We start from the raw sequence: 129,889 nt of genomic DNA, 5'->3' as shown, positions 1-129,889 counted from the left end.
GCTTTCTCTCTCCCTCCCCTCCCTTCTCTCTCTCTCCCCCCCCCTCTCTCTCTCTCTCCCTCCCCTCCCTCTCAGCCGGCGGCCGCGGCCGCCAGGAACCCGCCCTCTCTCTCTCTCCCTCCTCTCTCTCCTCTCCCCTCCCTCTCACCCTGGCGGCCGTTGCCGCCAGGACCCCCTCTCCCTCCCCTCCCTCCTCCCTCCCCTCCCTCCCCTCCCTCCTCTCTCTCTCCCTCCCTCCCGCCTCCCTCCTCTCCCTCCCGTCCTGGCGGCCACGGTCGCATGGACCCCCTCCCCCTCCCTCCTCTCTCTCTCTCCCTCCCTCCTGCCTCCCTCCCGTCCTGGTGGCCACGGCCACCAGGACCCCCCCTCTCCCTCCCTCCCATCCCTCCCATCCCTCCTCTCTCTCTCGACTCCGCCGCCCCCCCTCTCGACCCCGCTACCCCCCCTCTCGACCCTACCCCCTCCTCTCGACGCCGCCCCCCCCTCTCAACCCCACTGTCCCCGCTCCCTCCCCCCTCCCTCTAGTCCTGGCGGCCACGGCCGCCAGGACCCCCCCTCCCTCTAGTCCTGGCGGCCACGGCCACCAGGACCCCCCCTCCCTCCCTCCCATCCCTCCCTGTCGCCCCCTCTCGACCCCGCCCCCCTCTCGACCCTGCCGCCCCCCCTCCCCGGCCCCCTGCTCTTGACCCCACTGCCCCCGCTCCCTCCCCCCCTCCCTCCAGTCCTGGCGGCCGCGGCTGCCAGGACCCCCCTCTCCCTCCCTCCCGTCCCTCCCTGATGCCCCCCTCTCGACCCCGCCGTCCCCCCTCCCCGCTGCCCCCCCTCTCGACCCCGCCCCCCTCCTCTCGACCCCACCGCCCCCTCCCCGCCCCCCCTCCTCTCGACCCCGCCACCCTCGCTCCCTCTCCCCCCGTCCTGGCGACCGCGGCTGCCAGGACCCCCCCTCTCCCTCCCTCCCGTCCCTCCCCGCCGCCCCCCCTCTTGACCCCGCCCCCTCCTCTCGACCCCGCCGCCCCCGCCTCTCGAGGCCGCCCCCTCCTCTCGACCCTGCCCCCCTGCCTCTCGACCTCGCCCCCCTCCTCTTGACCCCGCTGCCCCCACTCCCCCTATCCCGCCGCCCCCGCTCCCCCCTACCCCGCCGCCCCCCGCTCCCTCCCCTCCCTCCTCCCTCCCCTCCCTCCCCCTGGCGGCAATCCCCCCCTACTCCCCCGCTCCTCCCTCCCTCTTCCTCCCTCCTCCTACCTCCCTCCCTCCTACCTACCTCCCTCCTCCTACCTCCCTCTTCCTCCCTCCTCCTACCTCCCTCCCTCTCTCCCCCTTCCTCCGCTCCTCCCTCCCTCTCTCCCTTCCTCCCTCCCCTCTTCCGTCGCTCCTCCCTCCCTCCTTGGCTCCTCCCTCCCTCCTTTCCTCCCTCTCATCCCCCTCCACTTCCCTCTTCCTCCTGGAGGCCGCGGCCTCCAAGGCTTCTCTCCTTCTCTCTAAACTTTCTCTCTCTCTCTAGTTCCTCTTTCTCTTTCTTTCTTTCTCTCTCTTCAAATTTAAAAAAAAAAATCTAGATAAAGAATTAATCAAAAAAATTTATAAGTACCTCGAAAAAGTTTGTAAGTTTGCTCTTTCTTGCTTTCTTGCTCTTCCTTCCTTGCTTTCTTGCTCGTCCTTGCTTTCTTGCTTTCTTGCTTCAATGAATGAAATGAGGGGAGAATGAATGAAGGAAGACTATATATAAGAAAAATTAGGTTTTCCTCCTCCTCTCCTATTAGCTTTCCATTCCTCCCCTCTCTCCTATTGGCTTTTCATTTCTCCCCTCTCCCATTGGCTCCCATTACTCCCCTCTCCCATTGGACCCCCATCCCTCATCCCAATCTTCCATTGGCCCTCCCCCATCCATTTCTTCTTCCTCCCCCATTGCCACCACTCCCATCCCACATTTCCACCACGTCCCATACTCCTCCCATTTCCCAAAATCCCATATTTCCCCATCTCACCCTCCTCTTTTTCATCCCTTATTAACTCCCCTCACTCATTTCACTCCCTTATTATCCTACTCCCCTATTACCTCCCCCTCTCCCATTCCATTCTTCCCTCCCCACTCTCACTTCCACTTCCCATTACTGACGTATGTGGTCCCATGCCTACACGGTCATTAGGCGGGGCTGAATACTATGTGACATTCATTGATGATGCAACTAGGAAAGTGTGGGCTTATGCTATAGATCAGAAGAGTGATGTGTTCCAGGTATTTCAGAAATGGCTCGCCTTGGTTGAGAATCAGTCAGGTAGAACGCTTAAATGCCTACGGACTGACAATGGTGGAGAGTATCTCTCTCATGACTTTCAGCATTTCTGTGATACACGTGGGATTAAGAGGGAGCTCACATCCCCTCGTACTCCAGAGCAAAATCCAATTGCAGAAAAGATGAACCATACCATTCAAGAAAGGTTGCAATGCATGCTTTCCAATGCAAGTCTTTCTGGTGGTTTTTGGGCTGAGGCAATGAAGACTGCAGTGCATGTGATCAATAGATCACCTAGTAAGAGTTTGGATGGTGGTATTCCTGAAGAGGCATGGTGTGGCAAGAAGCCCTCTTACTCTCATTTGCATATATTTGGGTGTGAGGCATATGCACATGTGCCAAAAGAGCTTCGAAAGAAGCTAGATCCTAAGTCTAGGAAATGCATCTTTCTGGGTTATAGTGAAAGTGGAGAGATGAGCTATCGTCTCTGGGATCCAGAAGCAAAGAAGATCATACGCAGCCATGATGTGGTCTTCAATGAGAAGAAGATGCATAAGGCACCCATGAGGGATGTGGAAATGAGGAGAATCACTTTCCAGGATGTGAATCCACCTGCATATGTTGATAGACAGCAAGCTGTCCATGCACCAAATGTGCAAGAAATGGTACCACCAAGTACTCCCACAGGTATACAATCAAGGGTAGATGATGGATCATCTATTGGTGGAAATGATGAGCCAAATGTGGCTGATATGCAGGTGGGACAGCAAGCTGAAATGCCCTTGAGAAGATCATCTAGAGTGTCTAGACCACCTGATAATTTTGTTCCAGGGGTAGACTATGTGATGCTTACTGATTGCGGGGAGCCTTCTTGCTACAGAGAGGCTATGATGCGCGAGGATCAATGCAAGTGGGAGTATGCTATGCAATCAGAGATGAGTTCACTTACGAAGAATAAGACTTGGGACTTGGTTTCTTTGCCACATGGAAAGAAAGCATTGCCATGTAAATGGGTCTACAAGATGAAGGTCACAAGTGATGATGTGCCTAGGTACAAGGCCCGTTTGGTTGCTAAAGGGTTCAAGCAAGAGAAGGGTGTGGACTTTGATGAGATATTCTCTCCGATTGTGAAGATGACCACACTTAGATGCATGCTTGGACTAGTGGCAGTAGAGGATATGGAGCTTATGCAAATGGATGTCAAGACAGCTTTCTTGCATGGGGATTTGCATGAGGAAATTTACATGGTGCAGCCGGAAGGCTTTGAAGAAAAGGGCAAAGAGCATTTAGTTTGCAAGCTGAAGAAGAGTCTCTATGGTCTTAAGCAAGCGCCTAGAGAATGGTATCAGAAGTTTGATGCTTTCATTCGGTCCCAGGGTTTTAGAAGGAGTGAAATTGATCACTGCCTCTACACTAAAAGGGCTAAGGATAATAGCTTGATAATCCTGGCACTATATGTGGATGATATGCTATTGGCTAGCAAGAATAATTATGAGCTAGATGCATTAAAGGCCAAGTTGCATGAGGCCTTTGATATGAAGGATTTGGGACTTGCAGGTCATATTCTTGGTATGCGCATCACACGTGATCGGAGTAGGAAACTCCTTTGGCTTTCACAAAAAGAGTATGTTACAAAAGTATTGCAGCGTTTCAATATGGAGGGGGGGAAGGCAGTGAGTACTCCATTGCCTCCATATGTGAAACTGAGTCATATAGATAGTCCCAAATCAGATCAGGAGAGGGCCATGATGGCCAAGGTTCCTTATGCATCAGCAGTTGGGAGTCTTATGTATGCTATGATAGCCACTAGACCAGACATTGCATTTGTAGTGGGAGTTGTTAGCCGGTATATGGCTAATCCAGGAAAGAGGCATTGGGAAGCAGTTAAGTGCATCATGAGGTACATGAAGGGTACCAAGGAGATGTGCATTTGCTTTGGTAAAGGAGACATGCGTGTACTTGGGTACACAGATTCAGACTATGCAGGGCATGTGGATAGTAGGAGATCCACTTCTGGTTATGTGTTCACCTTTGCAGGTGGTGCAGTGTCGTGGATGTCTCGTGCACAGAAGTGCATTGCTTTGTCTACCACAGAGGCTAAGTATGTTGCAGCCACAGAGGGTTGCAAGGAGGCTATATGGCTTGATCAGCTAGTGGGAGATTTGGGGATTCATACAGGTGTACCGACATTGCATAGTGATTCCATGAGTGCTATTCAGCTAGCACGGAATCCGGTCTTTCATGCAAAGACTAAACACATTGAGGTCAGGTACCATTTCATCAGGGAGGTACTTGAGGACAAGCGCATAGAGCTTGTCAAGGTTCATACAGATGATAACCCTGCAGATATGCTGACTAAGAGTCTACCTAGTCAGCGGTTTGAGTATTGTCGTGTATTGATGGGCATTGGATAGTATGCTCACTGGTTGTTCTCCCTTAAAGGCACATTGTCCTTTAAGTGGGAGGTTGTGGGGGTTAAAGGTCACTATGCCTTTACCCCGGTTATGTACAATACTCAAACACATATATAAATGAATGAAAAAGAAGATTAGGGTGGTTCTGCACCCACCAAAACTTGTGTGGCTCTCTCTCTCTCTCTTCTTCTTCCATTCTTGCTTCCGTTGAGAGCACTCTCAAACCCGATGGTTTCTATGCTCTTGCAAAGTTTGAGTCCCATCCGACAACAGATGTGGGCACAGGGAGATCGGAGGGCCCATTTTCACCTTATACACCTCGTTGGAAAATATGGAATGGGTCATGAGGGTTTGCATGTCCTTGTGTCGTATCGGGCTCAAAATCTAAACAAGTCCTAAACCCTACAGTTTCATGCCCTTGCAAAATTTGAATGGGTCATGAGGGTTTGCATGTCCTTGTGTCGTATCGGGATCAAAATCTAAACAAGTCCTAAACCCTATGGTTTCATGCTCTTGCAAAGTTTGAGTCCCATCTGACACTGGCGGAGGGGTCAGAGGGCCCATTGTCACCCTATGCACGTCGTAGCAAAATATGGAATGGGTCATCAAGATTTGAATGTCCATGTGCGGAATGGGGGTCGAAATCTGCACAGGTCCTAAACCCTATGGTTTCCATGCTCTTGTAAAGTTTGAGTCCTATCTGATACCGGATGTGGGCGCAGAGAGGTTAGATGGCCCATTTTCACCCTATGCACCTCGTTCCATCAGTGAAGGTGCAAAATATGGAATGTGTCATCAGGATTTGCATGTGGATGTGTCTGTAGGCTCCAACTTGCACAGGTCCTAAACCCTATGGTTTCCATGCTCTTGCAAAGTTTGAGTCCCATCCAACACTAGATATGGGCACGGGGAGGTCTAAGGGCCCATTTTCACCCTTTGCACCTTGTTGCATCAATGAAGGAGCAAAATATGCAATGGGGCATCAGGATTTCCATGTCCATGTGTTGGATCGGTGGGCTGAGAATTTACACAAGTCCTAAACCCTATGGTTTCCATGCTCTTGCAAAGCTTGAGTCCCATCCGACACCGGATGTGGGTGCGGGGAGGTCAGAGGTCCCATTTTCTCCCTATGCACCTCGTTGTATCAGTGAAGGAGCAAAATATGGAATGGGTCATCGCAATTTGCATGTCCATATGTCGGATGGTTCTCATAATCTTCACACATCCTAAACCCTATGGTTTCCAAGCTCTTGTAAAGTTTGAGTCCCATCTGACACCAGATGTGGGCATGCAGAGGTCAGACGTCCCATTTTCACCCTATGCACCTCGTTCCATTAGCGAATGTGCAAAATATTGAATGCATCATTAGGATTTGCATGTCCATGTGTCAGATCAAGCTCAAAATTTTCATAGGTCCTAGACCCTATGGTTCCATGCTCTTGCAAAGTTTGAGTCCCATTTGAAATTGGATGTGGGCACGGGGAGGTTAGAGGGCCCATTTTCACCCTATACACCTCGTTGCGTCAGTGAAGTACCAAAATATGGAATGGGTAATCAAGATTTGCATGTCCATGTCTCTGATCGGGTTCAAAATTTTCATAGGTCCTAAACATTATGGTTTCGATGCTCGTGCAAAGTTTGAGTCCCATTTGACATCGAATGTCGGCACGGGGAGGTCAAACGGCCCATTTTCACCCTATGCACCTCCTTCCATCACTGAAGGTGCAAATTATGGAATGGGTCACGTTCACCTAAAAGTATTTGATCATCTTCTTCAATAAAGTGTGGTGATTCGTGATGATTATTGTCTTCTTCCTCAATATCGTGATCTCCATCCTCCTCCCGTGCGATGTCATTATGCGCATCTTCCTCTTGGCTCATATGGTCATCTACATCTTCTTCACTAGATTCATCAATTGGATCCGGCATTGGTAGTGGCATCTCCATATCCACATCTTGATCTTCAAAAATTTGCTTACTTTGTGGTGCAACTTGGATCACGTACCACCATCTTGGATCAAAACGATCCGGATGAAAAACCACCTATATTGAAGATGGGTGCCAAATGTCGTCAATTATATATATGAAATTATGCTCAAGTACATGTATCAATGGACTTAAAAAATGAAAGCTTTGACTAATTAAATCATTAGTATGCACCTGCTCACAGTGCTCGGGAAGAACAAAAGTACCACTTTCGTCGGTCCAATGTTTGGTGGAGTCTATTGCAAAGAGACCGCTACTTTCTTTTCTCACTGTTGCATGGGGACCATTGTAAGTAGTTCTAAACCATTTTACATCAAGAATGAAAATAGTAAATCATCTGAAATCAATTTCATAGATGTCGCCTATGGTTCCACAATAATCCAATTGTGAGGAGAGAAGATTGGTATCCGAAGCACTTGCTCGGCTATCTTGTGTGAAGTTAGCCATGACTCCACAATCATACATGACTCTCTTTGAATCGATATGTTCCACGTGAAAATGTCGTCCATATGACCATAATGCACTGTACTTTTTGTACTGTAAAAGAGCATCATTAAAACAATGAAGATGCATCTTTTTTATAGCATATATTGCCACAAATAATTACTTAATTACGTCAAGAGGTAAGAAACTTACATGCACCATACATCCAGATGATAACTCTCGCTCGCGCTCGTTTATTGTCTCTCCATCACGTTTGGCTTTATGTAGAGCCAGTTGTAGCCAATCAAGTGACATGTGAGTAGGGAGAAGAGCCAGATCCCGTGGATATGGTTGTGATCGCCTGTACATTACTCTGAATCTCATCCTTTCATTTATTCTTTCTGCTTTGGCCACTTCATATCTCTCAATCCACTTCTGCATCTCAGGGCTATTGAGGATACAAAACTTATTGAATTTCTCCATTTGCTCTTCGCTCATCTTTCTTTCAATCCCTTTTCCTTGGGAAACCTCGCCAACGATGCGATCATCATCCTTGTTATGCCAAGCTTGCGGCATATCGAGATCTGTGGATGCAAGAAACTCTGTGATATATACTAATGACTCTTGCACAAGCCATCCCTCTACCATGCTTGTTTCCGGTCTTGCTCTTTGTCTTACAAATCCCTTTAAAGTTTTCATAAATCGCTCGAGAAAAAACATCCATCGACTATGAACGGTACCTACTATAGCCACCTCATCAACTATGTGCACAAGCAAGTGGACTTGAGTTGTCATAATGCTCGAGGGAAAGTGCTTCTCAAGCAAGCATACGGCTTCGATGGATTCCACCCTAGCCTTCTCGATGCTTGATATAGAGATATCTTTTTGAGATATCCACCTATTTCACATGTCCATGCATATGTAAGATATTTGAGATATCCACCTATTTCACATGTCCATGAAGAAAATACATAATGCGATTTGATAGTAAGCATACCTCACAATACCACAGATCTTGAATATAGCATTTCTAACATCTTCTTGTAAGCACCCTTTTATTGTAATTATTTTATTGTAATTAGAAGGATGAACTATCAAAGAAACAATGAAGTCATGTCAACAATATAACATAATAATAATTACGCTAACGCATCACGATTATCAGTACACTAATTCTACTTAGAATTATACCTGTAAGACCTTGTGCCAATCATGGGACTTGAGCCCACTAAGCTTATTGTCCTTTGAAAATGCTCCTTTCAAGCAACGCATGTACCCTGTCGATGTTTGAAAAGAGGCAATGTCTGCCTTGACCGCTGCCTCCTCCCTCGTAGAGAGGATCCACGTTGCTTTCAGGAGGATAACTTTTCCCGAAGCATGCACTTGGGGCCACAAATGAGACATCCTATTCATAGCACACAAGTCTTCTCGCACTCCTCTCGAGTCCTTGGAACCAACCAAGTGTGCCCAAATAGTAGCCTCGACATTCTTGAAGATATGCATGGGATCCAAGAGATGATTGATTTGTAACTGACCCCAATAAGGAAGCTCATGAAAGATCGATAGCCTCTTCATACCAGGAGGAGGTTCCTCTCGTTCGCCCTCCAAGCTTGAATCCAGTCACTTGCCTTCAAATATGATGGTGGTGGATCAAGCTGACCTTCACGTGCGAGATGGTTGAGCGGAAGGTATCGAGCATGACCTTCATAAACATTTTTCCTCATGTTTGGAGTAGCGTGCAAGCGATTTCAGAGCCGGTCCACAAACAGGACAAGCATGGTACCCACTTGTAACAAGTCCTACACGCGTGCATGAATGTGTTAGTACAAGACATGCGTGCAAAAGAGAGTCAAAAAAGCATAATCCCTCATTGTACATGTAAAGACACAACCACGTACCTGCGCACTCTCCATATCCTGGGTAGTCATGCATGGTCCACATCAAGATACCCCTGACCAAAATATCATTGGTATGTCTAGGAGCTCTAGAAATATCAAAGATCTGCACTCCTCTCCATAATATCTGTAACTCCTCTATCAAAGGTGCCATGTACATGTCCATGTTTTTTGCCTTATACTTTCCTAGCACAAGTAGTGCAAGCATGAGGTGTCCCTTTTTTATTGTTAGCCATGGTGGGATATTGTAATTCACCACGACTATGGGCCATGTCGACCAAGATGTCGAGCGTAACCCGAAAGGATTCATGCCGTCCATGGCTAGCCCAAGATGTAAGTTGTGTGGCTCCCTCGCAAAGTCCGGCCACTGATTATCTATGTGCTTCCAAGCTGCACAATCTGCGGGAATCCTTAATGTGTCATCAGTGGACCGATGAGATGCATGCCATGTCATCAACTCTACTATGGATTTGTATCGGAACATTTGTTGTATTCTTGCAATGATGGGAAAGTGTCTCAAGACCTTTACCGATATCCACTCACCCTGCAAGTCATCTCTATATCGTTGTTCCCCACACTTTGGACAACTAGCCAAATCTCCATGCTCACGACGAAAGAGAATACAATCATTACGGCAAGCATGGATGGTATCATAATCCATACCCACCGTTGTTAGCATTTTTTTCGCTTCATCTCTTGATGCGGGCATGGTATTTGGTGCAGGCAACATCTTCTGGAGCAACCTATGACAAAGACACTATCCAAATGATGATTCTCAAAACAAACAATATTTGAGCATAAGCATAAGCTCATGCATGAGCATAAGCATGAGCATAAGCTCATGCATGAGCATAAGCATGAGCTTATGCTTATGCTCATAAGCTTGTGCTTATGCTTCTCTTATGCTAGCATAAGCATAGGCATAAGCTCGTGCTTATGCTTCTCTCTTTCCCCCTTCTCTATTTCCCCCTTCTCTCATTCTCTATTTCCGCATAAGCTCATGAATAAGCATAAGCATGAGCTTATGCTTATGCTTATGCTTAAGCATAAGCATAAGCATAAGCTCATGCTTATGCTCATGCATGAGCTCATGCTTATGCTTCTCTCTTTCCCCCTTCTCTCATTCTCTATTTCTGCATAAGCTCATGCATAAGCATAAGCATGAGCTTATGGTTATGCTTCTCTCTTTCCCCCTTCTCTATTTTCCCCTTCTCTCATTCTCTATTTCCGCATAAGCTCATGCATAAGCATAAGCATGAGCTTATGCTCATGCATGAGCTCATGCTTATGCTTCTCTCTTTCCCCCTTCTCTCATTCTCTATTTCCGCATAAGCATAAGCATGAGCTTATGCCTATGCTTATGCTTAAGCATAAGCATAAGCATGAGCTTATGCTTATGCTTCTCTCTTTCCCCCTTCTCTCATTCTCTATTTCTGCATAAACTCATGCATAAGCATAAGCATGAGCTTCTGCCTATGCTTATGCTTAAGCATAAGCGTAAGCATGAGCTTATGGTTGTGCTTCTCTCTTTCTCCTTCTCTATTTCCCCCTTCTCTCGTTCTCTATTTCTGCTATTTCTGCATAAGCTCATGCATAAGCATAAGCATGAGCTTATGCTTATGCTTATGCTTAAGAATAAGCATAAGCATAATCTCATGCTTATGCTTCTCTCTTTCTCTCATATTCTATTTCCGCATAAGCTCATGCATAAGCATAAGCATGAGCTTATGCCTATGCTTATGCTTGCTTAAGCATAAGCATAAGCATGAGCTTATGCTTATGCTTCTCTCTTTCCCCCTTCTCTATTTCCCCCTTCTCTCATTCTCTATTTCCGCATAAGCTCATGCATAAGCATAAGCATGAGCTTATGCTTATGATTATGCTTAAGCATAAGCATAAGCATGAGCTTATGCTTATGATTATGCTTAAGCATAAGCATAAGCATAAGCTCATGCTTATGCTCATGCATGAGCTCATGCTTATGCTTCTCTCTTTCCCCCTTCTCTCATTCTCTATTACCGCATAAGCTCATGCATAAGCATAAGCATGAGCTTATGCCTATGCTTATGCTTAAGCATACGCATAAGCATGAGCTTATGCTTATGCTTCTCTCTTTCCCCCATCTCTAATTCTCTATTTCCGCATAAACTCATGCATAAGCATAAGCATGAGCTTATGCCTATGCTTATGCTTAAGCATAAGCATAAGCATGTGCTTCTCTCTGTCGCCCTTCTCTATTTCCCCCTTCTCTCATTCTCTATTTCTGCATAAGCTCATGCATAAGCATAAGCATGAGCTTATGCTTATGCTTATGCTTAAGCATAAGCTCATGCTTATGCTTCTCTTTTTCCCCTTTCTCTCATTCTCTATTTCAGCATAAGCTCATGCATAAGCATAAGCATGAGCTTATGCTCATGCTTATGCTTAAGCATAAGCTCATGCTTATGCTCATGCATGAGCTCATGCTTATGCTTCTCTCTTTCCCCCTTCTCTCATTCTCTATTTCTGCATAAGCTCATGCATGAGCATAAGCATAAGCTTATGCCTATGCTTATGCTCATGCATGAGCTCATGCTTATGCTTCTCTCTTTCCCCCTTCTCTCATTCTCTATTTCGGCATAAACTCATGCATAAGCATAAGCATGAGCTTATGCCTATGCTTATGCTTAAGCATAAGCATAGGCATGAGCTTATGCTTATGCATCTCTTTCCCCTTTCTCTATTTCCCCCTAATCTCATTCTCTATTTCCGCATAAGCTCATGCATAAGCATAAGCATGAGCTTATGCTTATGCTTATGCTTAAGCATAAGCTCATGCTTATGCTCATTCATGAGCTCATGCTTATGCTTCTCTCTTTCCCCCTTCTCTCATTCTCTATTTCCACATAAGCTCATGCATAAGCATAAGCATGAGCTTATGCCTATGCTTATGCTTAAGCATGAGCATAAGCTCATAAGCTCATGCTTATGCTTATGCATGAGCATGAGCTTATGCTTCTCTCTTTCCCCCTTCTCATGCTTATGCTTCTCTCTTATGCTTATGCATGAGCATGAGCTTATGCTCATGCTTATGCTTCTCTTTTTCCCCCTTCTCTATTTCCTCTAACTCTTATTCTCTATTTATGCATAAGCTCATGCTCATGCATAAGCATAAGCTTATGCTTATGCTTATGCTTAAGCATAAGCATAAGCATAAGCTCATGCTTATGCTCATGCTCTATTTCCGCATAAGCTCATGCATAAGCATAAGCATGAGCTTATGCTCATGCTTATGCTTATGCATGAGCATGAGCTTATGCTCATGCTTATGCTTATGCATGAGCATGAGCTTATGCTCATGCTTATGCTTCTCTATTTCCTCTAACTCTTATTCTCTATTTTCGCATAAGCATAAGCATAAGCTCATGCTTATGCTTATGCATAAGCATGAGCTTATGCTCAGGCTTATGCTTCTCTCTTTCCCCCTTCTCTCATTCCTCTAACTCTTATTCTCTATTTTCGCATAAGCTCATGCATAAGCATAAGCATGAGCTTATGCTCATGCTTATGCTTCTCTATTTCCGCATAACTCTTATTCTCTATTTCCGCATAAGCATAAGCATGAGCTTATGCTTATGCATGAGCATGAGCTTATGCTCATGCTTATGCTTCTCTCTTTCCGCCTTCTCTTATTCTCTTATTCTCTCTAACTCTTATTCTCTATTTCCCTCTTCTTTCTCTTCTCCTCCCCCTTCTCTTTTCCCCCTTCTCTTTTTCCTCTAAAGTCCTCTTATTTTCTCTATGCTTATGCTCATGCTTATGCTTCTCTATTTCCTCTAACTCTTATTCTCTATTTTCGCTTATGCTTAAGCGTAAGCATAAGCATAAGCTCATGCTTATGGTTATGCATGATCATGAGCTTATGCTCATGCTTATGTTGTATTCTATTTCCCCCTTCTCACCCTTCTCTTATTCTCTCTAACTCTTATTCTCTTTTTCCCTCTTCTTCCTCTTCTCCTCCCCCTTCTCTTTTCCCTCTAAAATCCTCTTATTTCGCTCTTTCATTTCCCTCTTCTTTCCTTTCCCTTTTCTTTCTCTTTGCCTATGCCTATGCCTATGCCTATGCTTATGTTTGTTTTTTTGTTTTTTGTTTTCATGTTTGTGTCTATGTTAGACATGGGATCACGTCGCTCATCCGATGAGTACGGACAGCCTCGCAGGAGAAGAGCTCATGATCTTTATTCTCCAGAGGACTTTGATTCCTCTCAGGCGACTACCCCTGGTCCGACTCCTCTCGGACCTAGCACTACGACTACCCCTGGTCCGACTCCTCTTCCACGTAGCACTGTGACTACCCCTCGGGGAACTCCTTTGCTAGCCGCGCATGGCTTTGTCGGCAGTCTTGACGAGTTTGTAGCACAGATGAGCGATGAGGAGGCAGCGAGATTCTTCTCTCTGCTATCTCAGAGGACCTCAGCAATTCCCTCCCCTACACCGACGGGTGGACGTACTGCCCAGCCGTCCCCTCGTGCCCTTTCGACCACGAGGTCATCACCTACGCATGCCTCTCGTAAGGGAAGGAAGAGTAGGAAGGGCGGATCATGTTGTGCTGACTCAGGAGATGTAGACGAGTCAGCACACTCACATTCCTACAGGTCTCCACTTGGTCCGGAGACACAGTATCAGTTAGGTCCCTTTCCCTCTCCTACTCCCACTGCTACTCCTCGCTCAGGAAGCGCTTGCGCAGCTTCCACTCCTTCTGACTCTGCTACCGTCAATCCTCCTTACTCATCAGGGGATCTCTCCTATTAAATCACAGCTGTCGGAGAGATAATAGAAGGTAGAAAGGGCAAAGCAGTGATGGCCACCATGAGGAGGTTGATGAGTCATCACTTCAAGAGCGGCATAAATACCGATTGGCGGTATCAAGATGCCCAAAAAAAGCAGGTGGTCATCGATGAGTTAAATCAAAGATACCCTAACCTGCCAAATGTGGAGTTTAATGAGGATTATATGCGAGAGCGCATGGGTTTGGTCTTGAAGCATCGTAGATCAACCTTGCGTACTTCCATCACAAAGGGGTTGGCTAAACCCAACTGGGCAGACAAAGCTGATTGGAAGTACTTCAAGAAGCAAAATAGGGACCATCCCGAATTATGAACTGTGTGAGACGGAGCACCTCCAAAATTTCATAGAGATGGAGGTTGGAGCCCTCGAGCTGGCGCTTCCAATGGTGCATGACCGCACTATTTGGCAACTCTTGGAAGGACACCAAATTTGGACGCCAATGAATATCTTTAGGAGGAGACCTTGGCGGGGATGGTAGAGCTTTGTCTCATCAACAAGCGGCATTGGCTCTGTCTCTAGGAGGCCTGTAGGAGTCACTAGGCTTGGTTCCCCGACATCAACAAGCATTGGAACTTTGCAACCAATTCGAAGAAGTAAAAATTCAGCATATCCATCGAGCTCGAAATCTAGTTACTGATTTCTTGGCACGTGAAGCTTGTACTTCAATCACGCATGATGCGAGTGGAAGCAACACCCCAACAAAGCCACAAGCCACGAAGGAGGGTGATCATTTGTAAGGAACGCAAAGGTTGTGGTCATCATGAAACTAAGTGTTGGGCATACTTGATACGAGTTCACCGACTTCGGAAGATCATTAGAAAGGTCCTCAATGACATTGCTCAAAAGAAGGATGCCAGACCGCACACCCCTTGAAGAAATAGCATGGTGACTACAAGAACTAGAAGAACCTGAAGGTGATGTGCAAGCTCTCCAACTGTTGACATTTGTCATGGCATTCTTGTTTGCCTTGATGAACAACCTTATGCAGCATCATGTCTCTAACCCTCGCTTGTAAAGATGGATGTGATATCATGAGGGTTGGTCCTTTTAAGATTGTCTATGTGCTATTATATGCTGAAGATTCTTCCCGTGTAGTATTTCACAATACACCAGTCACACCCTACCCTGCGTATGTGTGCTTTGTGGAGGTATCTTCACCCGATTTTCAGTTCAAGCTTCCTCTTTCTATTGTTTGTCCATAGATAAGCCTCTCTTTTCCATCTTCCAAGCATGGCTGACATTCTCGTGTTTTGTGGATAGGTGGAAGAAAATCCAAATGAGTATCTTGTGGCCTTCAAGCGCCGTTGTGTTTCTCTCAACTTTCTTACTGAAGACAGGTGGCTGTTGGTTCTTCCCACATTTCTAGAGGGTTTGGCTCAAGTGTGGTATGAGAAGCAGGCTGGAGACGTTCGCCAAAGTTGGCCAAGGTTGACAGCAGCAATGATTGAGTAGGAGGGCTGCGAAGAGACGGCTAGACATCGTAGGTACTTCGCACTTTGGTGCAGGCGGACGGTATGCGTTCGAGGCAGCTGTGGTAAGTCTACTTATTCTCATTTAATGTATTGTTCTATTTGTTTTAGTACATATTACATGCACTTTAGCTAACTCTAACTCTCGTAAATTGGATCCACAGCAAGCTGCGATGGGTCGTCTTCCTACAGATGCAGAGATGCGATGCGCATTTCGGGTAGGAACAGAGCCATGGTTCATTGAGCAAGAGGCAATGGGAGCGACGGTCGATTGGGCTGAGGTGGCTGCTCGCACGGTATAAGTTTACTCCTACTTGTAATCTCACTTTTTAATTTAAGTTCCAATCTAATTTTTGATTTATATGGTTCACTCTTAGGGTCAAAGCTCAAGCGCCCATCATCGGAGGCGAGCGATCAACAGGGCCAAGGATCAGATGCATGTGACGAGAATGAGGGAGGAGAGGCAGCTGACGAGGATGAGGGAGAAGACGCAGCTGACGAGGACCAAGGAACAGGCCAACAAGATGAGGATGATTTGGATTCGGATGAGTAGTAGTGATAGTAGCATTTTCTTTGCCCTGTATGTCATTTTGTATATCCGCTCGTTTGAGCAATTTTGTATCGCCCTTTTGAAAGGGTAATTTTGTTACAAACAATGTTGTATATGTACGACATATATATGCTTTTGTTGCTCATCATTTCACAAGAGCGATTTTGTATCACCCTTTTTGCAAGGGAAATTTTGTTATAAAAAAACTTTGTTTTGTAATTACAAAAAAAAAAAGGATTAGTGGGGCTAAACAGGGCCATAGCAAGCCCTATTTAGCCCCACTAACCCTTTTTTTTTAGTTCTGTTAATCGTCGCTATATAGCGACGTTTACTAGTGTCGCTATATAGCGACGATTAATAGTGTTGCTATATAGCGACGTTTGTCATCGTCACTATATAGCGACGTTTACCAGTGTCGCTATATAGCGACGCTTTATAGCGACGGTCCTTTTTTGACGCTTTTAGTGACTCTTATAGTGACGTTTGCGCCCATGGAAAAAAAAAAATTAATGTAAAAAGCGTTGGTATTTTCGTCGGAAAATGGCCTATGCCTTGTAGTGGTTGTCGAGTCTACCACCGCTCTCGAGGTGCGAAGGACCTATGGTCTCCAGGTGCGGTCTCCAGGCTTCCCTCCACTGAGGCTCAAATGCATCTGCATTCTCCCTGTAAAACTTCTTTGCTTTCTTCCAATCCTTTGGGTCCACCCACCCTGTTCTTACCCCCCTTAATAACATCCCTTAGTTTGTATCTATGAGACCTAAGGAGATCTCCCATGCAAGTAAGCATGGTATTTGTTTCAAACTCAAACCCTTTAGGATTTGGAAATTGTCTCTTGAGGGCTTCTATGTAGGCTTCCTTGGCTTTATTGTCCTATTGGTCCCAAGCTCTTAATATATCATTGGGGAAGTGGGTGCTCACAAACCTCCTCATGTATCTTGTGACCGCCTTCCAGTCCTCATCCTGTATAACCTCCCCAACAATGTAGAAAAGTTCCTCGAGCAAAACAAAGTCCAAAGGATTCATGGTGAATGCAATAGTAGAGCTACAACAAGGGGTGGTGCGAGTGCTTAAGGAGCGAGGAGTAAGGGAGCGACTGGTCTCTGGTGTGCTACGGCCTGTGAGTGGAGAGGGCAAGGAACCAGACTAGTACTGCATCTCATGGGAAAGTGGAGACCTATAGGGATGTGAGTGTGTAGAGTCGTCTACATCCCTCGAGCCACGACAATAGCCTCGACCCTTACTACTCTTTCTAGACCTACGATGGGTGCACCCAGGTGATGACCTCTCAGAAGGGGCTATAGGGGATGATTATCGAGTAGGTAAAGCCTTCCATGTCCCTGATCTACCCCTAAGGGGTATAGGAGAGGGAATAGCTGATGTCCTCTAGGACAGCCGAGGGACAGCCAAGAGAAGAATCTTTCTACCTCCACATCACTCATGGATGCGACAAACTCATCGAGACTCCTGATGAAGCCATGGGCTACTAGCAAAGGAGTTCCCCAAGGGGTAGTTGCAGGGGTAGGCTAGAGAGGAGTTGGCCTGTGCAGAGTCCACCAAGGGATAATCATAGGGGTAGGGCCCTGAGGAGTCGGCTCAGTGGAAAGAAAGTCCTCTAGAGAGTACAGATTATGATGTCTCTTCCTACGAGAGGCCCCATGATCACAAGCTCCGTACTCTCTGGATGGGTGACATGCTGGCATGTCTAATTTGGGGGGATTGGACCAATAGAGACACAAACATGAAAACAAACACAAACACAAGACCGAGTAAGAAGCGAAAAAACAATTTACTTAAAAGACAATACTTACACTTTACTTAAAAGATAATTTCTCACTCAAAACTCAAGTTCAATTTACTAAAACTATAAAAATATAATTTACTAAAGACTTCATCGTATATTATCATATATCTCCATAAGTTACATTACCATATGTATCCGAAAGAGTATTTAAATACCAAATTTGGGTCCAAAAGAGTGTTCAGGTACAAAAGTTATATCCAAAAGAGTTTTCATATACAAAAATTATCACAAAATAGTATTGTTAAACAAAATTTCTCTCCAAAAGAGACATTCTCCAAAAATGCCAAAAGAGAGGAGGAGATCTACTGCTCTGCATTACTATCCGAGGTACTTTCCTCCTCCTCACCGCTAGACGGGTCACTCGGGACCTCATCTCCCACTTCTTCTAATATATAATTATACTCTTCTTGGACTATGTACTCGTAGTCCAAGAAGACATCTACACAAACCATTATGTCTTTTATCGTGTCATCCTTGCTAAGTAGTTGGTTAAAGTAGTCTCTCCCCAAAGATTACTTCTACACCTCTCATTCAGACACTACTTGACTACTTAGTTGTTTATGCATGTTGTGCATAACTATGAGAATTTTCTCTTTTTTAAAAGAAATTCTATGGTTTTTTTACCTTCATTCAATTGCATGTTATCATCCACTCATATCAAAGTCTATGGGTTTCTCTACATTGCTTCTATGTACATCCTCTAAGAAAATGCCACTCCATGCACGATCAGTCTGGACCCCACCCACACACATGCACTTTGATGTTATACTTTGCCCAATCTGCATCATGCGCAATCTTTTTCTACTACATGTGATAGCAAAGTTTGGATGTCCCAAATGATAGCATCATGGGGAACCAGGTTGGGGTTTTCAGAAGACTCTCGTGGAGGAGGGCATTCCATTTTTAATCTATTTGAAAAAAAAGAACCAAATATGAGCATATAAAACACATTACAAATCATATCAAGGAACTCATTCAAGATATGTAAAAGAATTCAGAGTACAAATAAGCTACATTCACATTCACTTCTATTCAACAAATTATATTTATCGCACAAGCCAATATATTCCTAAAAGATAATTCTAGGAAACTTTATTACATCCACTCTCCTTTATTCCATCCCCCATCACCCTATCCACTTTATCCTCCTCAACTTTTGTACGTTTGATTCTTTGCCTTTCCCTTCTCCGCTTCATCCTCCCTCAATATTTAAAGTCTCCCCTCCTCTTTTCTTTTTCTCACACCACTCCCTTGCTATATCCCTTCTCACCCCACTCCCATCTCATTGTTCCCCTCCTTCCACTCTGCTACTCCTCATCGCTCTCTCGTTGCTCTCTTGTCGCTTCCTTCTCGTCACTCACTTCTAGTTGCTCCCTTCTCTTCGCTCTCTCTCTCTCTACTACTCCCCATGGCCCCTAGTGAAAAAACTATGGTAGCATACTTGGAGGAGATGTACAGACAATATTACGATATTAAGAATGGGGAGGTAGATGTGCCATCGCTCCTTGGTGCACATGTGTGTCCAAACGTACACGTTGAGGGCGATGATCATTATGACCACAAAAAGATCGATCAAGAGATCCTGGAGGATTCTATTGAGATGCAGAGCTTGATCTAGAGGAGGAAGGCCACATGCCTAAGGAAGGTCCTTGGGCTAAGGACCAAAAGAAAAAAGAGGTGAAGGATAAGAAGAAGAAGAGAGATGACAAAGGAGAGGATAGCACTTCATCGAAGAAATGATGAAGCATGTCTTTATAGTTTATAAAGTACTTCGATTTGGAGAATGTTAGCTATAGTTTCTAGTGTATGAGAGGGAGCCCTCTCTTGGATATATGAAAACCCCTCTTGGATATTTGTTATGATCTATGATGAGATTATGTTGTATCCTTTTCTTTGTTATTCGTTATGATGTATGTTTCTAAAAGAGAGAAAATATAGGGAAAAAAGTTTGAAAAGATATAGAAAAAGCTAGGCTCCTCGCACTTGTGCAGCCTAGGATTTAGCAAGCATTTACTGACTCAAATCATTTTTTGAATTCTTGGGTCTCGAATCTTAGCCTCCAATTTTTATGACATAGAAAACAAAAGTACGAAATGCATTTGAGACAATCAAGACTCTTAGGAATTCAAAGAATGATTTGGAGAGGGGTGCAATGATACAAGTTTGCATATGCTTGCTCCATGTTAGGATGTTGAAGCTTCACTACACGTGGGTGGGACCTCAAGGATAAAAGACAAGAGAGGATATAAGAGATGAAATAAGAGAAGAGAGGAAAAGAGCAAAGAGAAGAGAGGGGGAAAGAGAGGAAAAGAGAGAAGAAAAGAGAGGGGAAAAGAGAGAGAATAAGAGAGGGGAGAAGAGAGGAAAAGAGATAAGAGAAGAGAGAGAACAAGGAAAAGAGAATAGAGGGAGAAAAAATAGAATAGAGAGTGAAGCAAAAGAGAGGATGGAAAAGAGAGAAAAAGAGAGAAGGAAAAAGAGAAGAAAAGAGAGGGGAAAAGAGAGGAAATAAGAGAGGGGAGAAGAGAGGAAAAGAGAGAAGAGGAGGGGAAAAGGAAAAGAGAAGAGAGGGAGGAAAAAGAGAATAGAGGAGTCAAGGAAAAGAGAGGATGGAAGAGGAAAAGAGAGGGGAGGAAGAGGGGAAAAGATGGAGGAAAATTTGAGGAGAAAAGAGAGAAAGTAGAGGAAAAGAGAGGAGAAGAGACAAGGAAAAGAGAGGAAAAGAGAGAAGGATAGAGAGGAAAAGAGAGAAGAAAAAAGAGAGGAAAAGAGAGGAAATAAGAGAGGGGAGAAGAGAGGAAAAGAGAGAAGACAAGAGAGGGGAAAAGAAAAAGAGAATAGAGGTAGAAAAAAGAGAATAGAGGAGTGAAGGAAAAGAGAGGAAAAGATGGAAGGAAAAGAGATTCTCTTTAGAGAGGGGAAAAGAGATGGGAGAAGAGAGGAAAAGAGAGAAGAGAAGTGAGGGGAAAAGGAAAAGAGAGGAAAAGAGAGAAGGAAAGAGGGGAAAAGAGAGAAGAAAAGAGAGGGGGAAAGAGAGGAAATAAAAGAGGGGAGAAGAGAGGAAAATAGAGAAGAGAAGAGAGGGGAAAAGGAAACGAGAATAGAGGGAGAAAAAAGAGAATAGAGGAGTGAAGGAAAAGAGAGGATGGAAAAGTGAGGAAAAGAGAGAAGAAAAGAGAGGGGAAAAGAGAGGAAATAAGAGAGGGGAGAAGAGAGGAAAAGAGAGAAGAGAAGAGAGGGGAAAAGGAAAAGAGAAGAGAGGGAGAAAAAAGAGAATAGAGGAGTGAAGGAAAAGAGAGGATCGAAGAGAAAAAGAGAGGGGAGAAAGAGGGAAAAAATGAGAAGGAAGGGGAGAAGAGAGGAAAAAAGAGAAGAGAGGAGAAGAGAGGGGAGAAGAGAGGAAATAAGAGAGGGGAGAAGAGAGGAGAAGAGTTCACTGTAGGCAGCTAGCACTTAAGGCGCTAGCTGCAGGCCAATGCAATCACGAAAGAAAAATAGGAAAAGAGAGGAAGCACGTTCCTACCAGGAAATGATGTGTCTTGGCATCCAATGATCCCGCTCGGAAGAGGTGTTTCATGTCTTGGCCCTATAAAAGAGAGGAAACATGCCATTTTAAGAAAAGAGAGGAAACATACCCTATAAAAGAGAGGAAACGTACCATTTTAAGAAAATCTAATTAGTGAAAGGAGGAGTTTGGAGAAGCAACATTCCAAAGGATATGGATTGAGGAGACAAAGAGAACCTACAAACAACGAGAAGACACAAAAACATAGCTAGAGCTTTCATACTCTTCTCTTTCATGATTGTTTTTTGTGTATTGTTTCTTCCTTTAGAGAAAGAAAAGGAAAGCAAAGTAGGAAAGAAACTTTAGAGAAAGGAAGGAAAAGCGAAAGTAGAGGAAGGGAAGCAAGAGGAAAGGTAGAAAGGAAGACAAAGAAACCAAACAAACTTGAAAGAGGAGAGGTAGAAAGAAAGACAAAGAAACCAAACAAACTTGAAATAGAAGGGGAAGAGAGGAATTCTTACCTTGAGATGGAGAGGGAGCTGCAGCAAGTCTTGTAGGTGCAGAGGGACAATGTAGGAGAGAATGGAGAGGTGGGAGGGGGAGGAGGAGGCACAAGTGAGGAGGGAGGGGTTGCGGGCAATCACGAGCTGAAAGAAAAAGCGAGGGAGAATGCATGAAAAACAAATGGCGTCGCATGACGTATAGTGCGAGTTTTCGGTTCCCAGAAAACATCAATACCAACATCGGTATTACTGTGGGTATATAAAAGTAGAGCATCAGTATGGACATCGGTATGGTCGTCAATATATACCGACGCCCATACTGATGAAATAGGGGTTTTCTGGGGGTTTAGGGTTTAGGGTTTTTGGGTGGGCTTGGGCGATTTTGGGGGGTGAGTGGGTGTTTGAAGTGATTTAGGGGGGATTTAGGCCCCAGGGTGTTTGGTGAAAGAGAGGGGTTTAGGGGGTTTGAGGGAATTTGGGAAATTTGGGTGTTTGGGTGTTTGACTCAAATTGGGGGGATGGTTGTGGATGTGTGCAAGTGGAGAGGATGAGTAGTGACAGCTCATCAGATAGGGGGCCACCTCGCGGGAGTTTGGAGTGATTGCCTTGTCCGTCCACGCATTGCAGGAGAGGGGCTCGTCATCAACACCGTATTGTCATGCACCACTTGTAGATGTATGGAGAGGCACCACCAGAAGACGATATCAATGGTCAACATTGCTAGTATATCATTGGTAAACATTGCTAGTATATCAATGGTCAATATTTGAATGATTCATGGATATTTACATTGCTTGTCCTTGTTGCACACACTAACCTTGCATGATTATATTATACAGGATGATGAGAGCAACGAGGGAGCACATGCACCACCACCACAGTTCAATCAAGATGATCTTGAGGATGATCCTCTAGAGGAGGATGAGGGTATGGTGAACAGGATGGATTATATTTTTTGGAGGCACCACGGGAGATGGTAGTGAGATGTCTGAGCATGAGACCGTGATGTGAGATTTGGAATCAACACTGTTGTATGATGATGCGAGGATGTCAAAACTACAAGCTTGCCTCTCAATCTTGAATTTTCAAGCAAAGTATGGATGGCTAGACACAAGTATCTCAGCCTTGATGAGGTTTGGATCATTGATCTTAGTATCTTGTTCCTAATTGTTTTAATTAGTTAGTATCTCATTCACAAGTTTCTTGGATATGCAAATTGTAATAGGTTGCTCCAAAAGATGTTGCCTGTCACAAATACCATATCCAATTCTAGAGACAAAGCAAAGAAGATGTTGATGATGGTTGGGATGGATTATGATACCATCCACGCTTGCCCTAATGATTGTTTTTTATTTCATCGTGGGTATGGCGATTAGGTTAATTGCCTGAGGTCTGGAGCACAGCGCTACAAATAGGACTTCTTGAGGGAGACGATCCCAGTGAAGATCCTGAGACATTTTCCCATCATTCCCAGAATACAAAACATGTTCAGATGCAATTCCATTGCGAACTCATGCTACACACCGGTCCACCGATGACACTTTGAGGATCCCAACAGATTGTGCTCCTTGGAAGCACATAGACAACATGTGGTTGTACTTTGCGAGGGAGCCACGCAATTTATATCTCAGGCTTGCAATGGATGGTGTGAATCCTTTTGGGTTACGCTCCACATCTTGGTCGACATGGCCCATAGTCTTGGTGAACTACAATATCCCTGCATGGCTAACAATAAAGAAGGAATGCCTCATGCTTGCCCTAATTGTGTCGGGGAAGTACAAGGCCAAAAATATGGATGTGCACATGGCACCCTTAATCGAGGAGCTGTAGAGCCCTATGGAGGGGTATACATGTCTTTGATATTTCTAGAGACCCGAGGCGAGCCACAGACGTGTGCATCACAGGAATTTTGATGTGGAACATGCAGGACTATCTAGGATTTGGGGAGTGCGCAAGTACGTTCTTTTGCATGCCTATTGATACCTTTATGTTTCTATTGTGATGTGATCTATGCATGTCTAATGACCTATGTCTCCATGCATATATGTAGGACTTAAAACACAAGGGTACCATGCTTGTCCTATTTGTGACCCTAGTTTGAATGCATGACACTCCAAACATATGAAGAAGATGGTTTATGGAGGTCATGCTCAATATCTTCCGCTTGATTATCTTGCACGTGAAGCTCAACTTGATCCACCACCAGTCCGTAGGAAGGCAAGTGACTGGATTCGGGATTGGAGAGCTAATAGTGAGGAGCCTCCTTCAGGTATGGATCGGATGCCTATCTTTCATGAGGTTCCATATTCGGGCAAGTTACAAATCAATCATTGCATTGTAAGTCTGCATTTTGTGTAAGATTTTGAAGTGTAATGAGTCAGCTTGAAATTGTATTTTGAAATAGAACCAGTGTAATGAGTCAGTTTGAAATTGTATTTTGAAATAGCACTTGTGAATAGCAAATGTATTTCCTTCAGACTTTGAGGAGTGGGAACTAGTCAAGTGCTTCTTAGGTAAGTTTACTGCCATTCATGAGGATTTAGGAAGGCAAATGCATGTTGGAGAGAAGTCCTCTGCTTTGAAACAGAGAAATATCTATTGGTATAATGCCAAGTACATTACTCCAAGGACGGCATTAGGCTATGGCCATCTTCAATGCATTGCAACACCACAACTTGAAGACATGGATTGCAACATGGACACAAGAACAATGCAATCATACAAGGAAAAGATTGCAAAGGATGTGGGCATGGCCATGAAGTTTATATTTAGCTCTAAATGGGTAAGGTTGTCTTGGTTTATGCCTCTGCACATTTTTGCTTCTTGTTTTCATAATCTCCAAATGCACAAAACAAAAACCATGTGGTCATGCAAGTGCCTACATGAGAATACCCTTGAGGAATTGCTTGGGGTGAATTGGGGAAGCAGGTCAGGTGAACAAAAGGGTGATCTGTTTCAATGCCATGTATGTAAGGACAATGTGGTTGTCAAGTACCAGATCTCCCGCCAAATGTTATATTTTTCTTTCCAATATAGGCGCTGGAAGAAAACATGTGGCAATTGGATCCCCCTTGACTCTAACGATGATGATAATACAAGGGTAAGTTTATGTATTGGTTCTTATTTAGGAGATGTCAAGAATGTGACTGTCACGTCACAGTGGACTCTCAGGGACATGCGGGAACACCTATTGGTCATGGAGGATGGCATGTCTGAGTCCTTTTGCTTTACCTTAAATGGTGAAAAGGTAGGAAAGCGTGCAGAGAAGCTCGTGCATAGTGCCACTTTTATCCCTCCTGCAATATTGAGGCAATATTGAAGATTGTCCAAAAAATGTGGGGTGGAACAATTGTGGATTTTGACATTTTCCAATTAATAGTGGTGCAATTAATTTTGATGTTTTGAATGGTTTTGTTTCATGTCAATGTCAAGTTTTTCGCCAAAAATTTATAATTATTTTTATTTTTTATATTTAGAACATTTGGGTATATATAGGTTATAAAGTTACTTTAGTTTCAAAGTTTCACTATTATAGCCATAGTTCTCCTAGCTACCAAACTACCATGGATTCTGCTAGGTCTGCCTTCCACGATTTCATCTCCCATACTCCATTAATTGATAGAGAGGAGGAGTTATTTCCAGTCTTTGATAAGAGCATAGATGTCCTAGGCACCTACTTGGGAGCCCGAGATGATTTTGAAGACCTCATCAAGTACATGCAAGACTACATCGTGAGTTTTGCATATCAACTTGATGAGTCTACAAAAAGATGGGTCCCAATTGATTATTTGAAGTACTTGTTCAATCAAGAACCCAGGTTCGTGAAGTGTTTAGATCGCTTTCGAGCCCAGATCACACCCCTAGGGTTTAGGGAGGTGGACACTGATGACCTCCTAGCATGTGGAGTCGTCGGAAACATAGGAAATAGGTTCCTATCTTGGGAAATGACCTTTATTTTCCTTCTCCAAGAGGGAAAAAAGGAAGAGGAGGTCTCGAGCTCAAGCCCTGACCCTACCCCTGCACTTTTCGATCCTCTTATTTCTATAGATGAGCCCAACATCTACAAAGAAGAGCCCATAGATGAAGAAGCTAAGGAGCGTGAAGCTGCATTGGCCCTGGAAGTGCTCCAACGATCTCCTGAACTCCATTCTACTTCTCAAATTCCATCCACCTCGGGCACCACCTCTGTTGACCCCACAACACTGATATGGTTTCTTGCTCCCCTTCTTGTCGATGGAGAACAATACCTCTTTCTCTATGACATAGACGTTATGTTTGGTCTTCGGGAGGATGAAGCTCTTGGTATCCTGTGTGGATATGAGGTGGACACGACTATGCAAGAACCTGGGTTTTTGGGAGTAGATGATTCAATAGAAGAGGTTCTTGCTTTAACATTGGCTTAAATCAAAGATGCAGAGACATCAATCTACTCTGACCTACTTGATGTTCCAGAAGAAGCCTCCACATCTCACTCCAGACAACAGGAGGCCTCTGGATCCATCCTCATAGACAAAGAGGAAGGGATTGAGCATGATGACTCCATAGTGGTAAGAAACTATTTGAATTTTTTCTCTCTTGGTATACTTTTGCTTTAATGGAATTCTAATGTAATGTTGGACTATTGCAGGAGGCATTTGAGGTTGACCTATTCTCATCTCGGCAACGCCTTGTTCGTAGTAGCTTCGACCGAGATCACTCACTGGCACATTACCTTGGCCAAGCAAAAGGGCGCTTTGTGGTTATCCACAAAAAGTTTTCTCCACATGGCACTGATGACCTCTTGAAGTGCAAGGCCTTGTCAAGAGTGATTGGTCATGCTAACATCAATCGCAATGCTGACAAGGTCATGTTGGTGAACCGCATGGCTACCCTCAATGCCTTTGGAACCAATTTTCAAGGTATGGCATTGATGACAGCAGCCATGTCCCTGGCTAGCAACAACAATAGCGTTGACTCTCTATCGACTAGGTTTAGAGCTAGGAGTGTATTTGGGAATTCAAAGCCCGATGTTCTCAGTGTTTTAGAGAAGAGAGAAAGGCTTTGAAGCCTTATTGTATAGAAATTTTATTTTATATGAATACAGCTATACTTTTTATATAGTGCCCCATTTTGTGTTCTTTATTTTATACTATCATTGTATTTTGCATCTTTAATTATTGTTGGCATTAATATTTTCATTCACTATTATGTTCAAAAGCATGTGATCAGATAAATATTTGTGCTATAATGGTCATTTCTGAGCAATCTAGTAAGAATCTCACCATGCGACAGAAGGCAAATGTGTTCGGCATCGCGCGGGGAGCCCAAAAATGGTAAAACCCGCTATGGCACATATGGGACCTATTTGACCAAGGCTATGGCGCATATGGGGCCTGTTTGACTTGGTCAAACAGGCCCCATATGCACCATAACGGGTTTTACCATTTTGGGGCTCCCTGTTGCGCGAGAAAAAACATCATTTGACCACTCAAATTCACACTGAACTTGCATAAACTAATGGAAAGCATCACATAACATGTATAATAACATGGGAACAGTAATAGAATAGAAAGATATCTTTTATTCATTGGCCTCAAAGGGCAGAGATTTACAAAATGATTCAGGTTACACCAAATGAACCTAAACAACATCTAGGGCCTAAGGGAGGGATCGGAGCGGATGCGCTTGGCAAGTGCAAGGTCCTTGTCCATCACTATTACTCTTTTGGCATGGATAGCACATAAGTTCGCGTCTTTAAAAAGACCTACTGTCATCTGCTCCGTTGCCTCCTGAATTGCTCCCATAGCGCCTGAAGTGAAACGCACATCACTCTTGTAATGCTGTGCTATTTCACGTACAACATGCTAGAAGGGTGCACGGGGAATGAGATTGTCCACAATGGTTTGGAACTTGCGGATCTCCTGAAGTGCCTTCACACCTGATTTTTTGCGCCTCCTAATCTTTGGGGGACCATGCACTGGCCTTTGTACATGGCTCCATGGCCGCTTGTTAGCTTTGAACTTCTTTCGCCTCTCCTCCCTTGCAACCACCTCTTCAGACTCCTCTTCCTGTGTCTGGTGGGTCATCCGAGGTGGCTTCTCACGCCTAGGGGTCTGCTTTGTCCTTGGTCTCTTTTCCTTTTCATGAGGCTGTGAGATAGCAAACTGAGGCTCTTGCTCAGCTCGTACTAGAGGCTCCTCATAGATCATCTCGAGGCACAGAGGGTTGATGGTGCTCTTCCGTACGGTCTACTTGATTGGAGGATTTGGGCCAAGGTTCATTATATCTGCAAGCCCACCAAATACTTCCTCTTGTTGTGGCCCTTGTAATCTCTCCATCTCCTCTCTTTGCCTTTCTTGCTCCCCTTGTTCATCTAGATGCTCCACGCCAGGACCCCACAGAGGAGGGAGGGGCAGTTGATCAGGATTAACTGGACTATTTCGCCCCTCTTAGGAGACCTCTCTACTTCCACGGTTAGTTGTGTGGAAGGCTAGTGGAAGGACTGAGAGGACCCCTGATCGTGCTTGGATCCTTCATCATGCTGGGATTCCTCATGGTGCTGAGATCCCTGGGATCCCCATGAGAGTCGAATGGTGGGGACTCGCGTTTCTTGGACTCCTAATGATGAGAACCGCCTTCAGATCCCTGGTGATCATTGCCCTCTTGGCCACTGGGGCTTGCAGTGTGTTCGGAGGCCATGGCATTCTGAGGAGGACAACAGGTAGCGTCTAAACGGCGTCCAGTGGGTCTAGCAGTTTTTTTAACTCGTGCCATAGAAATGAGGGATTTTAGGGTTTTGAAGTGCTTTATATAGTCTTTTTAAAAGCATTTTAGGGTTTTTCTTTTAAATTAGGGTTTTTTGAGTGCACCTCCTCCCCCCCCAGTGTTTTGTCGCCAGTTCGATAATACTTAATCTTCACCACCCTCCCTCCCAACCCACTCACCCCTCCGCCTTGCCATGTCGCACATGCAATTCTGTAATTTCCAAACAAATTTGTGAATTTTGGAATCTATAATTGACTCAAAATAGTGTTAACTTTATTCATCAAACATTTTACATTTGGGGCTCTCTTAGGACCCAACACCTCCCTTGTCTGACTCTACGTTGCAACCAAAGCGCAACCCCTTGGCTCCCTGTTGAGGACTTCCAAGCAGCACATCTCCTTGTCTTCTTGACATGTTGAACCGCTTTTGCAAGACTTGAGACCTCTACCTTATCACGCTTCAGAGTCCTGGCCTCTAGACATCTATAAAACCAATCGAACATTTCGTGTAGTGCATTGCTTCGCGCGATACCACCCCCATGCCTTGTATTCTTCAAGTATGCTACCTTCGCTCTGTAGTGTGATTTCTCCATTCCTTGAGTATTCCAAATGGACAGAGGGCCCCATTGCTCCATGATAGGAGTCACATCCACTGTCAGTGCATGCTGGCCATACATTCGGGCCTCAGTCTTGTTGGGGGTATGGAATTTTCGCAACCAGGTTGTCTTTGGGAGGAAAGGGATGGTAGGGTTTAGGGATGATGCCCTGGGGGGATGGGTGAAACAGCTTGTAACAGACACGGCCAAAGTGCTAGAGCTATCAGATCCAGTTGTGAGCCAAGCACCGATAGCTGTGGCGAACAGTTTCTAAGTTCAACCACCGAGTAGGTTCCCATCCGCTTCTTAGCATGGGCCTAGGGCTCTGGCCCAACTAGAGGTCAAGTTTTGTACTACTAGGGTCTGGTTTATTTTCCAAGGAATGACCCCTCCCGCAATACAAGACGACAATCTCTTTTTTTTTTAATAATTAAAAAAAAAATGCATCCTTTTTTAATTCAGTGCTTAAAATTTTTCCCAAAAACCTTTTTAATATGTCCTTCTATTAAACTTAAGTGCTAAATCACCTCCCCGCACGTTTCTAAAGAACACATTCACAACACAAGGGCATGTAAGTACGTGTATGTACCAACCTATGGTACCTTGCTAACACAAAGATCAATCTCTACAATGGTTTGAAATGTAACATCTACCAAAACCTATCCTTATTCACACTTAAGTATCCAACATTAACCTTGCCACTTGTAGAGCGCATTCCATCAATTAAAGAGCACCATGTTGACCCAAGGGCTCCGACGAAGAAATTGGCATGGGATGCCATTAAGAAGTTTACAATGGCATTGTTTGTACTAGCCTCCTTTCCTAGACTTGCTTCATAAGTATCCATACTAGTGGCCCCCGATTGTCTTGCTATGTCCGTGTAAAAAAAGCTCCAAGCTTCATAGGTTTTGGATTCCTCAATAACATCCTGAGGTCATACGAATGGGGGACCTTTTATAAGCATACTCACGACAAAGATTTCATACTTCAAGAACAAGAAACAAATTTTCATTACCATATGATAAGTGGATTGCTTTAAGTAGAGTCCTCTTAGTTAAAGACCTCTCTATCTTTTCCGATGCCATGTCTCCCCAAGACAAGCCAACCTTTTAGAGCAAAATGAATACATAAGTCGACTTTTACCTGCATTTCTGTCGAAAGCCAGATGTTCACGGCATCGGGAAAACGAGAACGCACGCGATGTGCTAACTGCATGTATCGTTCAAATCCCACCATCTTCATTTCTGCTGCTTTATCACCTTGCCTCACATGTACACTGATCATTGGTCGCGGAATCCATGCTCTATGGCTTCGCCAAACATATCTCTCCATCTGTCCCTCCTGAACTGATTCTGTCACCTGCACAAACTCAAAGCCGTACGCGCGTAAGCGATACACGAAGTTTATGTTGTTCTGATCCCACCGTGTCCGAAATGCTTTTTTAACCTTCCGCATAAGGAGTCCGTGCTCTGCACGTAAAAGTGTTTGAAAACAACGTCCAAACGAGAAAGTTCTGAGCATCCGTGTTTCTGATTTCTAAATTTGTGTTTTTATTTGCGCTTAAAGAAAGCGAAGATAACCTCAGGCCACTTATTTGGTAAGGATTTGGATAACATTTCTGCAGCTTGAGCTCCAAAAGATTGATGGCGAGCCTGGTTCATCAATCCGCAAGCATATTCGGATGGAAACCGCATCAAATACCTCACAGCCTGTTAGGGGCAAACTATTGCAATGAGTAGAAAGGAAAGATCCAACAGGGAGTCACATGGAAGCTGCTGCAAGCAACCGCACCTGTGCTCTCCACCATCGTCTGTCTTCGGCCAAGTGGTGCACAAGGAGTTTGCCGTCTATCTCGGAGGTGGGCTGCATATGGTGCCACGGAGATCCCCAGCGCCTGCGAGAAAAGCAAATCGACGTCTGATCTGAGTTACATATAACAATGAGAGCCATTTCCCATCGATTCGCGAAGGTTTAAGGTCGGATTCTCAAAACCCATCGAGAGGGAAAACCCACCCTGGAACCTTGCCGAACCATATCTCCTTCGTATTGTAGTTTCTATTTCGGGTAATGATTCCTCTCTTCAACGCCTCCGGACTAGACACCAGCTCCAAAGCCCTCATTCTACATTCCGCAGACGTTTCCGGCAGAAAGTAGCAATCCCACTGGGCGTGTACTGCGCCTGGAGCAAAAACAGTAACGTTAATTGCTTTCAATTCTAGTGGAAATCTCAAATCCATAACGCAAGCAAGACTTGAATATATCGAGATTTGACAATACCTACACAGCCTTCATGGTCAGCGCGACTGAAACCGTCGGTCACTAGGATCCTATTCTCTCGAATCGCAATGGATAAAAATCCAGCCATTGATGTAATGAGTGCTCCCATCCCTAGTCTCTGTCTGTTGTCCCAAACAGCCCAGAGAAACCTCAGCTGTGGATCACTACAGTTCCTGGGATGCTGATGAAGCCAGAGGTCTTGTTGCACCTCTCTTGTCATAGGGAAGTTGTCTGCATCCGTTCCCTCTATCTGCAGAGCAATATGCAATTCGCCCGGCATTAGCATGGACGGTGGGAGTTACACTACAGAGTTTCACGCCAACATTTCCATAGAAACTCGGCCTGGAGAGAAAGATCAGTATTTTACAGAGCGCACAATTGGATGCACGCAATGGAGATAGATTGTACCCAAGGTGGTCCGCGAGAGTGCATTGAATCCACTGAATCGAAACGAATTAGCTCCATGTCGTCGCCTTGATCGGAAAGATTATGAGAGACATGCGTCTCCAGATTTTTCTTCCAAAGCGACCAGCTTGGTGGCAACCCATCTCTTTTCCTGTTATCAAGTAGCTGGTATTGCTCAACCAGCTCAGTGCAATTCTCCAAATGGGGAGGCCTGGGGTACCAATACGAGGCCGAAGTGTGGAGTTTCCCATCGCGGGTTGAGGGAGAACTTTTTTTGTTCAAGAAATCGTCCCAGAGCGAGAGAAGGATCTGTTGTCGCTGTTTGTCACTGCTTTCCAGGCTGCTAGAGTTGTCCGAGAGACAAGGGAGGGAGGGTGCAGCAGCGCGGATCTCTGCGGATGCATTTCGTTCAGAGATTCAGCGTTTCTAACACATCATGGAAATCAATTTAAGGCCTAGAGAATTTCATATCTAGACGAACGTACACACCGCCTAAAAGAATCATAGTGCAGAAAGAAAAGTTCATGTCAAGAAACCAGGGGACGATATAGAGGCATCAGACCAGGGATGCCGTCTGATCGGTTGGGTGTGGCTGGATTGCTGCTCCAGAATGTAATGCCCGTTAGACTTCTTGTTACTGCAAGCTGCTGGAAAACGCCTGGGAGGTCTGTGCTGGTGGTGTTTAGGAGGGTCCCTGTGGCTGCCAAAGCCACGAAAAGACCGAAACCGACAAGAAAGCCAAGCAGGGTGGAGTTGCCCGGGCAGATTTTGGGAAGCGAACGAGTGGAGGATCGGGCGGTTTTCATGGTGCGAGCGGAGAATAGCTGAGTCGAAAGGTGGTTGCTCTTCTTGGCGACCTACGTCGAAGAAGAGTGCGAAACATGGCAACGTGGGAAATGCATATGATCATGATTCATAGGGAGAACTGCGTATGACCAACGGAATTCTAGAACTATTGGGCTTGCGGACAAAAGGGCTGCAGCGGCGGTAGTAGTAACTTGTACCTCATGATAATGGTAGACTCATTTGCACGCATCGAGACTCATTTGCACGCATCGAGATTCGACACCCAGCTTCAATTGTTTCGCTAAAGGGCTACTCGTGGCCGCAGTTTTAGCTTCAGGCTTTAGATGTCATACCGACTTTTATGATTTTATCTATAGTTTCTACTAGCTAGGGTCTTGCTCGTTGATGGTAGTTAACACACAGAAACGGCCAACCACCCACAAAACAGAACTTCTACAAACAAGTACGGACAAAAGAGAACGTATACAAACAAAAGCATCACACCTAAAGCCTCCGAAACACCCAAAGCCACGTGAAAAGAGCATCGTACCAAACACCTAGGCCAAATAAAGGGGCCAGTGCCACTCTATGCTTCGAACTTCCACGAGTAAGCTGACCCATCTACGACGCGCTAGAGACCCGCTCCACTGGGTCTCAAGGTTGCGATCATAGATTGTGTTTAATAAAATTTAAGGTTTTATTTATAAATCTCAAACGTAGGAATTTTAAGAAATTTTATGAAAAACATATACATACTTACCAACACGCACATACACATAAATATTCAAGAATTTTCAGTTGTCTTTCATTAAACCAAACTTCTAAACACACACACACACCTTCATAACCATCCCAAAACTTCAATTTGTGCTAGCTTCTGTTGTGGCTTTGCCCATCAACCAAATTGCTCAACTAGCCTTGCCAGACTTCTCCTCTACTTATCTTGAATGCCCCCTTTTGAAGCCCATATGTAGAATGTGGAGCCATACATTCCCAACTTTGATAACACAGGTGGCCAATTGTTCAAGCTCCTGTAACACAAATTCTAAAAGATGAAGCATGCCCAAACAAGAATAGCATAAAAGCTCATGATGTTTTTTGTAAGGGTTTTTGCCCGAAGATTGAAACAGTAGACAGGGTAGCTCACCTTTCGCCCAACAAAAAAGGATGTTTCATTAGTTGCCACTGGCAACATCTCGTTACAAATCAGGCCATGAATTGGAAAGTGTGAGGAGAAGTTTTAATTGAGCAAAGAAAAAAGAAGAAGCAAGAAGGTTTAGATATCACTATGGTTTCCTTGCCGAGAATTCTTCTCACCATCAGCTTGCAAAATGCATCCGTGTTTCCCATCGTCTTCTTCAAATTCTTCCCCTAACTTATTATCACTACCAAGTGCTCAGTAATACACCACTTGCTCTCTCATGAAACCTAGTGTTCAGGACTTCATCAGCCCTTGCCGTGCAGGAACAACCTCCACCATTGCCATCAATTCAGCCTTCCCCTGTTTCCTGCCCAAGCTTGCCTCAAAAAAGAAAATATCTAGTGCCACATCTTAAAATGCCTCTAAACCTCCATCACTAAGATGAGTTGAGGGATGAATAGAGTTTCCATGCCTATCGCACACTACTTCAAAAAATTGGTGAAATGACTATTACCATCCCCACATTTATGGATATTGTAAAATGTGGAGCCATACATTCCCGCCTTTGACAACACAGGCGGCCAATTGTTCAAGCTCTTGTAACACAAATTATAAAAGCTAAAGCATGCCCAAACAAGAATAGCATAAAAGCTCATAATGTTTTTTGTAAAGGCTTTGCCCGAAGATTGAAAGAGTAGATAGGGTAGCTCACCTTTCGGCCAACAAAAAAGGATGTTTCATTAGTTACCAGTGGCAACATCTCATTACAAATCAGGTCATGAATTGCAAAGTGTGAGGAGAAGTTTTGACTGAGCAAAGAAAAAGATGAAGCAAGAAGGTTTAGATATCACTATGGTTTCCTTGCCGAGAATTCTTCTCACCATTAGCTTGCAAAATGTATCAATGTTTCCCATCGTCTACTTCAAATTCTTCCCTATCTTATTGTCACTACCAAGTACTCAATAATACACTACTTGCTCTCTCATGAAACCTGGTGTTTAGGACTTCATCAGCCCTTGCCGTGCGGGAAGAACCTCCACCATTGCCATGGATTCAACCTTCCCCTACTCCTTGCCCAGCTTGTCTTAGAAAAATAAAATATCTAGTGCCACATCTTGAAATGCCTCTAAACCTCCATAACTAAGATGAGTTGAGGGATGAATAGAGTTGCCATGCCTATTGCACACTACTTCAAAAAATTGGTGAAATGGCTATTACAATCCTCACATTTATGGATATTGAAGGGCGATTGGAAGAGAGGCGAGACAATTTGAATTTGTCAACATCCCTTTGGCTAGGACATGGGTGCAGTTGAGCCGATGATTGTAGTTTTTCTTTCTCTCTCAAAAGTCCTTTGTGGAGAGACGTGTGTGTGTGTGTGTGTGTGTGTGTGTACATACATACACACACACACACACACACACACACACACGTAGCTTTGGGAAGTCTTCTTTTGTCTCATAGACTTTTTTGGCCTCTAGCAAACCTTAAAATGTCTCTCTCTCTCTTCTCTAATATATATATACTACATGTATCTTATATTCATTTATATTTAGATATATTTATTTCTATATATTTATATATTTACACACACACACACACACACATATATATATATATGTATATGTGTGTGTATGTGTGTGTGTGTGTGTGTCTGTATTTATTTATATATTCATGTGTTTATATATTTATATTTAAATATAAATAAGTATTTATAATAAATGTAACTATATATAATATTTATATATTATACTATATCCATATGTTTATTCATATTTATATAGAATTATATGTATCTAATATATATATATATATATATATAATATATTCTCTCTTTGTACTCTCTCTATTACTGATGTGCCATGTCTCGCCGCCACATCATCTGGAATCGTCCACCATGCCATGTCATCGGTGATCTTCCACACCATGTTGTCGGTGATATGCTGCACCATGTCATCTTTGAGTGGCGAACCTATCTATCTATATAGATATATATACACAATTTACCCTCTGGAGTCTGCTCTAGCGTCTGCCATGTAGCTGCAGTCTCCAGTTTGGAGTCTGCTCTGGCATGTTGCAGTCCACCGTCTGGGTTTCCCATTGCGCATTGCCATGTGTAGTCGTCTCATTATGCTAGAACCTCCTCTGCTTTGCCATGTCATCTCTGCTACTGTGGGCTGGTTAGTTCATGCCCAAATGCTATCAACACACTATTCAAAATTTTTGGACTTTCTCTTCTGGTTTGGACTTTTTTTTGGAGCATATGTTCTCCACTCAACTTCACTTAGTGAGCTCCAAAATTGGGTTTTTTAGAGCACTAAATGTGTCACTTATATACAAATATGGCCTTACTAAGCTAAAAGGTCAAGTGGTGACCTCTAATTTAAAAAAAAATGGCTCGTGAAGCTATAATTCCCAAACTTGTGCATGGTGCCCCCATCCAATAACTATAATAATAATAATAGTAGTCTCCTAACTCTAGTTCAATTTTAGCACTATGAAGTGAAAATACGACACCATATGAAAAGAGTTTGTTGAATTCAACATATAAGTGGTGTATAGATACACCATTTTTTTGAAAAAAAAGAGTTTGTTGAATTCAATATATAAGTGGTGTATAGATACACCCTTTTTTTGAAAAACAAACCATACAATAAATTATATTCTTATTGGTGGTGTATAGATACACCATTTGTATGGAAAAAAGCATACAAAACATTATCTTATGCATCTTGAATCTCGTTCAGAGTCATCAGATTCATGTAATGTATTTGTGCTTGATGGGTCAAGTCTTGCCAAATGATGTTTAATATGGACACGACTTGCATCAGGGATTGTGATACATTTTTCAACATTGTATCCATGCTTCTTTTTAAAACTTCATGTCCTCAATTTCCAGCAATGAATAATGCTACTGACTTCCACCTCTGTTAATCCCTCATTATTTGGAACCCATTCACGTTTCTTTTGCAAGCATCCCTCATAGAGTTGTTTTATTGTATATCTTCTCGGGAGATTTTTCAATGGCTTTGGTTCATATTATAAAGCTGTAAATAATATAGGAGTTCCCTTGTCATCCCTTTCTATCTTAGCAACCTTTGCAACCCAAATTGGGCCACCTTGGTCATCCAACTCTGAACCTAGGTCAGATGCCCAAACTGCAACAAATAGACCCTCTTCAATCTCATTAGATGGTATAAACTCTGGTAAGGGTTTGTCTCCCTTCCTGCCACAATATTTTCGAGGTAAAAGGCATTCCTCTGCTTCCTCCATATCTACTAACATATTTATATCCAAAGGAAAACTTGGTGACCACTACTACACACGCATCCTATTGCGACGTTTACGTACCGACGATTAGCGCCCGCTTAGCGTTAATCGTCGGTATAAAAATCGGGTGTCGTAAATCGTCGCTATATAGCGACTTTTAATAAGCGTCGCTATATAGCGACGTTAGTAATGGTCGCTATATAGCGACTTTAGTAAAAGTCGCTATATAGCGACTTTTAAAGGTCGCTATATAGCGACACTGAGACTATATTATAGCGACGTTTTACAGAGAGGTTTTTTTTTTTTTTTTAGCCTTAAAATTTATTTTCTTCCAATGACAAAATTTTTTAAATTTTCATACATGTTTGAGCTCATAGAGAAATAAAAAATGAGAGCATGTACATCAAGCCTTTGAAGCTCATATATTCATGTCCAAGTTGGAGATGAGAAAAATCAAATTAAATAAGAGCATTTACATCAACTGTTTCATCTTGAGCCAAGTCTAAGGCGCCAAGCAAGTCTATCTCCAACTCTATACCGAGTTGATCTCCTATATCATCATCGTACTCTAGCATCGTACGTTCACCTAAAAGTATTTGATCATCTTCTTCAATTAAGCTTAAGTGTGGTGATTGATCTTGACGATTGTTGTCTTCCTCGTCAATATCATGATCTCCATCCTCCTCCCGTGCGATGTCATTATGCGCATCTTCCTCTTGCCTCATATGGTGATCTACATCTTCTTCGCTAGATTCATCAATTGGATCCGGATTTGGTAGTGGCATCTCCATATCCACATCTCGATCTTCAAAAATCTGCTTACTTCGTGGTGCAACTTGGATCACGTACCACCATCTTGGATCAGAACGATCCGGATGAAAAACCACCTATATTGAAGATGAAAAATCACGTGCCAAATGTCGTCAATTATATATATATCAATGGACTTAAAAAACGAAAGCTTCGACTAATTAAATCATTAGTATGCACCTGCTCACAGTGCTCGGGAAGAACAAAAGTATCACTTTCATCGGTCCAATGTTTGGTGGAGTCTATTGCAAAGAGACCGCTACCATCTTTTCTCACAGTTGCATGGGGACCGTTGTAAGTAGTTCTAAACCATTTTACATCAAGAATGAAAATAGTAAATCGTCTGAAATCAATTTCATAGATGTCGCGTATGGTTCCACAATAATCCAACTGTGAGGAGAGAAGATTGGTATCCGAAGCACTTGCTCGGCTATCTTGTGTGAAGTTAGCCATGACTCCACAATCATACGTGACTCTCTTTGAATCGATGCGTTCTATGCGAAAATGTCGTCCATATGACCATAATGCACTGTACTTTTTGTACTATAAAAGAGCATCATTAAAACAATGAAGATGCACCTATTTTATAGCATATATTGCCACAAATAATTACTTAATTACATCAAGAGATAAGAAACTTACATGCACCATACATCCAGATGATAACTCTCGCTCGCGCTCGTTTATTGTCTCTCCATCACGTTCGGCTTTACGTATAGCTAGTTGTAGCCAATCAAGTGACATGTGAGTAGGGAGAAGAGCCAGATCTCGTGGATATGGTTGTGATCGCCTGTACATTACTCTGAATCTCGTCCTTGCATTTATTCTTTCTGCTTTGGCCACTTCATATCTCTCAATCCACTTCTGCATCTCAGGGCTATTGAGGATACAAAACTTATTGAATTTCTCCATTTGCTCTTCGCTCATCTTTCTTTCAATCCCTTTTCCTTGGGGGACCTCGCCAATGATGCGATCATCATCCTTGTTGTGCCAAGCTTGCGGCATATCAGGATCCGTGGATGCAAGAAACTCTGTGATATATACTAATGACTCTTGCACAAGCCATCCCTCTGCCATGCTTGCTTCTGGTCTTGCTCTTTGTCTTACAAACCCCTTTAAAGTTTTCATAAACCGCTCGAGAAAAAACATCCATCGATTATGAACGGTACCTGCTATAGCCACCTCATCAACTATGTGCACAAGCAAGTGGACTTGAGTTGTCATAATGCTTGAGGGAAAGTGCTTCTCAAGCAAGCATACGGCTTCGATGGATTCCACCCTAGCCTTCTCGATGCTCGATATAGAGATCTCTTTTTGAGATATCCACCTATTTCACATGTCCATGCATATGTAAGATATTTGAGATATCCACCTATTTCACATGTCCATGAAGAAAATAGATAATGCGAATTGATAGTAAGCATACCTCACAATACCACAGATCTTGAATATAGCATTTCTAACATCTTCTTGTAAGCACCCTTTTATTGTAATTGGAAGGATGAACTATCAAAGCAACAATGAAATCATGTCAACAATATAACATAATAATAATTACGCTAATGCATCACTATTATCGGTACACTAATTCTACTTAGAATACCTGTAAGACCTTGTGCCAATCATGGGACTTGAGGCCACTAAGCTTATTGTCCTTTGAAAATGCTCCTTTCAAGCAACGCATGTACCCTGTCGGTGTTTGAAAAGAGGCAATGTCTGCCTTGATCGCTGCCTCCTCCCTCGTAGAGAGGATCCACGTTGCTTTCGGGAGGACAACTTTTCCTGAAGCATGCACTTGGGGCCACAAACGAGACATCCTATTCATAGCACGCAAGTCTTCTCGCACTCCTCTCGAGTCCTTGGAACCAACCAAGTGTGCCCAAATGGTAGCCCCCACATTCTTAAAGATATGCATGGGATCCAAGAGATGATTGATTTGTAACTGACCCCAATAAGGAAGCTCGTGAAAGATCGATAGCCTCTTCATACCAGGAGGAGGTTCCTCTCCATTCTCCCTCCAAGCTTGAATCCAATCACTTGCTTTTAAATATGATGGTGGTGGATCAAGCTGACCTCCACGTGCGAGATGGTCGAGCGGAAGGTATCGAGCATGACCTTCATAAACATTTTTCCTCATGTGTTTGGAGTAGCGTGCAAGCGATTTCAGAGCGGGTCCACAAACAGGACAAGCATGGTACCCACTTGTAGCAAGCCCTGCACGCGTGCATGAATATGTTAGTACAAGACATGCGTGCAAAAGAGAGTAAAAAAAGCATAATCCCTCATTGTACATGTAAAGACATAACCACGTACCTGCGCACTCTCCATATCCTGGGTAGTCATGCATGGTCCACATCAAGATACCCCTGACGGAAATATCATTGGTATGCCTAGGAGCTCTGGAAATATCAAAGACCTGCACTCCTCTCCATAATATCTGTAACTCCTCTATCAAAGGTGCCATGTACACGTCCATGTTTCTTGCCTTGTACTTTCCTGGCACAAGTAGTGCAAGCATGAGGTGTCCTTTTTTTATTGTTAGCCATGGTGGGATATTGTAATTCACCACGACTATGGGCCATGTCGACCAAGATGTCGAGCGTAACCCGAAAGGATTCACGCCGTCCATGGCTAGCCCAAGATGTAAGTTGCGTGGCTCTCTCGCAAAGTCCGGCCACTGATTATCTATGTGCTTCCAAGCCGCACAATCTGCGGGAATCCTCAATGTGTGATCAGTGGACCGATGAGATGCATGCCATGTCATCAACTCCGCTATGGATTTGCATCGAAACATGTGTTGTATTCTTGCAATGATGGGAAAGTGTCTTAAGACCTTTACCGGTATCCTCTCACCCTGCAAGTCATCTCTATATCGTTGTTCCCCACACTTTGGACAACTAGCCAAATCTCCATGCTCACGACGAAAGAGAATACAATCATTACGGCAAGCATGGATGGTATCATAATCCATACCCACCATTGTTAGCATCTTTTTCGCTTCATCTCTTGATGCGGGCATGGTATTTGGTGCAGGCAACGTCTTTTGGAGCAACCTATGACAAAGACACTATCCAAATGATGATTCTCAAAACAAACAATATCCAAATAATGAGTCAATCAAATTAATGCAAGGGCTAACCTCATTAAGGCCGAGACACTTGTATCCGACCACCCATACTGTACTTGTAGATTCAAGATTGAGAGACAAGCACGTAGTTTAGACATCCTGGCACCCTCGTACAATTGTGTTGATTGCAACTCTCGCATTTTCACCTCAGACTCTGACATCACGTGTACGTGGGATGTAGTGCCCCTAAAAATGGAATCCATCATGTCGACCATACCCTCGTCGTCATCTGGGAGACTATAGTCTTGTTGAAAGTGAGAAGGTATATGTGTACCCTCGTCACCCTCGTCATCCTGTCATAAGCTCATTCGTGTAAATAGAAGATCTTCTAATTCCGGGTATACAATAAGATTGCGAACTTAAATAGCTTTGACTTACCGATGATCCATCAACATGTGCAACACCAACGGGGGGTACTGGTTCCGGCTCCTCCCCATACATCCGCAAGTGGCGCATGATAATACAACGTTGATGTCGTACTTCTCGCTTGCAATGAGTGCAATGACAATATAACCTCTCCGTAAGCCACTTCGTGCTCCCGGGCGTTGGCGCATCATCGGATGAGCTTCCACTCGTCCCTTCCATCTACACTTATAAAACCAAAACATAAGCATGAAGAGGAGATGTACACAATTATGAGCATAGCATGTTTAATTTGAGCTTCTCTTGAGGCTATATAAAAAGAATGACATCGCTATATAGTAAGGATTGAAACAAAAAATCCTATATAGTAAGGCTATGTAGTAAGAGGAGATATTGACAATTATAGGCATAGCATGTTTGAGTCACAAGAGGCCTCATTAAAAAACAAACAGTAAGCGTCGCTATATAGTGACGCTCTGTTCCGTCGCTATATAGCGACGTTTTTAATTGAAAGCGTCGCTATATAGCGACGTTTTCAATTAAAAACGTCTCTATATAGCGACGAATAAGCGTCGCTATATAGCGACGCTGTGGGTTAAAACCCGAAACGCCGAAACCCGCGGCGTTTTGCTCAAAGCTTTCCTAATCTCTCAAGTAAGCTCTCCAAAATCTCCTCCCACCTATTTTCACTGACCTCCCATCTATTCCAAGCAACCTCCTACCCTATTTCCCACTCCTCACCCTCCTCCTACCTCTTGTGCACCCTCTCTCTCCTTTTTCCCTCTTTGGTTTCCAGAAAGAAAGTTCTTCAAAAGGTGAGTTTCTTTCAACAATGTAGGTTGTTTGTTTGTTAGCTTTGGTTTTGTGAGTGTTTCTACTTGTATTGCTAAAGTTTTAAACTAGTTTTCATGCTTGATTAGAAAGGATTCAAACAAAAAACGAAATTTCAAGAAAGAAAGAAAGAAACTCACCTCTTCTTTCTGTATTTCTCTTCCTTCTCTTCCTTCTCTTCTCCTCAATCTCCTCCTTTCCTTCTCTCCTCAATCTTCTCTTTCCTTGTCTCCTTTCAAGAAGTTGCTTTTGTGATCTCCTCTTTCCACTAACATCTTATTTGAAAAAATGGGTTGTTTTCTCTCTTTTGTAGGGCCAGTCCACTACACCGAGCGGGACATAGTCTCTCTTTTGTGGGCCCAGTCCACTACACCGAGCGGGACATACTTTTACAGGTAAGTGCTTCCTCTTCTTTCCATTTAAGCTTTTTGTTATTTGCATTTGCCTGCAGCTAGCGCCTTAAGCGCTAGCTGCAGTGATGGGCGTAGGAACCCTCTCTTCCCCCTTCTCTTTTTCTCATTTTCCCCCTTCTCTTTTTTCCCTCTTCTCTTATTCTCTCTTTCCCCCTCTCTCTTTTCCCTTCTCTCTTTCCTTTCCCCCTTATTCTCTATTTCCGCATCCCTCTTATTCTCTTATGCTTATGCTTCTCTCATTCCGCATAAGCTCCTCCTCTATTTCCGCATGAGCATAAGCATGAGCTTATGCTTATGCTTATGCATAAGCATAAGCATAAGCTCATGCTTATGCTCATTCATGAGCATGAGCTTATGCGTAAGTTTCCGCAAGAGCTTATGCGGAAATAGAGAATGAGAGAAGCATACGCTTCTCTCATTCTCTTTTTCCGCATAAGCTCCTTCTCTCATTCCGCATAAGCTCCTTCTCTATTTCCGCATGAGCATAAGCATGAGCTTATGCTTATGCTTATGCTTATGCTTATGCATAAGCATAAGCATAAGCTCATGCTTATGCTCATTCATCCGCAAGAGCTTATGCGTAAGTTTCCGCAAGAGCTTATCCGCAAGTTTCCGCAAGTGCTCCTTCTCTTTTTCCGCATAAGCTCCTCCTCTATTTCCGCATGAGCATAAGCATGAGCTTATGCTTATGCTTATGCATAAGCATAAGCATAAGCTCATACTTATGCTCATTCATGAGCATGAGCTTATGCGTAAGTTTCCGCAAGAGCTTATGCGGAAATAGAGAATGAGAGAAGCATATGCTTCTCTCATTCTCTTTTTCCGCATAAGCTCCTTCTCTCATTCCGCATAAGCTCCTTCTCTATTTCCGCATGAGCATAAGCATGAGCTTATGCTTATGCTTATGCTTATGCTTATGCATAAGCATAAGCATAAGCTCATGCTTATGCTCATTCATGAGCATGAGCTTATGCGTAAGTTTCCGCAAGAGCTTATGCGGAAATAGAGAATGAGAGAAGCATATGCTTCTCTCATTCTCTTTTTCCGCATAAGCTCCTTCTCTCATTCCGCATAAGCTCCTTCTCTATTTCTGCATGAGCATAAGCATGAGCTTATGCTTATGCTTATGCTTATGCTTATGCATAAGCATAAGCATAAGCTCATGCTTATGCTCATTCATGAGCATGAGCTTATGCGTAAGTTTCCGCAAGAGCTTATCCGCAAGTTTCCGCAAGTGCTCCTTCTCTTTTTCCGCATAAGCTCCCTCTCTTTTTCCACATGAGCATAAGCATGAGCTTATGCTTATGCTTATGCATAAGCATAAGCATAAGCTCATGCTTATGCTCATTCTTCCGCATGAGCTTATGCGTAAGTTTCCGCAAGAGCTTATGCGGAAATAGAGAATGAGAGAAGCATATGCTTCTCTCATTCTCTTTTTCCGCATAAGCTCCTTCTCTCATTCCGCATAAGCTCCTTCTCTATTTCCGCATGAGCATAAGCATGAGCTTATGCTTATGCTTATGCTTATGCTTATGCATAAGCATATGCTTATGCTTATGCATGCTTATGCTTATGCATAAGCATAAGCATAAGCATAAGCATAAGCTCATGCTTATGCTCATGCGGAAATAGAGAAGGAGCTTATGCGGAATGAGAGAAGGAGCTTGTCATGAGCTTATGCGCAAGTTTCCGCAAGAGCTTATGCGCAAGTTTCCGCAAGTGCTCCTTCTCTTTTTCCGCATAAGCTCCTTCTCTTTTTGCGCATAAGCTCCTTCTCTCATTCCGCATAAGCTCCTTCGCAAGTTTCCGCATGAGCATAAGCATGAGCTTATGCATGAGCTTATGCTTATGCTTATGCATAAGCATAAGCATAAGCTCATGCTTATGCTCATTCATGCTTATGCTTATGCTTATGCTTATGCTCATGCTTATGCTCCTTCTCTATTTCCGCATGAGCATAAGCATGAGTTTCCGCAAGTTTCCGCAAGTTTCCGCAAGCATAAGCATAAGCATAAGCTATCCGCAAGTTTCCGCAAGAGCTTATCCGCAAGTTTCCGCAAGTGCTCCTTCTCTCTTTCCGCATAAGCTCCTTCTCTTTTTCCGCATGAGCATGAGCATGAGCTTATGCTTATGCTTATGCATGAGCATAAGCATAAGTTCATGCTTATGCTCATTCATGTCCATGAGCTTATGCGTAAGTTTCCGCAAGAGCTTATGCGGAAATAGAGAATGAGAGAAGCATATGCTTCTCTCATTCTCTTTTTCCGCATAAGCTCCTTCTCTTATTCCGCATGCAAGTTTCCGCAAGTTTCCGCATGAGCTCCTTCTCTTATTCCGCATAAGCTCCTTCTCTCATTCCGCATAAGCTCCTTCTCTATTTCCGCATGAGCATAAGCATGAGCTTATGCTTATTCATGAGCATGAGCTTATGCGGAAGTTTCCGCAGGAGCTTATGCGGAAATAGAGAATGAGAGAAGCATATGCGGATCTCATTCTCTTTTTCCGCATAAGCTCTTTCTCTCTTTCCGCATAAGCTCTTTCTCTTTCTCTTTTGCGTGAGCATATGCGGAAATAGAGAATGAGAGAAGCTTATGCTTCTCTCCTCCTCTATTTTCGCATATGCGGAAACATGAGCATAAGCTCGTGCTCACCCATGAGCATAAGCATAAGCTCATGCGGAAAAAGAGAAGGAGCTTATGCGGAAATAGAGAATGAGAGATGCTTCTCTCCTTCTCTTTTTCTGCATAAGCTCCTTCTCTTTTTCCGCATGAGCATAAGCATGCGGAAACTCATCCTTCTCATGCTTATGCTCATGCATGTGCATGAGCTTATGCTTAAGTTTCCGCATAAGCTCATGCACATGCGTGAGCTTATGCGGAAATAGAGAATGAGAGAAGCATAAGCTCATTCTCTATTTTTGCATAAGCTCATTCTCTATTTCCCACTCTATTTCCCCCTTCTCTCATTTCCCCCTTCTCTCATTCTCTATTTTCCCTCATCTCTTTCCCTTTCTCTCATTCTCTATTTCCTCGTTCTCATTCTTTTCTTTCCTTTACATCTTCTTTCCCTCTTATCTTTCCCTCTTCTTTCCCTCTTTCCTTTCCCTCTTCTTTCCTTTCCCTCTTCTTTCTTCTTGCCTATGCCTATGCCTATGAGAATGCTCATGTTTGTTTATTTGTTTTCTGTTTTCGTGTTTGTGTCTATGTTAGACATGGGATCACGTCGCTCATCCGACGAGTACGGACAGCCTCGCAGGAGGAGAGCTCACGATCTATATGCTCCAGAGGACTTTGATTCCTCTCAAGCGATACCCCGAGGACTACCCCTGGTCCGACTCCTCTCGGTCCTAGCACTGTGACTACCCCTGGTCCGACCCCTCTTCCACGTAGCACTGCGACTACCCCTCAGGGGACTCCTTTGCTAGCCGCGTATGGCTTTGTTGGGACTCCCGACGAGTTTGTAGCGCAGATGAGCGATGAGGAGGCAGCGAGATTCTTCTCTCTGCTCTCTCAGAGGACCTCCGCAATTCCTTCCCCTACACTGAAGGGTGGACGTACAACCCAGCCATCCCCTCGCGCCCCTTCGACCGCGGGATCATCACCTGCGCATGCCTCCCGCAAGGGAAGGAAGAGTAGGATGGGCGGCTCATGTTGTGCTGACTCAGGAGATGTAGACGAGTCAGCACACTCACGCTCCTTTAGGTCTCCACTTGGTCCGGAGACACAGTATCAGTCAGGTCCCTTTCCCTCTCCTACTCCCACAGCTACTCCTCGATCCGGAAGCGGTCGCGCAGCTTCCACTCCTTCAGACTCTGCTACCGTCAGTCCCCCTTACTCATCAGGGGATCTCTCCTATCAAATCACATCTGCCGGAGAGATAATAGAAGACAAAAAGGGCAAAGCAGTGATGGCCGCCATGAGGCGGTTGATGAGTCATCACTTCAAGAGCGGCATAAATATCGATTGGCGGTATCAAGATGGCCAAAAGAAGCAGGCGGTGATCGATGAGTTAAAACTCAGATTTCCTAATCCGCCAAATGTGGAGTTTAATAACAGTTATATGCTCGAGCGCATGGGTTTGGTCCTAAAGCATCGCAGATCAACCATGCGTACTTCCATTACAAAGGGGTTGTCTAAACCCAGCTGGGCAGACAAAGCTGATTGGAAGTTCTTGAAGAAGCAGAATAGGGACCATCCTGAAATGTTCGAGGGTCAGAGGAGGGCTGCGAAGAGACGGCTGGATGTCGTAGGTACTTCGCACTTTGGTGCAGGTGGACGGTATGCGTTCGAGGCAACCGTGGTAAGTTTACTTCTTTCCATTTAATGTATTGTTCTATTTGTTTTACTTACATATTACATGCACTTTAGCTAACTCTAACTCTCGTAAATTGGATCCACAGCAAGCTGCGATGGGTCGTCTTCCTACGGATGCAGAGACGCGGCGTGCATTTCGGATAAGAACCAAGCCGTGGTTCATTGAGCAAGAGGCAATGGGAGCGACAGTCAATTGGGCTGAGGTGGCTGCTCGCACGGTATAAGTTTACTCCTGCTTGTAATCTCACTTTTTAATTTAAGTTCCAATCTAATTTTCGATTTATATGGTTCACTCTCAGGGTCAAAGCTCAAGCGTCCCATCATCAGAGACGAGCGATCAACAGGGGCAAGGATCGGACGCAGGTGCCGATGACGAAGGAGAAGACGCAGGTGTCGAGGACGAGGGAGAAGATGCAGGTGCCGAGGACCAGGGAACAGCCCAACAAGACGATTCGGATTCGGATTCGGATTAGTAGTGGTAGTAGCATTTTTCATATCCGCTCGTTAGAGCCATTTTGTATCGCCCTTTCACAGGGTAATTTTGTTTCAAACACAGTTGTATATGTATATGCATTTCTTCCTCATCGTTCACAAGAACAATTTTGTATCACCCTGCAAGCAAGGGAAATTTTGTTATAAAAAACTTTCTTTTGTAATTACAAAAAAAAAAAAATGGTTAGTGGGGCTAAACAGGGCTTCCTTTTGGCCCTGTTTAGCCCCACTAACCATTTTTTTAACCTTCTGTTAATCGTCGCTATATAGCGACGTTTACCAGTGTCGCTATATAGCGACGATTAACAGAGTCGCTATATAGCGACGTTTTTATCGTCGCTATATAGCGATGTTTACATCGTCGCTATATAGCGACGATTAACAGCGTCGCTATATAGCGACGGCTTATAGCGACGCTCCTTTTCCGACGATTTTAACGACTTTTATAGCGACCTTTGCGCCCGTGAAAAAAAAAATTTTAATGTAAAAAGCATCGGTATTTCCGTCGGAAAATGGCCTATGCCTTGTAGTGGACCTAGCTTGTTCCGGCCAAAAGGATTCACAGTATTCAACGCTCATTAAGTTTTCTTCTCTTTCTAAAGATTGGATAAGTGCTTTAGTTGATTTAATTGTCTCCAAATTCTTAGTTGATTGCTCAGGATATTTCTGCATCATACTTTGAAGATGTTTAATGAAGGCTTTCAAGCCTTTCATTTCATCTATGTCAAGTGATTTGTTTTTTGCAAGAACAAATCTAGTTTCCTCCAATGGAATTATTCGTTGTAATAAAGCATATGACTCACTCCATAAATGATCTCCATCTACTGAGTAGTGCTTCCATTGCATCACTGGAATATTGTTATGCATGTGAAACCGAAAGTAGTGTGGATTTGTGTGTCCTATTAGGGCATCATCTCCTGTTTGTAAATGTGGCTCTATGAATGCTCTCCAATCTACCATCCTCTCTAAGATAGCCACTTTTGATTCTTTCTTGCGAGAACCTCCAATTTTTTTCCCAATTCGAAATAGCATATCCTCCATTGTCAAAACATCCATTGCCTTCAACTCACCAGAGATAACACTGAAGATTTGATCTATGTCTTCATGTGTATGGCCGACAAGAAGAAAGCCAACTTCCACTTCTTCAAATATTTTCAAACCAACCAGCATAGAGCATAAAGCAAATATATATTTATTCTTGTTCTCTCTCCAACAATTATCAGCTTGTATTCGCAATGTGTTAGGTAAACATCCGTGAGCATCTCTGACCTTTCTTATTGCTTTCATGATTGATGTAACAACCTGGTTACTATCATGGTCATGCAAACTATCAATCCATACATCACAAAAGATTCGGTATCCATGTACTAATACTCCACACAAGTGTGTTTTTAGTCCACGTTTGCCCTCCATGCCGGTGGGATACATCTATATCGTGGCAAAGTGGTTGTATTCTGGTCCATGCCATCAATGGTGATGCACATGGACTTATCGACATGTGAAATAGCTTCCTCTCTCCAAGAAGCATACAACTTTTGAGCGTCCTGCACATGACGTAAATGGATTGATTGCCATTTAATATATCTTGCTCGCTGCTGCTCACATTTACTATGTTCAATGGCATTTTTTAATTCATCACATGTCTTACATTTTGACATCCTTTGCTTTGATGGTATCTTGACATGGCAAAAATCTCTACGCCAAATTTTGTACAAGGTTGATCGTGAAATCATGCTCTTGTCTCTGTCTTGTAAAGTTCTATTGACACTTTCTAGGACGACCTTCTTTGTCATTCCCAAAGGAAGATGTTGTTGGCATTCGACATGTCCATCTAGCATTGTTTGTTGAAGATGAGGCTACGGTAATGCATGGTCTTCGAGAACTTGCTTTAATGTTGTGGTTGCATTTATAGTGCTTCCATGGCATTTAAGCTTGTAGGTATTTCCATGAATTGTATGAACCACTTTTTCTTTCACCTCTGCCCAGATGGTCCAGTATGTGCCATGTGATAGTCCAGTTAACCATTGATATCCTCGATTGCAAATGGGTCTCCCATTAACCATGGGTTTCAATCTAGGTTTACAATGTCTTGTGCTCAAATCTTGATTAGTGCCTTGATGAAGAAAGCATGAAAACTCTTGAAGAAGATAGTTATGTCTATTAGGTGCTATCTTACTCCAAATACCAAGGCGTATGGCTGCACAATCATCTTTCCCAACTTTTCTAATGCAAAGTCTCTTGCAACAAACTCGCATAAGCATCCTTTCCATATTCTCCTCGGATAGCATTACATGTCTCTTTGTTCTGGAATTGATGCCATGATTCTTTGCCTCTTCACACTCACATACTTTCTTTTTGTAAATAGTGTCTTGCGTTTTCTAGTTGTAAGACCATCAAACCTCGAATCCATTTCCCTTGAATCTTCATCTTTATAATCAAATGCTGTGTGGGCTTGAGAATTATTTGATACCTTATAATATCTTGGAAATGGCAATCTGGTAGACATGTTCATTGATGTCAATTTGTTGCCAATGCCTCTTGAATTTTGTGGTTGAACTCTTTCTCCTTCATAACTCAAGATTCTCCCATCTATATTCTCTGGCATGCTAGCAACAATATTACAAACAACATGACAAGTCTCAGATTCTCTACCCCTTTTGCCTTGTGTTCGAGTGGTAACATCATGATCATTGTCACTAATATCATCAAATCCTGTTATTGCATCACTTATCCCATCGATCTTTGCGTGTATTTTTCTTTGTGGTCCCATCTTATTATTCTCAACACAAGACAAGTCTTCTATATCAGTAAGCATGTTTGAGTTACTTGCAACACAAGACAAGTCTTCTATACCAGTGAGCCTGTACGAGTCACTTGCAACACAAGACAAGTCTTCTATACCAGTGAGCCTGTTCGAGTCACTTGCAACACATGACAAGTCTTCTATACCAGTGAGCCTGTTCGAGTCACTTGCAACACAAGACAAGTCTTCTATATCAGTGAGTATATTTGAGTCACTTGCAACACAAGAAACCTTTTCTACATCAACATCTGTTACTATAATGTCCTCAATACCTATGAGCATGCGACTATGATACTCTTGATTACTACTATAGCTTCTTATCAATTTGGATCCCATTTTTGTTATAGTCCTTTTCTTCTGATAATATTCTTTTGTGTCTTCCATGACATTGAAGGAAACTGTCTTGGGCAAACTTGATTTCAAGAAAGCTAACCCCCATTTACAAGTACTATGAACTTGTAGTTGAGACATAGTATTATGGACATCTAAATGTGAAGTACTATCCATTGCATTTTGAATGACACCTGCACTAGTCAACTTAATTATCTCCACTATACAAAGAAAACTCTAAGCATAGCCCTTAAAGTTGCCAATTGCTAAAACTTCTCCGAAGCAAGATAACAGCTCTACTTTTTCCCCCTCAAAATAAGTTCTCTTGATATCTTGAAAGTATGTCTTTGGAACAATTTCATCTTGGTCCTAGAGTGTTCTATGTGCTTGCATATCAAATACGTCACATTGTAAGATATCTCCCAATGTTTCAAAGTCTCCATGTGGATATTTTAAATGTACTTCAGGATTTACAACGTTGATGATTATCACTACACATCTTCTCTCACCACAATGTTGGAAATGACACACATTCATAGGATCAAGACTATGAATTTGTCCAAAAGCCACCACTTCATTCTTCTTATATAACACCACATCCATACCCTCTGTTAGGGTGAATACCTGTTTTATGTACAAAAATAGATTAGCAACTCAAAATGAACATAATAAATAATCATTGAGCTTATTATTACTTAATAACTTCTATATCAAAACTAGCAGAGAAGGCATTAAACCTAAACCCTACATCCTAAACTTTAAACAATTAATACCAAAACATCTTAACCACCGTAAATCCTAAAATTTAAACATTTAATTCCTAAACCCTAAACCGTAAAATCTAAACTCCCAAATAATAAATCCTAAACCTTAAACCCTAAACTCTAAATCCTAAACCCTAAATCCTAAATCTTAAATCCTAAACCCTAAACCCTAAACCCTAACCCTAAAATACAACCAAAATTTAATGAATTTTTTTAATTTGTGCAAGAGGTTGGATATATCCCCCAACCTATTGCTCAAGCAATAGGTTGGGCGATATATCCAACCTATTGCACAAATCAAGAATTTTCTTTATTTGTGCAACAATTTGATATACAGTTGGGGAATATATCCAACCTGTTGCACAACTCAAGAATTTTCTTGATTTGTGCAAGGTTGGATATACCCCCCAACCTGTTGCTCGAGCAACAGGTTGGGGTCACCCCAACCGAGGCCTGTTGTTGGATATATCCCCCAACCTGTTTCTTGAGCAACAGGTTGGGGGGTATATCCAATCTGTTGCACAAATCAAGAAAATTCTCGATTTGTGCAACAGGTTGGATATACCCCCAACCTGTTGGGGGGGTATGTTGGATATACCCCCCAACCTGTTGGGGGGGTATATCCAACCTGTTGCATAAATCAAGAAAATTCCTTGATTTTTGCAATAGGTTGAGTGCACCATTAACCTATTCCACTTGCAACAGGTTGGGGGATATATCAAACCTATTGCACAAATTGAAAAAAATCATTAAATTTTGATTGTATTTTAGGGTTAGGGTTTAGGTTTTAGTATTTAGGGTTAAGGATATAGGGCTTAGGATTTAAGATTTAGTGTTAAGGGTTTCAGGTTTATGATTATGTTTTTAGGGTTTAGGGTTTAGGATTTAGGATTTAGGGTTTAGAATCTAAGATTTAGGGTTTAGGATTTAGCATTTAGGGTTTATGATTATTGTTTTAGGGTTTAGGATTTAGGATTTAGGTTTTAGGTTTTAGGGTTTAGGGTTTAGTATATAAGATCATGAGCTCAGAGTCTAGAATCTAGGGTTTAGGATTGAAAATTAGGTTTTAGAATTTAAGTTATAGGGGTTAAGGTTTAAGGTTTAGGGTTTAGGGATTATAACTATTATATAAGTTTAAGAGCTTAGATTGTATAACCTAAGATTTAGGGAACTTTAGGATTTAAGATTTAGGTGTAAGATTTAAGATATATAGACTATATAAAATATGCATTCCAAAGTATTTAGTTTAGATATATATAGACTATATGTTATATGCTTTCCAAAGTGTTTTGTTTATAGGTACGATCCTTTGCAAAGGCTTTACTTTAAGTAAGTATAAGTCTACCTAGTCAAGGTATCCTACTGATTAGGGATAAGCACATAGGCTAAAAGCACACCGATTCATATTTTCTTACATTCATGTTGCATGGTGTATCAGAAGGTACGATCCTTTGCAAAGGCTTTACTTTAAGTAATTATAAGTCTACCTAGTCAAAGTATCCTACTGATTAGGGACAAGTACATAGGCTAAAAGCACACCAATTCATATTTTCTTACATTCATGCTACATGGTGTATCAGAAGAAATGAAAAAGTATGTGATAAGAAATATTCAGAAGAAATATGTATTCCATATCATGGATACCATGGATATCTGGTGGTTGCTAAAGTAAAAAAATGATATGGATGCAATGATACTGTAGTTTTGTGCAAAGCCTTAAACAAAGTTTAAGGCTTTTGCAAAGTATTACACATAGTAACAAAGATAAGTAAGTATGCTAAACCTCTTCTAGATTTTATGGTTTTAAATACCTACCTTACAAATACATTATCTAATTTTTCATTCTTCGACTAACTAACAAGTATTATACACATGGAAGAAAAGCATACATGCTAAAAGTACCTATGTAAAATTTAATATTTTCTTATTTTTTAAATTAATTCAATTCTTTGATTGACTACTTTTTAAAATTAAAAGGTTATTAGTATATAATCTACATAATTTTAAATGTTATTAATGTATAATATTAATAATTTATATATTTATTTAAATTTATACAATAAGTAAATTATATTTATATTAGTTTTTAAGTTAATAATGTATAGAATAGCAATATATTCACTAATTCTTCATTGTTTTAAGAATAAGTATTATATAAAGCACATATGCTAGAAGACCTCCCTTTCAAGTTATATTTTTTTAATTAATGTATTTATATATTTATTTATATAATATTTATATAAATTTATAGATTAATAATATATATTTTTAGCAAAATTATATTTTAACATTAGTTAATAAAAATTTATTATATTATGGAGTAAAAATATTATAAATGGATTTCTTATATTAATAAAGTGTCGTGAGAAGAGTTTTTTGGAAAGATTTATGAAACACCTATTTCATTAATTTTGGACTTTTTCTGTTGTTTTTGGACGAAGCCCAAAAATTTTTCCCAAATGAAAAGTTTACTTTGTGAAAATATCCTTCCCAAATCAAAATTTTACTTTCTGAAAATATTCTTCCCAAATCAAAAGTTCACTTTGTGGCACTATCATATTCACATAAAAATATTATTTTTTCAATCTATACTTTTGCACCAACATGCAAGAATTTGAAATAATTCTATATTAGAAATTCTAGCTATACCTAAGTTATTTGTTAATTTAATTATTTTTAATATTTTTCCTTGACGTGATAAATTTATAAATCCATGAAAGGAGACTTAAATATTTCATGAAAATAACATTGTCACTCGCAATATGCACAAAAATTTTAAAACTTTTAATAAATAGAAAAAAGACATGATGCCATAAGACCCAAGTTTTGTATTGAACCAAAGAATTATAATAGCAATTATAGCTATCATTATATGATTACATTGAGAGACGTTGCTCTCAGCTAGAGTCTTTATATCCAAAATGATATAGATTAAACATATGTTTACAATTTAAATTGTTGCTCTTAAAGAGCCTCAATTCGTGCCATCTGCATAATTTGACTCCCCATTGTCTTATTGCTCAATGTCACGACAGTCCCTTGCCAAGTGCCATCTGCATTAACTCCCACTTGTCTTGCCAAGCCTTGCCCCTTGGGTGCATTGACTCCCCATTGTCTTATTTCTCAATGTGACAGTCCCTTGCCAAGTGCCATCTGCATTAACTCCCTATTGTCTTGCCAAGCCTTGACCCTTGGGTGACATCCAGTGCATATTTTGACTCTCATTTGACATAGGAGGTGATGACTCTGATTATAATTGTCTTGAATTGGCTTCTTGGGTGCATTGACTCCCCATTGTCTTATTTCTCAATGTGACAGTCCCTTGCCAAGTGCCATCTGCATTAACTCCCTATTGTCTTGCCAAGCCTTGACCCTTGGGTGACATCCAGTGCATATTTTGACTCTCATTTGACATAGGAGGTGATGACTCTGATTATAATTGTCTTGAATTGGCTTCTTGCCTAGTACCCAAATAAAATCCTTCAATGGACTTCAATACAAAGCTTTAATCATGGACATTCTTCATTTGCGCTGTCTCCTTCTACTTCCTCCATGGCGAGCATCCTTAAAAATTTGTGTATATGCAAAATACTTTGCTGTGGTATTTTTATTTTTCCTTCTACCTCATATCCCATGCGCTTCTTTGATTTCTTTGCCCTTGAATGCCAAGACACTATGATTGTCTCCGTCGAAACTTGAGAGACCGCTTCATCATTTGGGACCCACTCCTTCATTATACAATTAGTATACAATGTGTTGTTATCCATATTCTCCTTCCTGCCCTTTGGCTCATACCATACCGCTGTAAATGTTGTAGCTCTCCCTTGGTCATCTCTTTGCACATCAACTACTTTTGCAACCCAAAACTTCACATTCTCATATTCATCATCCGATGGCCGAACCACAACAAAACAATCGACCTCTATATCTACTTGTGGCATAAACTCTCTCTTCTTCGGTCCACAATATGGACGTGGGAGTAATGATACAAATTCATTTTCAAAGACTGGAGCTGGGCGCAAATCATTATGAACATTTGGCCAAAACATATTGCATTCTTCCTTGACATCCTTTAAGCCTCGCATTCTCTCAAGGTCCTTTATTAAATTTCGTGTCTTGTTAATTACAGTGGTAGTGTGTTCTCTCCAAGTAGGCTTCGAATCAGGATATCTCCGGAGCATTTCCTCTTTGTATGTAATAAATGCTTTTAATCCTTCTATTTCACAGTTAGACCTCTCATTGAATTCTTGTATAGGAGCCCATGTTGGATACCTTTCCTTGCTGGGAATTGAAGTTAAGAGACTGTAAGGTTATTCAGGTTCCCATTTTGTATCATGAGAATACTGTTGCCATTGCATTACGGGTTTTTCATCTTTAAAAAAAAACGAAAGTAGTGTGGATTGGTATGACCTGTCAATGCATCACCACCCGTTTGTATGAAAGGTAGAATGAAGCTCTTCCAATCATACATTCTTTCGAGCCTCTCACATACTGTACTTTCCTTACGACCACCAACTTGCCTGCCACATCTTCTTACCAAGTCATCTATTGTCTCCACATCGTTGCATTTAAGCTCCCTTGAGACTGTGCTAAAAACCTTATCGATATCCTCATGTGTATGCCCAACATACAAAAATCCACATTCGACCTCATTGAAGATTCGATGAGCAACTAGCATGGAGCAGAATGCAAACATGAGTACATTCTTATTTTCTCGCCAGTAATTATCAGCTTGTATTCTCAAAGTCGGTGGTAGGCGACCTTTTTCTGCATGTACATTGCGAATTGCCTTCATAATAGATGTTACAACTTGATTGCTATCATGTAGATGCAAGGAATCAATCCATATATCTGCAAAGAACTTAATTCCATGCACTAACACTCCACATAGATGTGTCTTTAGAAAGTGCTTTCCTTGTAATTTAGGTAAAGTGGCAACAAAACGAGGCAATGTTGTTGTATTATGATCCATGCCATCTACAATAAGGCACATGTAGTCATCGGGATGCGAAATAGCTTGCTCCTTCCAAAATGCATATTTTTGTCTGGAATGTCGAATAAGGTCATGATGAGATTTTTGGTTTTTTTTGTATAATTCCCTTTGATTTGGACATGTTGCACTCAATCGCTCGCTTTAAATCATCACAGACATTGCACTTTGACATTTTTTGACTCCTTGGGATTTTAACATATCCAAAGTTCTTCTTCCAAAGAGTATACAAAATATGAGAAGAAGCTACGGCATCCCCTCTTTGCCTTTGCTTTTCTGCAATAGAGTCAAATACTTCGAGCTTTGTCAAGCCCATTGGAAGGTGCATTTCAGTGATCGCGTCACCGTTAGAGAGTTTGGTAGATATATGGGGTTGAGGTAAAGCATTTTCATGTATGAAGTCTTGCAAAATTTCTACTACCCTGACAGTTGAGATTCTTGATTTGGACCTTCCTCTATTACCGTGAATGCTAAATTTGTTGCCACCCTTTGCCTTGGTGACTAAATCCCAATATGTACCATGGGATAATCTAGTAATATTGCGATATGCCTTATTACAAATCTTTTTTCCATTTACGAGAGGTTTTACCTTTTGTCTTGAACTTAGCCTTTTATTGCCATTCTGAAGAAAGAAAGAGAGACTTGTGAGAAGGTATTCATTTCTTTCGCTTCCTCTTCTTTGCCACACGTGTCCTCTACATTCCCTGATGTCTGCAAGATCAATGAAGCGCATAAATCTTCGCTTGCAACATAGATATCCCAATGCATTTAACATGTTCTCCTCCTTCATTACTCTCTTCCTCTTTGGTTGCTTTTGTGGATCTGCCTGGATTCGCTTTCTCTTCATGCATATGTATGACTGTTTTCGTTCCTCGTGCACATTGTTATTTGTATTTATGCACTTCTTCTCCTCACATTTGTTTGTAACCAAGCATCCATGATTGGTCGTTGCATCCTTGGCCATATCACAATCAAAGTTAAATATTGAATAATCCTCTGTTGATCTCATCCTCGTTTTTAACATACTCTTAGGACCATTCAATGAATTCAATATTCTACAAGAGTATTGAGAACCTTGAAACTCTTCCACTCCTGAGAGAACATCACTCATTGGGACATCTTGCATGGCTTTCACAAATCCACAAGCTTGATTGACACCAGGTTTGTTAATATGCATGAACTCATCCACACTTGACAAGACATTGCTATTGAAACCTTTGCCCTTCTCACCGTGCAAGAATTCATCCACCCCAGATAAGGCTTCGCTTCTAAAATCATTTTGTTTCTCGGAACCAATGAACTCATCCACTCCAGATAAGATGTCACTTCTATAATTGAGTACACTGAAATCATCCACATTTGAAGTGATAGAGCCTGGCACATGGGCACGCTTTTTAGGTCCTTTGATATTGTAGTATACCTTGTCTTTATCATTGAAAACCACGTGCCTCTTTCTCATGTTTAAAAATTGCATGCTCCATCTCATATTCTTGCCTACCTCATAGTAGGGATCACATAAGGATGTTATGTTATCAACCATACCATCATCAGTGACTTTTAGAATCCTCATCTATGCAAATGACCATTGCTCCACTTGTTCAAATCCCAATACTTCACCTTCTGCTATAGTCTTATTTGCAAATGATCTCATTTGTAAAATGTCCCCTATAGTAAAATCCAAGGTGGTGCACTTTGTATTCTTGATAATGTCTGTTGCATAAGTCTCATCTTTGTCCCATGCTATAAATGATTTGTTGGATGTATTGTAGGGCATAACATCTCCAAGTGTTTCCATATCTCCACATTTATACTTTAGCTCAACATGTGCGCTAAGAATCTTTGATACAGTAACTGCCACCTTATCTTTGCCAAGCCTTCGAAAGTGGCAAACTAAATTGGGATCACTATCATGGATTGTAGCAAATGCAACTACTTCTCTTTTGCTACATAAAATCACATCCATCCCTGGAACAAAATCTATAGCCATCTCCTTTGTGAGAGTCCTTTGCAGTAGCAACAATTACATAAATATTAGTCTCTTTTTAATAATCTACTCATTTATTATAATTTTTAATTAGTACTTAATTTATTGGTGGGAGAAGTTATCCGATCAAGTACTCATCAGATGGACACGCCAAGTTATCCTTTGCATGGTTGATCGAGCATTAAATACTATTTTTGCTCTAGTGTCATGCACATCCGTAGAAAAACACGATGCTAGGTTTGTTATCCGATCAAGTATTTATGGGATGGGCGCGCCACTTTGCATGTAAGTCAATTCCACCTAGTTGAAGGTGCTTTGCATGGTCGATCGAGCATTAAATACCATTTTTGCCTTAGTGTCATGCACATCCGTAAAAAAACACGCTGCTAGGTGTGTTATCCAATCAAGTACTTATGCGATGGGAATGCCACTTTGCATGTAAGTCAATTCCACCTAGTTGAAGGTGTGTGCAAAGTATTGTGCCCATCATATATGCTTTACATTGTCGATCAAGCATAAAACACCGTTTTTGCCTTAGTGTCATGCACAATCATAAAAGAACACAGTCCTAGGTGTGTTATTCAAACAAGTACTTATCAGATGGGGGCTCCACTTTGCATGCAAGTCCGTTTCAACTAGGTTGAGGTGCGTGCAAAGTATTGTCACCATCGGATACGCTTTGCAAGGACAATCACGCATTATACAATGTTTTCTCCGTAGTGATATGCACATCCACAAAAAAACACGCCTTTAGGTATGTTATTTGACCAAGTACTTATCGGATGGTTGTGCCTCTTTGAGAACATTTCAATACCACCTAGGTTAAGGCGTAGGAAAAGTATTGTGCCCATCGGATATGCTTTGCATGGTTGATCGAGCATTAAATACCATTTTTGTCTTAGTGTCATGCACATCCGTAAAAAAACATGATGCTAGGTATGTTATCCGATCAAGTACTTATGGGATGGGCACGCCACTTTTCATGTAAGTCAATTCCACCTAGTTGAAGGTGTGTGCAAAGTATTGTGCCCATCGGATATGCTTTGCATTGTCGATCAAGCATAAAACACCGTTTTTGCTTTAGTGTCATGCACAACCATAAAAAAACACGTCCTAGGTGTGTTATTCAAACAAGTACTTCTCAGATGGGGGCTCCACTTTGCACTTTTAGCCGGAAAAGTTTTCGAGACCAGAGGCTAGAGGCTAAGTATGGCGACGCTCAAAGGCCATAGAGAAAAGGAGATCAAGAGGGCGAAGGGATGTCATAGGAGAGAGAAAGGAATTAGAAGGGGAGGGAAGGAAAAGGGAGACTATGACACAAGGGGAAAGGGAGAGGGGGAAGAGAAGCATGTACATGATAAGAGGAGGAATGTTGAGATGTAGACATCAAGGGAAGAGAACCATACTTTATTTGAAAGAAGGGAAGAGAGGGAAATATCAAAATACTAGCTAGGTGGCTTTACAAGAATGAGTGTGTCTCATCAAGGAATAGCCCCTTCCTTTTATAGCCAAGAGAGGGGGTCTCTCCTCATTAATGTATCCTCCCACATGCATGGTGTGTGTGGAAAATTCTCCCATGTGGGCTAGGCGGTTATGCACTCTCAATTGTGTGCGACAACCCTTTGCCTCAATTTTCCACATAAATCAAGCCCCATAACTCAAGTCTATGATACTCCCTTGGTCTCTTTCCAATTTTATAATATGTTCAAACCTCTAGGAGGACAAGTGGAGGGTTGGCACAAGGAATCTTACCACCTCATCCTACTTTCCCCATTATTTAACTAGCTCTCTTTGTCCTTCTATACCTCCCCCACATGGGCCTATCTCATATGGAGGGTATAACTCAATATAATAGCCATTTCCACCTATTTTATATTGCTTCTCCCATGGACTTTGAGCCATAACTCAAATAATGCAACCTAGGTGGAGGGGTGGCACATGGAGGAGCCATGTCACCTTGCATTTTATAATATTACTATTATGGATTATGTACAACACACCTTATGGGTCCTCTTACATGGAAGGGTGGCACATGGTCATGCCTTGCCACCTCAACCTTGGGCCCTATGCACACCATATTTTATTATACTATTGCCACATATACAAACACACATACATATTAATGCCTTTTTCCTTAGACAATTTTATCCATAACAGTTCCCCCCCCCCAGGCAGGGAATGCACAGCATTTCCATGCCTGGGCCCATCACGCACAAAGAAAGGCTTGAGGTAACGTTTGTTGATCACCTTCTTGCCATATGGTTCATGCAGCTCCTGAACCTGTACAGACCCATTGCTACGTTCTTTGATGACTTTGTATGGACCAGCCCACAGTGGCAGAAACTTCTTATCCATTTGGTGGTCCAATCTATTATCAAAGCATAGCACAACATCCCCCTCAGCAAAGTGTCTTTCCCATCCCTTGCGAACCTTAGCATCCAATCGGGCCTTTTGTCGATTCTTTTGGATCTCTGTTTGGTGTAGTGCAAGGCGTCGGGTCTCATCTAACTTCTCAAGTTGTATCAATCTGGCCTCAACATGTTCATCTTCTGTCATCCTCTATTCCTATGCCAATCTCAAGGCCGGAATCTCTATCTCTAGTGGTAAAACTGCCTCAGTACCATACACCAACTCAAAAGAAGTGTGACCTGTGGATGTTTTATGAGTGATGTTGTAAGCCCACACGGCTTCTGTGACCTTCTGATCCCATTGGCTCCTGTTCCCTACGGCCATTTTTCCCATGGTTTTACACAGGAGGCCATTGGTCCGCTCTGTTTGACCCATGGAGGCTGGATAATAGATGCTAGAAGTGTGATGATCAATGCCCATGCGATCCATGAGTAACTCCACTGCTTCATTTAAGAATGGACTCCCATGGTCAGAGACTATCTCCATGGGTGTCCCAAACCTTGTGCAGATACGTTCAAATATGAAATTTGAAACCGCCTTGCCATTTGCAGCAGAGAGGGCAATAGCTTCAGCCCACTTAGTGACATATTGAGTGGCTACCAAAAGATACTTCTTTTTGCGGGCAGTCATGGGCAAGGGCCTGACAAAATCTATTCCCCACTTCTGAAACGGATGGATGGACATCACTGGGTGATGTTGCCCAGGACGCAAATCCTTCCTACCAAAGAATTGACATGGTTCACAGGTTTTGCAATACAAAGTGACATCCTTGAACAAGGTCGGCCAATAGTATCCAGCATGTAAAATCTTCTTGGCTGTATAGTCACTAGCATAGTGGCCTCCACAAAATCCATCATGATAATGCTTCAATACCTTAGGCACTTCATCTGCATCAATGGCTCGTCTGAGTACCCCATCCATGCCTTGACGGTACAACACCCCATCAAGGAGGGTGTAGCGCCTGCTATCTCTGCGGATCTTCTTTCTCTCATAGCTAGTACTTTCTGAAGGAAAGGAGAAAGCAGTCAAAAACTTGTAGATACCACCATACCAAGGATCCCCAACTTCTATGGCTGCTACAAGGGTTACATCAAGGCACTCCTCTAAATCAATCAAAGCATTCTTCAAGTTGGAACAACCCCCTTTTACAATTTTGAAAGAAAAATCATATTCTTGTAGAACTGCCAACCATTTGGCCAACCGGCCCATGGGATTTGGTGATTGAAGAACCTGCTTTGCAAGACCAGTGCCAGTGAGTATAAAGAAGGACTTTCCAGCCACATAATGCTTAAATTTCTCAATGCAAAACACCAAGGACAATGCATGCTTGTCAGCCTCTGAATAGCGTCGCTCAGTGTCGAGCAATTGTCGAGAAGCAAATCGAACGGGGTACATGAACCGATCCTCCCCTTGCTGGAGAAGAATACCTGCCAGAGTGTGCTCACCAAACCCAGGATTGATATAGAAGGTCTTCGACCAGTCTGGATTGCGTAGAATGGGTTTTGAAGCCAGAGCATTCTTGATTTGTGCAAAACCATGATCACAATCCTCATCCCGGGAAAAATCAACCCCATCTTTTAATAGCATAGTCATGGGCTGTGTCAAAGCAGCATACTGATCAATGAAGCGGCGATAGTATCCTGCTAGATTGACAAATGAGCGTACCTGACGTTTGGTTGTAGGTGGGGAGAGTTTGAGGATGGCTTCTACCTTCTCGGGTTCAGGCTTGATGCCCTCGGATGAGACAACATGTCCCAATAACCTCCCTTGAGTTGCTCCGATGGTGCATTTCTCAGGGTTGAGACTGCCATTTGCATCATTGACCCTTTGGAAGGCCAATCTAACCTTCATGATGTGCTCCTTACGTGATGAAAATATACAGAAATCATCTAAAAACACCTCCAAGAAATCCCCCAAATAAGGAGCAAACACCATGTGCATAAATCTTTGAAAGGTAGCAGGAGCATTGGTGAGGCCAAACGGCATTACTTTGAATGCAAATGTCCCCCAGGGCGTGGCAAATGTGGTTTTAAGCACATCTTCCTCGGCAATTCTGATTTGATAAAACCCTGAGTAACCATCACAGAAAGTATACATCTCATGACCACTTACCTTCTCAAGAATGAGGTCTTGAAAGGGTAGAGGATGATGATCCCTCTTGGTGGCAGCATTGAGTTTCTTATAGTCGATGCAGACCCGCCACTTGTTGTTTTTCTTTGGGATGACTACCACTGGTGAAACCCATTCAGTATTGTGAACTGGAACAATAAACTCAGCCTCTACAAGCTTCTGCAACTCTGAGCGCAAAGCGTCGGTCTGTAGGGGCCCTAATCTCCGATACTTCTGAGCCACAGGCTTTGCATCAGGCTTGAGCTCTATCTTGTGCTCTATGGCAGTCACATGGCGAAGGTGGTGGTAGCTAGTTGCAAAGAGGTCAGGGAAATCTTTGAACATTTCAAGAAACTCATCTTTCTCACCTGGAGTGAGGTCTGGAGAAAGCATTGATTCGAGTTGTTGAGGACTAGCTGTTATCTTTTGTGCAGGTGGCAGGGTCGGAGACACCCCCATCATGTAAACTTCCTCATCTGAGACTTCCTTCCCCCCGTCTGATTCGTCCATGGACTCAGACACTGAGGATGAGAGAGTATCACTGTCATGCTCCTCTTCTTCTTCCGGTTCCATGGCACCAGGTTGCACTGGGATCTTCTCCTTCGAAGCACCAAAAGACATGTGTCCTGTCTTCCAATAGCTGACAGCATCACTCTTTCTCAACCATGGTCTCCCAAGTATGGCTGGGTAACTTCTGCCTGTATCTTCAATGTCCACTACATAGAAATTGATAGTGGTGGTCAATCCATTGACAGTGATGGGCAAATCCTCAATGACTCCCATGGTGGCGAGTCGTCGACCATCTGCTACCTTGATTTGAGTGGAGGAACGCCTTGTACATTTCAAATTCAATTTCTTCATGATTCGGGGCACCATGATATTACATGCAGCTCCCCCATCAACACACACATTTTTGACACGGCAATTATCTATGATGACATCTACTGTGTGTGGGTGCCGATCAATTTCTTCAGAGATAGAAGATACCTCTCGTACCTTTTCCTTTTTCTTGCTCTTCCTTGTTGAGAGACCCTGCTGCAGCTCACGTCTCACCTTAGGGCTTAATGCTATTAGTTGAGGGCGTGTGATGCTCAAAGACCGATGAGCAAGGTCCTGAACGACTGAATAGTCCTCTTGCCCTGAGCCGATGGGAAAATCCGAGGGTGACCACTTACTCCTGCGAGATCTTTTAGTCTTCTCGGTTGGTGGGTCTGCCATCTCAGCATCTGAGGGCTCTGAGAAGGACACCTTCTTCCTGGGGCGGCCCGATCCACGGTTTGGAGAGGGGTCCGAGGTAGCACGAGTTCTTTTCCCGAGATCAAGGATCTCCACATCAGAATCCTCAGTGCCCGACTCACTTAGAAGATTCACCCTTGGAATATTGGGGCATTCTGTGCGATAATGACCCTTCTGGTGGCACTCGTAGCATACAACATTAGCACGATCTCTTGGAGGGCGGTTGGCTTGATTTCTGATGCCCACCATCTCAAGCTGAAGATCATTCAGGGCCTTGGCTGGGTCATTGACTCCAGGTTCTGTTGCAGGGGGGGCCTCTTTAGCTGGAGGGGCCACGGGAGTAGAGAGGAGGGGGGCTCGTGGGCGAGGCTGGGGAAATCTTCGAGGCGGAGGATGAGGATATCCACCTTGTTGAGGGTAAGCATCTAAGGGAGGACCATACATCTGAGGTGGAGGCGGTGGATACATCCCTGATGAGGGGTGGGGGTATGCCCCTGAGTTAGACCCCCCAGGTTGTTGTTGCAGGAATTGAGGGGGTTGCGGAGGGACAATCATCTTCTTTGAAGCGGGATCAGACTGAACTTTATCAAACTTTTGAGCAATCTCATGTGCTAGCACCATAGTTTCTGGATTCTCCCATTTAAGCTTGAGGCGGAATTCATCACTCGCTCCTGCTACAAGGTAGCCCAGCACATGCTGAGTCATTCCAGCTCGAAACCCGGCATTGTCCTCCTGTGTGGCAATCAAACGGTCGAGGAGCACGGCCGCTCGATCCACATATCGACGCGCCGTCTCACCTTCTGAGTGCTTCAAATTTGCCACCTGCAGGTACACATTCTCCGGCTCTTCTTCTTTGTCGAAATACTCAATCATTGCTGCTATCAACCTTGGCCAGCTTTGGCGAACATCTTCGGCTTGCTTCTCATACCACACTTGAGCCAAACCTTCTAGAAATGTGGGAAGAACCAATAGCCATCTGTCTTCTGTAAGAAAGTTGAGAGAAACACAACGGCGCTTGAAAGCCACAAGATACTCATTTGGATTTTCTTCTACCCGTCCACAAAACACGGGAATGTCAGCCATGCTTGAAAGATAGAAAAGAGGGGCTTATCTAAAGAAAAATAGTAAGAGGAAGCTTGAACTGAAAATCGGGTGAAGATACATCCAAAAAGCACACATAGGCAGGGTAGGGTGTGACTGGTGTAGTGTGAAATATTACACGAGAAGAATCTTCAGCATAGAATAGCTCATAGACAATCTTAAAAGGACCAATCCTCATGATATCACATTGATCATTACACGCGAGGATTAGAGGTGCGGCGTTGCATGAGGTTGTTCATCAAGGCAAACAAGAATGCCATGACAAAGGTCAGCAATTGGAGAGCTTGCACATCACCTTCAGCTTCTTCCAGTTCTTGTAGTCGCCATTCTATTTCTTCAAGGGGTGTGCGGTCTGGCATCCTTCTTTTCAGCAATGTCCTTGAGAACCCTCCTGATGATCTTCCGAAGTCGGTGAACTCGTATCAAGTATGCCCAACACTTAGTTTCATGATGACCACAACCTTTGCATTCCTTACAAACAATCACCCTCCTTCGTGGCTTGCGGCTTTGTTGGGGTGGCGCTTCCACTCGCGTCATGCGTGATTGAAATACAAGCTTCACGTGCCAAGAAATCAGCAACAAGATTTCGAGCTCGAGGGATATGCTGAATTTTTACCTCTTCAAATTGGTTGCAAAGTTCCAAGGCTTGTTGATGTCGTGGAACCAAGCCTTTGCTCCGCACCTTCCACCTTCCACTAACTTGTTCACACACTAGTTGAGAATCTCCTTGCACCTCCAATTGCTTGGCATGATGTTCTTGTGCCTTTTGTAGCCCAAAAATGAGCGCCGAGTACTCAGCTTGATTGCAAGTACTTGCGGGCGAAGACTTGCTGTAACAAAACTCCTCACCACCCGGCGAAGTGAGCTTCACACCCACACCTGCCGCCTTGGTCGAAGGTTTGTAAGCTCCATCAAATTGAAGAATCCAAGATGTCATCACACCAAGACGAGAATTCGGACATCCCAAGTTTCTCGGTAGTTCAAGATAGGTAGGAGGAGAGGGTGGGGAGAATTCAACACTTGAGCCAAACGTTTAGCACCAAATAAACTTGCAATTCTTTGTTGATAGTTTATCTTAAGCCCATAAAGAATTACAATTTGAAGCTCGAAATGAGGCACAAAAGGCTGATTAGGTACAAATGGATTCCTTGGCCGAAACATTACCAACCATAGCCGAGGCCTAGAAACCTTTGTAATGAGATTGTAAATAAACCATTCAGGACGAGCTTTTCCACAGGAATCAACAGGCAGATGTGCCAAATCTCTCCCCAAGCTTGGGGAGCATCCCACCCTTCGAAAAAGGAAACCATTTTGATTACCTCTGAAGTAGCAAGTAGTTCGATCACCGCACAATGAGTAGAAGTAAAGTCAAAATCCTCCCAGCGTATCAGCAGTTCGTCACCATGAATCATCCACGGTGTGTCATTCCACCCGTCATCACCATCAATAATGCACTGGACAATCAGCCGTTGAAGGTCAACATGAAGATCAAGGAAGACATCTCGTGCATTGGTAGCTGTAAGGTGCGGAGGAACAGGCACCAATTCCTTAAACGCGTCGAAAAGTGACATAAATGTCCACTCTTCTCGTGAGGCGTGCGTCCGTGAAGTGAGCTTGGAGAAGTTCTGAATTGGCGATCTAGCAAGAGAAGTGGATAGAGCACATAAAATGAAATATTTTTGCTTTTTACAGCATGAGCAAACTCCTTGCGGTTAGAGAGTTACAGCTCCCGCACTTTCAATATATGAACAAAAATCATTACATTTTTACCACTTCCAACTTGTTGGCCCAATGATAAGACTTTCTTTTGTGAAGGGGGAGGTCTTGGGTTCCAATCCTACTCTTTAATAAAAAGAGAGGAGAGGAGAGGAGAAGGAGAAGAGAAAGAGAAGAAGAGAAGAGATAGGGGGGGCGCGGGATCTGCTGTTACTCTTTTGCAGGGGCTCAGAAAACAGACCGCGACCAGAGCAGCAGTCCAGAGAACTGTCGCGCAGAAAACAGTCTGCAACCAGAGAACTGTCGCGCGGAAAAACAGTCCGCAACCAGAAACCTTGGCAGTCCACAGGACTGTCACGCAGAAAACTGTCTGCAACCGAAAGTCGCAGCAGTCCACAGAACTGTCGCACAGGAGACGCACGAATCGACTGCACGCGCAATAGCTTAGAAAGAGCACGGACGGTATAATTTTGTTGATGTAACCCGTACGAATAGAAGATTTGCCACCAGCCGTGGAGATTCGTATCCCAGCAGCCAGACCAAAACTTTTAGCCGGAAAAGTTTTCGAGACCAGAGGCTAGAGGCTAAGTATGGCGACGCTCAAAGGCCATAGAGAAAAGGAGATCAAGAGGGCGAAGGGATGTCATAGGAGAGAGAAAGGAATTAGAAGGGGAGGGAAGGAAAAGGGAGACTATGACACAAGGGGAAAGGGAGAGGGGGAAGAGAAGCATGTACATGATAGGAGGAGGAATGTTGAGATGTAGACATCAAGGGAAGAGAACCATACTTTATTTGAAAGAAGGGAAGAGAGGGAAATATCAAAATACTAGCTAGGTGGCTTTACAAGAATGAGCGTGTCTCATCAAGGAATAGCCCCTTCCTTTTATAGCCAAGAGAGGGGGTCTCTCCTCATTAATGTATCCTCCCACATGCATGGTGTGTGTGGAAAAGTCTCCCATGTGGGCTAGGCGGTTACGCACTCTCAATTGTGTGCGACAACCCTTTGCCACAGGACTGTCACGCAGAAAACTGTCTGCAACCGAAAGTCGCAGCAGTCCACAGAACTGTCGCACAGGAGACGCACGAATCGACTGCACGCGCAGTAGCTTAGAAAGAGCACAGACGGTATAATTTTGTTGATGTAACCCGTACGAATAGAAGATTTGCCACCAGTCGTGGAGATTCGTATCCCAGCAGCCACACCGAAACTTTTAGCCGGAAAAGTTTTCGAGACCAGAGGCTAGAGGCTAAGTATGGCGACGCTCAAAGGCCATAGAGAAAAGGAGATCAAGAGGGCGAAGGGATGTCATAGGAGAGAGAAAGGAATTAGAAGGGGAGGGAAGGAAAAGGGAGACTATGACACAAGGGGAAAGGGAGAGGGGGAAGAGAAGCATGTACATGATAGGAGGAGGAATGTTGAGATGTAGACATCAAGGGAAGAGAACCATACTTTATTTGAAAGAAGGGAAGAGAGGGAAATATCAAAATACTAGCTAGGTGGCTTTACAAGAATGAGCGTGTCTCATCAAGGAATAGCCCCTTCCTTTTATAGCCAAGAGAGGGGGTCTCTCCTCATTAATGTATCCTCCCACATGCATGGTGTGTGTGGAAAAGTCTCCCATGTGGGCTAGGCGGTTACGCACTCTCAATTGTGTGCGACAACCCTTTGCCTCAATTTTCCACATAAATCAAGCCCCATATCTCAAGTCTATGATACTCCCTTGGTCTCTTTCCAATTTTATAATATGTTCAAACCTCTAGGAGGACAAGTGGAGGGTTGGCACAAGGAATCTTACCACCTCATCCTACTTTCCCCATTATTTAACTAGCTCTCTTTGTCCTTCTATACCTCCCCCACATGGGCCTATCTCATATGGAGGGTATAACTCAATATAATAGCCATTTCCACCTATTTTATATTGCTTATCCCATGGACTTTGAGCCATAACTCAAATAATGCAGCCTAGGTGGAGGGGTGGCACATGGAGGAGCCATGTCACCTTGCATTATATAATATTACTATTATGGATTATGTACAATACACCTTATGGGTCCTCTTACATGGAAGGGTGGCACATGGTCATGCCTTGCCACCTCAACCTTGGGCCCTATGCACACCATATTTTATTATACTATTGCCACATATACAAACACACATACATATCGGATATGCTTTGCATGGCCGATCACGCATTATACACCGTTTTTTCCCTAGTGATATCCACATCCGCAAAAAAACACTCCCTTAGGTGTGTTATCTGACCAAGTACTTATCAGATGGGTGTGCCTATTTGAAAAAATGTCAATGCCGCCTAGGTTGAGGTGTAGGAAAAGTATTGTGCCCATCGGATATGCTTTGCATGGTTGATCGAGCATTAAATACCATTTTTGCCTTAGTGTCATGCACATCCATAAAAAAACATGCCCATCGGATATCCTTTGCATGGTCAATCGAGCATTAAATACTATTTTTGCTCTAGTGTCATGCACATCCGAAAAAAACACACTGCTAGGTATGTTATCTGATCAAGCACTTATGGGATGGGCGTGCCACTTTGCATCTAAGTCAATTCCACCTAGTTGAAGGTGTGTGCAAAGTATTGTGCCCATCGGATACGCTTTGCATTGTCAATCAAGCATAAAACACCATTTCTACCTTAGTGTCATGCACAACCATAAAAAAACACGGTCCTGGGTGTGTTAATCAAACATGTAGTTATCGGATGGGGGCTCCACTTTGCACGCAAGTCTGTTTCAACTAGGTTGAGATGCGTGCAAAGTATTGTCACCATCAGATATGCTCTGCATGGTCGATTACGCATTATACAACGTTTTTCTGGTAGTGATATGCACATCCGTAAAAAAACATGCTCTTAGTATGTTATCTGACCAAGTACTTATCGGATGGGTGTGTCTCTTTGAGAACATTTCAATACCACCTAGGTTAAGGCATAGGAAAAGTATTGTGCCCATCGGATATGCTTTGCATGGTCGATCGAGCATTAAATGCCATTTTTGCCTTAGTGTCATGCACATCCGTAAAAAAAGACGCTGCTAGGTGTATTATCCGATCAAGTACTTGTGCAATGGGAATGCCACTTTGCATGTAATTCAATTCCACCTAGTTCAAGGTGTGTGCAAAGTATTGTGCCCATCGGATATGCTTTGCATTGTGGATCAAGCATAAAACACCGTTTTTGCCTTAGTGTCATGCACAACCATATAAAAACACGGTCCTAGGCGTGTTATTCAAACAAGTACTTATCGAATGGGGGCTCCACTTTGCACCCAAGTCTGTTTCAACTAGGTTGAGGTGCGTGCAAAGTATTGTCACCATCGGATATGCTTTGCATGGCCAATCATGCATTATACACCGTTTTTCCCCTAATGATATGCACATCCGCAAAAAAACACGCCCTTAGGTGTGTTATCTGACCAAGTACTTATCGGATGGGTGTGCCTCTTTGAGAACATTTCAATACCACCTAGGTTGAGGCGTAGGAAAAGTGTTGTGCCCATCGGATATCCTTTGCATGGTCGATTGAGCATTAAATACCATTTTTCCTCTAGTGTCATGCACATCCGTAAAAAAACACGCTGCTAGGTATGTTATCCGATCAAGTACTTATGGGATGGGAATGCCACTTTGCATGTAAGTCAAATTCCACCTAGTTGAAGGTGTGTGAAAAGTATTGTGCCCATCGGATATGCTTTGCATTGTCGATCAAGCATAAAACACCGTTTTTGCCTTAGTGTCATGCACAACCATAAAAAACACGGTCCTAGGTGTGTTATTCAAACAAGTACTTATCGGATGGGGGCTCCACTTTGCACGCAAGTTTGTTTCATCTAGGTTGAGATGCGTGCAAAGTATTGTCACCATCGGATATGCTTTGCATGGTCGATCGCACATTATACAACCAAGGATGTTTTTATCGAAGTTATGCTTATATATTAATATAAAATCTTGGCGAAAGTTTTCAAGATTATTTTTTTAGTTTCACAATATTAGTAGAATGTAGTACTTTTATATATATATTATTTGGAAATTTGAAGGCCTCATTTTGCATTAATTCACTCGTATTTTCACGCCACGACCTCCGATTAACGATCCGTCTGCACCGGCACATTTTCCTACGCACGTAGGACAATCTTAGGCACATTATTAACACGACGGTCCCTACACAAACTACCACCACTCTCACTCTCCTAACAGCAGCACCTCCACACCCACACTTGGGGTAGCGATACCCTTGGCAAATCACGCACCATCTGCATGCAGTTACGTTCCGGCCAACGACTTCGACTCCAACGCTCGCCCAATCCGCAACTAGCTCCACTGCAACAACCGCCCCCGCCAATCCTCTACCCCGAATCCCCCCGTCAAATTCAACAACTTCCTTTAACTCCTCCACGCCCCAACATGGCTAGACATCGTCCTGAGCATGATGGGGACATCGAGCTCGATGCCGAGGCTGACAACTTCTTCAATCGACGAAATCACAACAATCACGGCCGACGCCCCTTGGGAAAACTGGAACTTCCCAAATATAATGGTAGGGGAGACCCTGCTCGCTTCCTCCAACATTTTGATGCCGCATGTCGAGCAGGTGGTGATCAATCCCATGAAACTAAGGTGGCTTGGTTTCCAATGGCCTTAACTGATGAGGCGTCAGAATGGTACCTCGACCTTCTCGTGGAAGAACGTGCCACATGGGACCTACTTCAAACCGAATTCAAACGTCGCTTTCAAACGGAGAGGCTACAAGATGATCCCGCTCTCCAACTCAGCAAGATCGAACAAGGCCGGAGGGAAGATGTATGCACATACCTGGGAAAGATGAAGAGATTGATGGCCAAATGTGACCCACGCCCAGATGCAAAGTACCTCACGGCATGGTTCATAGCAGGTCTAAGAAAGAAAATCCGCAAGGATATGAAAAAGATAATTAGCTATGGAACATTCAGTGCTGCTCATGCGGCAGCCATTGACATCGAAGATGGCATGACAGATTCAGCCACTAGCAGTGATGATGCCAGATCAAATACACGAGATAAGCGCTCGAAAAAAGGTAAATCAAAGGACACTGCCGAAACATCCAATGAAGATCGCCTCGAGGCCATGACCTTGAAGCTGAAAGAAGATATGATGCACGCCATGGATCAAAAACTTCACTTGTCTCAGCCGCCAACTCAAACATATCCACGGCGAGAAAATGTCTGGTGCCCACACTGCTTGGCAAATCATACAGCAAATGAATGTCCAGTCCTAAGAGCAAAAATCACTGCACAAGCAAATCCACCGCCACGGTTGTGGTGCCATATCTGTGTCGTCGTCGGCCATGATGAGACCAGTTGCATCTTCAACATGCGCAACAATCCGCCTCGACCACCACAATACCAAGCGGCACCCATGCCAGTATACAGGCAACCGGCACTTGCACAAGCGCCCCTAGCTCCGAGACTAAATCCTGTTCCTGTTCGGACACAAGTCCCACAACTACTCAGGAATCCGAATCCACGACCGTATCCAAGAGCACCAAATCCAGCTCCTCAGGCAGTTCCCATACATCAATTACAAGCCAAGGAAGTCGACTCGCTATTTGAGTATGAAGCAGAGTACCCAGTGTACTATGTAGAAGGTGCAGAGGGTCTAATACCAGTCTATGCAAATCAAGTGCGACCCAACACATTTCGCGCACCAATCAAGTGTTATGGTTGTGGAGAAAATCATAGAATCGCAGAGTGCCCTCATCGCGGTAGCCCAGCCACTTTCCAACCACTCTGCAGAGATTGTGGCATAGGACATGCCTGTATGGATTGTCCCATGAAAAATAAGGTCCCAGAACAAACAGAGGTTAAGCCCGACGTCCCCATCGGCATCATTGGGGTGGACCATCAAAGTCTGGGTCCAGCAAGTCTAAGGTCACAACCTATCAATGTAATTACACGCCAACAGAAAGCGGCCACGAAGGACCCTATCATTCCAATCCAACCGAAGCAACTTCTGAGAAAGAAAGCACAAGTGCCTCCACCTCCGCCAAGCACTGAGCAGCCGAGTTCATCCACATCAACTCCCGAGCCTCGAATAAAAGAAGCTCCATTCCCGAATGCAGAGGTGGAGAAGGCTCGTTTTCAAGCACTTCAGCAATGGGTCCAAAATGAACAAGCTCAAGACCCACTCCATGACTTGGCCCCACAAAGTATTGATACTGTACTCGAGCCCTTGTTCCAACAACAAACTCCACAACAGAATGTACCGCCACGTCAACTTGAAGGAGCTGCACTCTCTAGCATCCTGAGTTGCCCTGTGTCCATTCCCATCGGAATCCTCTAACAAAATTGTCCCAATCTCTGGGAGAGTTTCAAAGGATGGATTGAACTCGCAACTCCCCCTCCACCTATGAACGACATTGATGATATCCCTGTGCGGATGGGTGAGAAAGATGACATATGCAACATCACTGTGCCTTTGATCCACAAAGCATATAATGGAATCCAAGCCATAGTGGATGGTGGAGCAGGTGTCAATGTCCTAATAAAGGAGCTTTACGAAGAATGGGGTCTCCCACCAATGCAAAAGGCTAATTTCAACATACGCCTTGCTGATGATTCACGGGCTAAACCCTTGGGAATAGTGAATGGCATGTCCACAAAGATCGCAGGAGTCCGCTTTTCCCTTCAATTCACAATCTTGGATCTCACCCAAAAATCCTATCAAATCTTACTGGGACGTCCTTGGTTACGGGAAGCATCAGTCCTCCATGACTGGGGAACGGATAGATTGACAATCCAGAATCGAGACACTGCAGTCAGGGTAAATGTGGGGACAGGCGTTATTAAACCCATTGTTCCTAGAGCATTGGATGACATATCTTCCACATCAATCTCGAGCAAATCAGATCCCTTGCAACAGCATGCCATAGCAGGTGACTCACAAAGCAATGTCAATAACTGGATACAAACATTGGCAACCATCGACAACTGCCACTCATTAGACCCCATCTTCTCACAGATAGATGTTAACGCACTACAGGTCGATCCTCCACTGACACATGCAGAACCAATCGATCTAGAGATGCCATTCTTTATGGCTGACCTCGAATGGGATAATGAACCTGAAGAAGGTACCCATACCAATGATGACTCAGATTTTCCTTGGGACCTTGAAACAGAGGCGGCAAATGCTGAAATTGAAGATCAAATCTTTGATAATGACCTAGCCATTCTCCATGCCCTAATGGCAGTTGAGCTCCCAAAAGTTGAACCTCCACAGTTGCATAACAGCAGAAGATCCCGCAAGAAAGCTGCAGGAGGAAATCGCAGAAAAGCCAAGGCCAAGCACTTCAATGAATTTGAACGAGTCCAAACAAGGATTGTCGAATTGTACCTTGCAAAGTCAGTTCCCTTCAAATCAATACCACCACCTCTTGAATGGTCCCCTGAGGGACTAGAAGGAGTATGTGCAGCACATGAACCCTTACTTGAAAACACCTTACCAGTGGAAAAGTTACCCCACAGTTCCCAACGTAAGAAGTTTCGGAAATATAAGCCACATGTGCGGATGAAGCTCGATCAAGAGACTTCAGAAAAAGAAAGAAAAGAGGAGCCTAACAAATTACTAAATGCAACTATGCCACCCAATACACATGACTCATGTCAGGCTAGTTCAACCCCATCAGAGACCGATCTTCGAGAAGTGCCGGAATACTTTAAGAATTATACAAGTGGCAGTGCACCAATAGCAATGCCAAGACCAATCAGAGAATCTGAAGTTCAAGAAACCGATAGCATTGGAGAAACTCCAATCTATGAGGGACCGGCAAAAACGTGCACAATAAACCTCGCCCTTGAAGGGGAGGAAGAAAAGTTGGTTTTCATTGGGAAACAGCTCCGTCAAGAAGATGAAATCAAACTAAAAGACCTCCTAATGGAATACCGTGACTGCCTAGCATGGTCATACAAAGAGATGAAAGGCATTTCACCAGACGTGGCAGTTCACACGATCCCTATAAGGGAAGGTGCTCGCCCTAAGGTATGTGGACCTTATCACACAAATCCTAAATATGGCACCATGGTTTATGATGAGCTGGAAAAACTCCTAGATGCCGAATTCATCTACGAGATAGAGCACGCTGATTGGGTTTCACCCATTGTCATTGTACCTAAACGCAACAAGAAGATCAGAATATGCGTGAACTTGAAAAATGTGAATGCCACCACAATTAGGGATCACTACCCCCTACCCTTAACAGAAACAGTGTTGGAAAAGGTGGTAGGATCCGAAATATATAGCTTCTTGGATGGCTTCAGTGGCTATAACCAAGTGCAAATTGCTCCTCAAGACCAATCAAAAACAGCATTTGCTACAGAATGGGGTATTTTTGCATATAGAGTCATGCCATTCGGCCTTTGTAATACCCCAGCCACATTCCAGCGAGTCATGTTCACAGCTTTCAAGTCATTTTTGAATAAGTTTTTACAGGTGTTCTTGGATGATTTGTGCATCCATTCAACCAAACAAAACCACTTCAAATGTCTGGAAGAAGTACTAATCAAATGCAGGGAGTATGGCATCTCCCTAAATCCAACAAAATGCCAGTTCATGGTCACCCACGGAGTTGTTTTGGGACACATCGTCTCTCAACATGGGATTGCAACTGACATGGACAAAATCAAAATCATCATGGAATTGCCTCCTCCTACAAATTCCAAAGGTGTACAGGTCTTTATGGGACATGCCGGCTATTATAGAAGATTTATATTGCGGTATGCCATGATAGCTAGACCACTTTACAAATTATTAGTGGAGTTCTTATGGACCGAAGAGTGCGACCAAGCCTTTGAGCTTTTAAAGTGGTGCCTAATCACAGCACCCATCCTTATATCTCCCAATTGGGATATTGATTTTCATGTTCATACTGATGGATCCAAGTATGCAATTGGGAGTGTGCTTTGTCAACCTGGTGAACATAAGAAAGACTACCCCGTCTACTTCGCCAGTCGACAACTCAATGATGCAGAGATCAACTATACAACCACAGAAAGAGAAGCCCTAGCAATGGTGTATAGTGTAAAGAAATTTCGGCACTATCTACTCGCAAATGATTTTGTCTTCTACACCGACCATCAAGCCTTGCTTTATCTTGTGAACCGTCCGTGTACCACAGGAAGAATCACCAGATGGCTCCTCTTGCTGCAAGAATTCAACTTCAAAATTGTGGTCCGCAAAGGTGCCCAACACTACATTGCCGATCACATGTCTCGAGTCAAGACAGGAGAAGAAGCCATTGGAGTAGAAGACGATTTACCAGATGCCACACTATTTCAAATAGATGTTGTTCCAAAATGGTGTGGAGATATCATTGGGTACTTGATGGCAGGGAGACCACCCCCTGACATGAAAGCAGTAGATGCCAGAAAATTGATTCTAAAAGCTGCACCCTATCAACTCATTGCAGGACAACTATACAAGATGGGCAAGGACTAGATATTAAGAAGATGTGTAATGCCTCATGAGATCCTACCAATCCTGAGTGAAGTTCATGAAGGCATTGCAGGAGGACACTTCCAAGGGGAAGCCACAGCAAGAAAAGTTCTCCTCGCAGGCTACTGGTGGCCAACACTGTGGGCAGATGCCTATGAATATGTAAAAGGCTGTGATGTATGCCAACGGACTATTAAACCACAACACAAAGACTTCAATCCCCTAACAACAGTTGTTGCACAACAACCATTTGAAAAATGGGGGATTGACTATGTGGGTCCCATACATCCAGCAGCAAAAGGAACACAGGCACGCTACATCATTGTGGCCACTGATTACTTTACAAAATGGGCTGAAGCTAAAGCAGTCAGAAAGGCAGATGCCAAAAGCACAGCAAGATTCTTATACGAACATGTGATCACCCGATTCGGATGCCCCCTTGAAATTGTGTCGGATAGAGGCACACATTTTGTCAATGAGGTAATCCAAGCACTCTTGTCTGGCTTCATGGTCATCCATAGAAAAAGCACTCCCTACTACCCCCAAGGGAATGGACTAGCAGAATCCACAAACAAAATCATATGCAATATCCTCACCAAGGTAGTAGAACCACAACGTTCTGATTGGGCAAAGAAACTGAATGCAGCCTTATGGGCATACAGAACCACATTCAAGGTCAGTACAGGGAACACACCTTTTCAATTAGTGTACGGCCTTGAAGCCGTGGTTCCACTCGAATTTGTAATACCAAGTCTACGCATCGCAGTACAGGAACGAATGGGTGATCATGAGTCCTTGAACGAAAGGCTCTGTCACTTGGAAAAGCATACAGAGACAAGACTCGTTGCCTATCATGCCATGACAATAGAAAAACGCCGAAGAAAGGCATGGTTTGACAGGAATCTGAAAGCTAAAGACATCAAGGAAGGCGACTTAGTCCTGTTATACAATGCCAAAGTACACAAGGGAAAACTGAAGTATCTAGGTCAAGGACCCTACCGAGTACGAAAGATGAATCCCATCGGAGCTGTGCTACTTGAAACACTAGATGGAGTCCAATTCAGCACAACAATAAACGGGAGCCGACTGAAGCGCTACTACATCAACACGCGAGCCATCCCCGACAACAACGAAGATTTGGGAAACCAAGTCTTCCTTAGTTAGGATTAGATTGTATCACAAGCACTCACTCACATATGCACGTTTTGCACATATAGTTTGCACTAGATTGTTACACGCACATTCACTGCATATGCACGTTTTTTGCACATTAGGGATGTTTGAGTCTTAGTTTCCCTATCAAATTCCACAAATAAGCATATAGTTAGACACATCACATGCACTCACATGATTTTGCATAGGTTGCATAAAAAATAGTATCACACACTTTCATTCCATACTCTCAAAGCATGCAATGAATTCACAAGAAGTACACGAAGCTATGCCAAAACTCAAGATGAATTGGCAAAAGAGTCAATAGCCTCCGCAACGAGACCCCCGCCAAACATCACAGCCGTCTCCTATATGCAAAAATATCAAACTTGCATACTAATTATCTACAAGCTCAATGCTACGGGTGCAATCGCATCCAACATGTATGCAAGATAGCAAGAAATGCCAGCCTCAACAACGAGACCCCCGCCAAACCTCTTCCCAAGAAGATTCGATGGCAGAGTCCGCAACCTCAGCAACGACATCCCCTCCGATATTCACAGTCATCTACCCCTCCTTAAGAGGAGATAAGCTTCTTGACCAACATCCTTTTATACCAATCCTCAACAACGAGACCCTCGCCAAACATCAAAGCTGTCTCCTATATGCAAAAATATCAGAGTTGCATACTAATTCTCTACAAGCTCAATGATAAGGGTGCAATCGCATCCAACATGTATGCAAGATAGCAAGAAATGCAGCCTCAACAACGAGACCCCCGCCAAACCTCTTCCCAAGAAGATTCGATGACCGAGTCCGCAACCTCAACAACGAGATCCCCTCTGAAACTCACAGCCATCTACCCCTCCTTAAGAGAAGATAAGCTTCTTAACTACAGACTACGCAGATATGGTGCAAAAGCATTACAGCAGGACCGACTCGCATAACACAAGCTAAACAGCCACTGGATTACACACATGGCATTCCAACTCTGAAATCAAAATAAGCCATAACCCGAGGACGGGTAATAAAATGGATCCGGGAGTATGTTGACTCTGTGCCAACATGAACTTATGAAGAAAGAGAAGGTGTTACAACTTTGTGTTACAACTTCTAGACACAACTTTGTGTTACAACTTTGTGTAACAACTTTGTGTTACAACTTTGTGTAACAACTTTGTGTTACAAGTTTGTGTTACAACTTCTACATGAAGAGAGAGAATGTGTTACAACTTTGTGACACAACTTTGTGTTACAACTTTGTGTAACAACTTTGTGTAACAACTTTGTGTTACAACTTCTACATGTAGAGAGAGAATGTGTTACAACTTTGTGTAACAACTTTGTGTTACAACTTTGTGATACAACTTTGTGTTACAACTTTGTGATACGACTTTGTGTTACATGCAGAGAGAGAAGCTCTCCAACTTGTATAAATACCCCATAATGGAATGAAGACCACACTCTTGGGGCATTGTGTTGAGTCTACATTGGTATTCCAAGCATTTGTCTCAAGTGTCCATGCTTCCTTGCACTGCACGTCCAAAAGCATGTCCTAACCTTGCAACCCTTCTCCCCTCTCCTCCAACCCTGCAACCCACCCTCTCCCTCTCCTCCTCCCTCCTCCTCCTTCCTCCTCCTCCTCCTCCTCCCTCCTCCTCCTCCTCCTCCTCCTCCCTCCTCCTCCTCCTCCTCTCTCCTCCCCCTTCCTCCTCCTCTCCTTTCACCCATGCTCGTACACCTTCTTCCTCTCCCACTCCTATGCTTTCCTAAACCCTTAAACTCCATGATCTACGAGGGAGACGAGTTCTCCACCATGTACTCTACTCTGAACCTTGGATCCTCCTTCTAACCCTGGACCCCTTCTAAACCTTGGAACCTCCTTCTAAACCCTGGAACTCTTTCTGAACCCTGGAACTCTTTCTAAACCCTGGAACCTCCTTCTGAACCCTGGAACTCCTCCTAAACCCTAGAACTCTTTCTAAACCCTGGAACCTCCTTCTGAACCCTTAAACTCTTCCTAAACCCTACAACCCCTAATGAAGGCGAAAGATAGTTTACGTGCCTTTTACACATGCTTGCACTTTGTTTACTTACCACGCTTAAGCCTACGTCTCTCACTGGAACACGACTCGAGGTCCTAAGCTACACATATACTACAACCGACAATCCCAATATATCTGTAGGTGACAAAAAGCCTCGGAACCCTGCAACATAGAATACCCAGCTCTTCCTACGAAAGCAGTAGGAAAGAGCCAACAAATAGGGTTTAGGACTTGTGAAAATTTTGAGCGTGATCCAACACATGGGCATGCAAATCCTAATTGATAAATTCCATATTTTGCACCTTCACTGATACAATGAGATGCAAAGGGTGAAAATGGGCCCTTTGACCTCCCCGTGCCAACATTCGGTGTCGGATGGGACTCAAACTTTGTGAGAGCAAGGAAACCATACGGTTTAGGACCTATGAAAATTTTGAGCCTGATCCGATACATGGACATGCAAATCCTAATGACGAATTCCATATTTTGCACCTTCACTGATGCAGGGTGAAAATGGGCTCTCTAACATCCTCGTGCCCACATCTGGTGTCGTATGGGACTCAAAATTTGCAAGAGCTTGGAAACCATAGGGTTTATAACCTGTGCAAATTTTAAGCCTGATTTGACACATGGACAGCTCTTACCTCCCAGTGCCCACATCCGGTGTCGGATGGTACTCAAACTTTTTAAGAGCATGAAAACCATAGGGTTTAGGACGGGTGCAAATTTTGAGCCCGATCATGCAAATCATGATGACCTATTCCATATTTTGGTCCTCCACTGACGCAACGAGGTGTATAGGGTGAAAATGGGCCCTCTAACCTCCCCGTGCCCACATATGGTATGGAATGGGACTCAAAAGCTACAAGAGCATCGAAACCATATTGTTTAGGACCTATGAAAATTTTAAGCACAATCCAACACATGGACATGCAAATCCTAATGACCCATTCCATATTTTTCTCCTTCATTGATGTAATGAGATGCATAGGGTGAAAGTGGGACTTCTGACCTCGCCCGAACAACATCCGGTGTCGGATGGGACTCAAACTTTGCAAGAGCAAGGAAACCATAGGGTCTAGGACTTGTGAAAATTTTGAGCTTGATCCGACACATGGACATGCAAATCCTAATGACAAATTTCCTATTTTGCACCTTCACTGATGCAATGAGATGCATAGGGTGAAAATCGGCCCTCTGACCTCCCCACGCAACCATGCGGTGTCGGATGGGACTCAAACTTTGCAAGAGCAAGGAAACCATAGGGTTTAAGACTTGTGAAAATTTTGAGCCTGATCCAACACATGGACATGCAAATCCTAATGACGAATTCCATATTTTGCATCTTCACTGATGCAACGAGATGCATAGGGTAAAAATGGGCCCTTGACCTCCCCGCGCCAACATCTGGTGTCGAATGGGACTCAAAATTTGCAAGAGCAAGGAGACCATAGGGTTTAGGACTTGTGGAAATTTTGAGCCTGATCCGGCACATGGACATACAAATCCTAATGAGGCGAATTCCATATTTTGGACGTTCACTCATGCAACGAGATGCATAGGGTGAAAATGGGCCCTCTGACCTCCCCATGCCAACATCCAATGTGGGACTCAAACTTTGCAAGGGCAAGGAAACCATAGGGTTTAGGACCTATGAAAATTTTAAGCCCCATCTAAAACATGGGCATGCAAATCCCGATGACCCATTCCACAGTTTGCTCCTCCACTGATGCAATGATGTACATATGGTTAACATGGGACCTCTGATCTCTGTGCGCCCAAATTCGGTGTCGAATGGGACTCAAACTTTGCAAAAGCATTGAAACCATAAGGTTTAGGACTTGTGTATATTTTGAGCCCGATCGGACACATGGACATGCAAATCCTCATGCCCCATTCCGTACTTTGCTCCTTCACTGATGCAACAAGGTGCATAGGGTGAAAATGGGCCCTCTGACCTGCCCGTGCCGACATCTGGTGTCGGATGGGACTAAAAATTTGCAAAAGCATGGAAACAATAGGGTTTAGGACCTGTGCAAATTTGGAGCATGATCGGATACATGGACATGCAAATCCTGATGACCCATTCCATATTTTGCACCTTCACTGATGGAAGGAGGTGCATAGGGCTAAAATGGGCTATCTGACCTCCCCGTGCCCAAATCCGGTGTCAAATGGGAGTAAAACTTTGCAAGAGCATGGAAACAATAAGGTTTAAAACCGGTACAAATTTTGAGTCTAATTCCACACATGGACATCCAAATTTTAATGACGCATTCTATATTTTGCACCTTCACTGATGGAACGAGGTGCATAGGGTGAAAATGGGCCCTTTGACCTCCTCGCGCCCACATCCAGTGTCAGATGGGAATAAAACTTTAAAAAAGCTTGGAAACCATAAGGTTTAGGATTTGTGTGTATTTTGAGCCTGATCTGACACATGGACATGCAAATCCTGATGCCCCATTCTGTATTTTGCTCCTTCACTAATGCGACGAGGTGCATAGGGTGAAAACACATGGACATGCAAATCCTAATGACACACTTTATATTTTGCACCTTCATTGATGGAACGAGGTGCATAGGGTGAAAATGGGCCCTCTGAACTTCCTGCGCCTGTTGAAATATCAAGCTCCACTCGTGATATGCCAGGGTGACTGTTGTGCATATATTTCACCAACTTGTTAGCTGCAGATGCGGTTGGTACACTGCCCATGAATAATAGCTGGATGACAGCTATCTTTATGTACTCTAGTTTGGTTTTGAGACCCACATATAGGGTTCACCTATTCCTTTTGTACTTAGAGAGAGTTCTTTTGGCTTTCACAACTAAAAAGAGGAAAATTGTTTTCAGCCTCCACCTTTGTGTGTATTCCCCCATTGTGCATGTGAGAAAGGTGTAAGTGAGACTCCTTACTTCTCTCCCACTCTCTTCACATGGTATCAGAGCTCGGTTCATGGTAAGGAGCTCAAGAAAGAAAACCAAGTTCACGGTGTCTTGGTAAGAGGATCAGTGTTGCTTTCCTTTTTTGAGTTTGGGAGCAAATCTCTACAGGTAGCACAACCAGAAAGTGCAAGAGTGCACTGTCTCAGATTGGGACGCCCTTCGCGGTGTGGCAAGAGGACATTATTTTTTTGATCTGAGGCCATTTCAAGGCCCGTTTTCGTGGCAAAAGTTTTCCGCAGGCACTCAAAAAAGTGCCCTGTTTTTGCTGTGTGTGACCATTGTTCTGCACGTCGGTGAAAAGTGTAAGAAAACAATACAACGTCTATGCTCAACAAATAACATGATCTCGTATGCAAAAGAGAAAAACAGATGGTATGGAGAATCAAAAATTTGATTACTATAAAACTGATACAATAGATGGCACTGCCTCCTAGCCGTGCGCTCCTATGTGTGAAGCTTCGATGGCGTGCTGGAAACAGTAGAGGACGAAGGCTGGATGCTAAGGAATCAGGGTTGCTATAGCCAGTGATAATGATGGGCTTCACGGGCTTGCTCTTATATAGCCACCAGCCATAGTCAGTTAGACCCAATTGGGAGACCGACCCAGTCGGCCCAAAACGGTTGACTGGAGGTCCGAAATAGGCCACCAACCACACGTTAGAACCGTGGTGCAGAATAGAGAAACTAACCTACGATTACCGCTCAGCCCAGAGCCATCCAAGATCATCTGGGGCTCCAAATGGGCCCCGCAGCCCGAGAGTGGTGGGCTGCCCTAGGAAATGCTCCGTCTACTCTTAGTGCTATCAGTCATGGGATGCCTTCCCGCACTTGCATGTAGCCTAGTTTGCAGTGTGCGAACTCTATCTAAAGTCGTCCAGCCATCAGGCCACACATGGCCCCCATCTAGTGTCCAAAACCAGGACCTATTGGATAACCGAGCTACTCAAATGCCTTCTCCTCATATGGGGGGCTTACAAGTAGAGTTAGCTAGTTCCTGCGTAGTTACACGAGAGTGGAGCATTGATATCTAACACCCCCCCTCAATGTCCACCCGCAAGTGAACTTACTTTTTCAGCCCAATGCCAAATCGATGAAGATGCCTCTCCAGCAAGTCTCTTCCAAGAGCCTTCGTGAAGATGTTCGCAGCATTCTCTGTAGTCGGACAGTACACCAAGTGGACCTCTCCATCCATGATGAGCTCGCGTACAATGTGATATTGAATCTCAATGTGTTTTGTGCGAGCGTGGAACACAGGGTTCTTTGCAATTGCCATGCAACTCTGATTATCACATGATAACTACGTAGGCTTGTTCTGCACTGCACCCATGTCCCCTAAAATCCTCCTCAACCACACTGCCTCACAAGAGGCAAAACATGCTGATTTGTACTCAGCCTCGGTAGAAGAAAGAGCAACTGTGGGTTGCTTCTTACTGACCCATGACACAGCTCTAGATCCAAGTGAGAAACAGTAACCTGTCATTGATCTCCTACTATTGTTATGGATAAATTTGACCAAAGTAAAAAGGCATAAATATGAGTCTGTGCTTGTATGTGTGGCAATAGTATAATAAAATATGGAGTGCATAGGGCCCAGGGTTGAGGTGGCAGGGCATGACCATGTGCCACCCTTCCACGTAAGAGGACCCATAAGGTGTGTTGTACATAATCCATGGTAGTAATATTATAAAATTTTAAGGTGGCATGGCTCCTCCATGTGCCACCCCTCCACCTAGGCGGTCCCATGCCTACATTTAGTGAGATATGGCCCAAAGTCCATGGGAGAACTAATACAAATAGGTGGAGATGGATATTATATTGGGTTATTCCCTCCATATAGGATAGGCCCATGTGGGGGAGGTATAGAAGGTCCAAGAGTGCAAGTTAAATAATGGGGAAAGTAGGATGAGGTGGCAAGATTCCTTGTACCAACCCTCCACTTGTCCTCCTAGATGTTTGAACGTATTATAAAATTGGGAAGAGACCAAGGGAGTATCATAGACTTGGGATATGGGAGTTGATATATGTGGAAAAATGTGGCCAAGCATTATCGCACACAATTAAGAGTGCGTAACCACCTAGCCCACATAGGAGACTCTTCCACACACACCCGGGCATGTGGGAGGATGCATTTATTGGGAGAGACTCTCTCTCTTGGCTATAAAAGGAGGGGGCTATTCCTTGATGGGACACGCTCATTCTTGCAAAGCCACCTAGCTAGTACTTTGATATTTCCCCTCATCCTTACTTTCAAATAAAGCATGACCCTCTTCCCTTGATGTCTCCATCTCTACATTCCTCCTCCACCCATGTACATACTCCTCTTTCCCCTCTCCCTCTCCCCTTGTGCCATAGTCTCCCACTTCTTTCCCTCCCCTCTTAATCCCTTTTCCCCACCGATGTTAATGCTCCTCCCCTCACGTTCCCTATTCCTATATGGCCCTCGAGCATTGCCATACCTATCCTCTAGCCTCTTGTCTTGATTTTGTTTCTGACTAATAGAAATGGTGTGGCTGTTGGGATCGAAATCTCCACGGCTAGTGGTGTAAAATCTATTACTCCTACGACTGGGTGCGGCTCTGCGGCCTCTTCCATGCGTAGTTCTCTACTTTTGCACCTCCAAACTGTGCGCCTTCCCTGTCTCTATGGCTGCAAAACCTCCCTGCTTCTGCGCTTCCAATCTGCCTAGTTTCTGCTCAAGGTTCCTACGTGTATTCTGGCTGGCGAATCTTCTGCTCGTACCGATCGCATCTGCAGAACTGTAACATCCGTGCTCCCTCTGAGTTCCTGCACGTGCATTTGCACATCTACTGTGTACACCTGCATGCATCACGGATAGATCACGATGGTTTTTTGGGCTCCTCTTTTGGTCGCGGACAGTTATTCTGGGCTTCTACAAAACTGTAACAGACTCGCGCCCCCCTCTCTTCTCTTCTTCTTCTTCTCCTTCTCTTCGCCTTCTCCTCTCCTCTCCTCTCTTTTTATTAAAGAGTGGGATTTGAACCCAAGACCTCCCCCTTCACAAAAGGGAGACTTATCGTTGGGCCAGCAGATAAGAAGTGATGAAAATGTACTGATATTGCTTATATATTAAAATCCCATGAACTGTAACTCTCTAACCATGGGGAGTTTTCACATGCTGTAAAAAGAAAAAGTACTTCACTTCATGTTCTCTACTCATATCTCCTACTGGATCGTAGATTTTGAACTTTTTCAAGTTCACTTCACGGATGCACACCACACGAGGAGGGTGGATATTTATGTCACTTCTCGACGAGTTTAAGGATTTGGTGCCTGGTCCTCCGTGCCTTACGGCTACCAATGGGCGAGATCTCTTTCTTGATCTTCATGTCAATCTTCAACAACTGATTGTATAGTGCATTGCTCAAGGAGACAACGGGTGGGATGATACATCGTGGATGATTCAAGGTGAAGAACTAGTGATACGCTGGGAGGACTTTGATTTCAATTCTACTCATTGTGTGGTGATCGAGCTACTTTCTACTTCGGAGGTAATTAAAAGGGTGTCCTTCTTCAAAGGGTGGGATGCTCCCCAAGCTTGGGGGGAGATTTGGCGCATCTGCTTATTAATTCCTGTGGATAAGCTCGTCTTGAATGGTTCAATCTCAATCTCACTACAAAGGTTTCTAGGGCTTAGGGCTATGGTTGGTAATGTTTTGACCAAGGAATCCATTTGTACCTAATCAACCTTTTGTGCCTCATTTTGAGCTTCAAGTTGTAATTCTTTTTTGTCTAAAGATAAACTATCAACAAAGGATTGCAAGTTTATTTGGTGCTGAACGTCTTACTCAAGTATTGAATTCTCCCCACCCTCTCCTTCTACCTATCTTGGACTACCGAGAATTTTGGGATGTCCGGATTTTAGTCTTGGTGTGATGAAATCTTGGCTCCTCCAATTTGACAGTGCATATAAACCTTCGACCAAGGCTACCGGTGTGGGTGTGAAGCTCACTTCACCAGGGGGTGAGGTATATTGTTATAGCAAGTCTGCACCAACAAGTACTTGCAACCAAGCTGAGTACTCGGCACTCATTTTTGGGCTACAAAAGGCGCCAGAACATCGCATCAAGCAACTTGAGGTGCAAGGAGATTCTCAACTCATGTGTGAACAAGTTAGTGGAAGGTGGAAAGTGCAGAGCGAAGGCTTGGTTCCATGACATCAACAAGCATTGGAACTATGCCAACAATTCGAAGAGGTAAAAATTCAGCATATCCCTTGAGCTCAAAATATAGTTGCTGATTTCTTGCACGTGAAGCTTGTACTTCAATCACGCGTGACGCGAGTGGAAGAAGCACCACCCCAACAAAGCTGCAAGCCATGAAGGAGGGTGATCATTTGTAAGGAATGCAAAGATTGTGGTCATCATGAAACTAAGTGTTGGGCATATTTGATACGAGTTTACCGACTTCGAAAGATTATCAGAAAGGTCCTCAAGGACATTACTCAAAATAAGGATGCCAAACTGCACACCCCTTGAAGAAATAGAATGGTGATTACAAGAACTAGAAGAAGCTGAAGGTGATGTGCAAGCTCTCCAACTATTGACATTTGTCGAGCATTTGTCATGGCATTCTTGTTTGCCTTGATGAACAACCTCATGCAGCGCCGTGTCTCTAACCCTCGCTTGTAAAGATGGATGCGATATCATGAGGGTTGGTCCTTTTAAGATTGTCTATGAGCTATTCTATGCTGAAAATTATTCCCGTGTAGTATTTCACAATACACCAGTCACACCCTACCCTACCTATGTGTGCTTTGTGGATGTATCTTCACCTAATTTTCAGTTCAAGCTACCTCTTTCCATTGTTTGCCAATAGATAAGCCTCATTTTGACTCTCTCTTTTCTATTTTTCAAGCATGGCTGACATTCCCATGTTCTGTGGATGGGTTGAAGAAAATCCAAATGAGTATCTTGTGGCCTTCAAGCGCCGTTGTGTTTCTTTCAACTTTCTTACTGAAGATAGATGGCTATTGTTCTTCCCACATTTCTAGAGGGTTTGGCTCAAGTGTGGTATGAGAAGCAGGCTGACGACATTCGCCAAAGCTGACTAAGGTTAACAGCAGCGATGATTGAGTATTTCAGCAAAGAAGAGGAGCCAGAGAATGTGTACCTATAGGTGGCAAACTTGAAGCAGTCAGAAGGTGAGATGGTGCATCGATATGTGGATCGAGCGGCCGTGCTCTTGGACCATTTAATTGCCACGCAGGAGGACAATGCTGGGTTTTGAGCTGGAATGACTCAGCATGTGTTGCTAGGCTACCTTGTAGCAGGAGCAAGTGATGAATTCCGCCTCAAGCTTAAATGGGAGAATCCAGAAACTATGGTGCTAGCACATGAGATTGCTCAAAAGTTTGATAAAGTTTAGTCTGACCCTGCTTCAAAGAAGATGATTGTCCCTCCGCAACCCCCTCAATTCTTGCAACAACAACCTGGGGGGTCTAACTCAGGGGCATACCCCCACCCCTCATCAGGGATGTATCCATTGCCTCCACCTCAAATGTATGGTCCTCCCTTAGATGCTTACCCTCAACAAGGAGTATATCCTCAACCTCCACCTGGAAGATTTCCCTAGCCTCGCCCATGAGCCCCCCTCCTTCCTACTCCCCCGGCCCCTCCTGCTAAGGAACCCGGAGTCAATGACCTAGCCAAGGCCCTGAATTTCGGCTTGAGATGGTGGGCATCAAAAATCAATCCAATCGCCCTCCAAGAGAACGTGCCAATGTTGTGTGCTACGAGTGCCACCAGAAGGGTCATTATCACACGGAATGTCCCAATATTCCAAGGGTGAATCTTCTAAGTGAATCAGGCACTGAGGATTCTGACGTAGAGATCCTTGATCTCGAGAAAAGAAGTCGTACCACCTCGGACCCCTCTCCAAACCATGGACCGCAGGCTGCCCCAGGAAGAAGGTGTCCTTCTCAGAGCCCTCAGATGCTGAGATGGCAAACCCACCAACAGAGAAGACTAAAAGATCTCGCAGGAGTAAGTGGTCACCCTCGAATTTTCCCATCGGCTCGGGGCAAGAGGACTATTCGGTCATTCAGGACCTTGCTCATCGGTCTTTGAGCATCATGCTCCCTCAACTAATAACATTAAGCCCTAAGGTGAGACGTGAGCTGCAGCAAGGGCTCTCAACAAGGAGGAGCAAGAAAAAGGGAAAGGTACGACAGGTCTCTTCTATCTCTGAAGAAATTGATCGGCACCCACATACAGTGGATGTCATCATAGATAATTGTCATGTCAAAAGTGTGTGTGTTGATGGGGGAGCTGCATGTAATATCATGGTGCCCCGAATCATGAAGAAATTGAATTTGAAATGCATAAGGCATTCCTCCACTCAAATCAAGGTAGCAGATGGTTGACGACTCGCCACCCTGGGATTCATTCATGATTTGCCCATCACCGTCAATGGGTTGACCACCACCGTCAATTTCTATGTAGTGGACATCGAAGATACAGGCATGAGTTACCCAGCCATACTAGGAGACCATGGTTGAGAAAGAGTGATGCAATCAGCTACTGGAAGACAGGACACATGTCTTTTGGTGCTTCTAAGGAGAAGATCCTGGTGCAACAACCAGGTGCCATGGAACCAGAAGAAGAAGAGGAGCAAGACAGTGATACTCTCTCATCCTCGGTGTGTGAATCAATGGAAGGATCAGATCGGGGGGAGGAGTTCTCAGAGGAGGAAGTTTACATGATGGGGGTGTCTCCAACCCCGCCACCTGTAGAAAAGGTAATAGCTAGTCCTCAACAGCTTGAATCTATGCTTTCCCCAAACCTCACTCCAAGTGAGAAAGATGAATTCCTAGAAATATTCAAAGATTTCCTTAACCTTTTCGCAACTAGCTACCGCCACCTTCGCCATGTGATTGCCATAGAGCACAAGATAGATCTAAAGCCTGATGCAAAGCCTGTGGCTCAGAAATATTGGAGATTAGGGCCCCTACAGGCTGATGCTTTGCGCTCAAAGCTACAAAAACTTGTAGAAGCTAGGTTTATTGTTTCGGTTCACAATACTGAATGGGTTTCACCAATTGTTGACTCTGTGCCAACATCAACTTATGTAGAAAGAGAATGTGATACAACTTTGTGTTACAACTTTGTGATACAACTTTGTGTTACAACTTCTACATACGACTTTTACATGTAGAAAAAGAATGTGTTACAACTTTGTGTTACAATTTTGTGATACAACTTTGTGTTACAACTTCTACATGTAGAAAGAGAATGTGTTACAACTTTGTGATACAACTTTGTGCAGAGAGAGAAGCTCTCCAACTTGTATAAATACCCCATAATAGAATGAACTCCACACTCTTTGGGGCATTGTGTTGAGTCTACTTTGGTATTCCAAGCATTTGTCTCAAGTGTCCATGGTTCCTTGCACTCCACGTCCAAAAGCATGTCCTAACCTTGCAACTCCTCCTCCACTCTCCTCCAATCTTGCAACCCATCCTCTCCCTCTCCTCCTCCCTCCTCCTCCCTCCTCCTCCTCCTCCTCCCCCTTCCTCCTCCTCCTCCCTCCTCCTCCTCCCTCCTCTCTCTTCTTTTCCCCATGCTCTTACACCTTCTTCCTCTCCCACTCCTATGGTCCCCCTAAACCTTTTGTTCCTCAACCCTTAAACTCCATGATCTACGAGGGAGACGAGTTCTCCACCATGTACTCTACCCTGAACCTTGAAACCTCCTTCGAATCCTGGACTCCTTCTAAACCCTGGAACCTCCTTCTAAACCCTGGAACTCCTTCTAAACCTTGGAACCTCCTTCTAACCCTGGAACCTCCTTCTGAACCTTGGATCCTCCTTCTAACTCTGGAACCTCCTCTGAACCTTGGAACCTCCTTCTGAACCCTGGAACCTCCTTTTAAACCCTGGAACTCCTTCTAAACCCTGGAACCTCCTTCTAACCTTGGAACCTCCTTTTGAACCCTAGAACCTCCTTCTAACCCTGGAATCTCCTTCTAACCCTTAAACTCCTCCTAAACCCTACAACCCCCAATGAAGGCGAAAGCCTTCATTACCTCAACAAAGATGATTTACGTTCCTTTTACACATGCATGCCCTTTGTTTGCTTACCACACTTAAGCCTACGTCTCTCATCGGAACACGACTCGAGGTCCTAAGCTACACATATACTACAAATGACAACCCCATTATATCTATAGGTGACAAAAAGCCTCGGAACCCTGCAAACATAGAATACCCAGCTCTTCCTACAAAAGCAGTATAAAAGAGCAAACATTTGGTGCCACTGTCGGGGAGACTAGCGTCTCAAGTAGTGAGTAAACATATGTACGTATGTGTAAAAAACAAACTACTTCGAACTTTCACGAACATAACACTCAAGGGCAAGGAGAGTAAAATTTTTTTCCCATTTCTAGCCAACCATATCCACCCCAAGCATCAACCTTGGGATACTACCTTAAGAAATTTTCTTTATTTCTTAAATAGAAGCCACATGATAAACAATCAGGCTAGGTAGTGGACACGAAGCGTAGAGATTGCAATTTCAATCATTTCACCTTTTTGCAGAAAAGCAAACCGAGCTATCCATAAAGAGTTATGGCTTGGGAAGAGTTTAGGGTTGAACCCTAAACCTAAACTCAAATCCTATAAAAACCCACTCCACCCCCTCATTCTTCATCTTTCACTTTTTTCCTCCATTCTCTTCTTCATTCCAAGCCCTATGCAAGACACTCCTCCCTCTCCATCGGGGTTTCCATTTTCCGAGCAAAAAACCCCGAGCGATGAGCAGCATGCCAGAGAAATGGCCAAAAACATTGTTCTCGGACCTAAATGTAGTACATCACGTCACCAGTATTATTCCAAGGAATATGTATATTTACTATTTAATTATTCAATGTGAGGGAATCTTTCATCGCAATATGTTTAAAAGACATGTACCAAACCCATCAATATTGCAAGATAACCAAAAAAATCAAAGAACCAGCACTTAAAAATGTCAGGGAATCTTTCATTGTTATATACCAAAGTGAGCTATATTATAAAATGACAAAATTGTCAAAAATTACATTATGTAGACAATAATTCACTTGCACCATTTATGTAGTGGCAATTTGAGGTGCACCCAATAGCAACAAAATGGCAGTGCAAAACTGCTGTGAAAGACCCACGCAAACATGTCATGACCACAAACAGTACACAAAAACACAATGTAGTGAGTAGCGCCTTGGCCCAAAATTGTTTTTATCTATAGAATACTACATCAACAAGTACTTATGTGCACATCACGGGATTCTTGAAAGTGCATTGTAAAGCTTTTGTTTTGTCATTGAAGCTTGGTGGACCTCTTTGTGATTTTTTACATCTAGAACCAAGTACTACAATAGTATGTAGTAAATGTGCTTGCAAGGAATGTAACGATCCAATCTTCCAAACCTAAATAGGAAGTCTTTGCAAGTGCAAGATGGAAAAATAGATATGGTCACTGTATATTGAAGCCCCCTCATGTGAGACCCAGTTGTACCAACAATAAACTCCACATGCTCCTTAGGCTCTACCTCATTCACATGAAGCACCTCACATTTCATAGCTCTTGCTGAATCCATCCTTGCCTGCATATCTTTAGTTATTTTTCTTCTAAAGACAACTCTCTGGCCCTCCCAAAATTTAGGTCTCACTTGAGTCTCCAAACATTTTTAATGACCCTCCTCAGATCTCCTTGACGCTTTTGGAAGTGGTTCGTCTAAGAAAAATCCTCCTCCTATAAGAGTCTACAACTCTTCCAAACTAATATTAGTTCCTTCAGCAACCTTCCACTTTGTTGGTGCTAGTTCTTGCAATGCCTCGATTGCTGTTGCTGGATTCCAAGAGTGGTCCATGCTATCCCAATAGAACCAAATCATTTGTGACTTTACAACTGTCGGTGTTCCAATCCTCCCAAAAAATGAAGGTGCAGGGACTCCCAAAGCTCCTCTTCTACCCTTTGAGTCAATTAACTTGTTACACTTTCCCCCCCCTTCTAGGTAGATACCCTTGGTAGTGGACTTGACTCCCTGCCTGCATACATCAAATTGCCCACTTTGTCTGATGTATTTTCACCTCTGCCACACCCTATTTACAACCATCAGGATTGTTATTGTCAATTACAACTGAACCTGAATGTCTTGTTCTTGGCATTGGTGTGCTAACTGTTTGATACTTAGGTTTGTGGGAGTCATCTTTATGGATTGCAAAGGTCATGGACTTTGGTCTTTTTTTTTGCACTGTTCTAATATCTCCAAGGTCAATACCACCTTCCTCTGCCACTCCAAGTTCTGTAGCCACATCATTTGTAAGGTCAATGAAATTTATTTTTGAAAAGGATAGTTTACTCCACACATACTCTTTTCTTCTCAGTGTTTGCACTGTTGGACCTTCACCAATATGTTTGCCTCTCATGTAGGATACTTGTTTACTACTTTGCAAGATTTCTACAGTCATGTCGGTGATGCATGAGCAATGCATCCAGTTCAATGTCAATCAAGGGATTGGATTGTTCATTGTTTGGAATGATCGCTTCTAACACCATCTCTTCAACCACTATATTTTGCAAAGCCTTAGGCCTAGAAGGATGCTTACTTTTCACCATTTTAGAAACCTTTCCTTTCAACTCCTCCAACTCCCCCCTAGATGATCCCTCCACCACCAAATGCATATGAAAACCAACATGAATTGCACATCTACTCACTGGATGCTCCATGGTGTCTCTTGGAAGACATGTATAATTTGCAAGGACAGCTGGAAATGCAAAGTGGACTACTCTTGCAATGATAGCACTTGAGAGTACCACCTGTGACTTGGTGGATCTTGGGAATATTTATTAATCATCCCTTCCAATGACTCTCATTTTTAACACCCGATCTTAGAAAGAAAGGACATAGCTTACTATCACATTGCAATCGACCTGCACATTTTCTCAATCTAACAATCCCATTGAAGCTGGCAATATTTGTTGTAACATCCTCACTCTAGACATGGCCATCAAACTTGTTTTCCAATCCTATTTTCTTTTGCTCCTGTGAAGTTGGAGGTAGCTCGAATAGAATATTTCCATCATATGACCTAGGTAGCTCCTTGACAAATTTAATTGAAGAGACCATTTGAAAAGAAATAAAAAGAGAATTAGAGGGTGGCAATTTACGCAACAAGTCAACGACACTGTGGAATCTCTTATCTTTGTCTCTTTCTATTGAAGGCAATCTATCTCCAGTCACGATGAACTTATTCCCAAATTGAATGTCCAAGGTATATTCCCTCCCATATCCTCTCATTGCAAATCACACTTAAAACATAACCTCTCACTGTGACACATCCATACACTAGTGAATCTTGATGAAAGAAGAAATCAAATTGAAGACTGAAACTATTTCATTCTCCTCCAGCATGCACACACCATTTTGAGCAACCTTTTATATCAACAAAACACCAATCTCATCATGAAGCATAGCACTACTCTCCATTTCCATCAGAAATCTTTTGAACAAGGATAACTGCTCTTCGTTTTACAGTATAGGCTTCAAAATCTATGAAAGCAATTGAAGTACACTGTTGAAGTTGAGTTAGTAAGCTAGAAGTATCTACCTTGCAACACCCTATACATAATGCCAAAATAGGAAGGGGAAGATTACGAAGGTGGACATACCGAACGGTTAGAGTTGAAGTAAAACCAACTGACATGCCAAGGCAAGTCAATGTTGTGCAAGCAAAAGAACAAGAACGGCCATAGCTCTTAGAGGTAAGTGATAGAGGTAGTATTGAACACAGAAATGACACCTCAAGCACACTGTGGATCCACCCAAGCAAAAACGATAGTGGAAATGAAACTTGGAGGCAGGTACGAACAGAGCAAGACGTTCACAACAAGCTATGAAACTTGGAGGCAAGTGTTGATTCAATAATGCCAAGTCTTAAAATGTGTGGCACTCATGACAGGATAGAAAGATGTGTGCCACTAATAAAAGGACGTGGTATGTTTATAAATGTCTTTATTCTATTAAATTTTAAGGGGGTTATTGAGAAACATTTTAAAGGGGGGTTTGAAAAAAATATTATAATGTTTTTGTCTTGCAAAATATATATTACAATGTGAAAGATTGATCACATACAACTGCAAAACTATCAAAGAGTTAGGACACTTAGCATCCATCATATGATCTCATACAAATGGATAACTATTTAATACTTTGGACCTTGAGCATCCATTATCAAATTGTGAACAATCAAGTATTTGTAATATATTTGTTCCTAAGGGGTTTGCCCTTAGGAAATTATTAAAAATTTAATTTATGTCCTTCCTTACAAAACTACAAATATACTTTATTCACCAAAGAATGTTTATCTAATGGTGTAAAAAATGTTTTTTTTTAATCTATCAACACTGCATTTAAATAAAATTGTCTCAAAACTTAGTGTTGCCTTACATTTTTTTTATTTAAATGTATTACTTTGATATCATAAATATTTCTTCTCTTTCAAAGACAATGGGTTAAAATACATGGATACAAGCAAATAAGTGATTTCCTAACATGTTTGAGCAGTGGATTTGACTGGGCACATGGTCCAGAGTTCCAGTGAAAACATCAATCCCGTTAAACATGCTTTATTGTACACATGATGGAATGGACTAGTGGTCTTGAATATCAACCTCGCATGTACCAACAACTATGCGTAGGATTCATAGAAGCGTCTTCCCCCCTATTCCGCCGACAGAATAGGGGATGGAGCATGTCTTAGAAGGTCCTAAGGTATGGAGCATGTCCATCCTTAGGATAGGGGATGAAGCTTGTCCATCCTTAGAAGATTCAAAGAAGCCTCTTTCCCCCTATTCCGCCAACAGAATAGGGGATGGAGCATGTGTGAGCAAGGAAGGGAAAGGATAAATAGAAGCTTCTTCCCCCCTATTCTGCCTACGAAATAGGGGATGGAGCGTTGCAGCCTTTGGCATCCATTGAAGGCCCTGAGGCAGCCTTTGGCATCCTATGAAGGTCTTGAGCCATTGCAGCCTTTGGCATCCATTGGCATCCTTTGGCATCCTTTGGCATCCATTGGAATCCACTGCCATCCTTTGGCATCCATTCACATTCTTTGGCATCCATTGGCATCCATTGCCATTCTTTGGCATCCTTTGGCATCCTTGGGTGACCATAGGCAACGATTGGGCGTCCTCTTTCCCCCTATCTTGCCAACGGAATAGGGGGAAAGAGACCTCTGATATCATGGGTGGCTACCCATGCAGCTCCCTATGCATCAATGAGCCCAAGGATCCCTGTGCTTGGGCATCCATAAACATCCATCAGCTTGATGTTGCATGGGTGACCATGAGCTTGGGCATATGGAGGGCATATGTGACCTTGAGCATCCACATGCATCATTGGGCATCCACAGCCATCCTTGGGCTTCCACATGCATCCATTGGCATCCGTTGCCATTCTTAGGTATCCATTGGCTTCCATTGCCATTCTTTGTCATCCTTTGGCATCTTGGAGTGACCATAGGCATCCATTGGTCATCCTCTTTCCCCCTATTCCACCGGCGGAATAGGGGTTGGAGCATGTCCTAATGAGGAAGACCCTAGATTTTGAAGGCCTCTTTCCACCTATTCCGTTGGCAGAATAGGGGGAAAGAGGCCTTCAAAATCCCGGCGGAATAGGGGGAAAGAGGCCCTCAAAAGTCCTAATGAGCGGAATAGGGGGACTTTTGAAAGCCTCATTCCCCCTATTCCGCCAGCGGAATAGGGGGAAAGAGCCTAGATTTTGAAGGCCTCTTTCCCCCTATTCCGTCGGCGGAATAGGTGGAAAGAGGCCTTGAAAATCTAGGCTCTTCCTCATTAGGACATGCTCCAACCCCAGGGTAGAATAGGGGGAAAGAGGATGCCCAATGGATTCGTTGGGTAATGCACATGGCCTATGGGCATTGGATGTACATGGCATTGGGCATTGGATGTAGATTATGGTAGCTCATGGATGCATAGGGAGCCACCCAGGTGCTGCAAGGGTAGCCACCCATGATATCAGAGGTTTCTCTCCCCCTATTCCGTCAGCGGAATAGGGGGAAAGAGACTGATATCATGGGTGGCTGCCCATGCAATCCCATCTCATTGCTCCAAATGCCCATCTCATTGCCCATCTCATTGCTCCAAATGTCCATCTCATTGCTCCAATTTCCCTACCCTATTCCGCTGGCGGAATAGGGGGAGAGGCATTATTGTTGCTCACCTTATTGCTTCCCTACCCTATTCCGCTGGCGGAATAGGGGGAGAGGCATTGCTAGTTTCAAATGCTTGGGTGAAGCTAATTTCTCATATGAGCTCCGAATATAGCCATCCAAGTACTCAAATCGACCGGAACAAGTCATATAGATCCATATACATGGTTAGATTTTTCAAATTATATCTTATAAAAATTTTTTATAAGAAGTTTATGTATACCATCAGCCTTTAAAGCCTTAAAAATGGTAGCATGGGCTAATATTTGCAACTTTATGTTGGGGAAAAGGGGGAGAGGCCCATCTCATTATTGCTCCACATGCCCATCTCATTGCTCCAAATTCCCATCTCATTGTCCACCTCATTGCTTCCCTACCATATTCTGCTGGCATAATAGGGGGAGAGGAACATCTCATTGCTCCAAATGCCCATCTCATTGCACACCTCATTGCATTATTTGGCATCCATTGGCATCCATTGGGATTCTTTGGCATCCTTTGGCATCCATAGGCATCCTCTTTCCCCCTATTCTAGCAGTGGAATAGAGGGAAAGAGGATGCCGAATGGATGCCTATGGTCATGTACATTGTACCTTGGGTTTTGTTTTTCTCATGGATGTAACTTTGGATGTAGCCCCTTTCATGGGGGATGCCTATGGGTGCCTATGGTCATGTATGCCCAAGCTTATGATACCTTGGGATTTATTTTTCTCATGGATGTAGCATGGGATGTAGCTCCTTTCTTGGGATGTAGCCTCTTTCATGCATTGACTGGAGCTGGGGATTAACATTTGATTTCATGCATTGGATCTAGCTGGGGAGCAACACTTGCCCAAGCTCATGGATGCATAGGGAGCCACTCAAGAATAGTGGATGTAGCACAGCTGCATGGGTAGCCACCCATGATATCAGAGGTATCTCTCCCCCTATCAGAGAACTGTGATATCATGGGTGGGCAGCTCCTATATCCCCTATTCCTGGGTGGCTCCCTATGCATCAATGAGTCCAAGGATCCCTGAGCTTAGGCATCCATGGGAATCCATGAGCTTGGAACATTAGCTCTTTACTTTCATAATTCTCTAGTTGCTATGTCAATACCTATTCCTTACTTTACCTCTCAGGTATTTCTCCTTTTGTGATTCTCATTTGGGTGTAATAGGCAGATTGTACATTAGGTTTTTCTCACAACATGGCTGCTCTTTACTGTTCTTATGATGCTATGTCAATACATGTTCTTGACTTTCATGAATCTCTCTTTGCATATTGTTGGCTGGAAGATTGGAAACTGAATAGATTTTTGTATTGGCCCAAGGTACAAGATCACCAAGTTTTTTTGCCATGGTCAATTATATTCTTTGATTGATTTTTCATTCAACAGCTTTCTTTTCCTCAAAATAGAACAAATAAAGAATGATGGCTGAGATCTAATATCCAATTTTGTTTTGTATATGCTAGAAGTCATGACTAGGTTAGAAAAGAGGAAATCTCCAATAGGTGGAAAGGCAAGTGGTAAGAAGGAAAAGACTGCCAAAAATAACGTGCAAGCACCAGCAACACCATCACCCACATCTACTGACACACAAGCCAAAGCTCCAAATGCAGAGGGGGTTGAAGAGATGTGTGTGGAGAAAGAGTCTGCTACCAAGAAGGACACTGGAAAGGCTAAGGGTGATGGAGAAGGTGATGAATTTGTCCCTAAATCAATGGATGGTAATGCTAGAAGTGATTTTCTTGAGTCCATAATTGTCAATAGAGGAATGGTGCCTCCCTGTATTCCTTTGTGAAGATTACTTATCAACCCTAAGGTGAGATAACTTGGGAATGGCCTCTCCATTCTTAAGAGAGAATTTGAGATGGAGGGATATGTCCCCACAAAGCGGTCCTTTATTCTTTCAATTGAGATGTGTGATGGGACAACCAAAGAGGTGGATGATGATATAAGAGCTTCATGGGATAAGCATTGGCATGCTGAGTTTGAGCATGAGCTTCAACAGACTCTTGCATGGCAATTCTTGTCCTGCAAGATGTTATATGTGTGGGAGGGAAACCATCAAACTGCCTCATGGATGGAGAGCATTAGGGAAGTCTTTGTTAATAACAAGGCAAGGCATATCAGGATTCATGCACATATTATAGCTCTAGAGGCTGACAATGATTTGAGGTTGATTGCAACTTTGCAAAGGTTTAACTTGTGAGTATCATCTTTCATTCTTCCACTAGTTTTTCCTAGAACATATTTGTACTTTCTACTTTATTGCTAATACAGAATCCATTGTCTAGATTGAATGAGGAGGCAATTGTCACAACAAATCTTAAAGATTACTTGTATCATACAAGTACACTTGTTGGTTGTGATACACAAGTATTTGTAGAGGATTTCACTGAGGAAGAGAAGAAAAATATTAAACTTGTATCGCAAAACGAGATTGGTCAAGGAAGAAGGGTTTGGTATCCCCTCACACAGGCTATTCTTGGTCGCATGGTTTATGCTGTGAGTTCTTATACTATGTACCTCCTGTTTTTATTCCTTTTTCTTTGGCTTCATCAATTCCTCTATATAGTTTGAATTTGTTTTTTTGGTGCATACTTGCTTTTGTAGGGCAAGTGGTAATCTAATTTTTAAGCAGCTTGTAAGAAGCTGCCTCCTGGGATCGATAAAGATGAAAAAGTTGTTAAGATAGCTGGGATTAAAAGAACAGTCACTCAAACATACAGGAGGAAGGTGCATAGGGTGAGTTTGTGCTTTTGCCGCTTGCAAAGGAGGTTTTTATGGACCAGGTTCTTGAAGAGTGTCATAGGTTGTTGTCACAGGTTCAGGCTTCCTTTGTTTGTGTTTCCCCTTTGGAGCTGCCAGAGCATCCAACACTATGTGAATATTTTGAGGATATTGTGGCAAGACATCGGACTGATTTTTATGAGCCCCTTGCCTCCTTCATGTCTGTGGTTACCGTGCTTGCAAAAGAGGTTGACCTTGTGAATGCAAGCAGAAGAGTTGTTTTCAGATACGCATTCATCTTTCATTGCCTAATTCTAGATTTTCTATTTCATAATGTTCTTATTCTTTCTATTGTTTGGGTTTTGAATAGGTTTATTCTTCATTTGCTGGAAACAAAAAAGATACAGACCATTCCATCTATTTGCAAGGCATGGACAGTGCTCAAGCCTCCTACATATTGCATGTACACACATAAAGTATTTCATGAGGGCATGACTGCAAAAGGAACTATAAGGCTTTCAGAGTGGAGAGAAATCATTGTCCATGGTGGTTATAAATGAGTAGTGGAAAGTGTGTGGAGGAGGAGGCTTTAATGCTAGAGAGGTATACTTTTCCTGTTGGTTCTTTATGTACAGATTGTTCTTAAGTAGTTTTCTATGCTTGAATTACCCCATTTGTTTCTTGTTAAGGCATTCGAAAGGTCAATGTAAATATGATTCAGGATCCTCTGGAGAAATGACTGAGGAGGAACATTAAAAACTAGAGGAGCAACAAAAGATATTGGTGGAGAAACAAAAGTAAAATATAGGGAATCCTGATATTGTAAAAGCAGGGAGAAGGAAGAATACAGACTTGGGTGGAGATGGTAAGCTGAATCATCTTTCTTGGATTTTTTCAATTCCTTTTTTTCAATGATTGTCATTTGATATGCATTGCGGTTGTAGATACTCTAGAATTTGATGACTCTAGGATAGTGAGAAAGCCTTTTTCCATTGATTTTATTTTGGTTCCACTGTCCATGTTGTCACTTTGGAAACATCCCCTCATACCAAGGAGTTTGGTGAAGGTATGGGAGTTTGATTACATCAAATTGGGCAAAGAGATAATGCAATCGTAGCTTGCATATGGATATCAAGTACTGCCCAATTTCTTTGCACTTTTGCACCAACAAGGGAAGAAATGAAACTCACAACAATGCACATGGAGTGTGGACTCTTGCATCGTGGATCTTCCCATAGGGTATGCTGCAGGTGGTGAAGGGGAGGTTCCACCTTGGAATGTTGTGACAAAAGATCATATCTCCTCTTCCTTCACCATTTCTGCAGCTGTGATGGATGACAATGGATGGGCATTGGTTTTCTATTCTCCATCCACTCTGCTTGCAGTGGAGCGCTATGCAGTACGCTTGAAAATGGAGGTGACTTGCAGGTAAATTACTTTATGTTGAACATAAGCATGGAACCTCAAGGCATTTCAACACACTTGGGATTGCCGCGTAAAGGTGAGTCTTCAGCAAAATGTTTGCTTCACTTCTCCTTGTGTCATACATCACATAGAAATTGACTCAAGCTTTTTTGAATAGTCTTATGTTTTCCATGCTATGGCCATGAGAAGGATAGGACAAAGACCAAAATTTAACATGGAATCAGCAAAGAGTGTGGCCTCCATGATGAGGATGAACTTGGATGGGAACTTGCTTCCTCATAACTTGCCTTAGGTCCAGCGTTCCAAGAAGGTATGCAAGGGGGGAGCATGGCATGGAACTCTTGAGATGAGTCCTGCATTCTTACTTATGTTCTTGGAGATGTTGTGTCCTCCAAATGGTTCCATTCTCGAGTTGGGGACATGGACATGACCAAGATTTAGGGTTGGACTACACTCTAGTCACTTTCTCTTGGTAATAGATAATGACTCCGAGATATGTATTGGACTGCTGCTATTTATGCAGGTGTGGGATCGTCTAGATAGTAGGATACGCTCATGGATGTTGATGCTGAGGAGGAAGAAATCAATGTTGCTATGCAATTGGACTAGTGAGTTAACAAAATGTGGTTAATTAATACCTTTCATTTAGGCATGTAAGAGAGTTCTATATTTTCATTTTTAAGGGAATTGCCAACTTATGCAGAGAGTATGGCCATGCACATGGAAAGAAATCAGGAGTCATATGACTATGTGCTGAAGGAGAAAAGGAGACGACGGCTTCTATTCATGGATGACTTTGTAGACGAGATATGGTTTTTGGTTCTTATGTATTCTTGGTTATATGCCTACAGTTTATGGTCTTCTACACATTGACTATATCGTGCATAGTCGATATTTATTTTCGGCTCTCATTTTGTATCTTGATGGTCTCCCTACCATGTTCCGCTGGCTTTTTGGATTCAATATTGATAGTCTATTCTTTTGTATGACATTATTTATTGTAAGATTATATGATAGGCATTCCTCTTCCTTCGTACTATGTCATGTGCTTCTCCTATTTTGTAAAAGGTTTATTGAAATTATGAATGTAAATGGTGCTTGTGGACTATAGTTTTTAGTGTGACATCCTGGATTCATTATCTGGATTTAATGTTTTCCTCTTTCAATTATACAGAAATACTGGCTCAAACTCCCACATCTACTTTGGGTATGGAGAGAATAGAGAAAAACAATACTGAATTTTAACATAAGAATGTTCTGAAACAGAAGGAATCATTCAGTTGCAGTTGCAAATGACCTTGACCTATTCTAACAATTTATTACAAAACTATACATCAAAGTTTGTACTTTTAGAAAATAATAAATACAGTTGATGTTTACATATGCTAGCGAAATAGTGTTCCGATATGATTCCTTGGATGAATAGAGATAGGAACATGTTGCAAAAACATCGCTCGGACTTCTCTGCTCGTGGGTTTACGCTCGTACATTTAGAAAATCCTTCTCTATCGACCACCACCTTACTCCCATCCTCACATTGTAAGTGACTTCAAGCCCATCTCGCAGCGATAACCTAGCCTCTCTTTTCCCCCCCCCCTCCCATTTCCACCACCCCCTCCCTCCCCCCCCCTCCATTTCCACCACCATACCCCCCCCCCCTCCATCTCCATCTCCACCACCCCCCTCCCCCTCCCCTCCCCCTCCCCCCTCCATCTGCACCTCCATCTCCACCCCCCCTCCCCCCTCCATCTCCACCACCCCCTCCCCCTCCCCCTCCCCCCTGCATCTCCACCTCCCCTCCCCCTCCCCCCTCCATTTCCACCTCCCCCTCCCCCTCCCCCCTCCATCTCCACCACCCCCTCCCCCTTCCCCCTCCATCTCCACCACCCCCTCCCTCTTTCCCTTCCCCTTCTCTCTCTTCTCTCTCTCTCTCTCTCTCTCTCTCTCTCTTCTCTCTCTCTCTCTCTCTCTCTCTCCTCCCTCCTCCATCTCCACCACCCCCTCCCCCCTCCCCCGTCCATCTCCACCATCCCCTCCCCCCTCCATTTCCACCTCCCCCTCCCCTTCCCATCTGCCTTCCCCCCTCCATCTCCACCACCCCCTCCCTCTTTCCCTCCCCCTTTCTCTCTCTCTCTCTCTCTCTCTCTCTCTCTCTCTCTCTCTCTTTCCCCTCCCCCTCCATCTCCACCACCCCCTCCCTCTTTCCCTCCCTCCCTCTCTCTCTCTCTCTCTCTCTCTCTCTCTCTCTCTGTGTTTCCTCCCTCTCCATCTCCATCTCCACCACCCCCCCTCCCCCTCCCCCTCCCCCCTCCATTTCCACCACCACCACCACCACCCCCTCCCCCCTCCCCCCTCCATCTCCACCACCCCCTCCCCCCCTCCCCCCTCCATCTCCACCACCCCCTCCTCTTTCCCTCCCCCTTTCTCTCTCTTTCTCTCTCTCTCTCTCTTTCCCTCCCCCCTCCATCTCCACCACCCCCTCCCTCTTTCCCTCCCCCCTTTCTCTCTCTCTCTCTCTCTCTCTCTCTCTCTCTCACATGGTAGGGCATTGGAGCAATTGATGAATGGAATGCACATGTTGGTGGTGAATGGCACAGCCCTTTTCCCAAAATCAAATAACCCCTACTTGTTTCCCTGCCAGTGGAGGGGCTAGTGTGATCGACTATGCATTGATTGGTTTGGAAGCTTGCCATCTCATTCACAATTTCTCACTTGGCTCAAAGTCCCTGATTCAGATCACACACCACTATATGTGGAGCTTAATATATTACTTGCCAAGGCAACTTTAGAAGAGCGCAAAACAGTTGAATGCAACTATCATATAAATGAGGCAAAGAAGGTGGAGTACGCTGAAACTCTAGAGACGTGTCTGCTGGGAAAACAGAAAATTGGGTGGACAGAATTGAAAATGCTATTCTCACTACCAGCCAAGTCCAGTTTTGGGGTACAAAAAGAGCAATAAAGAATGCAAGAAAGGGCTACCATACAATGTTTGGTTTGATGCTGAGTGCAAGGCAGCTAGGAATGCACTAAAGGGGATCCCAATGGGGGATGAGAAAAGAGCAGCTGAGAAACAGCTCCATGCACTTACACGTAAAAAAAGACGTGCACATATTGTGAACAAGGAATGGACTGATGCAATTGATTTTATCAAGCATCCTAGAAGAGCATGGAAAGGAATTAAACAAAGGTCAAATGACATTATGGGAGATTTTACAGAAACACAGATGCTGGAATATGCTCAACAGCTCTACACACATCCCAAGGCTCGGCCCATGGTGAGCATACCTCTCAGCAGTAATACTCAGGGTCTTTTCTCATTGAAAGATGTACAAGATGGCCTCAAGAAAATGGTAAATGGAAAGGCAGCAGACACTCTACACCTAGTGGCTGAACTCATTAAGTGGACCAATGAGCACACGCAAAGGCACATAGCAATGGCACTAAATCAGGCTTTGATGCATGGTTTCCCAACAAAATGGCAAGAGAATTGGATCAAACCAATCTACAAAGGGGGTGACCGCAATCAATTAACAAATTACAGAACAATTATGGTATGTTCCACTCTAGCCAAACTATATAGCACAATAGTAGAGGCAAAATTGAGTGCTTGGGCAGAGAAAGAAAATAAAAGAGCAATGGGACAAGCTGGTTTCAGACCAAAACACTGTACAGTGGATCACCTAGTCACTCTCCAAGTTTTGATGGAGGAAAGCCGCCTCAAGGGGAAGCCACTCTTCTGTTGTTTCATTGACTTTAAGAAGGCATTTGATACAGTGCCTAGGGATGTGCTATGGGAGAGAATGGAATGCATAGGGGTGCCCGAGGAAATAAGGTTTGCTGTCTTTAGACTTTATGAGACAGTAAAATGTCAACTAAAATGTAAGGATGGGATGTCACAAGAGTTCTATAGTAATATGGGGGTAAAACAAGGATGTCCGCTCTCACCCACTTTGTTCGGCCTATGCATTGATAGACTTGAGGAGTTGGTGAATGAAGAAGCATGTAAAGATGAGTTATACAGCCCTCATCTAGCAGGTCTCGTGATTTGGTTGCTTCTTTACGCAGATGATGTGGTTGTTTTCACTGATAGTGAAAGTAAGATGCAAAAAATGATGGATATCTTCAGCATATTTTGTGCAGAGAGTGGGATGGCTATTAATGTCAACAAAACTAAACTCATGATAGTCAAGACTATACAGCCAAGCAGCCCCCTCCAAATCTTATATAAAGGACAACCCATTGAGACAGTGCACTCATTCAAATACTTGGGTATTGAAATCCCCGCCAATAATAGATGGAACAGCTGTGTGCAACGGAGACTTGATGCAGGATGGGCAAAATACTTCCAATTTGAAAATGAGTGCAACAATAGCAATATGAGAAGGTGGCAAGTACGAAATATGATCTTTGGGGCATATGTGATACAGACAGTACTCTACGGAGTAGAGGTATGGGGTGGGACTATATCTCCATCAACGTGGAATGAGATAGAGAAAATGCAAAAGTCTTTCATTAGGAGGCACCTGGGCATCAAGGCTACTACACCGTACTCTTTGTTACTCCTAGAGACAGGATGTATACCCATAGAGCTACATGCTCTGAAGAGAGTACTCAGATACATCACAAAGGTCAAGTGCATGGATAATGAAAGGCTACCAAAGAGAGCATGGAATGAAAGTCAGAAGCTTCAAAAGAAAAACAAGGGCAAGATTTTGACATCCGGATGGGCACAGGACCTAAAAAAATGGTTCAAGAAGTGGGAAGTAGAAGAGTATTTAAACTACTCTTCAGAGGAGATTGATGAAGAGGCTTTTCATTATGACCTGCTGAATGCACTACACAGGAAATGGCAAACAGCAGAAAACAAAGATAAATTTGAGTACTATCGCACATATATCAACCCCGAATATTGGTCAATTTATACAGGAAGGGAGACAACAACGCAGAAGTACATATGTACACCTATAGCAGTGCATAAACGGAGGGCTTTAGCCTCACTTCGCACCCGATCACACCAGCTGCAAATAGAAACAGGGGGATGTAAAAAGATGCCAAGGGAGAGTAGAATATGCCAACTATGTGATCAAGGTATGGTTGAAACAGAAGAACACATGGTAATGATATGCCCTCACTATGCACACATTAGGGAAGAGTTCAATCACCTCCTTGAGGGACATAACAAACTGGCTGATTTGCTGCATAAAGGGTCACCTTCAGCTTTAGGAACATTCGTGTATAAGCTCTTCAAGCATAGGAATCCACCTGAATCCTAGAAGGTGGTTTCTCTTTCCACCCTCCCATCTTCGGGAGGAGCTTTCATGTACTTGTGATATTGTATTGCTCAGGTCCCATAGGCCGGTTTTGGTCTTCAGAGGACGATAATATATTCTTCTTCTTCTTCTTCTCTCTCTGTCTCTCTCTTTCCCTCCCCCCTCCATCTCCACCTCCCCCTCCCCCTCCCTCTCCCCCCTCCATTTCCACCACCCCCTCCCCCCTCCATCTCCATTTTCACCTTCCCCTCCCCCTTCCCCCTCCATTTCCACCTCCCCCTCCCCCTTCCCCCTCCATTTCCACCTCTGCTCCCCCCTTCCCCCTCACCCCCTCCATCTCCATTTTCACCTCCCCCTCCCCCTTCCCCATCCATTTCCACCTCCCCCTCCCCCTTCCCCCTCCATTTCCACCACCCTCTCCCCCTCCCCCCTCCATCTCCCCCTCCCCCTACCCCCTCCCCCTCCCCCCTCCATCTCCACCATCCCCTCCATCTCCATCTCCCCCTCCCCCTACCCCCTCCCCCTCCCCCCTCCATCTCCACCACCCCCTCCCCCTCCCCCCTCCATCTCCCCCTCCCCCTCCCCTCCCCCCTCCATCTCCACCACCCCCCTCCCACACCACCACCTCCCCCTTTCACTCTCTCTCTTTCTTTCTTTCTCTATCCCTCCCCCTTTCTCTCTCTATGTCTCTCTTTCCCTCCCCCCCCTCTCTCTCTCTCTCTCTCTCTCTCTCTCTCTATTTTTCTCTCTCTCACTCTCTCTAACTCTCCTTCTCTCTCTACCTTTCTCTCTCTCTCTCTCTCTTTATCTCTCTCTATCTCCCTCTCTTACTCTCTCTCTCTCTCTCTCTCTCTCTCTCTCTCTCTCTCTCTCTCTCTCTCTCTCTCTTTCCCCCCAACCCATCTCCCTCTCTCTCTCTCTCTCTCTCTCTCTCTCTCTCTCTCTCTCTCTACCCCTCCCCCTCGCCGGCCGCTCCCTACTCTAAACTAACACAACCTACCCACTAACTAAGCAAGGATTTTGAGGCCCTTGCTACCACGGGCCAATGCCCACAGTGGCGATGGGCACCCGCCCGCCCGTCCGCCCGCCCCACCTCCTCCACGCCACCGACCGCACCCCGCATTGTGCCGTCGCACCCGGCCTCGACCGCGCCCAGCCCTACCCTCCCCTCCCCTGTACCCCCCACCCTGCTGCCGGTACAGCGCTCGCTCCCCACCCGCCCGTCGCCCTGCCCCCGTGGTGTTGCCCCGCAGCGCCGCTCGCCCCCTCTACACCCGCTCACCACCTGTCCCCCTCCTCGCTCACCACTTGCCACCCCGCCCTGCTCCCCTCCCCTCTTCCCCCTGCTTCCCCCCCACCCCGCTCTCCCCGCCCCTGCTCCCCTCCCCTCTTTCCCCTGCTCCCCCTGCTCAAACACCACCCCCCGCCACCCCCGCTCGCCCGTCGCCCCACCCACCACCTGCCCCCTCTCACCCTCCCCTCTCACCTCCCCCCGCCTGCGTCCCGCCCCCATCTCACCCTCCCCTCTCCCCTCCCCCCCTTGCTCAGAACCCCCCCCCACCCCCCTACGCCGCCGTCGGGGAAGGCCCCCCCCTAACAGTTGAAGGGGAAAAAGAAAACCCTAACCTACAACTAACCTAAGGTTAGTTACTAACTGCGGTTAGGTTAGTTGGTTAGCCTAGGTTAGGTTAGGTTAGGTTAGGTTAGTTGGTTAGTTATGTTAGGTTAGTTTAGTTAACCCTATGTTAGTTAGACTAGGTTAGGTTAGTTTGGTTAGCTTAGGTTAGTTACTAACAGTTAGGTTAGGTTCACTAACCTTCAGTTAGTCAACCTAGCTAGATTAACTTGGTTCCAACCCCTCAGTTGGTAAGTCCATTCACACCACCCTTAGGGCCCCACAAAAAAAGGTCAATTTTACCCCTACATTAACCCCTCGTACCTCATCCGTTTGGGACCCAAACTGAACCCCGTTAGAACCCAAATTTACGGAAACATCACACTACGGGGTATTTTTCCAACCCATTGCACACCATTTTGGCATCCCTAGCACTCGTTCATTTGTACCCCCGTGTGGGTCTGGTTTCGCACCAATTCGATCATATCTTCACAGCGTGATCACCTATTAACGATCCGTCTGCACCGGCACATTTCCCTACACACGTAGGACAATCTTAGGCACATTATTAACACAACGGTCCCTACACAAACTAACACCACTCTAACCCTCCTAACAAAGCTACATCCACACCCGCACTTGTAGCAGAGACACCCTTGGCAAATCTCGCCCAATCTGCATGCAGCTACGTTTCGGCCAACGTCTTCGACTCCAACGCTCACCACATCCACATATAACTCTACTGTAACAACCGCCCCCGCCAATCCTCTACCCCGAATCCCCCCTTGAGATTCAACCACTCCCTCTAACTCCTCCACGCCCCAACATGGCTGGACGTCATCGTGACAATGACGGGGATATCGACCTCGATGCAGAGGCTGATAATTTCTTCAATCAAAGAAATAACAACAATCAAGGCCGACACCCCTTGGGAAAACTGGAACTTCCCAAATATAATGGTAGGGGAGACCCAGCCCGATTCCTCCAGCGTTTTGATGCCGCATGCCGCACAGGTGGAGATCAATCCCATGAAACCAAAGTGGCTTCGTTTCCCATGGCCTTAACTGATGAAGCGTTTGAATGGTACCTAGACCTTCTAATGGAAGAGCGTGCCACATGGGAACTACTTCAAACAGAATTCAAACGACACTTTCAAACGGAAAGGCTATAAGATGATCCCGCTCTCCAACTCAGCAATATCGAACAAGGCTGGAGAGAAGATGCACACACGTACCTAGGTAATATGAAACAATTAATCGCCAAATGTGATGCAAAGTACCTCAGGGCATGGTTCATAGCAGGTTTAAGAAAGAAAATCCAAAAGGATATGAGAAAGATAATCATCTATGAAACATTCATTGTTGCTCATGCTGTAGCCATTGACATCGAGGATGGCATGACAGACTCAGACACTAGCAATGATGATGGCATATCAAATACACGAGATAAGTGCTCGAAAAAGGGTAAATCAAAGGACACTGTCGCAACATCAAATGAAGATCGCCTAGAGGCCATGACCTTGAAGTTGAAAGAAGATATGATGCAGGCCATGGATCAAAAACTCCACTTGTCTCAGCCGCCAACTCAAACATATCCACGGCGAGAAAATGTCCTGGTGTCCACACTACCTGGCAAATCATACAGCAAATGAGTGCCTGGTCCTCAGAGCCAGGATCACTACACAAGCAAATCCACCGCCATGGTTGTGGTGCCATATCTGCATCGTCGGCGGCCATGATGAGAATAGTTGCATCTTCAACATGCGCAACAATCCGCCTCAACCTCCTCAGTACCAAGCGGCACCCATGCCAGTATACAGGCAACCGGCACTTGCACAAGCGCCCCCAGCTTTGAGGCTAAATCCTATTCCCGTTCGGACACAAGTCCCACAAGTACTCAGGAATCCGAATCCATGACCATATCCAAGATCACCAAACCCAGCTCCTCAGGTAGTTCCAATACATCAATTACAAGCCAAGGAAGTAGACTCGCTATTTGAGTATGAAGCAGAGTACCTAGTGTACTATGTAGAAGGTGCAGAGGGTCTAATACCAGTTTTTGCAAATCAAGTATGACCCAACACATTTTGAGCACCAATTAAGTGCTACGGTTGTGGAGAAAATCATCGGATCGCAGAGTGTCCTCATTGTGGTAGCCCAGCTACTTTCCAACCACTCTGCAGAGATTGTGGCATAGGACATGCGTGCATGGATTGTCCCACGAAAAATAAGATCCTAGAACAAACACAGGTTAAGCCTGATGTCCCCATCGGCATCATTGGGGTGGACCATCAAAGTCTGGGTCCGGCAAGTGTAAAGTCACAACCTATCAATGTAATTACATGCCAACAGAAAGAGGCCACCAATGACCCTAACATTCCAATCCAACCAAAGCAACTTCTGAAAAAGAAAGGACAAGTGCCTCCACCTCCGCCAAGCAATGAGCAGCCGAGCTCATCCACATCAACTCCCGAGCCTCAAATAAAAGAAGCTCCATACCCGAATGCAGAGGTGGAGAAGGCTCGTTTTCAGGTACTTCAACAATGGGTCCAAAATGAACAAGCTCAATTTGAGGCTGAGAAACAAGCTCAAGAACCAATCCATGACTTGGCCCCACAAAGTATTGATACTGTACTCGAGCCTTTGTTCCAACAATAGACCCCACAACAGAATGTACCGCCACATCAACTTGAAGGAGCCGCACTCTCTAGCATCCTGAGTTGCCCTGTGACAATTCCCATCGGAATCCTCCTACGGAACTGTCCCACTCTCTGGGAGAGTTTCAAAGGATGGATTGAACTCGCAAATCCCCCTCCACCTATGAACGACATTGAAGATATCCCTGTGCGGATGGGTGAGAGAGATGACATACGCAACATTACTATGCCTTTGATCCATAAGGCATATAATGAAGTCCAAGCCATAGTGGATGGTGGAGCAGGTGTCAATGTCCTATCAAAGGATCTCTACGAAGAATGGGGTCTCCCACCAATGCAAAAAGCTAATTTCAACATACGCCTTGCCGATGATTCACGGGCTAAACCCTTGGGGATAGTGAATGGAGTGTCCACAAAGATTGCAGAAGTTCGCTTTTCCCTTCAATTCACAATCTTGGATCTCCCCAAAAAATCCTATCAAATCTTGCTGGGACGTCGTTGGTTACGGGAAGCATCAATCCTCCATGACTGGGGAACTGCTAGACTGACAATCCAGAATCGAGACACTGCAGTCAGGGTGAATGTGGGGACACGAGCTATTAAACCAATTATGCCTAGAGCATTGGATGACACATCTTCCACGACAATCTCAAGCAAATCGGCTCCCCTGCAATAGCATGCCATAGCGGGTGACTCACAAAGCAATGTCAATAACTGGATACAAACATTGGCAACCATCGACAACTGCCATTCATTAGACCCCATCTTCTCACAGATAGATGCTAATGCGCTACAGGTCGATCCTCCACCGACACATGAAGAACCAATCCATCTAGAGATGCCATTCTTTATGGCTGACCTCGAATGGGATAATGAACCTGAAGAAGGTACCCATACCAATGATGACTCAGATTTTCCTTGGGACCTTGAAACAGAGGCGGCAAATGCTGAAATTGAAGATCAAATCTTTGATAATGACCTAGCCATTCTCCATGCCCTAATGGCAGTTGAGCTCCCAAAAGTTGAACCTCCACAGTTGCATAACAGCAGAAGATCCCGCAAGAAAGCTGCAGGAGGAAATCGCAGAAAAGCCAAGGCCAAGCACTTCAATGAATTTGAACGAGTCCAAACAAGGATTGTCGAATTGTACCTTGCAAAGTCAGTTCCCTTCAAATCAATACCACCACCTCTTGAATGGTCCCCTGAGGGACTAGAAGGAGTATGTGCAGCACATGAACCCTTACTTGAAAACACCTTACCAGTGGAAAAGTTACCCCACAGTTCCCAACGTAAGAAGTTTCGGAAATATAAGCCACATGTGCGGATTGAAGCTCGATCAAGAGACTTCAAAAAGAGAAATTCAAGAAGAGCCTAACAAATTAATAAATGCAACTATGCCACCCAGTACACATGACACATGTCAGGCTAGTTCAACCCCATCAGAGGCCGATCTTCGAGAAGTGCCGGAATACTTCAAGAATTATACAAGTGGCAGTGCGCCAATAGCAATGCCAAGACCACTCAGAGAATCTAAAGTTCAAGAAACCGATAGCATTGGAGAAACTCCAATCTATGAGGGACCAGCAAAAACATGCACAATAAACCTCGCCCTTGAAGGGGAGGAAGAAAAATTGGTTTTCATTGGGAAACAACTTCGTCAAGAAGATGAAACCAAACTCAAAGAACTCCTAATGGAATACCGTGACTGCCTAGCATGGTCATACAAAGAGATGAAAGGAATTTCACCAAAAGTGGCAGTACACATGATACCTATAAGGGAAGGTGCTCACCCTAAGGTATGTGGACCTTATCGCACAAATCCTAAATATGGCACCATGGTTTATGACGATCTGGAAAAACTCCTAGATGCCGGATTCATCTATGAGATAGAGCACACTGATTGGGTTTCACCCATTGTCATTGTGCCTAAATGCAACAAGAAGCTCAAAATATGCGTAAACCTAAAAAATGTGAATGCCGCCACAATTAGGGATCACTATCCCCTACCCTTAACAGAAACAGTGTTGGAAAAGGTGGCAGGATCCGAAATATATAGCTTCTTGGATGGCTTCAGTGGCTATAACCAAGTGCAAATTGCTCCTCAAGACTAATCAAAAATAGAATTTGCTACAGAATGGGGTATTTTTGCATATAGAGTCATGACATTCGGCCTTTGTAATGCCCTGGCCACATTCGAGCGAGTCATGTTCATAGCTTTCAAGTCATTTTTGAATAAGTTTTTACAGGTGTATGATTTGTGCATCCATTCAAACAAACAGGACCACTTCAAATGTCTAGAAGAAGTACTAATCAAATGCAAGGAGTATGGCATCTCCCTAAATCCAACAAAATGCCAGTTCATGGTCACCCATGGAGTTGTTTTGGGACACATCATCTCTCGACATGGGATTGCAACTGACATGGACAAAATCAAAATCATCATGGAATTGCCTCCTCCTACAAATTCCAAAGGTGTATAGGTCTTTATGGGACATGCCAGCTATTATAGAAGATTTATATTGTGGTATGCCATGATAGCTAGACCACTTTACAAATTATTAGTGGAGTTCTTATGGGCCAAAGAGTGTGATCAACCCTTTGAGCTTTTAAAGTGGTGCCTAATCATAGCACCCATCATTATATCTCCCAATTGGGATATTGATTTCCATGTTCATACTTATGGATCCAAGTATGCAATTGGGAGTGTGCTTTGTCAACCTGGTGAACATAAGAAAGACTACCCCTTCTACTTCGCCAGTCGACAGCTCAATGATGCAGAGATCAACTATACAACCACAAAAAGAGAAGCCCTAGCAATGGTGTATAGTGTGAAGAAATTTTGGCACTATCTACTTGCAAATGATTTTGTCTTCTACACTGACCATGAAGCATTGCTTTATCTTGTGAACCGTCCGTGTACCACAGGAAGAATAACCAGATGGCTCCTCTTGCTTCAAGAATTCAACTTCAAAATAGTGGTCCGCAAAGGTGCCCAACACTACATTGCCGATCACATGTCTCGAGACAAGTCGGGAGAAGAAGCCACTGGAGTAGAAGATGACTTACCAAATGCCACACTATTCCAAATAGATGATGTTCCAGAGTGGTGTGGAGATATCATTGGGTACTTAATGGCAGGAAGACCACCCCCTGACATGAAAGCAGTAGATGCCAGAAAATTGATTCTAAAGGCTGCACCCTATCAACTCATTGCAGGACAACTGTACAACATGGGCAAGGACCAGATATTAAGAAGATGTGTAATGCCACATGAGATCATGCCAATCCTGAGTGAAGTCCATGAAGGAATTGCAAGAGGACACTTCCAAGGGGAAGCCACAGCAAGAAAAGTTCTCCTCATAGGCTATTGGTGGCCAACACTGTGGGAAGATGCCTATGAATATGTAAAAGGCTGTGATGTATGCCAACGGACTATTAAACCACAACATAAAGAGTTCAATCCCCTAACACCAATTGTTGCACAACCACCATTTGAAAAATGGGGGATTGACTATGTGGGTCCCATACATCCAACAACAAAAGGAACACAGCCATGCTACATCATTGTGGCCATTGATTACTTTACAAAATGGGCTGAAGCTAAAGCAGTCAGAAAGGCAGATGCTAGAAGCACAGCAAGATTCTTATATGAAAATGTGATCACCCAATTTGGATGCCCCATTGAAATTGTGTCGGATCGAGGCACTCATTTTGTCAATGAGGTAATCCAAGAACTCTTGTTTGGCTTCATGGTAATCCATAGAAAAAGCACACCCTACTACCCCCAAGGGAATGGACTAGCAAAATCCACCAACAAAATAATATGCAGTATCCTCACCAAGGCAGAGAAATTGAATGTTGCCTTATGGGCATATAGAACCACATTCAAGGTTAGTACAGGGAACACACCTTTTCAATTGGTGTATGGACTTGAAGCTATGGTCCCACTCGAATTTGTAATACCAAGTCTACGCATCACAGTATAGGAATGCATGGGTGACCATGAATCCTTGAAAGAAAGGCTCTATCAATTGGAGAAGCATACAGAGACAAGACTAGTTGCCTACCATGCCATGACAACAGAAACATGTAGAAGAAAGGCATGGTTTGATAGAAATCTAAAAGCTAAAGACATCAAGGAAGGCGACTTAGTCCTGTTATACAATGCCAAAGTACACAAGGGAAAACTGAAGTATCTAGGTGAAGGAGCCTACCGAGTACGAAAGATGAATCCCATTAGAGCTGTGATGCTAGAAACATTGGATGTGGAGCCCAATTCAACACAACAGTAAAGGGGAGCCTACTGAAGTGCTACTACATCAACACGCAAGCCATCCCCGACAAAAATGAAGATTTGGGAAACCAAGTCTTCCTTAGTTAGGATTAGATTGTATCACGAGCACTCACTAGCATATGCACATTTTTGCACATATAATTTGCACTAGATTGTTACACGCACACTCACTGGCATATGCACATTTTTGCACATTTAGAAAGACCTAATCAATTTCATATTAGGGATGTTTGAGTCTTGGTTTCCCTATTAAATCCCACAAATAAGCATATAGTTAGACACATCACATGCACTCACACGATTTTGCATAGGCACATAATAGATTGCATCAATAATAGTATCACACACTTTCATTCCATACTCTCAAAGCATGCAATGAATTCACAAGCAGTACAAGAAGCTATGCCAAAACTCAAGATGAATTGCAAAAGAGTCTACAGCCTCCGCAACGAGAGCCCCGCCAAACATCACAGCCATCTCCTATATGCAAAAATATCAGACTTGCATACTAATTATCTACAAGCTCAATGATACGGGTGCAATCGCATCCAACATGTATGCAAGATAGCAAGAAATGCCAGCCTCAACAACGAGAAGCCCGCCAAACCTCTTCCCAAGAAAATTCGATGGCAGAGTCCACAACCTCAGCAATAAGATCCCCTCTAAAATTCACAGCCGTTTACCCCTCCTTAAGAGGAGATAAGCTTCTTGACTACAGACTACAAATTGTATGGTGCAAAAGCATTACAGCAGGAACGACTCACATGCCACAAGCTCAACAACCACTGGATTACGCACATGGCATCCCAACTCTGAAATCAAAATAAGCCATAAACCGAGGACGGGTAATAAAATGGATCCGGGAGTATGTTGACTCTGTGCCAACATGAACTTATGTAGAAAGAGAATGTGATACAACTTTGTGTTACAACTTTGTCATACAACTTTGTGTTACAACTTCTACATGTAGAAAGAGAATGTGATACAACTTTGTGTTATAAATTTGTGATACAACTTTGTGTTACAACTTCTACATGTAGAAAGAGAATGTGTTACAACTTTGTGATACAACTTTGTGTTACAACTTTGTGATACAACTTTGTACAAAGAGAGAAGCTCTCCAACTTGTATAAATACCCCATAATGGAATGAAGCCCACACTCTTTGGGGCATTGTGCTGAGTCTACTTTGGTATTCCAAGCATTTGTCTCAAGTGTCCATGCTTCCTTGCACTCCACGTCCAAAAGCATGTCCGAACCTTGCAACTCCTCCTCCCCTCTCCTCCAACCTTGCAACCCATCCTCTCCCTCTCCTCCTCCCTCCTCCTCCTCCTCCTCCTCCCTCCTCTCTCTTCTTTTCCCCATGCTCTTACACCTTCTTCCTCTCCCACTCCTATGCTCCCCCTAAACCCTTTGTTCCTCAACCCTTAAACTCCATGATCTATGAGGGAGACGAGTTCTCCACCATGTACTCTACCCTGAACCTTGGAACCTCCTTCTAACCCTGGACTCCTTCTAAACCCTGGAACTCCTTCTAAACCCTGGAACCTCCTTCTAACCTTGGAACCTCCTCCTGAACCTTGGATCCTCCTTCTAACCCTAGAACCTCCTTCTGAACCCTGGAACCTCCTTCTAAACCGTGGAACTCTTTCTAAACCTTGGAACCTCCTTCTAACCCTGGAACCTCCTTTTGAACCTTGGAAGCTCCTTCTAACCCTGGAACCTCCTTCTAACCCTTAAACTCCTCCTAAACCTTACAACCCCCAATGAAGGTGAAAGCCTTCATTACCTCAACAAAGATGATTTACGTTCCTTTTACACATGCATGCACTTTGTTTGCTTACCACACTTAAGCCTACGTCTCTCACTGGAACACGACTCGAGGTCCTATGCTACACATATACTACAACCGGCAACCCCATTATATCTATAGGTGACAAAAAGCCTCGGAACCCTGCAAACATAGAATACCCAGCTCTTCCTATAAAAGCAATAGGAAAGAGCAAACACCAGTGGTAGTCACCGCAAAGAAAAAAAACAAGTGGTGGGTCTGCATCGACTATAAGAAACTCAATGCAACCACCAAGAGGGACCAGCATCCTCTTCCCTTTCAAGACCTCATTCTTAAGAAGGTAAGTGGTCATGAGATGTATACTTTCTGTGATGGTCACTCCGGATCAGAATTGCCGAAGAAGATGTGCTTAAAACCACATTTGCTACACCCTGGTGGACATTTGCATTCAAAGAAATGCCATTTGGCCTCACCAATGCTCTTGCTACCTTTCAAAGATTTATGCAAATGGTTTTTGCTCCTTATTTGGGGGATTTCTTGGAGGTGTTTTTAGATGATTTCTGTATATTCTCGTCATGTAAGGAGCATGTCATGAAGGTTAGTTTGGCCTTCCAAAGGGTCAATGATGCGAATGGCAGTCTCAACCCTGAGAAATGCACCATTGGAGCCACTCAAGGGAGGTTATTGGGACATATTGTCTCATCCGAGGGCGTCGAGAAGGTAGAAGCCATCCTCAAGCTCTCCCCACCAACACCCAAACGTTAGGTACACTCATTTGTCAATCTAGCAGGATACTATCACCGCTTCATTGATCAATATGCTACTTTGACATGACCCATGACTATGCTATTAAAAGATGGGGTTGATTTCTCTTGGGATGAGGATTGTGATCATGGGTTTGCACAAATCAAGAATGCTCTAGCTTCAAAACCCATTCTATGCAATCGTGATTGGTTAAAGACTTTCTATATCAATCCTAGGTTTGGTGAGCACACTCTGGCGAGTATTCTTCTCCAACAAGGGGAGGATCGGTTCATGTATCCTATTCGATTTGCTTCTCGACAATTGCTCAAAACTGAACGACGCTACTCTGAGGCCGACAAGCATGCCTTGTCTTTGGTGTTCTGCATTGAGAAATTTAAGCATTATGTGGCTGGAAAGTCCATTATAATCTCTAGCAATGGTCTTACAAAGCAGGTTCTTTAATCACCAAATCCCATGGGCCGGTTGGCCAAATGGTTGGCAATTCTACAAGAATATGATTTTTCTTTCAAAATTGTAAAAGGGGGTTGTTCCAACTTGAAGAATGCTTTGATTGATTTAGAGGAGTGCCTCGATGTAACCCTTGTAGCGGCCATAGAAGTTGGGGATCCATGGTATTGTGGTATCTACAGGTTTCTGACTGCTTTCTCCTTTCCTCCGAAAAGTACTAGCTATGAGAGAAAGAAGATCCGAAGAGATAGTAGGCGCTACACTCTCTTTGATGGGGTCTTGTACCGTCAATGCATGGATGGGGTACTAAGACGGGCCATTGATGCAGATGAAGTGCCTAAGGTATTGAAGCATTATCATGATGGATTTTGTGGAGGCCACTATGCCAGTGACTATACAGCTAAGAAGATTTTACATGCTGGATACTATTGGCCGACCTTGTTCAAGGATGTCACTTTGTATTGCAAAACCTGTGAACCATGCCAATTCTTTGGTAGGAAGGATTTGCGTCCTAGGTAACATCACCCAGCGATGTCCATCCATTTGTTTCAGAAGTGGGGAATAGATTTTGTCGGGCCCTTGCCCATGACTGCCCACAAAAAGAAGTATCTTTTGGTAGCCACTCAATATGTCACTAAGTGGGCTGAAGCTATCGCCCTCCCCGTTGCAAATCGTAAGGCAGTTTCAAATTTCATATTTGAACATATCTGCACAAGGTTTGGGACACCCATGGAAATAGTATCTGACCATGGGAATCCATTCTTAAATGAAGCAGTGGAATTGCTCATGGATCGCATGGGTATTGATCACCACACTTCTAGCATCTATCATCCAGCGTCCATGGGACAAACGGAGCGGACCAATGGCCTCCTTTGTAAAACCATGGGGAAAATGGCCATGAGGAACAAGAGCCATTGGGATCGAACTTTAGAGGCAGCGGGAGCCAAAGAGGTTGCGGTGGATGGCAGAGAGGCCAAAATGCAATTATCAATGTTGAATGCTACTACTGTGGTAAAATGGGTCATATGGTTAAAGACTGCTATAAAAAGTAGAATGACATCATGACTAGAAAATTGAAGCAAGGCAATTATGCATCCTCTAATAGACAGGGTGATGACAGAAATGAGCATTTCTTATCATGCTAGAACAAAGCACATTGAGGTGCATTATCACTATGTGCGGGAGAAGGTTCTAGTAGGTTTTATTGATCTAGTTTATGTCAGCACAGAGGATCCGTTGCATCAGTGAAGGAGCAAAATATGGAATGGGTCATCAGGATTTGTAAGTCCATGTGTGGTATCATGCTCAAAATTTGCATAGGTCCTAAACCATATGGTTTCAATGCTCTCGCAATGTTTAAGTCCCATTCCACACCAGATGTGGGTGCGGCGAGGTTAGAGGGCCCATTTTCACCCTATACACCTCGTTGCATCAGTGAAGGACCAACATATGGAATGGGTCATCAGGATTTGCATGTCAATGTGTTGGATCGAGCTCAAAATTTGCCCCCATCCTAGACCCTATGGTTTTCATGATCTTGCAAAGTTTGAGTCCCAACCAACATTGGATGTGGGCACGGGGACATCTAAGGTCCTACTTTCACCCTCTGCACCTCGTTCCATCAGTGAAGGTGCAAAATATGGAATGGGTCATCGAGATTTGCATGTGCATTTCTTGAATCGGCAGGCTCATAGTTTGCACAGTTCCTAAGCCCTATGGTTTCCATGCTCTTGCAAAGTTTGAGTCCCATCTGACACCAGATGTGGGTATGGGGAGGTTAGAGGGCCCATTTTCACTGTCCATCAATGAAGGTGCAAAATATGGAATGCGTCATTAGGATTTGCATGTCCATGTGTTGAATCAGCCTGAAAATTGCTTAGGTTTTAAAGCCTATGGTTTCCATGCTCTTTCAAAGTTTGAGTCCCATGCAACACTAGGTGTAGGCACAGGGAGGTCAGAGGGCCCATGTTCACCCTATGTACCTCGTTGCATTAGTGAAGTTGCAAATTTTGGAATGGGTCATCAGGATTTTCATGTCCATGTGTTGGATCGGCCTTAAACTTTGCACAAGTCCTAAACCCTATGTTTTCCATGCTCTTGCGAAGTTTGAGTCCCATCCGACATTGGATGTGGGCACGGGGAGTCAGAAGGCCCATTTTCCCCTATGCACCTCGTTCCATCACTAAAGGTGCAAAATATGAAATGGGTCATCAGGATTTGCATGTACATGTGTCCAATCGGGCTCAAAATTTGCAAAGGTCCTAAACCCTATGGTTTCCATGCTCTTGCATGGTTTAAGTCCCATTCGAGACCAGATGTGGGCATGGGGAGGTCAGAGGGCCTGTTTTCACCCTTTGCACCTCGTTGCATCAGTGAAGGAGCAAAACATGGAATGGGGCATCAGAAGTTGCATGTTCATGTGTCGGATCGGGATCAAAATTTACACAAGTCCTAAACCTTCTGGTTTCCATGTTGTTAAAAAGTTTGAGTTCCATCCGACACCCGATGTGGGCGCGGGGAGGTCAGAGGTCCCATTTTCACCCTATGCACCTCGTTCCATCAGTGAAGGTGCAAAATATGGAATGCGTCATTAGGATTTGCATGTCCATGTGTCAAATCAGGCTCAAAATTTGCACAGGTTCTTGGTTTGCATGCTCTTGCAAAGTTTGAGTCGCATCCGACATCGGATGTGGGCTCGGGGAGGTAAGAGGGCCCATTTACACCCTATGCACCTCGTTCGATTAGTGAAGGAGCAAAATACGAAATGGGTCATCAAGATTTGCATGTCCATGTGTCGAATCAGGCTCAAACTTTGCACAGGTCCTAAACCTCATGGTTTCCATGCTCTTGCTAAGTTTGAGTCCCATTCGACACCGTATGTGGGCACGGCGAGGTCAGAGGGCCCATTTTCACCCTATGCACCTCATTGCATCAATGAAGGAGCAAAATATGGAATGGGTCATTAGGATGTCCATGTTCATGTGTCGGATCCAACTAAAAATTTGCATAGGTCCTAAAACCTATGGTTTCCATGCTCTTGCAGAGTTTGTGTACCATCCGACACCGGATGTGGGCACAGGGAGGTCAGAGGTCCTATTTTCACCCTATGCACCTCGTTCCATTAGTGAAGGAGCAAAATACGAAATGGGTCATCAAGATATGCATGCCCATGTGTTGGATGAAGGGGTAAATAGATGTGTGTGTGTCTGTGTGCCTATGGGATTGGGGTCCTATGCAAGAAGTGTGTGAGTGTAGGTGTGCTAGAAGGTTCTAGTTAGGTGTGTCAAGTTGGTGTGATGAGTGAGTGATCATAGTAGGTGATTGATTGAGATAATCAGGGAGATGATTGTGGATCTAGGATACACCTACATGGAGGCAATTGCTTACATATGTAACCACTCTATGAATAAACAACTATACATTTGTGTCTCATTGTTTTTACATGGACTTACACGTGGTATTAGAGCTGTCAAAGCTCAAGCTCAACAATATTCCAGAGATAAGTCTGGTAGAAATTGAAGCATCACTCTTGGAGGAGGAGAGAAAGATCAAACAAAGAAGTGATTACAAAGAAGGGACATATTTGGCCAGAAGCAACTTAATCAACTTCAAGGGAAAGAGCAAAATGAAATGTAACTTTTGTGGTAAACGTAGACACTTTGAAAAGGAATGTTATGCCAAAAAGAGATGTTCAGCCAATCTTGTTGAGAAAGCAAAAACTGGATAAGAAGAAGAACCAGAGAATGTCAAAACTCAAGCTCTCACTACTTACAACAGCCAAGTCAAATCTAACAAGTGTAAGGATCCATATGTTTTTTGAGTTATGTGTGTATGAGGTGTGAAGAGAGTGGGAGAGAAGTAAGGAGTCTCACTTGCAGCTTTCTCACATACACAATGGGGGAATCACACAAAGGTGGAGGCTGAAAATAGTTTTCCTCTTCTTAGTTGTGAAAGCCAAAAGAACTCTCTTAGTACAAAGGAAATAGGTGAACCCTATATGTGGATCTCAAACCAAACTCAGCTAACCTAGGTGGCATACTAACTGAGCCACTAACTAGAGTACGTAAACTTGATAGTTGTCATCCAACTATTATTCATGGGCAGTGTACCAACCGCATCTGCGGCTAACAAGTCGGTGATATAAATGCACAACGGTCACCCTGGCATATCACGAGTGGAGCTCGATATCTCCACACTCCCCCTCGAGCTCAATCCCAATTCCTGCACACCAAGCAGGTCTCTGAACTTGCGCAGCTTCTCTACACCCAATGCCTTCATGAATATGTCAACTACCTGATCCTCTGTGCTGACATAAACTAGATCAATAAAATCTACTAGAACCTTCTCGCATACATAGTGATGATGCACCTCAATGTGCTTTGTTCTAGCATGATAAACTGGGTTATTTGCCAAGTGTATACTACTCATGTTGTCACAATAAATGACAATTGGCCCATTGATGCATAACATAAAGTAGATTATGCAACCAAGCTACCTCACATGTAGCCAGTGCTTCACCCCTGTACTCAGCCTCTATGCTTGATCAAATGACAAATATCTGGTTTCCTACCAGTATACCTCTCCTCCGGCGTCATCCCATGTATTGCTACAGTGGGAGTCCTGTTCATTATGTAGGCTACTGTAGCAACTGCTTCAGCCCAATAATAATATGGCAGGTCTTTTTCATTGAGCATGGCATGAGATACCTCTCCAATATGCCTGTTTTTCCTTTCTGCAAGTCCATTTTGCTGTGGGGTATGACTGCATGAATATTGCTGCTTTATGCCATGCTCCTGCACGGACCTTGCAAACTCATTTGAGAGGTACTCTCCCCCTCCATCTAACCTTAGGCATTTTATTTGCAGGCCTGTTTCTTTTTCAACCATAGCTTTAAAAGCTTTGAAATGCCCAAACACTTCACTCTTCATAAAATATACCCAAACTTTTCTGATGTAGTCATCAATAAAAGTGACAAACTGTTAGACAACCAGTACATAACTTTTTTGGCTCTCTCATGCCAACCTTTAAATGCCTACAACTCTTGTTGATTGGGAATATTAGGAATGACTAGTTCTTGTTCACCTCCAGTAATGAACTCCCAATAGCCTTTTCCCTTAAGGAAACTCGTCATTCTAAACTTCCATGCTTGGAAGTTGTTCTTGTCAAGCTTTTCATTGACTATCTATGAAAGAGCATCAGACGCCATTACAAAACACTGCAAAAATATTCTGTCACTACAAAAAACACAACTTCTGCCTCACAAGGGCGAATCTGCAAAACTTCTGCCTCACAAGGGCAAATCAAAAGGCAATAAGAATGATTCTGTCACTCCCAATATCTATGCGCACAGGCATATGATGCAATTTTTGTGGCAACTTTTCACCAACCTATAGAACAGTGGTCACACAGCAAAAACAGGGCACTTTTCTGAGTGCCTGCGGAAAACTTTCACCACTAAAACGGGCCCTGAAATGGCCTCAAATCAAAAAAATAATGTCACCGAGGGCTTTGCGGGTCCACTAGGTTTCCGAGCGAAAAACCACGAGTGGAGAATTCCGAGCGAGCCTTTTTACAACATGTTCCTATGTATATTCATTCAAGGAATCATATCGGAAGACTATTATGGTGGCATATGTTAAATACCAACTAATTCTAACAATATAAGCAAGGTTTGAACATATTGCACAAAACTTTTACTAGATGTGGGATTTTGCCCAGTAAAAGGGAATGCGTTTAAAGGAAAAGAATTCTACTTATTGTTAATGCATTGAAGAATAAAAGCATAAATACTACATGTTTTTTTCTTCCCCAATCCTAGAAATTCTTTGAGCTAGAATTTGAATATTCCTAACTGAAAAAACATTAAATCTAGATCATGAATCGAGGATTCCACACTAAAAATTGTAACTCACAAGAGCCATTTACATTCTAAATTTCAATGAATTAATTCGACCAATAAATCTATGTGTACACTTGAACTTGCTTATCTATATGTAAGCCGCTAATTGTGATTTTACAAACCACATTCAACAAGTTTACCAGATGCAAGTAATATAACAAGTAAGAGTGACAACGTATGAAGGAAAAGGAATGCATGCATATCATAGAATCTTACATTCAATAATGCCAACCAACACAATAGAAGCTCAAGATTGTTTCCAAAAAGCCAAAACAGTCTGTACCTCCAATGTAGATTTTACTTGCGCATTAATAGACTAGAGTGAACCCCAAAAAAGTTTTCCAAACTATTGTCTCATACGCACAATGTCACAAAATTTTAGAATCAAAACGATAGCCAAAAATAAATATCGTGGATGTGAGATAGCCCCAATGTCTAGTATGCCATTAAGTATAAGCATATAACGAGGAAGATAGGAGAACCATAAACTAATTCTCATCGATGGAGTCATCCACAAATAGAGTCTATCGTCTCCCCTTCTCCCTCAACTCATAGTTATATGATTTGTGATTCCTTTCCATGTGCATGGCCATACTCTCTATGTAAGTTGGCAATTCACTTCAAAATGAAAAAAGAACAACATTTTTCCTCACTAGTGCATTGGCACGACAACATTGATTTCTTCCTCTTAGCATTGATGTCCATGAGCATATGGTGCTGTGTAGATGATCCCACACTTGCATAAATAGCATCCACCACTCCTGGCAGTAGTCCAATACATATCTCTGGGTCATTGTCTATTGCCAAGCAAGGGCGACCAAAGTGGAGTGCAGCCCTCAATCTTGGCCATGTCGCTACCCCCATCTCAAGAATGGAACCATTTGGAGGACACAACATATCCAATAACATAAGTATGAATGCAGGACTCTTCTCAAGAGATCCCTTGCCAACTCTTTTGGAACAATGGACTGAAGGCAAGTAATGTGGAAGCACGTTGCCATCTAAACTCATCCTCATCATGGAGGCCACACCCTTTGCTGATTGCATGTTAAATGTGGGTCTTTGTCCTATCCTCCTCATAGCCATAGCATGGAAAACAAAAGACTATTCAAAAAAGCATGAGTCATTTTCTATGTGATTTCATGATACAAAAGCAGAAGAAAACATACCCCTGAAGACTCACCTTCACACCAATCCCAAGTGTGTCTGAAATTCCTTGAGGTTCCATGCTTTGTACTATCCATCTTCTTGAAGCAAAACAATATGTACTAGAATCATACCCTAGCCTATAACCCAAAAGACTTCATGAAGTGTTCAACACAAATCAATTTACCTGCAAGCCACCTCCATTTTTAATCTTACTGCATAGCGCTCCATAGTAGGCAGAGTAGATGGAGAGCTGAAAACCAAAGTCCACCCATTGTCATCCATCACAACTACAGCAATGGCCAGGGAAGAGGAGATAGGATCTCCTGTCATAACATTCCAAGGTGGAACCTCTCCTTCACCACCTACAGCATACCCTATGGGAAGATCCACAATCCAACAGTCCACACTCCATTGTTTGGAGTTTTGTTTCTTCCCTTGTTGGTGTAGAAGTGCAAAGAAATCATGCAATTCTTGATATCCATCTGCAAGCTGTGATTGCATTATCTTTTTGCCTAATTTGATATAGTCAAACTCCCATACCTTTACCCAACTCCTAGGTATGAGGGGATGTTTCCAACATGACAAAAGGCAGTGGAACCCAAATAAATTCAATGGAGAAAGGCTTTCTCACTATCCCAGAGTCATCAACTTCCGGAGTATCTGCAAACATAATGCATATCAAATGACAATACTAGACTAAAAGGAATTGGAAAACTTCAAGAAAGATGATTCAGCTTACTATCTCCACCCAAGTCGGTATTCTTCCTTCTCCTTGGTTTCGTAGGGTCAGGATTCCCTATTTTACGTTGCTCCTCGGTCATGTCTGTAGGGGATCCCGAATCAGATTTACATTGACCTTTCAAAAGCCTTATCAAGAAACCCATGGAGCAAGTCAATCACAAAAAACTAGTTCAGAACAAGAGGCACAGAAAGAACCAACATGAAAAGTATACCTCTCTAGCATTAATGCCTCCTCCTCCACAAACTTTCCACTACTCATCTCTATCCACCATGGAAAATTCTTTCTCTCCCACTTTGAAAGCGTTATAGTTCCTTTTGCAGTCATGTCCTCATGAAAGACTTTATGTGTGTACATGCAATATGTAGCAGGCTTGAGCACTATCCATGCCTTCCAAATAGATGGAATGGTCTGTATCTTTTTTGTTTCCAATAAATGAAGAATAAACCTACTCAAAACCCAGACAATTGAAAGCATAAGAGCACTATGAAATAGAAATTCAAGAATTAGGCAATGAAAGATGAATTCTTACCTTAAAACAACTCTTCTGCTTGGATTTACAAGATCAACCTGTTTTGCAGGCACGATAGCCACATACATGAAGGATGCAAGGGGCTCATACAAATCACTCCAATGTCTTGCCACAATATCCTCAAAATATTTGGATAGTGTAGGATGATCTAGCAACTCCAAAGGAGAAACACCAACAAAGGAAGCCTAAACCTGTGACAACAACCTATGACACTCTTCAAGAACCTAGTCTATAAAAACTTCCTTTGCAAGCCACCCAATGAAGGCATGGTCACTTGTTGGCATTCCATAACTATTCTTCAAATTCAAATCAGACCCAAGCAAAGATAATAATGAAAGCTGCCTAGCCTTGCTGCAAGAAGCAATGGTTACTAGATACAACTTGTCTAGTATAATTTTAGTGGTTGTGTCTTCATATGGCAAGGACCATAATTTGTGAAACCAATCTTTGCCATGTGCAGGATTTATTATTGACAAAATCTATGAAAACCACAGTACAAAAGAGATTCAGCATGACATTTGAAAGCCATTCATAGTAATACTAGACAAAGGAAAAAGCACAAACTCACCCTATGCACCTTTCTCCTATATGTTCGAGCGACTGCTCTTTTAATCCCAGCTATCTTAACAACTCTTTCATCTTTATCCATTCCAAGAGGCAGTTTCTTACAAGCTACTTTAAAATCGGATTTCCACTTGCCCTAAAAAAGCAAGTATGCACCAAAGTAATAAATTCAAACTATATAGAGGAAGTGATGAAGCCAAAGTAGAAGGAATGAAAGCATGAGGTAGAGAGTATAAGAAGTCACATCATAAACCATGCGACCAAGAATAGCCTGTGTGAGGGGATACCAAACCCTTCTTCCTTGACCAATCTCCTTTTGCCGTACAAGCTCAATATTTTTCTTCTCTTCTTCCGTGAAATCCTCTAGAAATACTTGTGCATCACAACCAACAAGTGTACTTGTATGATACAAGTAATCTTTAAGACTTGTTGCAACAATTGCCTCCTCATTCAATCTGGACAATGGAATTTGTTCTAGCAATAAAGTAGAAAATAGAAATATGTTCTTGAAACAACTAGTGGAAGAAAGAAAGATGATACTCACAAGTTAAACCTTTGCAAAGCTGCAATCAACCTCAACTCATTGTCACGCCCTAGAGCTATAATATGTGCATGAATCCTGATATGCCTTGCCTTGTTATTAACAAAGACCTCCCTAATGCTCTCCATCCATGAGGCAATTCGATGGTTTCCCTTCCACACATATAACATCTTGTAGGATAGGAATTCCCATGCAGGAGTTTGTTGAAGCTCATGCTCAAACTCATCATTCACAACAAGCCAATGCTTATCCCATGAAGCTCCTTATCTCATCATCCACCTCTTTGGTTGTCCCATCAGACATCCCAACTGAAATAATAAAGGACCCCTTTGTGGGGACATATCCCTCCATCTCAAATGCTCTCTTGAGAATGGAGAGGTCATTCCTAATTTGTCTCACCTTAGGGTTGATAACTGATCTGCACAAAGGGATACAGGGAGGTACCATTCCTCTATTGACAGTTATGGACTCAAGAAAATCACTTCCAACATTACAATCCATTGATTCAGTCCATTGTCTTTCTTGCTAGCAGACTCTTTCTCCACTGACATCTCTTCAACCTCCTCTGCATTTGGAGATTTGGCTTGTGTGTTAGCAGATGTGGGGGATGGTGTTGTTGGTGCTTACTCTTTATTTTTGGTAGTCTTTTTCTTCTTACCACTAGCTTGTCCACCTACTGGAGATTTTCTCTTTCCTGACCTAGTCATGACTTCTAGCATACACAAAAGAAATTGGATACTAGATCTCAGCCATCATTCATTTTTTATTGTACTTTGAGGAAAAGTAAGCCATTGAATGAACAATTAATCAAAGAATGCAATTGACCAAAGGAGAAATACTTGGTGATCTTGGACGTTGGGTTGATACCACAAACAATTCAGTTTCCAATATTCCAACCAACAATCTGCAAGGAGAGATTCAAGAAAGTCAAGAACATGTATTGACATAGCAGCATAAGAATAGTAAAGAGCAACCATATTGTGAGAAAAAACAAATGCACAATCCCCCTATTCCACCCAAATTGAAATTACAAAAAGAGAAATACCTAAGGAGCTAGGACCTCTGTCCGATTCCCCCCAAAAAATGTAGTTTCCAATATCCCAAATGACAACTTGCAAATAGTGATTGAAGTAAAGTCAGGAATAAGTATTGACATAGCAACTAGAGAATCATGAAAGTAAAGAGTATGTAGTTGGAGCATTTGAAGCAATGGGAAGCTACAACAATCTACATCTACTTGCAAATGTCTACAAAAGAATATACTTGCATATATCCATGTCGCTGATACACCAAGAATGACAGTGGAATGTAGCTTCTCCAATGTTTTGGATACAGCCCCTTCCCCTATTCCGCCAATGGAATATGGCAAGGAGGCCTTCATGAAATAAAGAATGGATGCTCTATGTGCTTTCTGTTGGGATATCTCAAGGTGTATGCCTCAGGCACACCTTATGTTTCTATGTGTGAGTGCTAGAGGCACAGTTAGGTTCCCACAAGCACAGTTAGGTGGTGGAGAGCCACATAGGATGATTGAGAGAATCTAGGAGCAGATTGAGGAGATGATTGTGGAGCTCTGAGGTCATCAGTGATGTCAGTGAGCATGATGAGGTGCCTACTTAAGGACCTCACTCTTCTTCATTCTACAATGGAAGTAATGCAAGTATTCTGAGTTTGTGTCCACTCTACTCTTTTCCTTCAGTTTTCCAACATGGTATCAGAGCCATTTGATCCCCCTTGAGCCCATTTCTACCACATCATCATCTTCTTCTTCTTCTTCTTCTTCTTCACCATCTCTCCCTCTTCTTCCCAAAATTTGCTTAAGCCTGTTCTCCTCAAGTTCTCAACCATTTCCCACGCCCTTCCTGCTGGAGATCCACCTTGAAGGGGCGAACTTCCGGCTGCAAGGAATTGAAGAACCTCCATCTCTGCTGGTCGCCATTACACGATTTTCGTTGATTTCTCTTCCTGCGTTTTCTCTGTGCCTACTCCTTCTTTCTCTAATTCCTTTCAGGGGAAGCTTCTCCATACCTTGGGCTACCTTGTGCTGAAATTTGAGCAGCAATGGCTGCATATTGAAGGAGAAAACAGAGAAAAACCAGTCGACTTTGTAGAAGGAAGAGAAGGCGACCTGATGCGTTTTTGCACCTCTTCTTCCCAAAGGATCTACTGTGGTATACCTGCTTTCTTTTGCCTCAGAAAGCTCCCTTTCTTTTGCTTTGAAGAGTGAGCTATAAGCCCTCCAAGTTCAGCTCTTTAGTTTTGACAGTTTTGACAAGCTTTTGAAGATGATGCTACATAAAATGCTACTATAGCATTTCTGGTCTTTTGAAGCTTTCAATAACTTCAGTACAAATGTGGCTTCAGTTTTGTTTTGAATTACTAGACCTGGTTTTAATTGGAAAGTTCTCATTTTAAGCCACCTCTGTGAAGCATGTAAGAAGAAGCATCATTGTTTGAATATTGGTCACTAGTCTTTGCTACATCAAGTGCTCATATTTTGGAAGTCTTTCAGTTATTTTTTGCCTTGTAAGAGAGATAGACACTGCCCAATATCTGGGTTAGACCCTCTCATGGCTACCCTATTGAATCTAGAAAAGTTCAATGGAAAGGGCTTCCATACATGGCAGATGAAGGTGAAATTTGCATTGATGAGGGAGAACTTATGGGGACTTGTCAAACCTACTCCTATCGCTTCTTCTACGGCCTCCAATGCTGGAGAATCCTCAACTCTGACACGACCGGCAAGGGATCCAGCTAGAGAAGAAAAAGCATATGGTATCATTGCTCTTGCTTTAGGAGATGATTATATACACCATATCTCTGACTTGGAGTCTCCTTCGGAAGCTTGGCAGAAGCTTGACATGATTTTTGGTGCTAGCTCTCACATCTCTAAACTATCACTTAAAATCTCTTTCTTTGAATTGAAGATGACTAGTGGTACTACTTTAGCAGCTCATGTCAACTATATGCGGAGTCTTATGACTCAATTAGCTTCTATCAACTCTCCTA

The 129,889-nt window shown here is 43.5% G+C and overlaps 1 protein-coding gene across 1 annotated transcript; it reads right to left on the bottom strand.

Annotated features, from left to right (window-relative positions):
• Positions 1-29,550: 29,550 nt before the first annotated feature.
• On the bottom strand, positions 29,551-127,008 carry LOC147900928 (uncharacterized). The gene is made up of 15 exons (XM_087376400.1): positions 126,884-127,008; positions 126,593-126,794; positions 126,344-126,475; positions 125,776-125,960; positions 125,458-125,691; positions 125,244-125,371; positions 124,689-124,878; positions 32,165-32,328; positions 31,632-32,020; positions 31,224-31,473; positions 30,960-31,125; positions 30,738-30,840; positions 30,527-30,655; positions 30,090-30,305; positions 29,551-29,874 (listed from the first exon to the last, which is right to left on the bottom strand). The coding sequence occupies exons 1-15, from the start codon at positions 127,006-127,008 to the stop codon at positions 29,596-29,598; spliced, it is 2,892 nt and encodes a 963-aa protein (XP_087232526.1). The 3' UTR covers positions 29,551-29,595.
• Between the last annotated feature and the right edge of the window lie 2,881 nt (positions 127,009-129,889).

Source organism: Dipteris shenzhenensis, chromosome 6 (assembly GCF_047967505.1).
Source record: "Dipteris shenzhenensis isolate YYH24624 ecotype China chromosome 6, Dip_SZ_1.0, whole genome shotgun sequence".
Taxonomy (NCBI): domain Eukaryota; kingdom Viridiplantae; phylum Streptophyta; class Polypodiopsida; order Gleicheniales; family Dipteridaceae; genus Dipteris; species Dipteris shenzhenensis.
The sequence above is the reverse complement of the archived record's forward strand: the minus strand, read 5'-3'. Positions and strand labels throughout refer to the sequence as shown.

What these genes read in the sequence shown, in the direction of transcription:
- LOC147900928 (XM_087376400.1), bottom strand. Translation starts at nt 127,008, where the DNA reads ATGGAGAGCATTAGGGAGGTCTTTGTTAATAACAAGGCAAGGCATATC. An exon ending in ATAGGAGAAAGGTGCATAGG is followed by an intron (nt 125,961 to 126,343) that starts GTGAGTTTGTGC and finishes TCACAGGTTTAG; the next exon opens with GCTTCCTTTGTTGGTGTTTC. An exon ending in AAAATGGAGGTGGCTTGCAG is followed by an intron (nt 32,329 to 124,688) that starts GTAAATTGATTT and finishes TGGCTTTGGCAG; the next exon opens with CCACAGGGACCCTCCTAAAC.